The following is a 105,185-nucleotide window of genomic DNA, read 5'->3' on the forward strand; positions in this document are numbered from 1 at the left end:
TTATGCGTCAATCAGAATTTGGTTCGGTCTTAAGTCCAAGGTTTACGTCCCGTCGCCACGCACTCGGCGCTTTTTTTAGTGGGTGGGTTTAGGTTATATTGTTCTTTGAGAGGCTGGCGTTTCTGTCGATCATGACATGCTCCTTGATTTCCCCACCCCCCGCAGTCATATGATATGTTATTTTGCTCAGGGAACGAAGGGGTTTGTGTGTTGGGGGGGGGGGACGTACCGTATTTCAACCAATAACGTAGCCGCGTATTCGACGCCCAAGTATCTCAGCCAATCAAAAAAGTTTTAAGAGCCTGCACAGAATTGAAGGCGGGACCAACTGGAACGTACATAATCAGCTTTGCCAGGTGCCCCAGATGATTATCTTGACCACCAATGAACTGTTTACGAAGCGTGAAAGACGGCGGGAAAGACCAATGATTAAAGAGAGGGCGTTTACATCTCCACCACCCTCCCCTCCCGTTAGTTTAAGTCAGGGCGGAAGATGGCGGCGGCGGCGGCGGCTGGGACAGGTCCAGGGGTTCCAGATGGAGAACCGGAGGGGTCAAACCGCGATCGCAGTGCTTTCGAATGCAACATCTGCCTGGAGCCTGCCAGAGAAGCTGTCATCGGCCTATGCGGCCACCTGTACTGGTGAGCGAGGGAAACGGTACAGAGAGGTGTGCCACAGGCAAGGGAAGAACCAAGAGGCTGATTTAAAAATAGATAAACAAGTAAATAAAAAGCTGCAACAATTGGAAGAAAGCCGAAGTCGGACAGGGGAAGCTGCGCTTCTTCTTTTGCTTTATTTCCATTCTCTCGAAAGAAGCTCCGCCAGCTGCCTCTGGGTTGCTTGGCCACGTTTGGGGTGTAAACAAAGAGGGGGCAGGTCTAGTAGAAGACGGGCAGTGTGGCTTAGTGGTTAGAGAGCAGGGTTTTTTGGGAGGGGGGGGGCTAACCGCATTATCTCCAGCCAACAGTGCCCTTTGGTTGTCCCATCTGTCTGGAAGTCTACAGCAGCGGTCACCAACTGGTAGCCTGCAAGGAAAATTTGGGCTGTCCGCAGAAACATTATTTGCATTTTTTAATACTGCACTAAATACTATCGATTTTTTTTTTAAAATCATATTAGTGGTCCGTGGGATTTAAAATTATGAATTTAGTGGTCCTTGAATTCCAAAAGGTTGCTGATCAGGTAGAAGAATAGAATAAAAGTGAATAGAATAGAATAGAACAGAATAGCATTTAGACTTAGATACCGCTTCACAGTGCTTTACAGCCCTCTCTAAACCAGCGTTTCCCAACCTTGGCAACTTGAAGATATTTGGACTTCAACTCCCAGAATTCTGGGAGTTGAAGTCCAGATATCTTCAAGTTGCCAAGGTTGGGAAACACTGCTCTAAACAGTTTACAGAGAGTAAGCATATTGCCCCCAACAATCATTTTACCCACCTCAGAAGGTTGGAAGGCTGAGTCAACCTTGAGCCTACTGAGATTTGATCTGCCAAAACTGCTGGCAGCCGGTGATCAGCAGAAGTAGTTTGCAGTACTGCACTCTAACCACTGCACCACCGAGGCTCATCACGAATAGAAAATAGAATAGAATAGAGACTAGAATTGGCCAAGTGTGATTGGACACATAAGGAATTTGTCTTTGGTGCATACGCTCTCAGTGTATATAAAAGAAAAGATACATTTGTCAAGAATCACGAGGTACAACACTTAATGAGGGTGGTCAAGGGGAGGACCCCAAGGTCATCACCAACTCCCAATATTGCCAAGCTGGCTTCATGCAAGATATTACACTGAGCTAATTTGTGTAGTTTGTGGCCTTACAAGTGGGGTAAACCTCCCCCACTACCACCCTCAATTGCCCCAGCCTATATTTAGATTTATATGCCGGTGTAATTGGAGAAACCCAGCAACTGTGTTTCGTTCACTTAGATTTATGATGGATTTTACAGATAGTCCTTGACTTACAATCATTTGTTTAGTGACTGTTTGAAGTTACAACTGCACTGGGAAAAAAATCATTTTTCACACGTCCTTTGCTGATCCCCACGGTCGAGGGCCTCAAAATTCAAACACTTGGCAACTGGTTCATATTTATGATGGTTACAGTATTCTGGGATCCCCTTTTGCGACCTTCTGACAAGCAGTGGGGAAGCCATGTTCACTTAACAATCAAGTTGCTAATTTGACAACTGCAGTGATTCGCTTAACGGCAGCAAAACAGGATGGAAACCCCATTAACAACTGTTTCACCTAGCAACAAAAATGTTAGCCTCAGTTGTGATTATAAGTTTGGACTATCTGTATTTGCATCATTTATTGATTCTTACATTTGTATAGCCACCTATCTACCAAGTGTCACTTGTGGATTTTTTTTGTGTGCCTATCAAAATTCTGATTACGTATTTAATTTCTCTGCATGTCAGCTTTTTCCAGATTTCTTTTTAATGCTCTTGTACCTTTTCTTCTCTTTTTTCCAGCTGGCCTTGTCTTCACCAGGTGAGTCGCTCTGTTTATTTGGACACTGGCTGTAAGATTGGCTGGAGTTGAAATGCTTAATTAACTTTCCCTGTTGCATCTCTTCCAGATATACTAACATCTACAGTTTTCCAGAATTCTTAGGCAGCATAGCTACTAGTTGGGGACAGAGTAGTCACTAGCTGGGGATTATGGGTGATACAGTGATTTTGAGGACACCAGGTCAGCCAAGGCTGGCCTAATGTTGGAAAAAATCTAGGTATTTCTAGGCTAAAAGTAATATCCAAAGAGAATACAGATGGTGGTCAACAGTGGAAGTGATGTGCCGGTGCCTGGAGGCTGTTGGGGTCTGGATGGGTGTCAACAGGCTCAAACTCAACCCTGATAAGATGGAGTGGCTGTGGGTTTCGCCTCCCAAGGACAATTCCATCGGTCCATCCATTACCCGGGGGGGGATTATTGACCCCCTCGGAGAGGGTCCGCAACTTGGGCGTCCTCCTCGATCCACAGATAAAGAATCCCAGCGGCCAATCAGGTCCCACAGAGTTGGCCTTCTCTGGGTCCCATCGACTAAACAATGTCATTTGGCAGGACCCAGGAGAAGAGCCTTCTCTGTGGTGGCCCCGGCCCTCTGGAATCAACTCCCCCCGGAGATTCAAATTGCCCCTACCCTTCCCGCCTTCCCCAAGATGTTGCTGCTCATAGTCGCTCATGCCCTCATCGCCTCGAGGTTCGATTACTGCAATGCTCTCTATGTGGGGCTACCTTTGAAAAGTGTTCGGAAACTTCAAATCGTGCAGAATGCGGCTGCGAGAGCTATCGTGGGGCTTCCCAGATTCGCCCACGTTTCTACAACACTCCGTGGCCTGCACTGGCTGCCGATCAGTTTCCGGTCACAATTCAAAGTGCTGGTAATGACCTTTAAATGGCATTGGACCAGAATACCTCTGGAACCGCCTTCTACCGCACAATGTCGTTTGGTGGGCCCCAGGGGAAGAGCCTTCTCTGTGGCGGCCCCGGCCCTCTGGAATCAACTCCCCTGAGAGATTCAAATTGCCCCCACCCTCCTTGTCTTTCGCAAATTACTCAAGACCCACCTATATCGCCAGGCATGGGGGAACTGAGACACTTCCCCCAGGCTTTTACATTTTATGTTTGGTATATATGTGTTGTATGGTTTTAATTGCTGGGGATTTATATATCTTTTTCTTTTAATATTAGATTTGTTCACTGTTATATTGTCTTTTATTATTGTTGTGAGCCGCCCCGAGTCTTCGGAGAGGGGTGGCATACAAATCTAATACATTATTATTATTATTATTATTATTATTATTATTATTATTATTAACTGCAGTGGTGTAGAGTTTCCGACCTAAGCAGGGGGTTGGACTCTATTATTGTTGTTGCTGCTGCTGCTGTTACTATTATTGATTCATTTAACAACTGTGACAAGAAATGGGACAAAACTCAATTAACAAATGTCTCACTTAACAGAAATGTTGGGTTCAATTATGGTCATAAGTCAAGGACTACCTGTATTTATGACCCAATTTTGAAGTATCAACAGCTGTCCCTCATCTCCTTCGATGGCCCCATGATTGCATTTTGCATAATACAATTCTTGCATAAGCATTTGACTGATTGCTGTGGACCTTTGGACTCTCTTAGTAAAGCATTTTTAATCAGAGCTGTCCTTGAAGTGAATCTCTCATGGCCTTAAGTATGAATGGGCCGAATTTCTTAAATATTTATTTATTTATTTATTAGATTTGTATGCTGCCCCTCTCCGCAGACTCGGAAATTATATTCAGCTGAGGGTAACAAGCCATTCAAATAGAGCTGTGGTAGCGCTGCAGTTAGAATGTAGTGCAGGTTAATTTTGCCAGCAGTTTGATTCTGACTGGCTCAAAATTGACTGAGACTTCCATTCTTCCCATGGAAGATGCCCATGTTGCACCAACACTCCGCAGTCTGCATTGGTTGCCGATCAGTTTCCGGTCACAATTCCAAGTGTTGGTTATGACCTATAAAGCCCTTAATGGCACCGGACCAGACCGCCTTCTGCTGCATGAATCCCAGCGACCGGATAGGTCCCACAGAGTGGGTCTTCTCCGGGTCCCGTCAACTAAATAATGCCGCCTGGTGGGACCCAGGGGAAGAGCCTTCTCTGTGGCGGCCCCGGCCCTCTGGAAACAACTCCCCCCCGAGATTAGAATTGCTCCCACCCTCCTTGCCTTTCGTAAGCTTCTTAAAACCCACCTCTGCCGCCAGACATGGGGAAATTGAGATACTCTTTCCCCCTAGGCCTTTACAATTTTATGCATGGTATGTCTGTATGTATGTTTGGTTTTACAATAGGGGTTTTTAACTGTTTATATTGGATTGTCGTATGCTGTTTACTACTGTTGTTAGCCGCCCCGAGTCTACGGAAAGGGGCGGCATACAAATCCAATCCAATCCAATCTTCCAAGGTCGGAAAAATGAGAACTCAGATTGTTGGGGAACAATATGTTGACTCTATAAACTGCCTAGATTGAGCTGTAAAACACTGAAGCGGTATATAAATCTAAGTCCATGATGGTGAACTGACAGCACGCGTGCCACCTGTGGCAAGCGGAGCCATATTTGAGGGCACATGACACATTGATTGCCCTATGTCAGCTCCAGTGCGCATAAGTGTGTTGGCCAGCTAATTTTCGGCCTTGGGGAAAGCCGTTTTCATCCTCCCCAGGCTTCAGGAGGCTTCCCTTAAGCTTCCAAAGTGTTTTCTGGACTTTGTGATTTTTTTGGGGTGGCGGGGAATGAAACTTTAATTTTGGGTTTTGTTGTACATACTCTTGATCATTTGGAGGATGATGAAGATATTGAGGACTCAGATTCAGATAGTGTTTATGAAGTAGTGGGGGCCCCAGGGTTACAGGTAGTAGAACAGGTGGGAGGCCAGCCACAGGATGGGGCTATGAGTTCAGGATCTAGTGAGGGAGAATCAGACGCTCGCTGGGTTAATCCTAAATTCAGAAGAATTCAGAGACGTAGAGAGCAAAGGTCTGGAAGAAGATATTAAGGAGAGGAATGGATTAAATATTGAGTGAGGTAGAAGGGTGGAGTTTCAACTTTGCCGAACAGAAATATGGAGGGGTTTTCCTCCACAGTAAGCTGAAGTATTTTGTATTGTATTTAGTCAGAGTGGCTGTTTTTTATAGCTATGTATTTAGGAAATAAATCTTGTCTAAGTTAAGCAGAAAAAAGAATGTGAGGAATGCAGCTAGAAGAGAGATAACGGACCGATTGATGTCGGAAATGTGCTGAAGTACAAGAGAGCAGAGAAATAAATGGAATTGCTTTATTCATGAAATGATGCATTTAATGAGAGTTATCTGTAATTACTAAACTTCTACCAGAAACCAGAACAGGTTTTGCCAATTAGATAGATCTGGTGTTATAGAAGTGGCTGATTTATACTATTATGGAAAAGTAAAAAGCTGAGGTTTGATGTCAGTGCCCCTTATTCTAGTGCACCGGTCAGAAATTAATGCCTCCCCCCCTTTTTTCTTTCCCCTTTCCTTCCCCTTCCCCATATTTTTATTCCGTAAGCCGCCCTGAGTTCACGGGTGGCCTAGAAATCCAAATCAATCAATCAGTCAATCAACCAATCAATATTCCCTAGTACAGTGTTGGTGAACCTTTTTTGGTTCGTGTGCCAAAAGTGTGGGTATGCATGCGCTAGAATGCACACAAGTGCCCACACCCATTCTCCCCCACCTCCCACGCACGCGCACACCCCTGGGCTGCCCCTGCTCATGTGCACAACCCCCCCTGCCCCCCCACGTATGCGCACAGGCCTCACTGAAGCCTGGGACGGTGAAAAAACGGGCAAACTAGAAGTTCGGAAAAATGGACTTTGGGCTGTTTTTCACACTCCGGAGGCTTCGAGAAAGCTTCCCTGAAGCCTCCAGAGGGCAAAACGGCCTTCCCCAAGGTTGAAAATCAGTTGGCTAGTGTGTGCATGCGTCCTGGAGCTGACATAGAAACATAGAAGACTGACAGCAGAAAAAGACCTCATGGTCCATCTAGTCTGCCCTTATACTATGTCCTGTATTTTATCTTAGGATGGATCTATGTTTATCCCAGGCATGTTTAAATTCAGTTACTGTGGATTTCCACGTCTGGTGGAAGTTTGTTCCAAGGATCTACTACTCTTTCAGTAAAATAATATTTTCTCATGTTGCTTTTGATCTTTCCCCCAACTAACCTAAGATTGTGTTCCCTTGTTCTTGGGTTCGCTTTCCTATTAAAAACACTTCCCTCCTGAACCTTATTTAACCCTTTGACATATTTAAATGTTTCGATCATGTCCCTCCTTTTCCTTCTATCCTCCAGACTATAGAGATTGAGTTCATTAAGTCTTTCCTGATACGTTTTATGCTTAAGACCTTCCACCATTTTTGTAGCCCGTCTTTGGACCAGTTCAATTTTGTCAATATCTTTTTGTAGGAGAGGTCTCCAGAACTGAACACAGTATTCCAAATGTGGTCTCACCAGCGCTCTATATAGTGGGATCACAATCTCCCTCTTCCTGCTTGTTATACCTCTAGCTATGCAGCCAAGCATCCTACTTGCTTTCCCTACCGCCCGACCACTCTGCTCACCCATTTTGAGACTGTCAGAAATCACTACCCCTAAATCCTTCTCTTCTGAAGTTTTTGCTAACACAGAACTGCCAATACAATGAAACATAGGGCAACGTGCCCTCCAATATGACTCCACTTGCCACCTGTGGCACACCTGTGGCACACGCCATCACTGCCCAAGGATATATTCTTGTATTTTCTTTGTATGCAACATTATAACCTAATAAAAAAAAATTTTTTTGAAAAAAGTTGCTGCAAATAGATACAAAGCTCCAACCTGTGGCTTTAGATCTCAGCTTGGCAGCTCCTTATTCCATCGGCAGCCATTTTTAAAATGAAAAGCCATTTGTCACAGGAAACATGGTGTCAGGCCAGTGCAGATGTTGATGACAAATCAACGGTTTGCCACACTATCTGTAGAAGGCCTGATGTTTATGGGAACTTGGGTGGGGTGATTTCACGAGGGAGCAGATGCAGCCACAAAACATTCTTTTGAGAAGTTCAAGGCCATCCTATGTACACCACCTGGGTGGAAGCGGGAAGAGCAGTTGCCACCCTGGCACAACCTAAGTAGGCAATGTGACAAGTTTGGGGGGACGGGGCAAGGCATGTGAACTTTTAATTGGGTAGGAAACTCAGATTCAGGTTCCCAGTGTGAATGCCAGGATGGCTCCAGAAATACATTGGAACTTTGAGGAATACAGTGGTACCTCTACTTAGGAACGCCTCTACTTAAGAACTTTTCTAGATAAGAACCGGGTGCTCAAGATATTTTTGCCTCATCTCAAGAACCATTTTGTACTTAAGAACCGGAGCCCGGAAAAATTTCCTAGCAAATTTGAGAGCGGCACGAAGGCCTGGCCAGTTTCCTGCCACTCCCCCTTTAATCCCGGCCATCTCAGGCTTTTCTGGGGCTGCCAGAGGAGCATTTCAGTGGCGTTTGAGGAGGATTTGACAGTCTAGAGCGAATGGAGCGTTTTCCTTTCTCTGGGCGCTTGGAGAGGGAATAAACCACTTCGCTGTGGTGACTCCCTCACGCTTCCTCCCATACACCCAGCGCGAGGTTGCCTCCCGTAGCATTTGGGTGTGGAAAGGCAAAAGGGGGCGCTTCGCCTTTGCCAGATCAATTTGGCTTCAGCCAAACCGAGGAGTCACCACACTGAAGGAAAGGCGCCGGCTACAAACAGAGCGAGCGAGAGGAGAGGGTAGCCCTTCAGCATGGGAAGGAAGAGGAAGCAGGCAGCAGCAGCAGAGCAGCCACCTTTCGGTCAAAGGAGCGGGAGGTTCCCCCCTCTCGCCCGCCTAGGTTTTTTCCTCTGGCACAGTGCATGGGAGGCAGCCTTGCGCCGGGTGTATGGGGAGGCGCGCATGCCTGCCACTCACATCGATGGAGCTGTGCACACATGTGTGTACCTGCCATTCATAAACTCCACCCCGCAAAAACCAGGCCATGCCACCAAGGAGGAAATGTTAGCAATAGCAATAGCATTTAGACTTATATACCGCTTCACAATGCTTTTACAGCCCTCTCTAAGTGGTTTACAGAATCAACCACTCTCCTATGCCCTGGTCAGACCACAACTGGAGTATTGTGTTCAGTTCTGTTCACTACACTTCAAAAGAGACATTGAAACTCTGGAGAAGCTGTAGAAAAGAGCAACCAAAATGATCAGGGGTCTAGAAACCAAGACTTACGAAGAGAGACTGCGGGAACTGGGCATGGATAGCCTAGAGAAAAGGGGAGCCAGAGCGGACATGATAGCAGTCTACAGGTATACGAGGGGTTGCCACAGAGAGGAGGGGGTCACTTTATTCTCCGGGGCACCAGAGGGCCGGACGAGGAACAACGGCTGGAAGCTGACCAAGGAGAGATTCTGGAAATAAAGAAGAACTTCCTGACCTACCAGCGGACGTTGTGAACTCCAATGCTCTGGACATTTTTAAGAGGAAATTGGACTGCCATTTGGCTGGGGTGCTATAGGGTTCCTGCTCAGGCAGGGGGTTGGACTTGATGACCCGCATGGTCCTTTCCAACTCTAATAATAAATAAATAAATAAACCTATTGCCCCCAACAATCCAGGTCCTCATTTTAACCACCTCGGAAGGATGGAAGGCTGAGTCAACCTTCCGCCAGTGGTGAGATTAGAACTGCTGAACTACAGGTAGCAGTTAGCTGAAGTATCCTGCAGTGCTGCACTCAAGCTCTACGATTCTGTGTTCTGCGTAACTTACAAGTCTTCTTCCTTTCAGTGGTTAGAGACCCGGCCGGAGCGTCAGGAATGTCCGGTGTGCAAGGCCGGCATCAGCCGGGACAAAGTCATTCCTCTCTATGGACGTGGAAGCTCGGCTCAGCAGGATCCCAGGTAAAGGATTCCCTACTTTATCGGCATTTCAATAGGTAAAGATAAAAGAGTCCGTGCGGATTTTACTCCGCTAGCTGATAAAGTGTCCAAATTATGATATTGTGGCCATAGAGATGCTGCAATGATCTTAAATACATGAAACAGGACCATTTTTCAGCGATAGTGTAAATTTTAAACAGTCGTTAAACGAATGGTTTTAAGTCGTTGGCTACCTGTAATTGTTTTAATTCATTGTGTGGATTTTAGAAACATAGAAGACTGATGGCAGAAAAAGACCTCATGGTCCATCTAGTCTGCCCTTATACTATTTCCTGTATTTTTATCTTAGGATGGATATATGTTTATCCCAGGCATGTTTAAATTCAGTTACTGTGGATTTACCAACCACGTCTGCTGGAAGTTTGTTCCAAGCATCTACTTCTCTTTCAGTAAAATAATATTTTCTCACGTTACTTCTAATCTTTCCCCCAACTAACTTCAGATTGTGTCTCCTTGTTCTTGGGTTCACTTTCCTATTAAAAACGCTTCCCTCCTGAACCTTATTTAACCCTTTAACATATTTAAATGTTTCGATCATGTCCCCCCTTTCCCTTCTGTCCTCCAGACTATACAGATTGAGTTCATTAAGTCTTTCCTGATACGTTTTATGCTTCCAGATGTGGTCTCACCAGCGCTCTATACAGTGGGATCACAATCTCCCTCTTCCTGCTTGTTATACCTCTAGCTATGCAGCCAAGCCTTCTACTCGCATTCCTTACCACCTGACCGCACTGTTCACCCATTTTGAGACTGTCAGAAATCACTACCCCTAAATCCTTCTCTTCTGAAGTTTTTGCTAACACAGAACTGCCAATACAATACTCAGATTGAGGATTCCTTTTCCCCAAGTGCATTATTTTACATTTGGAAACATTAAACTGCAGTTTCCATTGCTTTGAACATTTATCTAGTAAAGCTAAATCATTTACCATATTACAGACGCCTCCAGGAATCAGAAATCACTACCCCTAAATCCTTCTCTTTTGTAATCCATCTGGGTGGGTAACCTGATTAAATCAAATAAATTCAATTAAAATTATGTCACCAAAGAAGAAACGATCATTGTTGTCCCAAAGGTGCTCTTTCGAGAGGCAGCTGGACTTTCTGGTTTTTCTCTGAAGAAGTTTCGCTTCTCATCCAAGACGTTTCTTCAGCTCAGACTGGATAGTGGGGAATGGAAGGATTTATACCCCTTGCAGGCAGCTGGTCTTTTGCATCCTTTTAGAGCAGTGGTTCTCAACCTGAGTGTCGGGACCCGTTTGGGGGCCAAATAACCGTTTCACAGGGGTCACCTAAGACCCCAAGAAAAGACAAATTTCCCATGGTGTTAGGAACTAAAGCTTCTATTCTGGCACCTTGGAACATATTTTTACAATCCGACTAATCAGGCGTTTACAGTGGGGGTGCCCCTCTGACCTGCCTGCCAATCAACTTAAAGCTCTGTTGGGAGAATTGGCACTAGACTTATGTTTGGGAGTCACCACAACATCATGAACTGTATTAAGGGGTGTCGGCATTAGAAAGCCGGGGTGGCGCAGCAGGTAGGGTGCTCTACTGCAGGCCACCGAAGCTGACTGTAGATCTGAAGGTCAGAGGTTCAAATCTCATCACCGGCTCAAGGTTGACTCAGCCTTCCATCCTTCCGAGGTGGGTAAAATGAGGACCCGAATTGTGGGGGCAATAGCCTGGCTCTGTTAAAAAGTGCTATTGCTAACATGTTGTAAGCCGCCCTGAGTCTAAGGAGAAGGGCGGCATAAAAATTGAAGGAAGGAAGGAAGGAAGAACAGAAGGAAGGAAGGAAGAAAGAACGAAAGGAAGGGAGGAAGGAAGAAAGGAAGAACGGTTGAGACCCACTGTTTTAGAGAGTCCTTGAGACTACCTGGACGACACAGATAAACCTCCAGATTGCAGTGTTCTGGAGTTATGTGATCAGGTGTGGGCACTAACTTACCTCGCTACTGGGTGGGTGGAGCCTCATGCTGCCACCGCTACCAACAGCTGCCACTACCAGAGCACCTGAACTGGTAGCATTTTACCTCTGCTTTCCTGAATATGATGTACAGTGTTCCCTCGATTTTCGCGTTCCGAGACCGCCCACAAAAGTCGAATTTCCGCGAAGTAGAGATGCGGAAGTAAATACACTATTTATAGCTATGAACAGTATCCCAAGCCTTCCCTTAACACTAAACCCCTAAATTACAATTTCCCATTCCCTTAGCAACCATTTAGATTATTACTCACCATGTTTATTTATTAAAGTTTATTTAAAAAAATGTTTTTTAAAGGCAGATGAAAGTTTAGCAATGACATATGACATCATCGGGTGGGAAAAACTCTGGTATAGGGGAAAAAACCGCGAAGTATTTTTTAATTAATATTTTTGAAAAACCGTGGTATAGACGTTCCGCGAAGTTCGAACCCGCAAAAATCGAGGGAACACTGTATTTGGCACTGCAAAGACTGGAGGGTGCGAAAAGCAACAGGACTGAGGTCGCGGGTATAATCCTGTTTTTTCTCTATCACACAGATTGAAAACTCCCCCACGACCCCGAGGGCAACGCCCGGAGCCTGAATCGCGAGGGGTGAGTGCAGCCCACTTCTAACTTCCCTTCCGAAATCCAGCCCGGATTACAACGCGCTCTTCTACAACTCACCTGTTACCCTACCCTACTCCTCCTTATTTTTTTTCTTCTCCTCCCCATCTCAGCAGGGCATTGGCACCTTCCCTGAAGCCGCCACAGGCTTCCACATGGCATTCGGCATTGGCGCATTCCCTTTCGGCTTTTTCGCTACGGGCTACAGTGCTCCGGGAGAAAGAGCAGGTAAGGGGCTGCCGTAAAGAGGGGGCAGGGTCAGTGCTTACAGAACTTACATAGAAACATAGAAGACTGATGGCAGAAAAAGACCCCATGGTCCATCTAGTCTGCCCTTATACTATTTCCTGTATTATATCTTACGATGGATATATGTTTATCCCAGGCATGTTTAAATTCAGTTACTGTGGATTTACCAACCACGTCTGCTGGAAGTTTGTTCCAAGCATCTACTACTCTTTCAGTGAAATAATATTTCCTCACATTGCTTTTGACCTTTCCCCCAACTAACTTCAGATTGTGTCCCCTTGTTCTTGTGTTCACTTTCCTATTAAAAACACTTCCCTCCTGAACCTTATTTAACCCTTTTAACATATTTAAATGTTTCGATCATGTCCCCCCTTTTCCTTCTGTCCTCCAGACTATACAGATTGAGTTCATTAAGTCTTTCCTGATACGTTTTATGCTTAAGACCTTCCACCATTCTTGTAGCCCGTCTTTGGACCCGTTCAATTTTGTCAATATCTTTTTGTAGGTGAGGTCTCCAGAACTGAACACAGTATTCCAAATGTGGTCTCACCAGCGCTCCATATAAGGGGATCACAATCTCCCTCTTCCTGCTTGTTATACCTCTAGCTATGCAGCCAAGCATCAACATACACCAACTCTCCGCAGTCTGCATTGGTTGCTGATCAGTTTCCGTTCACAATTCAAAGTGTTGGTTATGACCTATAAAGCCCTTCATGGCATCGGGCTAGAATACCTCCGGGACTGCCTTCTGCCGCACGAATCCCAGCGACCAGTTAGGTCCCACAGAGTTGGCCTTCTCCGGGTCCCGTCGACTAAACAATGCCATTTGGCGGGACCCAGGGGAAGAGCCTTCTCTGTGGCGGCCCCGACCCTCTGGAACCAGCTCCCCTCGGAGATTAGAATTGCCCCCACCCTCCTCGCCTTTCGTAAACTCCTTAAAACCCACCTCTGCCATCAGGCATGGGGGAATTGAAACATCTCCCCCGGGCCTATACAGTTTATGTATGGTATGCTTGTGTGTATGTTTGCTTTTAATAGTGGGGCTTTTAAAGTGTTTCTTTTAAATTATTAGATTTGTCGTATATTGTTTATTATTGCTGTGAGCCGCCCCGAGTCTACGGAGAGGGGCGGCATACAAATCTAGTAAGTAAGTAAGTAAGTAAGTAAGTAAGTAAGTAAGTAAGTAAGTAAGTAAGTAAGTAAGTAAACGAACAAACAAACAAACAAACTGGGGTTTGTTAGAATATTCATGACAGGGAGGTCCAATGGTGATGTCATTCAAAGAGACAGGAGGCAAGAATGCATGTTGTTGGGGGAAGGCACATATTGTCCAGCACAAAACCTTGCACCCTTTTTTATTGTCCTCCATTAGCCATCAAGTTACATTTCATTGGATATTACACATTTGGAATACTGTGTTCAGTTCTGGAGACCTCGCCTACAAAAAGATATTGACAAAATTGAACGGGTCCAAAGACAGGCTACAAGAATGGTAGAAGGTCTTAAGTATAAAACGTATCAGGAAAGACTTAATGAACTCAATCTGTATAGTCTGGAGGACAGAAGGAAAAGGGGGGACATGATCGAAACATTTAAATATGTTAAAGGGTTAAATGAGGTTCAGGAGGGAAGTGTTTTTAATAGGAAAGTGAACACAAGAACAAGGGGACACAATCTGAAGTTAGTTGGGGGAATGATCAAAGGCAACATGAGAAAATATTATTTTACTGAAAGAATAGTAGATGCTCGGAACAAACTTCCAGCAGACATGGTTGGTAAATGCACAGTAACTGAATTTAAACATGCCTGGGATAAACATATATCCATTGTAAGATAAAATACAGGAAATAGTATAAGGGCAGACTAGATGGACAATGAGGTCTTTTTCTGCTGTCAGTCTTCTATGTTTCTATGTTTCTATTCTGAACTAGAAACTGCTCGGGTTTTGCTTGTAATTGTTACTATGTTGAAGAATAACTCTGCTACTGGTATTGTAAATATATATATACTAGCTGTACCCGGCTACACGTTGCTGTGGCTCAGCCTGGTTTGCTGACTATAGAACATGCAACATACAATTGTGCGTGTGAAAAGCAATCCGTATGTAGATCTAAACCGTACAATTCTGAAGATTGGCCTTGAGCTTTGTTGATGGTGATTGTAAACGCCAATCGAATTGGGAATTGCAATCTCTGAAATTGAAATGGCATATCGGTTGGAATCATGGGAATGCGAGGAATGAGGACATCTTCACCTTTGAAAGGTCATGACCTTTGCACGTTGAATGGCAATTTCAAAGCAGAATGAGCACATATGGAAATGAGAGAATTTGCCATACAGCTTCACCGAGTCTTCGGAGAGGGGCAGCATACAAATCTAATAAATTCAAATTCAATTCAATTCATTGCTGCTGTTTTTACTTGTCACAGGTGTGACATCAATATAATATAAAAACACATGCATATTCAAATGCAACGTTGTGTCAAAATTTAAAGCCATTGGTGAAGAAGGTCCTGTTTTATGCACCTGCATGTTTTACCTGGTGCGACTGGCACTATTAACCATAAAACAAGATTAGTTGTTCAGGGATTTTAACAGCCCAGGGCACCTATTCTGGAGGGAGGCAAGTTCCCTAAGGATGGGCTCCAACACATGCCCGAAAGCTTGGAAGAATAAAGGTTTGTTGTCAGTAACCGTCTCAAAAGGGTTCCTGCAACGTTATATTAGACAGGTAAATTGGTTTTCATTTGTGAATATCTGCCTCCTGTTGCCATGTGGCTCAATTCCCATGATGTTGGTTAGATCAGGATTACCATATCTCTGAGCAGGCAAAGGAGGACACACAACTGGAATAGAAGAGACACCACCCCACTTAGCATCCATAACAAAAATTATTATTATTATTATTATTATTATTATTATTATTATTATTATTAATTAGATTTGTATGCCGCCCCTCTCCGTAGACTCGGGGCGGCTCACAACAGTGATAAAAACAATACATAATGACAAATCTAATAATTAGAATCTAAAATAGCAATTATACATATAAAAAAATCTAAAAGGGAAACCCCAGTAAATAAAAGCATACATACAGTCATATTGTGCACAGAAACTACATAGGCAGGGGGAAAGTGTCTCAGTTCCCCCAAGCTTGACGACAGAGGTGGGTTTTGAGGAGTTTACGAAAGGCAAGGAGGGTGGGGGCGGTCCTAATCTCCGGGGGGGAAGCTGATTCCAGAGGGTCGGGGCCGCCACAGAGAAGGCTCTTCCCTTGGGTCCTGCCAGACGGCATTGTTTAGTCGACGGGATCTGGAGAAGGCCAACTCTGTGGGACCTAACTGGTCGCTGGGATTCGTGCGGCAGAAGGCGGTCTCACAGATATTCTGGTCCGGTGCCATGAAGGGCTTTATAGGTCATAACCAACACTTTGAATTGTGACCCGAAACTGATTGGCAACCAATGCAGACTGCGGAGTGTTGGTGTGACATGGGCATATTTTGGAAAGCCCATGATTGCTCTCGCGGCTGCATTATGGTTCTTGAGAAGAGGCAAGTAAATCTTGAACACCTGGTTCTTATCTAGAAAAGTTCGTAAGTAGAGGTGTTTTTTTTTTTTTATAATAAACTTTATTAATTTTCAGTAAAAAACACATACAAACTTACAAACATTTAAACACATATTAGGGGTTACAATTACCCCTCTTTTCTTCAAGTCAATTTTTAATACAGAAAAAAGGATAAAATCTTAAATCTTTAAATCAAACTAATATTCTAATTGAAAAGAAGAACTTTGTTTACATATTCTAATAAACATAAAATTAAATTGATAAAAAAAAAGAAGCCAACAACACTAACAACAAAAAATATCAATAACATTTACTTGTATTCATACCGTTTTCGTTACCTTATTTTCAACTTTATTCTTATCTATCCATGTATAAACCTTATCCCAAATAATATAAAAATCAGATTCTTCTTGATCATTCAGCCTTCTCGTCATCATATCCATCTCTGCACAATCCAGAATTGTTTTTAACTACATCCTCTTTTTTGGGGATATCTTCCCCTTTCCAATTTTGTGCATAAACTATCCTAGCGGCTGTTAAAATATGTACAACCAGAAAAGAAATATCTTTTTTATATTTCTGTTTAGCTATGCCTAGGAGATAAAATTCAGGGGATGTTCTTAGGTAGAATTACCACTGTATTATATTACATTTTATGTTATATATTATGTATTATATTGCGGCCAACTTGCTTTTAGATTTCCCCTTGGCTAACTCTTTCTCTCTCTCTCTCTCCCTTTTTTCCCCAGATACAGATGTGGCCAGACCATCCAGCTGGCAGGATTCGTTATTTCTTTTCATTGCCATCTTCTTTTTCTTCTGGTTACTCAGTGTATAACTGGCTGGACCTCGCTGAGCTTAACCTGTACTAAAAAAAACCCAACAATCTAAAGAACAGAAGGAAAGGACTTTGGTATTGGGGGGAGGTATTGATGGTGAGTGGGAGATAGAGAGGTTTTGGGTGGGTGGTTTTGCTTGCTGAACGCATAGGGGAGATGGAAAGAGGTTAATGCTATATAGTGAAGTAAAATTCTCTCTTTTTCATTCCCCCCCTCCCATCCTGAGAATTAAAACTATAATAGGGCTACTTGCTTCTTCAAGGGGTTTGCAAATGGTTGTCTACATACAACCACAACCTAATTACAGATTGAATGGGGAGTAGCTGTGCTAGAACGATCCCTTTCTATTCTTCAAAGAGGGAAAACTTGAATTACGGCGAAGGTTGGAGAGAACCTAAACAAGACCCACGCCGGATTACTGATTCTTTGCATCGACCATCAATTTGTCTTATTGGGCCAAAGCGGCTAGGCCTGCCCCTTTGCGTAAAAAGTGCATGAATTGGGGATTTTGGAGGGCAAGGAAAGGTGGGGTTGGAACAGATTCTGTCTCGGATAGAAATGTGATGGTGGGGAAATCTCCCCTGTTCAGCCCTCTGCCACGAAATGTGATTGTGGCAAGCGAAGATATTTGGAAGTGAGAGGCAGGGAAGAAGAAGTCCTGTCCTTTCAGAATCCCACAGGAAGTGGCTGCATAATTATTTTAATTTAAGGTCAGGAGATTTCCCCCGAAGAGCTTCTCTTGGGTACTTTTTGTATAGGGCAAATTGCCCGAGTTTTGATGGTGGGTATTTTTGATGCTACGGTGGGTATTTTTTCTCTTCCCTCTCTCCCCTCCTCTCTCTTTTTGAAGGAAGGTTATGTAATCTGTTGGGGTAGCCCAATCCTTTGAGATGGGGGATGCTTGCCCGTCGGTTGTTAATGCTTCATCCATCTCCACCTCTTGCAGCAACATCGGGGAAACACGTTGAGGGTTAGTGAGGGGGCGGTAGATCATCGGACATTGTAGTCTTGACTAACAGTATTTTGTGGTCCAAAGGTTCCTTGGATAATGATTTCATTCGGGGTGAGAGAGAAAGGGATACGATGTCGATTAACCAATGCTTTAATTAAATTCACTCATGATTCCTATCCAGTTGAAGGGACAGTTATTGAGAGGAAAAATTCGCCCGTTTAGAAAGAAAAAGCCCAGAACGCTGCAAACATACAACTAGCCCTCTGCTTATAGTGACCATTCTAAACCAGTGTTTCCCAACCTTGACAATTTGAAGATATTTGGACTTCAACTCCCAGAATCCCCCAGCCAGCATTCGCTGGCTGGGGAATTCTGGGAGTTGAAGTCCAGATATCTTCAAGATGCCAAGGTTGGGGAACACTGTTCTAAACTATGAAAAAAGGGACCTGGGATCCAGATTTGAAATTCTGAAGATTGGTTCTCCTCAGGAGAAACCTGGTTGAATGTTGACCACTTGGTAACACAGCTGCATTTATGTCCTTTGGCAACGTACGATGGTTTCGTCTGAAACTGCACTTTGGGGTATTTTTGGCAAAACCACACTCAGAGGAATCCATTTGTTCTGCTTAACAACCTTGTTGTTCACTTAACGACCCTGGGTTCACTTAAGGACCACAGTGGTTTGCTTAAACACCGCTGGAAAAAGTTTATAAAATCAGGCTGGTTGTTTGGTTGATCTGTTTTATGACCACCGATGGTGGGTATCTACGGGTGCAGTCCAGAGTGCACCAGTATGAACCCACTGATGATGCAATTTTCGGCGATTCCCACCCACCCCTGTCTCCTGAGAAGGAGCTTCTCAGCTGTACTTCAAATGAAGAATAAAGGTATTGCATTGGCAGTTCTGTGTTAGCAAAAACCTCAGAAGAGAAGGATTTAGGGGTAGTGATTTCTGACAGTCTCAAAATGGGAGAGCAGTGTGGTCGGGCGGTAGGAAAAGCAAGTAGGATGCTTGGCTGCATAGCTAGAGGTATAACAAGCAGGAAGAGGGAGATTGTGATCCCCTTATATAGAGCGATAGTGAGACCACATTTGGAATACTGTGTTCAGTTCTGGAGACCTCACCTACAAAAAGATATTGACAAAATTGAACGGGTCCAAAGACGGGCTACAAGAATGGTGGAAGGTCTTAAGCATAAAACGTATCAGGAAAGACTTAATGAACTCAATCTGTATAGTCTGGAGGACAGAAGGAAAAGGGGGGACATGATCGAAACATTTAAATATGTTAAAGGGTTAAATAAGGTTCAGGAGGGAAGTGTTTTTAATAGAAAAGTGAACACAAGAACAAGGGGACACAATCTGAAGTTAGTTGGGGGAAAGATCAAAAGCAACATGAGAAAATATTATTTCACTGAAAGAGTAGTAGATCCTTGGAACAAACTTCCAGCAGACGTGGTTGGTAAATCCACAGTAACTGAATTTAAACATGCCTGGGATAAACATATATCCATTGTAAGATAAAAGACAGGAAATAGTATAAGGGCAGACTAGATGGACCATGAGGTCTTTTTCTGCCGTCAGTCTTCTATGTTTCTATGTTTCTAAAGGTCAACATTATGATGAGGGTGGGAAGGAGGGCTTCTTCTGGCACAGAGATGCCAGGAAAAAAAAATTCGCCGAAAATTGCATCATCAGTGGGTTCATTACATCATCAGTGGTGCTCTGGACCGCACAGGTAGGAACCCACCACTGATGACCACTGCAACGCATAACTAATAGGCAGGCTCCATTGCAGTTATAAGTTGAGGACAACCTATAGCAGTGATGGCGAACTTATGGTACACGGATCCATATCTGCTGGCACACGAGCCGTTGCCCTAGCTCAGCTCCAATGTGCATGTGTGTGCCGGCCAGCTGATTTTTGGCTCACACAGAGGCTCCGGAAGGGTGTTTTTGGCTTCCAGAAAGCCTCTGGAGGAGTGGGGGAGGACGTTTTTACCCTCCCCGGACTCTAGGGAAGCCTTTAGAGCCTGGAGAGGATGAAACACAAGCCTACTGGGTCCATCAGAAGTTGGGAAACAGGCCATTTCCGGCCTCCAGAGGGGCTCTGGGGGGTTGGGGGAAGTTGTTTTCGCCCCCTCCAGGCATTGAATTATGGGGGTGGGCACTCGATAGTCCATGCCCTCGCTCTTTCGGCACCTGAGGGAAAAAAGGTTTGCCATCACTGACCTATAGGATCAAAACTTATGCTGGCACGCCTGAAAAGAGTGTCACGTTATGAGGAGCACATTACACCTAACAAGATTTTTTTCCAGCGGCAGAAAGTGTTGGTTTCATTGTCTAGGACAGGGGTAGGCAAACTTGGCTCTTCTATGACTTGTGGACTTCAACTCCCAGAATTCCTGAACTAACACAATTGGCTCAGGAATTCTGGGAGTTGAAGTCCACAAGTCATAGAAGAGCCAATTTGCCTACTCCTGGTCTAGGATCATAGGTGGCTTGCTGAGCCTTATTTATTTATTTATTTATTTATTTATTTATTTATTTATTTATTTATTAGATTTGTATGCCGCCCCTCTCTGTAGACTCGGGGCGGCTCACAACACAATAAAACAGTTCATGACAAATCTAATAATTATAATTTAAAATATTTTTTAAAAACCCAGAGCTTACGAAAGGCAAGGAGAGTAGGGGCAGTTCTAATCTCTGGGGGGAGCTGGTTCCAGAGAGTCGGGGCTGCCACAGAGAAGGCTCTTCCCCTGGGGCCTGCCAACTGACATTGTTTAGTTGACGGGACCCGGAGAAGGCCCACTCTGTGGGACATAATCGGTCGCTGGGATTCGTGCGGCAGAAGGCGGTCTCGGAGATATTCTGGTCCGATGCCATGAAGGGCTTTAAAGGTCATAACCAACACTTTGAATTGTGACCAGAAATTGATCGGCAACCAATGCAGACTGCGGAGTGTTGGTGTAACATGGGCATACCTAGGGAAGCCCATGATTGCTCTCGTAGCTGCATTCTGCACGATCTGAAGTTTCTGAACACTTTTCAAAGGTAGCCCCATGTAGAGAGCATTACAGTAGTCGAGCCTCGAGGTGATGAGGGCATGAGTGACTGTGAGCAGTGAGTCCTGGTCCAGATAGGGCCGCAACTGGTGCACCAGGCGAACCTGGGCAAACTCCCCCCTCGCCACAGCTGAAAGATGTTTTTCTAATGTGAACTGTGGATCGAGGAGGACGCCCAAGTTGCGGACCCTCTCCGAGGGGGTCAATAATTCCCCCCCCCCCCCCAGGGTGATGGACGGACAGATGGAATTGTCCTTGAGAGGCAAAACCCACAGCCACTCCGTCTTATCAGGGTTGAGTTTGAGTCTGTTGACACCCATCCAGGCCCCAACAGCCTCCAGGCACTGGCACATCACTTCCATATCTGATGACACGTGAGGCATTGCCCTATGTCAGCTCCATCACGTAGGTGCGCGCTGGCCAGCTGATTTTCGGCCTTCTTTTCAGCCATTTTCATTCTCCCCACAGAGAAAATGGCCCAATGGCCTAACCGGAAGTTCACTTGTGTGTGCTCCCCCTCAGCTTCCTTTTTGCTGTCAGAGGTCTTCAGGAACTTCTTTGGCTTATGATAGTTGCAGCCAGGCCTCTCAACATCTCGGCCTGTTTCTTCCGGAGCTCTGTTATCGGATGCAGAGGCCTTAAGGAAAGCCTTCCTGGCTGCAGAAGAAATAGGCCGAGGTGTGTGAGGCCTGGTTGCAATTATCTGAGGGTAAGTGGTAGGTCAGCTCCACTTCCGTTTCCTTTCTGAATCATTGGACCCTTTTTTGCCATCCCCAGGCTTCTAGAAGCATCAGTGAGGGAGGCAGCGGGGGGGGGGGGGGCTTTTGCGCACGCACAGTGCATTGCATTATGGGTGTGGCTATTCACACACTATCGCGTGTGCACTCACCCCTTTTGGCACCCGACCTGAAAAAAGTTTGGCATCGCTGATCCAGGATATTTGCGCTTGCACCCCAAATTCCAACATCCTAAGAACTGGTACTTCAGCCCCAAATAAATAACTCACTTGGACTAGACTAGGCCAGGTCCACAGCTGTAATAAAATGGAATTAAAATTGAACTCAACCTCAAGATAAAATCTGATGGCACCTTTTCTGAGTGAGAAATTTTATTAAAAGGCAGAATCTTTCACCAGCTGCAGCTCCTGAAAATTGTGTCCTTTTATTAAAACTACAACTTGTGAATGTTTCTGCATTTTAGCAAAAATTGGTTGTTGGGGAAAAGGCACTACTAATTGTTTGTTTGTTTATTGATTTTGTCCAATACACAATGAGGGTTTTAGTGGGTATACACATAGTAAAATATATCTAAAAGAATAGAAGAGAAGATATAGGAATAAAACATATCAATGAAAGAATAGAAGAAGAGATATAGGAATAGAAGAAAGGTATAGGAGATATAGGAGAGCAATAGGACAGGGGACGGAACGCACTCTAGTGCACTTATGCACGTCCCTTACTATAATAATAATAATAATAATAATAATAATAATAATAATAATAATAATAATAATAATATTTGTATGCCGCCCCTCTCCGAAGATTCAGGGCAGCTCACAACAATAATAAAACAATGTTACAGTGGAACAAATCTAATATTAAAAGAGAAAAAGACATATAAAACCCTATCATTTAAAACCAAACAACACATACATACCAAACATAAAGTATAAAAGCCTGGGGAAGGTGTCTCAGTTCCCCCATGCCTAGTGGTATAGGTGGGTCTTGAGTAGCTTACAAAAGATGAGGGGGGGCAGTTCTAATCTCCGGGGGGAGTTGATTCAACAGGGCCGGGGCTGCAACAGAGAAGGCTCTTCCCCTGGGGCCTGCCAAACGGCATTGTTTAGTCGACGGGACTAAAGGCCAACTCTGTGGGACCTTATCGATCGCTGGGATTCATGCAGTAGCAGGCGCTTCCGGAGGTACTCTGATCCAGTGCCATGTACGGCTTTAAAGGTCATAACCAACACTTTGAATTGTGACCGGAAACTGTTGGCAACCAGTGCAGGTCAGTGATGGCGAACCTTTTTCCCCTCGGGTGTGTAGATGTGTATGTCGCCCCTCTCCGAAGACTCCCTCGGCTTTCCAATATTCCTTGTGTATCCAATCACACTTAGGAATCTGGATAGGTCAACCGTGGATAATCTGGTGGCACACACAGCCATATCTGCTGGCACGCGAGCCGTTGCCCTAGCTCAGCTCCAACATGCATGTGTGTGCCAGGCAGCTAATTTTTGGCTCTCACAGAGGCTCTGGAAGGACGTTTTTGGCTTCCAGAAAACCTCCAGAGTGATGGGAAAAGGTGTTTTTAAACTCCCCCGGCTAAAGGGAAGCCTTTGGAGCTCGGGGAGGGTGAAACATGAGCCTACTAGGCCTACCAGAAGTTGGGAAACGGACCGTTTCCAGCCTCCAGAGGGCCTCTGGGACGTGGGGGAAGCTGTTTTCATCCTCCCCAGGCATTGAATTATGGCTGTGGCCACTCGCACATGTGCGATAATACGTGCACACGCTTGGCACCCAAGGGAAAAAAAACGTTAGCCATCACTGACCTAGAGCAATGATGGCAAACCTATGGCATGCGTGCCACAGGTGGCACTCGGAGCCATATCTGCCAGCAAGTGAGCCATTGCCCTAGTTTAGCTCCAGCGTGCATGTGTGTGCCAGCACATTTCAGCCCACGTGGAGGCTGTGGGGACATTTTTGGCCTCTAGAGGGCCTCAGAGGGAGGGGAGAGAAGCCTATGGAGCCTGGGGAGAAAGAAAAATGGGCCTACGAGGCCCACCGGAAGTCAGGAAATGGACTGTTTCCGGCCTTCAGAGGGCCTCTGCAGGGGCAGGGGAAGCCATTTTTGCCCTTCCTGGGCCTTAAATTATGGTTATGGGCATTCACATGTGCACTTTCGGCACCCAAGGGAAAAAAGGTTCGCCATCACTGACCTAGAGAATGACCTGATATTTGCCAGCCTGGCTTTGTGGCAGTTAATTTACCAAGGAAGCCCTTTGCAGAGACGTTTTTCCCCAGGCCACTTATTCACTCCTGTCTTGTCATATCAAACTTTAAATTATTATTTTTTTAAAAAAAATGTTATCTTGTGCACAAGTTGCTCAGTACCCTGAGGAAATGCAAAACAAGAAATGAATGCAAAACCAAGAAATGAAATTAGGAGCGCTGCTCAGCTGTCTCTTTAATAATATGATGATGAGAGAGGGAGATTATATTCCACCCCTAAATACCTGCCCAGAGACGGTTGAGAAGGGTGGCAGAGAAATTTAAATAAATAAATAAATAAATAAATACATTCTGTGTGAATTGACTCTTTCAACTTGGCAGAGAAAACACGTTCCCCCTGTTTTAATGTTTTCAGGCAGGTGAAATAACCTGGGTTTTTTTTTTTCTCCTGCAAAAGTCTATTTTTATTTTTTAAAAATTGTATTGGAGGAAACAACAAGAGTTCCCCCTCCATCCTCTTACTGGAATGTCTCACCCCTAGCTGTGACACCTATTTCTTAGAGCAGAGGTCATCAAACTACAACCCATGGGCCAGATACAGCCCATTGAAGCCATTAATCTGGCCCGTGTGGGACCATGAGATTAGATTAGATTAGACTAGATTTATTGGATTTATATGCTGCCCCTCTGCAGACTTGGGGCGGCTCACAACAATGGCAAAAACAGTACATAGTGACAAATCCAATACCCACCAATCCAATTACAATTTTAGGTTAAGAAATTCATAAAAACAACCCCAATATATATAAAAAACAAGCACACAATCAATCAAACATCAAAACAACATGGGCAAGGGGAGATATTTCAATTCCCCCATGCCTGGCGGCAGAGGTGGGTTTTAAGGAGTTTACGAAAAGCAAGGAGGGTGGGGGCAATCCTAATCTCAGGGGGGAGCTGGTTCCAGAGGGTCGGAGCCCCCACAGAGAAGGCTCTTCCCCTGGGTCCCGCCAGACGACATTGTTTAGTCGACGGGACCCGAAGAAGGCCAACTCTGTGGGACCTAACCGGTCGCTGGGATTTGTGCGGCAGAAGGCGGTCCCGAAGATATTCTGGTCTGGTGCCATGAAGGGCTTTATAGGTCAAAACCAACACTTTGAATTGTGACCAGAAACTGATCGGCAACCAATGCAGACTGCGGAGTGTTGGAGTAACATGGGCATACTTAGAGAAGCCCATAATTGCTCTCGCAGCTGCATTCTGCACGATCTGAAGTTTCCGAACGCTTTTCAAAGGTAGCCCCATGTAGAGAGCGTTACAGTAGTCGAGCCTCAAGGTGATGAGGGCATGAGTGACTGTGAGCAATGACTCCCGGTCCAAATAGGGCCACAACTGGCGCACCAGGCGAACCTGGGCAAATGCCCCCCTCGCCACAGCTGAAAGATGTTTCTGTAATGTGAGCTGTGGATCGAGGAGGACGCCCAAGTTGCGGACCCTCTCTGAGGGGGTCAATAATTCCCCCCCAGGGTAATGGACGGACAGATGGAATGAGGCTGCCCTGCCCACAATAAGCTGTCACCTGCCTTCTGTAGGCCAAAAACGGGCCCGTTTTTGGCCTCGCCTGCCTCCAGAGGGCGGGGGAGAGATTGCACCGCCAACAGAACTGGCTCAGGGGCGTGACAGGCTTAGATCGCTGCCAGTTTCAGCAATCCAGATCGCCAAGTTAGTAACGGTTCTATAGAATCGGTCCGAACCAGTAGGAACCCACATCTGTCCTGGATGCACATCTTAAAAACATGTTCTGTAATCCATGAATAGCTTTGCTCCTTAATTGAGGGACCAGAGGCCTACAGCAAAATCCTTAAAGTGCCCTTGCCTAATGGTGTTGATCATTAAATACAGGAGGTTCTCACCTTATGACTATTCATTTAGTGACTTTTCAAGCCAGTAGTGAAAATGGTTACCTACAACTGTTCTACCGTTCTACCTGTCAATGACTACTTCAGCTTCAATCACAACAACACAACGCAACAGATTCAAACTTAATATTAACCTCTCCAAACTTGACTGTAAAAAATATGACTTCAGCAACCGAGTTGTCGAAGCGTGGAACTCATTACCTGACTCAGTAGTGTCAACCCCTAGCCCCCAACATTTTTCCCTTAGACTATCCATGATTGACCTCTCCAGGATCCTTAGAGGCCAGTAAGGGGCGTGCATAAGTGCACCAGCGTGCCTTCCGTCTTCTGTCCAATTGTCTCTCCTTATCTCATTTATCTTTTCTTACTTTCAAATATGTTCACCTATACTTTTATATCTTTTCTTCTATTCTTTTCTTTATTTATATTATTACATATCCTCTTTAATGGGTATTATGTATTGGACAAAATAAATAAATAAAATAAAAATAAACAACTGGTCTTCATGATTGTATAACCATTGCAGCCTCTCCACAGAGATGCGATCAAGATCTGGCTACTAGCACAGAATTACAGAGAGTTGCAGCCACTCCAGAATCACGTAGTCATCTTCAATGACCTTCCCAAGTAGCTCCGACAAAGTCAAGGAAGGAGTAGAGGAAGCCAGATTTGCTTTGGCTGACAAACACCCCAAGTTGAAGAACCTTCTTGTATGAGAAGTGAAATGTCTTTTGAGGGGAGATTACAGTTGCCTTTTGAATAAGCATCTCTGGGACAGCTGTGTGTAAAATTGCAGATTTGCTAAATTAACCACCACGGAGAAGGTAAACTCAAGATAGCAATTTGATGCATACTAATGTTTTCTGAATTAAAAGGCAAAATAGAGAGGGCACAGTGTTGTTGTTGTTTTAAAAACTTTTTTTTAGAAAAACTGGGCATTGCCCCATCTTTAAAAAAACAAACACGAACTTGGACATCTTCGTAACAGGCCTGTGCATTTAATTTAGCCTAAAATGAGCCTAACTCCTCATATCATCCATTGAACCATTTGAAGCCCTGTGTGGAAACAGGCTTCCTCTTCCCTTGTTGTGTGGCAGCAAATCAGCTTTGATCCTGGGATTAGATATTGTTGTGGTTGGCTCTGGCCCAGCTCCTGCCCCAAGGAATGTTTTGCTCCCGATAGAATCTGCCGACGAAGTCTCCTCTGATGGAGGAAGCGTGAGTGAAAGGGAAGAGGGGAGTTTGGCAGACAGCCCAGGAGGGGATCAATCATCCTTATCATCCCTGGATTCTGAACAAGAACTTATGACAGACCCACGCATGCATAGAGTGATAGATAGGAGAGAACAACTGAAGGATTATTACAGCAGATAAGTGAGGCCACCTGTGGTTGGGTGGGGCTGCTGTAATTAGTGCTACAGATAAAAAGAGTAGCGTGCTGGTTTAGCCTCGTGGAAGTTTATCTGATTCATAGTTTCGTCAAGATCGTGGTTTGCTGTTTCCCTGTTCAAGACTGTGTGTGGAATTTCTGGACTTTGGAATTGGACTCAATTTCCCAGTTACTGGGTGAGAAATTGGATTGCATTTAACCTGGGCCTTGTGTGTACCAGAAAATCCCTTTGACATTTAAAAAGGGAGCTGTTTCTGCTTTTCTGTTGATAAAGACATTTTGTTTTCCTTCTATTGTGTAGTGTGTGTCTGTTTGGACCAATTACCCTGTAATTACGGGCGGTTGGGACAAGCTGGCAGAACAGTATTATTTATTTAATTTATTTATTGGATTTATATGCCATCCCTCTCCAAGGCCTTAAAATCTCCGAGGACTCAAAATTACCATCACTCAAAATCTGAACCACCAATAAGCTATTCAATATAAAAGCAGGTCTGAAAAAAATATACCCTTAGCTAATGTACCATCCCCTGCCCTTCCCAATGTAGAAAACAATATGGATGTCATTAGGTCACAAAGAGAAGCCATTTACGGGGCGGATAAGGAACTATGACTTGTGGACTTCAACTCCCAGAATTCCTAAGCCAGCCATGCTGAACCAGCCAAACTGAGCCAAGCAGACTCAGGAATTCTGGGAGTTGATGTCTACAAGTCAGAAAAGGCCCGTGGTTTCCCTACCCATTTAGGGGAATTGTGTCCAAAGGAAACTGTTGACACCAACCAAGTTTTTTCAACACATCAAATATTTGCCCTTGAGTTGGCACGAAGACAGTGGAAATTTCGGAATTTCACAGTTGTGTCACAGATAACTGGTAAATAGTCTCTCTTACCTGGATTCATTCATTTCCTGTCCCACTACTATTAATGGGCTATTTTACATCCCAAATCACACAATTTGCACTTTGTGTAGGCCAGTGTTTCTCAACCCAGGCAACTTTTAAGATGTGTTGACTTCGACTCCCAAAATTACCTGGCATTCTACTTTAATCCTTGTTGAAACCACAATTCCCACAATCCTTTGCCTCTGCTCCCACTGGTGAGGAAGATCTGTGGGAAATAAAATCCAGAATTCCTGCCAGGCAACCTTAGAATCTTCAGTACAGGTAATCCTCAACTTAATAACCATTTGTTTAGTGAGCACCCATAGTTATGACACTGGGGGAAATGATTTATGATCCCTTTTCACACTTAACAACCATTGCAGCATCCCCATTCTTCATGTGATCAAAATTTGGATGTTTATCAACTAGCATTTATTTATTTATTGGATTTGTATGCTGCCCCTGAGGATTTATGACAGTTGTACTGTCCAGTCATGTGACCACTATTTGTTACCTTCCCAACTAGCTTCTGACATGCCAAGTCAATAGGCGAAGCCAGATTCACTTACCAACTGCTCAATTCACTTAACAACTGCAGTGATTCACTTAACCCTGCTGTTCTGTTCGGGTCGTATGTGACCCGAAACCAAGTTTGAGTCCCTGTAAAACATTTTCCCTGCATATCTGAAACTTGAAATTTCATGACTTTTCATCATTTCAGGGGTTCTCTCTATGAGAATTTTTTTTGGGGGGGGGGGTGGGGGGCTTAGTTTTTGCTGGGCAAAAAAACTTCCTAATGTTATGTTCGGGTCACATACGACCCGGACCGAAAACTCTTCATTTGAAGTGCTTATGTTTGGTCAATTTGAAAACTTTTTTCACTTGGAAAGTAGTCTGAACATTTCTGCACACAATGATATGAAAATTGAAATGAAAAAAGTAAATCTTATTGGTTTATTTCGCGGATATAATGCACACCCCCCCATTTTTGTGATTTTTTTTCAATTTTTCCAGTTCAATTTTTTCAATTTTTCCAGTTCAATTTTCATATCATTATGTTCAGAAATGTTCAAGCTACCAATCCCACACCAACTTTCGTAAAATAGAATGGATTTTGCAAGCAAAACTATCCATAAATTGAAAAAATTCACAAAAACGGGGGGGGGGCATGCAATATATCCGCAAAATAAACCAATAAGATTTACTTTTTTCATTTCAATTTTCATATCATTGTGTGCAGAAATGTTCAGACTACTTTCCAAGTGAAAAAAGTTTTCAAATTGACCAAACATAAGCACTTCAAATGAAGAGTTTTTGGTCCGGGTCGTATGTGACCCGAACATAACATTAGGAAGTTTTTTCGAACAGAACAGCAGGGTTAACAACAGTGGCAAAATGTTCTTAAAATAAGGCATAATTCACCTAACTGCCTTGCAATGGAAATCCTGGGTTCAATAGTGGTTGTAACTTAGGACTACCTGAATGCAGGTATTCCACAACAGTTCATTCAGTGACTGTTCAAAGTTACGATGATGAAAAAAGTGACTCATGACTGTAAGACAGGTACAGAATCCCCGCGACCACATATCATATTTTTTGGACTATAAGACACATCTTCCTCCCCGTGCTCCCAAGAGGGTGAAAACTTGGATCCGTCTTATACACTGAATATGGCCTCACCCAGTCACTCCCACGGTTTGGTCTCTGCCTCGCAGCAATTTATTTCCTTGCAGCAAACAGCTTATTAACCTACCAACTGTTGTGGTTCAGCCTGAGGCTGCTCAGGGACCGGCTGTGTCTCTGCTGGCTCTATGCTCGGAGGAGGATGACAGCGAAGAGGAGGGGGCTGAACAGTCGGACGGGGGAGAGGAAAATCAAGAATGGGATGAAGGAGAACAGCATGAGAGCCCTGAGGGGGGGAGGGGGCTCTCCCCAGCCAGTAGTTTGGAGTCATTAGGTGATGAAGCTCAAGCTGTCATTGACATGCGACAGAGACGGTCAGGTCAAAGAAAGGAGCAATTAAAGAAGTATTATCAGCACTGAATTAGGAACAGCTGGGTTTGGGTGTGGTCCTCCTTAGCAGGGTTTAAAAGGCAGGCAAGCCCTTGAAGCCATGTGGAGTGTTATCAGTTTGGAGTTGCGTTATCCTGTCTTGTTTCTCGGCGTCTCTGTTCCTGGCTTGTGGCCCAGCAGCTTTGGAAGACCCGTGGGAGGTGTAGGTCTGCTATCTACAGCCTCGTATTGGCAGCAAGAATTCTGTATTGCTGCATGGACTTTTGCCTTCGTGGATATATCTGAAGATACAGCGTTTTCCTGTTTGTAAGGACATTTTCTGTTACCCGTGTTTTTCTTGAATTTTATAAAACTGCCTTTGCCTTTTACCAATGTGTCTGGCTTCTCTTTTTGGGTTGGTATTGGCTTCTGGAGTGACCCAGACAGAACACCAACACACAGCTGATTCAGCACAGGCAGGCTCCTCTAGAACAGTGTTTCCCAACCTTGGCAACTTGAAGATACCTGGACTTCAACTCCCAGAATTCCCCAGCCAGGTATCTTCAAGTTGTCAAGGTTGGGAAACAGTGCTCTAGAACTGAAAGAGAAACTAGCTGCAAGGAGGCAAATTGCTGGGAGAGAGACAAGGCAATATTGGACTATTGAAGCTGCAAGGAGGTAAGTCAATAATTAAAATATCTATAGAATGTTCAAATTTTTAGACTTATTTTTTAATGACTGCTTTATTATCGTTCTAGACAAAATGAAGCTTTTTAAAATGAATGCTTGATCTGAAGAAGCCTAGTGCTATAGGATCTTTTTTTAAACAGCAGAGAATACTTCCAGAAAGCAACATCAATTTTAAAGATCTGTCAAAAAGTATAATCTGAAATGTTAACAGTGTCCTGTTTTAGTATTAAGATAAGGCAGCTGGGTTAAACCCTGACTTAGTCATGTTTGGAGTAGATCTATTTAAATAATTGAGAGGAGCTAGTGTGACTATGTTTACGAAAACTTGCTGGCATTAATATACTGCCATACTTATGCATTTCTCCAATTCTTTGCTGTTTCTGTAGGTCAGACACACATGTACAGAAATACACAGCAACTCAATCTGAGTATTGCATTGGCAGTTCCGTGTTAGCAAAAACTTCAGAAGAGAAGGATTTAGGGGTAGTGATTTCTGACAGTCTCAAAATGGGTGAGCAGTGTGGTCGGGCAGTAGGAAAAGCAAGTAGGATGCTTGGCTGCATAGCTAGAGGTATAACAAGCAGGAAGAGGGAGATTGTGATCCCCTTATATAGAGTGCTGGTGAGACCACATTTGGAATACTGTGTTCAGTTCTGGAGACCTCACCTACAAAAAGATATTGACAAAATTGAACGGGTCCAAAGACGGGCTACAAGAATGGTGGAAGGTCTTAAGCATAAAACGTATCAGGAAAGACTTCATGGACTCAATCTCTATAGTCTGGAGGACAGAAGGAAAAGGGGGGACATGATCGAAACATTTAAATATGTTAAAAGGGTTAAATAAGGTTCAGGAGGGAAGTGTTTTTAATAGGAAAGTGAACACAAGAACAAGGGGACACAATCTGAAGTTAGTTGGGGGAAAGATCAAAAGCAACGTGAGAAAATATTATTTCACTGAAAAAGTAGTAGATCCTTGGAACAAACTTCCAGCAGACGTGGTTGGTAAATCCACAGTAACTGAATTTAAACATGCCTGGCATAAACATATATCCATCCTAAGATAAAATACAGGAAATAGTATAAGGGCAGACTAGATGGACCAGGAGGTCTTTTTCTGCCGTCAGTCTTCTATGTTTCTATATAATCTGTACGGTTTCCTCTTTGCTGAGGGCAAATTGCTGGAAGAGGCAGAGGCCTTTTCTCCTTTTTCCCTCCCCCAAAACTAAGGTGCGTCTTATTTATTTTTTATTTTATTTATTAGATTTGTATGCCGCCCCTCTCCGTAGACTTATGCTCCGAAAATTCATAAAATGGGAGAAAAAACCTCAATGTCTTGCTTAGCCTGATATGTTGGGCTCAATTATGGTCAAGTTAAGGAGCACGTGTACAAAGAGCAATGCCAGAGATTAATCGTCCCCCATCCCACCCGGCCGGTCTCCCCCCTACCCCTCTCCAAATGAATCCCAGCACAAAACGTGTCTTCAAGTTTATAGAAGAAAAATAATAATGATCATAAAAGCAAAGGAAATCTAGAGCAAAACTCAGAACAAAGTCACATGGCCAGTCGGGTAATGAGTCCCCCCCACCCCCACGCGGTCAAGGGGAAACAGGTCAGATGGGGGGGAGACGTCTCCCAGCAGCCCCCCCCCCAGGGTACACAGAGGTAGCAGGTTCAGAAGTTCTCTGTCCCAAGTCTCTATTGGTTTCTCTTGCCATGAGGTAATAAAAGCTATTGGACTGACTAGCGTGGAACTCGGCCCCCTCCCCAGCCTGAGAAAAGGTGGGGAGGGGACAGGTTGGATGTCTCTGTGGATCGGAGGTGTCCCTTAGTTGTGTGGGTCGTCCTTGTAAACACTCGCAATCACCCTTCCTCGGTGTCCCTTTGGTGTTGGCACCGTTCAGGGGCGGATCTTTCTTCCAAGTGGGCCGTGCCTTTCTTTTGCAATCGACTGCCAATCTTCTTGTGTCTTGCTTTGGCGCCTTCTCCTACTCAACAGGATATTCCGATGGGTTATGAAAAGCTGCCACAGTATTTTTTCACTCCTCCCTGCCCATCATATACTTTTCATATACTCTCTAACCCAGGGGTCTCCAACCTTGGCCACTTTTAAGATTTGTGGACTACAACTCCCAGAATTCGCATTCGCAGGCTAGGGAATTCTGGGAATTGAAGTCCACAAGACATAAAATGGCTAAGGTTGAAGACCCCTGCTCTAAACCAACATTTCTCAACCTTAGCTTAAGAGATGCGGACTTCAACTCCCAGAATTCCCTAGCCAGCGAATGGGGAATTCTGAGAGTTGACATCTACAACTCTTAAAGGAACTATGGGTGAGAAACATTCTCTAAACATATTTTGACTTATCGGATTACTTGTTTCTCCCTTTCAAAGATAACATGTCAAACTTGTCAAATCTGAATCTTCCTGCCCTCAGTTTTTAATTCTTTTCCTTTCTGAGATTTTCAAAGGTCTACTTCCTTCCTTTTCCACTATGTTAATATAGTGTTATGCTATCTTAACATCTAACTTCCTACAAGTCTTCCATTGTACCCCTCTCCCACACCTGCCCTTGTGCTTTCACTTTGCACAACAAACTATTTACACAATCACACTCCCTCCCAATCCGGTAAAGAAAATACCTCTCCGAACTAAGCATTGTGCCGAGATGGAAATATATTTTAATATTTTCCAACTTAAATAGGAAGGACTACAGCTCCCATTGCTCACTTTCAGGAGGAGCCGTAGGGCGTGATGGGAGCTGTAGGCCAATATATTGGGAAGCAACAGACTTCTATGTTTCTTTGGAAGATTTTACATGCTGCCTTTGTGATGACACTCATGAAAAGGGAAGGAGACAAGAAAAAAAGGTCTGAAGGTGGAATGCAGGGCAGTCCCCGACTTACAACCATTTTGTTGTGACCGAAGTTACAACAGCACTGGGGAAAAAAGTGACTTACGGCCTATTTTTCACCCTAACAATTGTTGCAGCATCCCCTTGGTCACATGATCAAAATATGGGCGTTTTGCAAGTGGCATATATTTATCACTACCGCCGGAAGTCATTAGATTATTGTTTGTAACTTTTCCAGTCGGTTTCCGATAATGGGGGAAGCCAGACTGCAGCAATTTGCTTAACAACTGGGGTGGGTGGGGTCGTAAATCAAGGATGAACTGTACTTCTGGTTTGTTCAAATATTTTTACCCCCTCTAAAATGCACCTTAGTAGGCCAAGAGCAAACAGAATTGGGGGTGCCCAACCTTGGCAACTTTAAGACTTGTGGACTTCAACTCCCAGAATTCCTCAGCCATCGTGCTACCCTGTTTCCCCGATAGTAAGACACCCCCAATTGTAAGACGTATCGGGGGTTTCAGGGGGGTCTGCTACTATAAGCCGTACCCCGAAAGTAAGACATATGTCTTACTTTCGGGGAAACACGGGGGTATTGCCGCCTCCCTCTCATCTAGCTGGACCTGGAGAGCGAGAAGGTGGCGAGGGCGAGGAAGGCGCTTGGGAGCGGCGCGGCGGGGAAAGCAGCGGGGGCGGGGGCCACCTCCCTCCCTCCTTCCCAGCTGGCAGCGCACTCTGGGCCTCGCCGGCCGGCCGGCTCCCTCCCCGTCTGTCTATGTCTTTTTCTGACTCCAGTGCGCACCGTTTTTTCCAATATAAGACATACCCCGAAAGTAAGACATAGTGGGGCTTTTGGGGATAAAAAGTAAGACACTGTCTTACTTTCGGGGAAACACGGTAGCAGAGGAATTCTGGGAATTGAAGTCTGCAAGTCTTAAAGTGGCCAAGATTGGAGACCCCTGCTTTAAAGGGGGGACATCTCCTCTTAGCCAATACAATCCTGCTTGGTGACCCCTTCCACTGTTTTTATTCCAATATTGTTGGGAAAATAATATTGCAAAAAATCTTGGCACATCCACTATTATCAATGGAGGGTCTTGAGAATGCATTATTCAAATAAGTAGCAATGGACATAACTGTGCACAGTCATCGGCTGCACCATTTTGTATGTTCTCATGTTGGTCTTCATCTTTTTTTTTTGGAAAAATAAATGTAAAAAGTCCTTGTAGCTAGCTGGCACCAGTTATGATCTGCACAATCACCAGAGTGAAAATGTGTGCAGTTCAGGTATCTAGCTGATTGGGTTTTGTTTGGTCAAAAAGAAAAACTCTTCTTGGTAATGGAACAGAACCAAAATTGAGACGTCAGAAAATAGTAAAAATGGAAAACCAAAATAAATTGCAAAAAGAATATGGGTATGTAAGAACCAATGGGACATAGGATTAGCAGAAAAGTAGCAAAGCAAAGCTAATGAAAAGGAGGACCAGGAGTGACATGATAGCAGTGTTCTAATATCTCAGGGGTTGCCACAAAGAAGAGGGAGTCAGGCTATTTTCCAAAGCATCTGAGGGTAGGACAAGAAGCAATGGGTGGAAACTAAAGAAAGAAAGAAAGCAACCTAGAACTAAGGAGAAATTTCCTGACAGTGAAAAAAATTAACCAATAGAACAGCTTATCTCCAAAAGTTGTGGGTGCTACAACACTGAGGGTTTTTAAGAAGAGATTGGACAGCCGTTTGTCTGAAATGTTCTAGAGCTGTGATGGCACATGTGCCACAGATGGCACATGGAGGCATATCTGAGGGCATGTGAGGCATTGCCCTATGTCAGCTCTAGCGCTGGACATCTGATTTTCGGCCTTCCGGAGGGTGGAGGGGAGGCCGTTTTCGCCCACCTCAGGCTTCAAGAAAGCCTATGGATGACAAAAAATGGGCCTAACGGGCCTATTGGAAGTTCATTTCCAAACTTCCGGTAGGCCCGTTGGGCCTGTTTTTCACCCTCACCAAGCTCCGGAGGCTTTCCTGAAGCTTGATGAAGGTGAAAAATGGCCCAACGGGCCTACCGGAAATCTGGAGGCTTCAGTGAGGCCTGCACACATGCGCAAAGGGGGCAGCATGGGAGGAGGGGGTGCGTGAATGTGTGAGGGGGAGGGCATTGCATTATGGGTGTAGGCACCCAAACCAAAAACCAAAAAAAGGTCACCCAAACCAAAAAAAGTCCGCCATCACTGGTCTAGAGTCTCCTGTCTGAGCATGGGGTTGGACTAGAGCAGTGTTTCCCAACCTTGGCAACTTGAAGATATTTGGACTTCAACTCCCAGAATTCCCCAGCCAGCATACGCTGGCTGGGGAATTCTGGGAGTTGAAGTCCAAATATCTTCAAGTTGCCAAGGTTGGGAAACACTGCATTGAAGACCTCCAAGGTCCCTTCCAACTCTGTTATTCTGTAAGAGCAGAAAACAAAAGGTTTACAAAATTCAGCACTTCATTAAATCCGAGGCCAAAAAAGGACACGTTAGGCCTCCCATTTTAAAGAATCATGTCTTTCTATAGGGATGTCTCTCAAAGGTGCTTTTTTCCTGGGTTTTTTTCCCCCTGTCCTTTTTTTTTCTGTCCAGTTGCCTTTTGGGGAAAAAAAAGCACCACTGAGAGAAATTATGACCTGGATGACCGAAGATCTCCACAGATAGTCAAATCCCAAGAAAACACAAGCCTTGAGTTAAAGCTGCTCCGACAGGGTGTGACAAAGTGCTTCAGAGCGGGTGTGGGTTTGCGGTTGTCTCCTTAATTTAAAAATATCTTTCTCCTGTGGCATGGAGCTAATGTGATTCCGGGAAAAGACACAGCTTCTTGAAGAGGGTGCCAACATGTGTCACATATGTGCCTGTATGGACACATGTGCACATATTCTACTCCCAAGTCCTGTATACAGTGATACCTCATCTTACAAACGCCTCGTCATACAAACTTTTCGAGATACAAACCAGGGTTTAAGATTTTTTTGCCTCTTCTTACAAACTATTTTCACCTTACAAACCCACCGCCGCAGCTGGGATGCCCTGCCTCTGGACTTCCGTTGCCAGCAAAGCACCCGTTTTTGCGCTGCTGGGATTCCCGAGGCTCCCTTCCATGGGAAACCCCACTTCCGTGTTTTTGTGATGCTGCAGGGGAATCCCAGCAGCGCAAAAACGGGTGATTCGCTGGCAATGTAAGTCCGGAGGTGGGGTTTCCCAGCGAGGGGAGCCTCAGTGAAATCGCAGCATCGCAAAAACACAGAGGTCCGGAGGTGGGGTTTTGAGGACTTCGGTGTTTTTGCGATGCTGTGATTTCACTGATGCTCCCTTCTCTGTGAAACCCCACCTCCGGACTTCCGTTGACAGCAAAGCACTCATTTTTGCGATGCTGGGATTCCCCTGCAGCATCGCAAAAACACAGAAGTCCAGAGGTGGGGTTTCCCATGGAGGGGAGCCTCAGGAGAATCCCAGCAGCGCAAAAACGGGCGCTTCGGCTGGCAAAAGGGGTGAATTTTGGGCTTGCACGCATTAATCGCTTTTCCATTGATTCCTATGGGAAACATTGTTTCGTCTTACAAACATTTCACCTTAAGAACCTCGTCCCAGAACCAATTAAGTTTGTAAGACAAGGTATCACTGTACCTCTCTGGAATTTAATTTTCCACTACTAGCACGGTGCAGCATTTATAGTAAGCTGAGACTCCAACCCGATTTCCCCTAATTATTCCAGGGCAGACTTTCCCAAAGATATTTTCATGGTGAGCTAAAAAATCCCTGACCAAGTCAGCTCCAGGGACAGCAAATTGTAACATTGAATGAATAGAAGTGTTTCAATATCTGAAGGATGGTCAAGCTATTCTCCAAAGCATTGAAGGCAAGACAAGTAAGCAATAGTTGGAAATTAATCCAGGAGAGAACCAACCTAAAACTAAGGAGAAATTTCCTGACCGAACAATTAATCAGTGGAACAGTTTGCTTTCAGAAGTTGTTGGGTTCTCCATTAAGAAGAGATTGGACAATCGTTTGTTTGAAATAGATTAGGCCAAGAGTAGGCAAAGTTGGCCCTTCTATGACATGTGGACTTCAACTCCCAGAATTCCTGAGCTAGCATGATTGGCTCAGGAATTCTGGGAGTTGTAGTCCACAAGTCATAGAAGAGCCAACCTTGCCTACCCCTAGGACCCTAGGCAGTAACGGCGAACCTTTTTTTTACTTGGGCGCTGAAAACACAGCACGTGCTATCGCATGTGTGTGGCCACACCCATAATTGACTGTTCCCCCTGGCGTTCCACCTCATGCAAGCACACATGACCACTCCTCCAACTCCCCCATTTCCCAACTTCTGATGGGCCCGGTAGGCCCGTCTTTCACCCTCCCCAGGCTCCAGGGAAGCGAAACACCCTCCGAGCCTCCGTGTGAGCCAAAAATCAGCTGGGCGTCACACACACGCATGCTGGAGCTGAGCAAGGGCAATGGCTCATGTGTGCCAGCAGATGGCTCCACATGCCACGCATTCCATAGATTCACCATCATGGGTCTAGGAATTTCTGCTTGAGCAGGGGATTGGACTAGAAGACCTGCAAGTTCCCTTCCAATTCTGTCATTCTTTTATTTTTATCCCACTTTATGGAACCCCGTCAGTCTTGTGGCATCTTAGGATTCCACTCAACCTAGTTTGAAAAATCCTGTTCTGGAACCCCAGTCCTCCCTAACGTTGTGCTTAATACTAGTTCTCCTTCCTAAAGACCTTTTAATTGCTCTAATGCAGGGGACCCCATCCCGCTGGTTGTAGCCTACTACCAGGCCGCAGCCTGTTTGGAATCAGGCCACATGAGCGGCTGGCTGGAACTTGCTCGACTTGCACAAACAATGGGATGGTTCCCCTCTCTCCTGCCCATCCCGCCCCCCAGAGCAAGTTGGGGACCCCTTGCTCTAATGGAATCCTACCACTACCTTTGGATAAAGGTACGTCCTGTTTCTAACCAGCTTTCCAACATTACTCATCAACAGCTTAGCTTCCTGCAAACTTTCTCTAAGGAGATCTGCCTGGGAAACGCCTGCTTTCCGATACGCCAACATTAGGTCTTCAGATGCAGGAAAACCACTGATATGGAAAGGCATGTTGGGTGGTCCGGTCCAGCTTCGCGACTCCACACAATCCCCGCTTGCAAGACAGGAGCGAAAGAGCACTTCTTGTTTTCGGAAACATCCCATAGGAGAACGCGGTTATCCTTGGTTACGACATACGAAGGAAGTGCCATCTTGGGTCTAGGGAGACGGCATCGCCCATGGTTTCATCTGGTTAAAACTGGACAGGGGAAGACGCCGGTCTTATCCCTTTGGAATCATCCCATCATGGAGAGATGCCAACATGAGCCCCCACCAGGCAAGTTTTCTTTGCTCCGTCTCTTCTTATGAGAGATCAGTCCAGATCTTTCGGGGGGAGGCGGGTATAACCGCAGGAAACCGATCCATCCAGACGACACTATTGGTTGCAGGTACTGCAGTAGCTTATCCCTTGACCCCTGCAAATCGGTAAGTCTTTCGGGACACCGCCTCCCACCCGTTCCCACCCACCTCCCAATAATGCTGGGTCCCCCTCCAGGATGCTTTTTTGAAGAGTCGGGGCCTTGGTTAATCAAACTCAGGACCACAGGAGGACGACCGTCTCTTCTACCCAATGGGTGCGTCTCAAAACGATCTGCCCCGAGGATCGTCGGGGTCATCGGATCCCCTCCCCACCCTTCCCCGGCACGGTGATGCGGTGACCCCTAAGGCAATGAAAAGAGTCACGTCTCTTGCCTAGCCCATTCACAACTGGCGTTTTTTTCCTCTCTTCCAGGATGAACGTGAAAAGGGGTGGGGGGACGGCCAGCACAGTACGATCAGTTGGAGGTGTCAGAGTGGACGCTGCCGGGACCTTCTGTTGGGGAGGTGACAGAAGATGGGGTGGCTGCTTCCTGCCAGCCCCCGTTGGCCTGGTGAAAGGAAAAAATAAAAAATAAAAAGTCAACAATGGTAAATTTCCCTTCTCAAAAGTGTGTGCAAGAAAAACGAAATGCACAGATACAGCATAGGTTGTACATTGCTCAACTGCGAGAGGGGTCTTGGAGTCCTAGTGGACAACCAGTTGTGGCCCTATTTGGACAGGGAGTCATTGCTCACAGTCGCTCATGCCCTTATCACCTCGAGGTTCTACTACTGCAATGCTCTCTACATGAGGCTACCTTTGAAAAGTGTTCGGAAACTTCAGATCGTGCAGAATGCAGCCGCGAGAGCTATCGTGGGGCTTCCTAGATTCGCCCACGTTTCTACAACACTCCATGGCTGCACTGGTTGCCAATCGGTTTCCGGTCACAATTCAAAGTGTTGGTAATGACCTTTAAAGCCCTACATGGCATTGGACCAGAATACCTTCGGAACCGCCTTCTACCGCACGAATCCCAGCGGCCGATAAGGTCCCACAGAATTGGCCTTCTTCGGGTCCCGTCGACCACACAATGTCATTTGGCGGGCCCCAGGGGAAGAGCCTTCTCTGTGGCGGCCCCAGCCCTCTGGAATCAACTCCACACGGAGATTAGAACGGCCCCCAGCCTCCTTGTCTTTCGCAAGTTACTCAAGACCCACCTATATCGCCAGGCATGGGGGAATTAAGACATCTCCCCCAGGCTTTCTTATATTTTATGTTTGGTATGTATGTGCTCTATGATTTTTTTAAATTGTTGGGAGTTTTATATAATTTTATTATTAGATTTGTTCCATTGTTATATTGTTTTTATTGTTGTTGTGAGCCGCCCTGAGTCTTTGGAGAGGGGCGGCATACAAATCTAATAAATTGAATTGAATTGAATTGAATTTAAATATGAGCCAGCAGTGTGCAGCAGCTGCCAAAAAAAGCCAACACAGTTCTAGGCTGCATCAACAGAGGGATAGAATCAAGATGACGCAAAGTGTTAATACCACTGTATCAGGCCTTGGTAAGGCCACACTTAGAATACTGCATTCAGTTTTGGTCGTCACGATGCAAAAAGAATATTGAGACTTTAGAAAGAGTGCAGAGAAGAGCAACAAGGGTGATTAGGGGACTGGAGGCTAAAACACATGAAGAACGGTTACAGGAATTGGGTGTGTCTCGTTTAATGAAAAGAAGGACCAGGAGAGACATGATAACAGTCTTCCGGTATCTCAGGGGTTGCCACAAAGGAGAGGGAGTCAACCTATTCTCCAAAGCACTTGACAATAGTACAAGAAGCAATGGGTGGAAACAAAACAAGAAAAGAAGTAACTTAGAACTAAGGAGAAATTTCCATATAGTCAAAAGGGTTCATCAGTGGAACAGCTTGCCTCCAGAAGTTGTGAATGCCCCAACATTGGAAGTTTTTAAGCAGGTGTTGGATAACCATCTGTCTGAAGTAGCTTAGGCTTTCCTGCCTAAGCAGGGGGTTGGACTAGAAGACCTCCAAGGTCCCTTCCATCTCTGCTGTTGTTGTTGTTGTTATTATTACTATTAGTATTGCAACTACTACTACAGTGTTCCCTCGATTTCCGCAGGTTCGAACTTCGCGAAAAGTCTATACCACGGTTTTTCAAAAATATTAATTAAAAAAGACTTCGCGGTTTCCCCCAATACCACAGTTTTTCCCGCCCGATGACATCATATGTCATCACCAAACTTTTGTCTGCTTTTAATAAATATATTTTTAATAAACTTTAATAAATAAACATGGTGAGTAATAATCTAAATGGTTGTTAAGGGAATGGGAAATTATAATTTAGGGGGTTAAGTGTTAAGGGATGGCTTGTGATACTGTTCATAGTCAAAAACAGTGTATTTACTTCCGCATCTCTACTTCGCGGAAATTCGATTTTTGCGGGTGGTCTCAGAACGCATCCCCGCGAAAATTGAGGGAACACTGTACTACTACTATTATTACTATTACTATTATTACTATTATTATTAACAACAATAATAATAATTATTATTATTACTATTATTATTATTACTACTACATGTATATCCTCATTTTTTGTTTTGTGACCTAGGTTACAACAGCAGTAGGAAAAAAACCTACTTATGACCGTTGTAGCCTCTCCACAGTTCTGTGATCAAAATTCAGAAAGTTGGCAAGTGGCTCATATTTACGACGGTTGCAGGCCATGTGTAGCCACGCCTGCAAAATAAGCCACGCCCACAGCCCACTATCAGGCTATGACCAATTCACAAGTGGGCCATGTGAGGGCGCACGGACACAGCCTGACTTGTGCGAGTGCAACAGGCACTCTGGGCCTCACAGGTGCTCTCAGCCCCACTCATTTGAGTGTTGCGGCCTAACTTGCATGAGCACCACAGCCACTCCTGTCCCCATTCGCATGAGCATCGCAGATCCTCTCAGCTCCACATCCACGCACCTACCCCTCCCTCAAAGCCATCCCCCCTTTCCCTCATCCGCACCCTCCGGGCCACCAACCCGGAAAGGTTGAGGAAGTAGTCTGAAATGGTGCTGCCTGAGGCCAGGTAAACCAGAAGCCATCCACCTCTTGACCTAAACTCACCCTCATTTCTCGTGGGCTGTACATCTGGTTGGCAGCCATGCTGTCGCCATAGCCACCAGGCCCCATGGAGTGACGCATCGACTCCATCTAGGAGTTTGAAAACAAAAACAAAAACAGAAAAAAGGTAGAAAGAATACAAGCTTGGGAAAGTGAAGGGAGAGACTGAGAAATATCCATTATTTATTTATTATTTATTAATTTGATATAATAATAATAATAATAATAATAATAATAATAATAATAATTTTGTATGCCGCCCCTCTCCGAAGACTCGGGGCGGCTCACAGCAACAATAAAACAATGTTACAATGAAAAACAAATCTAATATTAAAAAACAGTTAAAAACCCATCATTTAAAACACCATGCAACACACGCATACCATACATAAAATCCATACATAAAATGTAAAAGCCTGGGGGAGATGTCTCAGTTCCCCCATGCCTGGCGATACAGGTGGGTCTTAAGTAATTTGTGAAAGACAAGGAGGGTGGGGGCAGTTCTAGTCTCTGGGGGGTGTTGATTCCAGAGGGCCGGGGCCGCCACAGAGAAGGCTCTTCGCCTGGGGCCCGCCAAACGGCATTGTTTAGTCGACGGGACCTGGAGAAGGCCCACTCTGTGGGACCTTATCGGCCGCTGGGATTCGTGCGGTAGAAGGTGGTTCCGGAGGTATTCTGGTCCGATGCCATGTAGGCCTTTAAAGGTCATTACCAACACTTTGAATTGAGACCGGAAACTGATTGGCAGAAACACAGAGGGTGGGAAATCGGGGACACACTCTTAGCAACTGAGGAGTCCTCTCTGAGGACTCGGGGCAGCATAGAAATTGTCAATTCTGGGCACCACATATATTTTGCCGTAGATTTACCCTGTTTTTTAACTGCAACATATATTTTCAGAAAGAAAAAAGGGTGAGGGAAAAAGGCCATTTAAACTTCCTCCCTAGTTCCCACAGCCAAGACAATTAACATTTGACTCTCTTTTATCTTTTCAAAGCTGTAAAAACTTGGCTTTTTTCCCATACGCTCGTGAGTTCGTTCTCTTGGGAAGATACGTCCTTTTTATTCTTAATCTTGGCTAGAGGCATTGTTACATTGTTTTATTTTTATATTGCCTTTGAACTGTGGCTACTTTTGGCTCAGTTGCTGTTTGTTTATGTAATATATTCATTTACTATCATATTTATATCCTCTGGAATGCGAGTCCCCCGAGATCCAGATGCCTCCCCCTTTGCTGTTGTACAAAAATTTCACTAGGCTTTTGACAAGGGACAATAGGGCCCCTGGCTACATTCAGTCCAGTCTGTTCTACTTGCCAACTGTTTTATCAATTTTAATTCCTTTGTTTCGTTGTTAACTGCCAAGAGTGTTTCGGAATCAGAAAGCCTACAAGTTTATTAAATTGTTATGATTATGCAAGATCCAATCTGGTTCATTTAAGATTATGTAGATCCAAACTGAGTTGGTTAGGATAATTATGAATAGCTGTGATATAAAAACCTCAGTGACTCCCAAGAACAAAGAAAAAAAATTAAAATAACACAGAATTAAAAAAAAGTGTACTATAAATACTTCAAAAACCCACAACCTGTGAGTGGGATAGTCTTTATGCTTGTTTGTTTCATGTAACTTAAAAAGACAAGACATGTGAACATGTGTTAAATTAACCCGGAAAAGGACTTTTGCTAAACAGGATTGATTGGTGAAGAAACTAACATTTTTTAACAGTTAATTTTTTAAAAGATTGCCGCAGTTAATTACACAGGTTTGCTGTGGGATAAGGACACTGCATGGTGTGAAATTTTCATTAGCAATCAGTCACTTAGAGCACTTTTTTCTCAACCTTAACATTAAGATGTAAGGATTTCTGGGAGCTGAAATTCACACATCTTACAGTTGCTGAAATTTACAAAAAAATAAATAAAAAATTAACACCACCCCTCCACTAACCTAAAGGATAGAAAACAATCGGAAAGGCCTTATGTTCTCAAATGAGTTTGAGTCCCCTTACACTGAATCAATAAAGCTACTTGCTCTGATAATGGGGAACAAAAGAATTTGAGCCCAACCTTTCTGAACAGCCGTAATTAAATAAACAAATACAGTGGTACCTCTACTTACGAACTTAATTTGTTCCATGACCAGGTTCTTAAGTAGAAAAGTTCGTAAGAAGAAGCGATTTTTCCCATAGGAATCAATGTAAAAGCAAATAATGTGTGCGATTGGGGAAACCACAGGGAGGGTGGAGGCCTCGTTTCCTCCCAGGAGATTCCTAGATAGGCCCCACAGAGGCTTCTCCCCGCCTTTTCCAGCTCTGTTTCCTCCCAGGAGATTCCTAGATAGGCCCCACAGAGGCTTCTCCCCGCCTTTTCCGGCCCTGTTTCCTGCCACGAGATTCTTAGAGAGGCCTCACGGAGGTTTCTCTCTGCCTTTTCTGGTTACAGTTTCGGAGACTCGGGTTTGTAAGTGGAATATTGGTTCTTGAGAAACAGCAAAAAAATCTTGAACACCCGGTTCTTATCTAGAAAAGTTCGTAAGTAGAGGCACCACTGTATAAAGAAGGCTATTATTTTATTTATTTCTATTTTCCAATTTCTTAATCGTCCATCTCCCTCAGGTATTATTATTGCCTCTCAGTGAGGGGGGAAAGGCCACATTTGGTACCTTTGGTGCTGTCTGAGCTTGCTCATTTTCTTGTAAACATCTCCTTACCCTAACTAGATATCATCACCAGTGCTAGTAAGGAGTGTTGTTTGCTTTCAGTTTATATTCTAGTGACTTGCCTGTTTGTGTAGATGGGTCAGATATTCTTTGGTTGGGCTGTTTACTGATGGCTCTTTGGCAGTTTCGTGATTGGTATATTATTTACTTGACTGCTGATCTGAAATTAAACTTGGAGTTGATTCTATGCTGAACTGAGTTCTGATGAAGAGTTGCTTGGGTCATTTTGTTCTTCTTGGGGGGCAGTTGATTGCCTCTTTTGCATAATCTATAGAATTAATGTCTATGTGTCTACTGATGGCTGATTTGTCAGGCTTCTAGAAATTATCTGTCCAGGTTCGCGTGGTGCACCAGTTGCGGCCCTATTTGGACAGGGAGTCATTGTTCACAGTCGTTCATGCCCTCATCACCCCGAGGTTCGATTACTGCAACGCTCTCTACATGGGCTACCTTTGAAAAGTGTTCGGAAACTTCAGATCATGCAGAACGCGGCCGCTAGAGCCATTGTGGGGCTTCCCAGATTCGCCCACGTTTCTACAACACTCCGTGGCCTGCATTGGCTGCCGATCAGTTTCCGGTCACAATTCAAAGTGTTGGTTATGACATTTAAAGCCCTGCCTGGCATTGGACCAGAGTACCTCTGGAACCGCCTGCTACCGCACGAATCCCAGCGACCAATAAGGTCCCACAGAGTTGGCCTTCTCCAGGTCCCGTCGACTAAACAATGTTGTTTGGCAGGCCCCAGGGGAAGAGCCTTCTCTGTGGCGGCCCCGGCCCTCTGGAACCAATTCCCCCACGGAGATTAGAACTGCCCTCACCCTCCTTGTCTTTCATAAACTACTCAAGACCAACCTATATCGCCAGGTATGGGGGAGTTGAGACACCTTCCCCCAGGCTTTTTTTTTCATATTTTATGTTTGGTATGTATGTGTTGTTTGGTTTTAAATATGATAGGGTTTTATATGCTTCTTTTTAATATTAGGTTTGTTTCGCTGTAATATTGTCTTTATTATTGTTGTGAGCCGCCTCGAGTCTTCGGAGAGAGGCGGCATACAAATCTAATAAATTATTATTATTATTATTATTATTATTATTATTATTATTATTATTATTATTATTATTATTAGACTTGGCCTGATCTAAGATTTGGTACCTTCTCTTTCATCCCTACAATCACATCCAGATTCTTAGAAAGAGGTTATTTAAAAAAAAACAACCCAGAAAGGTAACAGAGCCTGTAAATCAAGCTCTTGGAAACCTCGTGGACATAGGTCTGTTTATTTAAGTGATCAGCAACCACTGATTCTGAACAAGAACTTATGACGGACCCACGCATGAGTAGAGTGATGCATAGGAAAGAACAACTGAAGGATTATTACAGGAGATAAGTGAGGTCACCTGTGGTTGGGCGGGGCTGCTGTAATTAGTGCTACAGATAAAAAGAGCCTCGTGGAGGTTTATCTGATTCATAGTTCGTCAAGATCATGGTTTGTTGTTTCCCTCTTCAAGACTGTGTGTGGAATTTCTGGACTTTTGGAATTGGACTCAATTTTCCAGTTACTGGGTGAGAAATTAGATTGCATTTACCCTGTGCCTTGTGTGTACCAGAAAATCCCTTTGACATTTAAATAGGGAGTATTTTCTGCTTTTCTGTTGATAAAGACTTTTGATTTTCCTTCTATCATGTGGTGTGTGTCTTTTTGGACCAATTACCCTGTAATTACGGGCAGTTGGGACACGCCGGCAGAACAGATGCTCTTTGTGGATGCGGCAAATCCCAAGTGGGGTGGGTGGAGTGGGAGCGGGATAGGAACTAACCTGCGATGTAGAATAGGAGTCTCCATTCAGCCCTTGAAGGCCCATGAACATATCCCCCGAACTGGAGAGATTGAAGGAGCCCCCGGAGCCTGCGAGAAAAATTTGGGGGGAAAAAGATGGGAGAGAGGAAGAAAAAAAAGAGCAACAGAGTGAACGGGTGGAAAACGCAGCACTTTCGAAGGAAAGAAAAGATTAAAGGCTGCCGAGAAGTTATGTAACTGGAGGTGTTCATGCCAAAGAGCCCCGAGCGCACCCACGGAGTACTAACTCTATCTTTCGTGTAAGGGTCACAGGAACAGAACCCCTGTTTCTATAACAGGATCCCAAACTTACATTGTGGTAAGACGGGCGGCCAGTAAAATTTTAAAATAAGCAAGGAAGGGAATAAATCTTGCAAATCTGAAGGTACATCTCTTCCCCCTTCCCCTGTTTACCACCCAAGAAACCAGGAAGAGACCCTTCTGAGATGGTTCCCTCCACGCCCACCTTCCTGCGGTGGACTCAGCTGCCTCTTATCTGACTGGGGTCTAGTCTGCGGCTCTTCCTCCCATCTCCCGCAGACCGTTACATTGGCCTGGGGGCTGGGGAGGAGGAAGAAAGGAAGGACGGAAGGAAGGAAAGAATAAAGAAAAAAAAGAAGCCAGCATCTAGGTTTGCCCCTCAGTTAAGGATGACCGCTTCGTCTGGAAAGGGACGGAAGAGCTGGGAATGGAGATTCTCCGCAGGAGCTCCACCGTTTGTTGGAGGGCGGGGCAGTTCCATGCTTCTCCAATCCCAGCAAGGACTCCTGCACCAACATGGGGTGTAGCGGAGTTTTGGGGAGGAGGGGAGTTACCCGCGGAGGAGGGGGTGTTGGGAGAGTCGCCCCCGCTCTGTGCGGCGCTGACCGCCGTTTTCACGGCGTAAATATTGGCTTCCTCTTGGAACTTGCCGATGTTCTTCTTATAACGGATACGCTTGTTCCCGAACCAGTTTGAGACCTGGAAGGAGGGAGGGGAGGGTGGGGGAGGGCAGAGGTCAACACGGAGGGGCGGGAAGTGGGAGGGGGAACAAGGTGGGGGAGGGAAAGAGGGGAGAGGAAGGAAGGGAATTATGGATCGGTAGGTCAGCCAAACCTGGACCCTTTCCCCCGGCTGACCTTCTTTCCCGAAGTGACCCTACCGTCTCTTGCAGACAGCCTCGCAGCCTGCTTGGATCAGCTTCAGACCTGCCCCCCGCATAGGTCCTGGTACCTGCGAGACGGTGATGCTGCACTTCTTGGCAAGCTCCTCCTTGGCCTCCTCGCTGGGGTACGGGTTGCTCAGGTGCGAGTAGAAATATTCATTCAGGACCTCCGTGGCTTGCTTGCTGAAATTGCGTCGCTTCCGCCTGTCCGTTGCGTGGGACAAAGGGGGGTGGGGAGGGGGAGAGAACAAAATGATTGCCGTTTAGGTATCGATATTCACCGGAGAGGAAAACCCGTACGGGGTCGAGAAGGGGGAATTAAAAAAAAAAAAAATCAAGGAGAAGGAAGTACAGGGATTTACAGTAGAATCTCTGGTCACGGCCATAATTTGTTTCAGAACTTTGGGCGCAAACCAATTTGGTTGCAATCTGAACCTAATTTTGGAAATTTGGCACTTACAAAAAAAATGGCGTGCAAGAATAATAATAATTAATAATAATTTATTAGATTTGTATGCTGCCCCTCTCCAAAGACTCAGGGCGGCTAAGAAGAAATCGGACATTAAAAAAAAAATGTGATTTTTTTTGTTTAGAAGCCAATTTGATCATGGTACGAAGCATTTGTGACCAGAGGTTGTACTGTATAGGTAAGTAATACCTCGTCTTACAAACTTAATTGGTTCCCGGAGGAGGTTCGTACGGTGAAAAGATCGTAAGACGAAACATTGTTTCCCATAGGAAACAATGTAAAATGAATTAATGCGTGCAAGAAAAAAAACCGCAAAAAAACACCGCCACCTGGCTGTCACCTTTTGAAACAGCCGGGCGCTTCTCAGCATTCTCCCAATGCCGAACCCGGATGTTTGGCAAAAGTTCGGGTTCGGGTGGCGGCCAAGAAGCCCCGCCGCCCGGCTATCGCTTTTTGAAACAGCCGGGGGGTTTCTCGGCGTCCTCCCAAACCCGAATGCCAAACCCGAACTTTTGCCGAACTTCCTGGTTCGGCTTCCGGAGACCACCGAGAAGCCCCACCGCCCGGCTGTCGCCTTTTGAAACAGCCGGGGGACTTCTCGGTGTTCTCCCGAACGCCGAACCCGGAAGTTCGGCAAAAGTTCGGGGTCGGCGTTCAGGTTCAGGAGGACGCTGAGAAGCCCCGCTGCCCGGCTATTAGCTTTTCAAAAGAGCTGCGGAGCTGTCGGGTGGCTGGAAAGGAGGTGGGGAATCCCAGTATCGAATTCTATGGGCGGAGCTTTGACGTCACAAAGACGTCCTTCCTGGCCAGCCAGAAGTGGGGTTTCGAGGACTTCCGTGTTTTTGCAATGCTGTGATTTCGCTGAGGCTTCCCTCGCTGGGAAACCCCACTTCCGGACTTCTGTTGCCAGCGAAGTGCCCGTTTTTGCGATCCTGGGATTCCCCTACAGCATTGCAAAAATGCGGAAGTCCGGAGGTGGGGTTTTCCATGGAGGGGAGCCTCAGGGGAATCCCAGCAGTGCAAAAACAGGTGCTTCAGCTTGAAAAAGGGGTGAGTTTTGGGCTTGCACGCATTAATAACTTTTCCATTGATTCCTATGGGAAACATTGTTTCATCCTACGGACTTTTCACCTTACGAACCTCCTCCCGGAACCAATTAAGTTCGTAAGACAAGGTATCACTGTATTTGATTATGATGGCAATTGGGAACAGAATTGCCATCGCTAAGTAACCCAGTTGTAAAGTGCAATGTCATGTGACTGCATTGCTAGGCAACGGCATTCTTGCAGCCCCAGTTACCATCGTTAAGCAAGGACTGTGCAGCCCATTAAAGGAGAACCTTCTATGATTACGATTTCCTGCTGGCTTTCCCATTGACTTTGCTTCTGGGAATGTCAGCGGGGAATGTCAGGTGTACTGTAAGGTGGAGAAAATATTTATTTATTTTCTTCTTTTGATGTTTAATACTTAATAATGTTAGATAAGGTTATTGACCTATTTGAACGATTTTTACTAAAAGAGTGATTGTAATTTATTTTTCGTTCAAGATAGAGCCAAGGATCAATAGATAGACAAATAACTTAAAAGTCTTTGAATCCTTCTATAGGGGTGGTGGGGGTGACGGGGTGAGTGTGTTGTTTGGTGATGGGCACATGCACTGTGCACTGTTATATGTTTGTTTTTTGTAAACCTATAAAATCAATAAAATTTATTTTAAAAAAAATAAATAAGGTTATTGACCTTTAAATGAAGGAAGAGATGTGAGCTTCCTTTGAATGTTTAGTATTTTAAAAAGAATAATTTCTATATATGTTTTACGATAAGCATTGTTGCAGTGTTTGTATTTATGCATTGTTTTATTTCATGGTGGAGAAAAATAAATATTTATACCCTCCCTTCCCCCCCCCCCCCCCAAAAAAAAACAGAAAGAAAGTTGTGCTCTGGTTCTGGTGACTGACCCAGATGACTGGATCTTGCAATATTATCCTGTAACATGTATATTCACCTTCATTTGCCATACAAAATTACTTAAAGAAACCAGAACTTTATAAAAACAATTGGACTTGACATATAAATTTCACAGGAGTGCTAAAATATCTGGAGATGCTCTTGAGAACTGCAGTTTTAAGTATTTCTTTCAAGGTAGATTCTAGTGATTTTCTTGAAAACAATTTCAGGTCGTGCATATCGGGCCCCCAAATGAGATTTCCAACAACATATCGCCGCTATCTTCAGATCCATCCTCTCTCCTCGGAGTAAAGCCCAAAATACATTATGCAAAAATAAAAGTACAGGCAGTCCTCATTTAGCAACTGCCTTGTGCAACAACCGCCTGCAGTTATGACGGAAGTGATGAAAAACTTTGCAACCAATCCTTGCATTTATGACCCTCGAGGGTCTGTTAAACAAAGGAAAGGTAAAGATCATGAACAACAGTTGTGGTTTCATCCAGTGACCCATTTGTTTCACAACCAAGTTGCTGGTCCCAATCATAGGTGCTAAGTGAGGAGTACAGTAGTCCCTCGCTATATCGCGCTTCACCTGCCGCGGCTTCACTTCATCGCGGGTTTTGAAGTCAGCTTCATTTGAATTATTTTACCACACAAACAAGCGCTAGAATCCCCCAGCGGGACTCCCAAATGATGAGCGGGGTGGGGACTGAGCTCCGGCGGAGGCCCGTCCCCTTGTTCAATCCCCCTCGCCAGTGCCGAAAGGAAAAAAAAGAAAGGAACGCGGCGGGGATTTCCAGACTGGGCTCGAGGGCGGAAGAGGAAGTGTTCGAGGGCGGAAGAGAGAGAGAGAAAAAAAGAAACAGCCGGGGCAGCTCACCAGGGACTTTACAGCAGGGGCAAGGCAAAAAACACAACATTTGGCTGAACTGCTGCAAAGAACAGAGTAAGTAGTAGTGGGGGGGAAAGGTTAGCCGGCCGTTGCTCGCCTCCAGGCATCCGGAGCTGGTGGGAAGGAGGATAAATTCCCCATCGCGGATTTCACCTATCGCGGCAAGGTCTGGAACGTAACTCCCGCGATAGGTGAGGGATTACTGTACTGCAAAATAAAACATTCAAATGTTTGCTAGGTTTACATAAAACAAACAACTCTGCGGCTTTCAATTGTTCTTGATGCAGTCTTAAATAGCAGGAAGTATGCACAGTTCTACAGGAAGCCATGATATATTTGTATTTCCCACAGTCAGGGAATGTAAATCTCTCTCTCTATATATATATATTTACTTACTAATTTACTTGCCAACATTTATAAGTTGCCAACACTTCCAAAGTTAGGTATTTCATATCATATGGAAGGTTGCCCAGATACAACAATCAGTAGAATTGGCTCTTTTTTGACTTGTGGACTTCAACTCCCAAAATTCCTGAGCTCAGGAATTCTGGGAGTTCAAGTGCAAAAGTAATAAGGCTCAGGAATTCTGGGAGTTGAAGTCCACAAGCCATAAGAGGGCCCTAGCAGTTAAAGTCTACAAGTCATAAGGCTCAGGAATTCTGGGAGTTGAAGTCCAAAAGTAATAAGGCTCAGGAATTCTGGGAGTTGAAGTCCACGAGTCATAAAAGGGCCCTACCAGTTAAAGTCTACAAGTCATAAGGCTCAGGAATTCTGGGAGTTGAAGTCCAAAAGTAATAAGGCTCAGGAATTCTGGGAGTTGAAGTCCACGAGTCATAAAAGGGCCCTACCAGTTAAAGTCTACAAGTCATAAGGCTCAGGAATTCTGGGAATTGAAGTCCACAAGTCATAAAAGGACCCTAGCAGTTAATGTCTATAAGTCATAAGGCTCAGGAATTCTTGGGAGTTGAAGTCCACAAGTCATAAAAGGACCCTAGCAGTTAATGTCTACAAGTCATAAGGCTCAGGAATTCTGGGAGTTGAAGTCCACAAGTCATAAAAGGGCTATAGGAGTTAATGTCTACAAGTCATAAGGCTCAGGAATTCTGGGAGTTGAAGTCCACAAGTCATAAAAGGACCCTAGCAGTTAATGTCTACAAGTTATAAGGCTCAGGAATTCTGGGAGTTGAAGTCCACAAGTCATAAAAGGACCTTAGCAGTTAAAGTCTACAAGTCATAAGGCTCAGGAATTCTGGGAGTTGAAGTCCACAAGTCATAAAAGGACATTAGCAGTTAAAGTCTACAAGTCATAAGGCTCAGGAATTCTGGGAGTTGAAGTCCACAAGTCATAAAAGGGCCCTAGCAGTTAATGTCTACAAGTTATAAGGCTCAGGAATTCTGGGAGTTGAAGTCCACAAGTCATAAAGGGGCCATAGGAGTTGAAGTCCAAAAGTAATAAGGCTGAGGAATTCTGGGAGTTGAAGTCCACAAGTCATAAAGGGGCCATGTTTCACCTCTGAAATAAAATACCCACCTGGCATCCAGGAAGCGTGAACGCAGGATCATGACCGCTTCACACGTGCTCTGCTTCAGCTGCATCTGGATGGAGCTGAACTTCCGATGGATGATGCTGACCATGCGCTCAATCTCCTTAGGCGACACCGGGCGTGTGCGGCTTTGCTCCCGAAGCAAATTCATCACGTGGGTTGTGAACTCATTGCAAGCCTTTGTGGGTTTGAGGAGTGGAAAGGAAGAAGGAAGAGGCAGAGCAGGTGAATTAAAAGTTACGATGGCAAGAAATTGACACTTTCCCCATCCACTGCAATCTGCCCTCCATCCCAGAGATTCACCATCTTTGGCCACTGAGTCTTAACTTGAATCTCCAACTAATCAATTTTGTACAGGTAGTCCTTGACATATAGCCATTCGTTTAGTGACCATTCCAAGTTATAACGGCAGGACCCAGGGGAAGAGCCTTCTCTGTGGCGGCCCCGGCCCTCTGGAACCAACCCCCCCCCCCGAAGATTAGAATTGCCCCCACCCTCCTTGCCTTTTGTAAGCTACTTAACACCCACCTCTGCCGTCCGGCATGGGGGAAATGAGATCCTCTTTACCCCTTGGCCTTTACAATTCTATGCATGGTATGTATGTATGTATGGTTTTTTTTTATATATTAATGGGTTTTTTAATCATCTCTAGTATCAGATTACTATTGTACACTGTTTTATTGTTGCTGTTAGCCGCCCCGAGTCTCCGGAGAGGGGCGGCATACAAATCCAATCAATCAATCAATAAATAAATAACGGCACTAAAAAAAGTGGCTTACAAAACCATTATTCACTCTTAAAAAATAAAAATAAAACATTATACTTTGCAGTATAATCGTATGATCAAAATTCTGACAACCTTTTGACAGGCAAACTCAATGGGGAAGCCAGATTCTCTCAACAACCGTGTTAACAATTGTTAACTCTCAACAACTTAACAACTGCAGTGATTCACTTAACAACGGTGGCATGAAAGGTTATAAAATGGGGCAAAACTCACTTCATAACCATCTCAATTAGCAACATAAATTTGGGACTAAATAAATTTGTGGCCGTAACTCAAGAAGTACCTATTAACTTTTTTTCCCTAGAAAAGGTCAATTTTTCTACCCATTCACCCTGTTGCTCACTGTAAACAGAGGCCTGGGTATTTCCCATTGTGAAATGGGAAGTACAGTATTTGCAAATTTAGAAGAAGGCCCCAAACAAAATAAACCAATAAAACACATTTTAAAGTAAAAACCTTAAAAAGACACATGTAAAAGCAATCCCCCAGACGCAATCCAGACCCAGATAAGAGATAAGGTAATCTTTATTGTCCTTTTTTACTGTGAGCACACTGGCCCACATTGAAAATGAAACTGTTTCCTGCTCTAAAAAGAAAGATAAGTTGATAGATAAATTAGTGAAGATTGGACTTAATCCCTGGATAGTTCAGTGGATTTGCAGCTGGCTGAAGCATAGATATCAGAGGGTTGTTGTTAATGGCGAGTATTCTGAGCAGAGCCTGGTTACAAGCGATGTGCCATAAGGGTCTGTTCTGGGTCCTATTCTTTTTAATATGTTTGTGAGTGACATGGTAGGGAAGGTTTGGTAGGGAAGGTTTGCCTATTTGCTGATGACTCTAAAGTGTGCAATAGAGTTGATATTCCTGGAGGTGTCTATAATATGGCAAAAGATTTAGCTTTACTAGATAAGTGGTCAAAGCAGTGGAAACTGCAGTTTAATGTTTCCAAATGTAAAATAATCCTCAATCTGAGTATTGCATTGGCAGTTCTGTGTTAGCAAAGATTTCAGAAGAGAAGGATTTAGGGGTAAGTGATTTCTGACAGTCTCAAAATGGGTGAACAGTGCGGTCAGGTGGTAGGGAAAGCAGGTAGGATGCTTGTTTGCATAGCTAGAGGTATAACAAACAGGAAGAGGGAGATTGTGATCCTGCTGTATAGAGCGCTGGTGAGACCCCATTTGGAATACTGTGTTCAGTTCTGGAGACCTCACCTACAAAAGGATATTGAGAAAATTGAACGGGTCCAAAGACGGGCTACAAAAATGGTGGAAGGTCTCAAGCATAAAACGTATCAGGAAAGACTTAATGAACTCCATCTGTATAGGCTGGAGGACAGAAGGGAAAGGGGGGACATGATTGAAACATCCTTCCTTCCTTCTTATTATTATTTATTAGATTTGTATGCCGCCCCTTTCCGTAGACTCGGGGCGGCTTCCTTCCTTCCTTCCTTCCTTCCTTCCTTCCTTCCTTCCTTCCTTCCTTCCTTCCTTCCCCCTTCTATCTTTTGCAGCATTATAGACCTGCTCCAGTTATCCCCAAAATGTCATCATATTGTATATGTCTATTTCCATGTAATTTAAAAAGAAATAGGGGCCTACTTTCATATATGGTGGACCTGCCCATACATTAAGAAATTTTGGAACAAAATACAAAATTGGTTAAAGGAACTTTAAATTAGAAACATAGAAACATAGAAGTCTGACGGCAGAAAAAGACCTCATGGTCCATCTAGTCTGCCCTTATACTATTTTCTGTATTTTATCTTACAATGGATATATGTTTATCCCAGGCATGTTTAAATTCAGTTACTGTGGATTTATCTACCACATCTGCTGGAAGTTTGTTCCAAGGATCTACTACTCTTTCAGTAAAATAATATTTTCTCATGTTGCTTTTGATCTTTCCCCCAACTAACTTCAGATTGTGTCCCCTTGTTCTTGTGTTCACTTTCCTATTAAAAACACTTCCCTCCTGGACCTTATTTAACCCTTTAATATATTTAAATGTTTCGATCATGTCCCCCCTTTTCCTTCCGTCCTCCAGACTTTACAGATTGAGTTCATTAACTCTTTCCTGATATGTTTTATGCTTAAGACCTTCCACCATTCTTGTAGCCCGTCTTTGGACCCGTTCAATTTTGTCAATATCTTTTTGTAGGTGAGGTCTCCAGAACTGAACACAGTATTCCAAATGTGGTCTCACCAGCATTCTATATAGCGGGATCATAATCTCCCTCTTCCTGCTTGTTATACCTCTAGCTATGCAGCCAAGCATCCTACTTGCTTTCCCTACCGCCTGACTGCACTGTTCACCCATTAGGAAAAAACCAGAAGCATTCCTGTTAGGCATAATCAATCAAAAGATGGGGAAAAACAGTACTATATAACATTGCATATATTAACAGCAGCCAGAATTACAATAGCACAATATTGGAAACAAAGAGAATTACCCCATAATTATACACTAATAAAGCAAATTGTGGATTGTGCAGAAGCAGATACGTTGACATTTAAAATAAACAATAAAGGAGTATTATAAAACTTGGAATACATTTTATGAATGGTTAGAAACAAGAAAAGAACAAAACTAATATATAGTTATGAATTAAATATAAAATAAAAAGAATAAAGTTACTTAACTAATAACATTTTAAAGATAAATTATGAACTATTTGATTTGTACTAACTGAGATATTACAATATTGATTGATTAAAGGCAGTTGAAGGCAAAACAAACATGTACATAAATCAAATAACCAGAATTATTTTTTTTCCAATATCACCAGCCGTAAAAATGACTAAGAAGATGTTGTGTTTAATGGATGTGAATAACTTAATTGAATATTCTTCTTTTGTGTGTGTTCTATGTGTGTATGTATAATTGTTTATCTTAAGCGTTTATATGTTCTGTTTTAAAGTATATATTTCAATAAAAATTATTTTTTAAAAAAAAGAAATATGGGTAAAATGCAGGATCAAAATGGTTTACTGCCCTAAATGTGTGCAAACCAAAGAACAAGCCAAAATCAAGAACAAAGCCCTTTTAAATATATGGGGAAATTAACACACACCCCAATTGTCAAGATTGGTGTATGGTTTGATTGGATTGTGTGATTATTTTCTTATAAGGGTTTTCAATTGTATTTTTAAAAAATTGAATTTGTACACTGTTTATGTTGTTGTGAGCCGCACCGAGTCCTCGGAGAAGGGCGGCATACAAATCTAATACATTATTATTATTATTATTATTATTATTATTATTATTATATTTATTTATTTATTAGATTTGTATGCTGCCCCTCTCCGTAGACTCGGGGCGGCTAACAACAGTAAAAAACAATATAAACAAATGTAATATTAAAAGTAGTTTAAAAACCCCAATTTAAGAAACCAATCATACATACAAACATACCATGCATAAATTTTGTAAGCCTAGGGGGAAGGGAATATCTCAATTCCCCCATGCCTGACGACAGAGGTGGGTTTTAAGGAACTTACGAAAGGCAAGGAGGGTGGGGGCAACTCTGATATCTGGGGGGAGTTGGTTCCAGAGGGTTGGGGCTGCCACAGAGAAGGCTCTTCCCCTGGGTCCCGCCAGACAACATTGTTTAGTCGACGGGACCCGGAAAAGGCCAACTCTGTGGGACCTAACCGGTCGCTGGCAGAAGACGGTCCCGGAGATATTCTGGCCGGATGCCAGAATAATATTATTATTATTATTATTATTATTATTATTATTATTATTATTATTATATATGCACACATATACAAATACACACACACAAGGTGCTTGCTCTCAGTTCTTCTTACCTGCTCGTACTTCTCCAGCTCCGAGTGGTAGATCTGGCGGATTTGCGAAAGCTTGTTGCGGTAATCCGAGTGTTCGATGGAGTTGTCGGGGGACACCCCTCCTGCTGCCGCCGCTGCTGCCGCCGCCGCCGCAGAACCACCCCCTTTTTCGGGTCCGGCCACCCCTTCGGCCAAGAGCATGTTATCCAGGCGCATCAGCTGTGGGTCTACCGGCTCTTCCTCTTGTGAACTCCGGATGCTCAACCCTGCAAGCAACGGGAGAGGAAGGGTTAAACGCTCCGGCAAACCTAGGCTCCTGTACACCAACTCCCCCCCCATGCACACACTATTTTTCCGCCGGGCTCCCCCCCTCTCCCTTCCGGGTGCCTCTCTGTCGTTTGGCAAGAGGTTGGGCTGCAGGGAGGTCGTTGCTATGGTAGCAGCAGGCCCGGAAAAGGGGTAGCAGTTTTTGGCAGGAGTCATCCTGCAGAGGGGTGTTGTGTGTGTGTGTCTCAGAATGAGAGCAGGACAGAGGATGGGGAAGGAGAAGGGCACTAGAAAAGACCCCACAGAAGCAAGAATCAGGATCGGCCACTTTGGCAGTTCTAACCTTCATCAACTCACCCCTCCCACCCCCAAAAAAGGGTAGAGGGGGGAATTTTATTTATATTATTATTATTATTATTATTATTATTATTATTATTATTATTATTATTATTATTTAGATTTCTTTGCCACCCCTCTCCGAAGACTCAGGGCGGCTCACAACAACAATAGGTACAATAAACAATGATAGAAACCCAATTAATAAAAGTAGAATTAAACCCTCTTAATATTAAAAACAATCAATACTACACAGTCATACCGTTCTCAAGTGCTATAGTCAGAAGAGAGAGGGGAGTTAATCCCTCCATGCCTGGCGACATAGGTGAGTCTTTAACATCTTGTGGAAGACAGGGAGGATGGGGGTAATTCAAATCTCCAAGGGAAATTGATTCCAGAGGGCTGGGGCCACCACAGAGAAGGCTCTTCCTCTAAGTCCCGCCAGATGACATTGTTTAGTCGATCGGACCCGTCGACTAACTTACTTACTTAATTACCTACTTACCTACCTACTTACTTACTTATTTTTTTTATTTATTCGACTTCTATGCTGCCCAATCCCGAAGGACTCGGGGCGGCTCACAACAACAATAAGTACAATAAACAATGATACAAATCCAATTAATAAAGGTAGAATTAAAACCCCTTAATATTAAAAACAACCAATACTACACAAGTCATACCGTTCTCAAGTGCTATAGTCAGAAGAGAGGAGGGAGTTAATCCCCCCATGCCTGGCAACATGGTGAGTCTTTAACATCTTGTGGAAGACAGGGAGGATGGGGGTAATTCAAATCTCCAAGGGAAATTGATTCCAGAGGGCTGGAGCCACCACAGAGAAGGCTCTTCCTCTAAGTCCCGCCAGATGACATTGTTTAGTCGATCGGACCCGTTGACTAACTTACTTACTTACCTACATTTACTTATTTACGTATTTACTTACTTACTTACTTACTTACTTACTTACTTACTTACTTACTTACTTACTTACTTATTTATTCGACTTCTATGCTGCCCAATCCCGAAGGACTCAGGGCGGCTTACAACAATATAAAATACAAGACAATAACATGAAGTCAAACCTAAAACTAAGTTATAAAACCATTAATTAAAAAAACCTCCTAGTAGACATAATAACTAACCCAGAGGTAGGCAAAGTTGGCTCTTCTATGACTTATGGACTTCAACTCCCAGAATTCCTGAGCCAGTCATGCTAGCTCAGGAATTCTGGGAGTTGAAGTCCACTTGTCATAGAAGAGCCAACTTTGCCTACCCCTGCATACTAAACATTCATACAACTTGGCCATTGTTGTTTGTTGGTTTGTGGGGCCCCCCCAGGCCTGTTTTGCCCTCCCCCCCCATTTTTCTAATCCAGGATGGGTCTTTTGCTTTTTATAGCAGCCCAGGGGCCTCTCTGCACCCCACTCCAAGGAGGGTGGGGGAGAAACCTCACCCCAAAGTTGGCACACAGCCAGAAGAGAAGAAATAACTCACAAACCTGCCCCGCTTCATTCGTTTTAACAAGCTGTCTACCTCCCCCCCCTCTGCAAAAACAGCCCCCACGCTTCTCCCCCTACATAAGGAATCATCTGGCAAGAAGCCATTGGTGCAACTTGATCTACTGCTCATGCCTCCCATTAGCAAATGTGCTGGGTGCTGTGGAAGGCACCCCACAACTGGCAGGGAAACTTGTCTGGAAGTGAAAACTTTGTGTGTGTGTGTGTGTGTGTGTGTGCGTGCGCGCATACACACACAGGGGGTGAGGTGTAGAATAGAGAAGTGAGATAAATGTATTAGCCCTTCATGGCACCGGACCAGACTATCTCCAGGACTGCCTTCTTGTGTGAACACAAGAACAAGGGGACACAATCTGAAGTTAGTTGGGGGAAAGATCAAAGGCAACATGAGAAAATATTATTTTACTGAAAGAGTAGTAGATCCTTGGAACAAACGTCCAGCAGACGTGGTTGGTAAATCCACAGTAACTGAATTTAAACATGCCTGGGATAAACATATATCCATCCTAAGATAAAATACAGGAAATAGTATAAGGGCAGACTAGATGGACCATGAGGTCTTTTTCTGCCGTCAGTCTTCTATGTTTCTATGTTTCTGCCACACGAATCCCAGCGACCAGTTAGGTCCCACAGAGTTGGCCTTCTCCGGGTCCCGTCAACTAAACAATGTCGTTTGGCGGGACCCAGGGGAAGAGCCTTCTCTGTGGCGGCCCCGACCCTTTGGAACCAATTCCCCCCAGATATCAGAGTTGCCCCCACCCCTCTTGCCTTTCATAAGCTCCTTAAAACCCACCTCTGTCGTCAGGAATGGGGGAATTGAGACTTTCCCTTCCCCCTAGGCTTATAAAATTTTTGCATGGTATGTTAGTATGTATGATTGGTTTCTAAATTGGTGTTTTAAATTAACTTAAATATTAGATTTGTTTACATTGTACTATTATTGCTGTGAGCCGCCCCGAGTCTGCGGAGAGGGGCGGCATACAAATCTGATTCATAAATAAATAAATAAATTAGATTGGTAGCCAAGCAAGTTTGCACCAGTGTGGAACAGTCAGCCGTGGGGAGGAATCTGTGCAACTTGCTTTTCTGGTTCTAGAAAAAGGCTGCCTTACTGGTGTAAATGCAAAGAGGTTGTTGGGAGGCCCAAACAATGGTGGAGTTTCCTCCACTTTTGCTCATGTTGTGGGAGGAGAAAGGCAAAACGATTTTTTAAAAAAATATCAGGAGCCTGGGAGCATCTTTTCTGATAAACGCAACTCCCAAAAGCTAACTGCCTTTGAATAAAATTAAAAGCTCCCAGGCTCTTAAATTCCTAGCTCTGCCCTTGCAACGGACCAGAAGCTGTGGAGGAAAAGTCCTTTCCCATTAAGGCAATAGATATGCTGGTGCTTCAAGCCAGAAATTCAACCAGGGCACATTTTCTTGGTCGTCAGGATTCCCCTAAGTCCTCAGTACTGACTCCCAAGAGAAAATGTTAACGATTTATATTAATTGATTAATTAATTATTAATAAATAATTTTTTTCTTAGTGCGATTTGATAACTTATTAGTAACCGGAGAAGGGCGGCATACAAGTCTAATTATTATTATTATTATTATTATTATTATTATTATTATTATTATTAAAAATATTATTATCAACAACAACAACAACAATAATAATAATCTAAAAATCGAGCTGCAATGACTCTGGCATAAGCCAGTGAAAGTGGTCCCAGTGGTCCTTGGCACGCTGGGTGCAGTGCCAAAGGATCTCAGCGGACATTTGAAAACCATCGGAATTGACAAAATCTCCACCTGTCAATTGCAAAAGGCCGCTTTACTGGGATCGGCAAACATAATTTGCTGTTACATCACGCAGTCCTAGGTGCTTGGGAAGCGCCCGACTGGTGATGAAATATGAAATCCAGCATAGTGATCTCGTTTGCTGTGTTGTATTGACATAATAATAATAATAGCAACAACAACAACAATAACAACAACAACAACAACAATAATAATAATAATAAACTTGACTAAACACTAAGTGCTATATCTTTTTATTCTTCATGAATGCATTTTATTCTCCTTATGTACACTGAGAGCATATATACCAAAGACAATCACACTTGGCCAATAAAGAATTCCTATCCAGTCTTTCTATTCTATTCTGTTCTGTTCTAAATTTATTTACTGCTCACCTTGCAACTTTTATTTATTTCATTTATATCCCGCCTTTATTGTTCTATAAATAACTCAAGGCAGCGAACATACTGGATTATTTATTTATTTATTTACTTACTTACTTACTTACTTACTTACTTACTTACTTACTTATTAGATTTGTATGCCGCCCCTCTCCGTAGACTCGGGACGGCTCACAGCAATGATCCTTCATCCTTCATAGCTGCCCAGAGTCCCTTAGGAGTGGGGCAGCATATAAATCCAAATAAATAAATAAATCTTGATCCCCTCTCCCCCCACTCCCCAATGCTCCAAAGTCAACCATCTGGTTTTCTTGCCTAAGGTAGGACTAGAATTTACAGTCTTTAGGCCAGAAGCTTCTCTGAAGCCCCAGAGTGCAAACCCCCCCACCCCCGACTTCTACTTTTACTGTTGTTTACTGACCCTTTAGGAATCGGGAATGGTCAACAGCGGGGAGTCTAAGGGAAAGGTTTTGGGGGGTTAGGTGATGATACTACAGAGTCAGGTAGTGAGTTCCAGGCATTAACAACTTTGTTACTAAGGTTGCATTTTCTACAGTCGAGTTTAGAGTGGTTTACTTTGAGTTTATGTCTGTTGTGTGCTCATGTGTTGCTGTGGTTGAGGCTGAAGGGGTCATTGACAGGAAGGACATTGTAGCAGATGATTTTATGGGCTATGCTTAGGTCGTGTTTAAGGTTTAATGGAGTTAATCGTGTTTAAGTTGGCTAGCATAATTTTAATTTAATTTTTTTTTAAAAATGATTTATTTTGTCAAACAATTATAGAGTGACAATTTGTACAAATTAAAAATTAGATAAGTAATGATAAAAAGTAACAAAAGAAGACAATAGGACAGGGACGGTAGGCACAATGGTGCTTCTTTTCACACTCGAGGGTTGCAGGAAGCTTCCTTAAAAGCTCCGGAGTTTGAAAAACAGCCCAATGGGCAAATCAGAAGTCTATTTTTCTGAACTTCCGGTTTGCCCGTTTTTTCACCATCCCAGGCTTCAGTGAGGCCTGTGTGAATGTGGTGGGATAGGGAGGATGCGCAGGGGCAGCGTGATGGGGTGCCCATGCTTGGGGGAGGGAATGGTTGTGGGCACATGCTAGAACACCCCCCCCCCCTTTGACACATGAACCAAAAAAGGTCCACCATCAGTGGTTTAGACCAGTGTTTCCCAACCTTGGCAACTTGGAGATATTTGGACTTCAACTCCCAGAATCCCCCAGCCAGCGAATGCTGGCTGGGGAATTCTGGGAGTTGAAGTCCAAATATCTTCAAGTTGCCAAGGTTGGGAAATACTGGTATAGACACTTCTTAAAAACCTCCAGTGACGAAATAGCCACAACTTCTGAAGGCAAAGCTGTTCCCTTTGGTTAATTGTCCTCACTCTTAGGAAGTTTCTCCTTAATTCCAAGTTGCTTCTCTCTTTGATCAGTTTCCATCTATTGTTTCTTGCCCTGCCCTCCGCTGCTTTGGAAAATACTAATTTGGAGAAAATATAGCTGGCTAGAATTTAAAACTCCCCCTGTCTAATCTGAAATCGTAATCTTGAATACAATCCACCGGCAATAAATCCCAGCCAGAAGGAAAATGAGAGATTCCTCAAGGTGTGATAAATAAAAATTATACTTTGACCTCTTTATCGCTTATTGCACTTTCCTCAAATAATCTTGGAGGAAACAGGATGAGATATTAGAACGCCTTGCATGACAGATAGATAAATAGTGTATGTATTGTTGGGCGGGCCAAATTAATAAAAAGACAAAGACTGTGAACATGTCATTTACAGGTAATCCTCGACATACGACCATAATGGGAACCAGAATTTCTGTTGCTAAGGTGGTTGTTAAGTGAATTGTACCCAATTTTACAATAGTTTTGGCTACTATTGTTAGGCAAATCAGTACAGTGTTCCCTCGATTTTCGCGGGTTCGAACTTCGCGAAAAGTCTATACCACAGTTTTTCAAAAATATTAATTAAAAAATACTTTGTAGGTTTTTTCCCTATACCACGGTTTTTCCCGCCCGATGACGTCATATGTCATCGCCAAACTTTCGTCTGCCTTTAATAAATATTTTTTAAAATATTTTTTAATAAATAAACACAGTGAGTAATAATCTAAATTGTTGCTAAGGGAATGGGAAATTGTAATTTAGGGGTTTAAAGTGTTAAGGGAAGGCTTGTGATACTGTTCATAGCCAAAAATAGTGTACAGTATTTACTTCCGCATCTCTACTTCGCGGAAATTCGACTTTCGCGGGTGGTCTCGGAACGCATCCCCCGCGGAAATTGAGGGAACACTGTATAGCGAATCTTGCAGTAATCAAATTCAATTGCCAAAGAATTCCACTGTAATCTATTTTTGGGTGAGGAGGTACAGAGAAAAAGCAGCAAACACAATAGGCATTCAATGTTATTTTATCAAATAAGGTTTTGCAGGATGTATATTTTTTCAAGGTGGGGGTGGGGTAGCCTGAAAACCAGGAGCAAGACTATTTCTGGTTTTTCTGCTTTGGGATTAACTCCTAATTAATGTTTCAATTACGGTAAACTCTCTAGAAATAACAAGCGCAACATTGAGAAAACGATAGCAATTTCTTTAGGTTCTTCTTCCTGGAGAATTTCTTGTTTTATAATTTAGCGTGTCTATAGGTTTGAGCAAGTAGATAGAATAAAACCAGTGGATGGTTTGGTGTGCATCTGGAACTTCTCAAAGCAACTACTACAGTGATAACTCATCTTACAAACGCCTCATCATACAAACTTTTCGAGATACAAACCCGAGGTTTAAGATTTTTTTGCCTCTTCTTACAAACTATTTTCACCTTACAAACCCACCACCGCCGCTGGGATTCCCCACCTCCAGACTTCCGTTGCCAGTGAAGCACCCATTTTTGCGCTGCTGGGATTACCCTGTGGCTCCCCTCCATGGGAAACCCCACCTCCGGACTTCCGTGTTTTTGCAATGCTGCAGGGGAATCCCAGCAGGGAAATCCCAGTAGTGCAAAAACAGGCGCTTCGCTGGCAACGGAAGTCCGGAGGTGGGGTTTCCCAGCGAGAGAAGCCTCAGTGAAATTGCAGCATCGCAAAAACACAGAAGTCCGGAGGTGGGATTTCCCATGGAGGGGAGCCTCAGGGGAATCCCAGCAGTGCAAAAACGGGTGCTTCGGCTGGCAAAAGGGGTGAATTTTGGGCTTGCACGCATTAATCGCTTTTCCATTGATTCCTATGGGAAGCATTGTTTCGTCTTACAAACTTTTCACCTTAAGAACCTCGTCCCGGAACCAATTCAGTTTGTAAGACAAGGTATCACTGTATTTTCATTGTTCAAAATGACTATTGGAAATGAATTATAATATTTCGCATTTATGAATTAAGACATTTTACGTTTTTTTATCTTATGCATTGCAATAAAGGTATTGCTGCTAACTCAGTTATTAAAAGCCTATTTTTCAGCTGCTGTTGCAGGTGCAAAATACAAATTTAAATTAGTTTCAGTCGTGCTTTCACTGCAATGGGTTTTATTAGAAGTCAAGGAAACCTGTAGCTCTCAGAATTAAATCTACTTTTGGGAGAAGAGAATCCAAACCAGCACCATACAAAGCAGAATCTCCCTAACATTTTTTCGAATGGAAAGGGATTGTTTGCTTTGGGTGCATTACTTGGAACCCTAGGATTACCCTATTTTTCAGAATAGAAGATGCACCTTTTTCCTCTCTAAAAGAGACTGAAAATGTAGGTTTGTCTTATACTCTGAATGTAGCTTTTCTGAAGTTTTCCCCCCAGCTCTAATTAGATGTTAATGAACTTCCCAGGTTCCTACTTACTCCCTCCAAAGTAGGTTTTTTCCAGCCCTAAGTCTGCAGGCTTTCCCAACCTTGGTAACTTGAAGATATCTGGACTTCAACTCCCAGAATTCCCCAGCCAGGGGTTGGGAAACACTGGTCTAGAATCTCCCCGGAATGGGCAGCATGCAAATTTCTTTCTTTCTTTCTTTCTTTCTTTCTTTCTTTCTTTCTTTCTTTCTTTCTTTCTTTCTTTATTTGATTTGTATGCTGCCCCTCTCCGCAGACAACAGTGGTAAAACAACATGAACAATCCAATTAATAAAAACAACTAAAAACCCCTTATTATAAAAAACCAAACATACACACAAACATACCATGCATAACTTGTAATAGCCTAGGGGGAAAGGATAACTTAACTCTCCCATGCCTGGCGACAAAGGTGGGTCTTAAGTAATTTGCGAAAGACAAGGAGGGTGGGGGCCGTTCTAATCTCTGGGGGGAGTTGGTTCCAGAGGGCCGGGGCCGCCACAGAGAAGGCTCTTCCCCTGGGGCCCGCCAAACGACATTGTTTGGTCGACGGGACCCGGAGAAGGCCAACTCTGTGGGCACATGCTAGCACACACACACACACACACACACCCTTTTGACACATGAACCAAAAAAGGTCCACCATCAGTCTAATTAATTGATTTGACTGATTAATGTGGCTCTCAATGAAACCAAGTCTGACACCCCTATAATAGAGCAACGACACATTTGTACCATTCTTTTTTACATGCACAAACACACCCACTCACACAAACACGGGTTTCTACCTAAAGGGGCAAAGAATCTCTTTTTTTTTTTCAGATTTAAGCTCCACAGATGTTTCCACTTAAGACCCGTGCAAGCCAAATGCAATTCATTGCAGGGTACTTTGACTTTGTCAAGTTCAATCCATCTAGTATTTCTGATTTTCATTGCATGGCACACCTGGGGTTTGTTAAAAACCCAGTCGCACTAAATGCCTCTTGTGTCCTTTGATAAAAGCTTACTCAACTGAACGTCAAACTACAAGAATTAACTCCCCGCAGGTCCCTTTAGAAATTTTCAAAATTAAAGCATAGACGTTGTCGTGCCGCTGTATATACAGGAAAGGCACTCAGCACAGAACACTGGGAATTGCTTCAAGTACTTAAAGTCATTTAGGGAGACTGCAGATTTGCAAACTGCCAGTAAACATGGCTAAATCCCAATAAATTTAAGAGGCTGACTCCACTGCTTTCTCATGAACTGTGCTTTTTAGTTGTTTAATCAAATGTCATCCAAACTTGGGTCCCAAAGAAGCGAGAGGGGAAGAAATGTTTACAGTAACATTCTTCTACAAACAGCTGGACAAAAAGCTAGTGGAAAACATTATTCCTGGGTTATTTTTGCAGGAACGCTAAACCAGAATTCCTTGATAGGTGGCTTATTGTTCGGAAGCAACTATACTGGTTCACAATGCCAGGTCAATTTGTTTGTTTAATTTATATGCTGCTCCTCTCTTGAGGACTCAGGGTAGCTTACAACATATAAAAGAAACAATATACCATATTTTTAATTGTATAAGACATACAGTAGTACCTTGTGATACGAACCCCTTGCCATACGAACAATCCGAGATATGAACCCGGGGTTTGGAAATTTTTTGCCTTTTCTTACGAACTTTTTCCGCCTTACGAACCTGCCGCCCGAACGCCGAACCCAGAGGTTGGGCAAAAGTTCGGGTTCGGGGGCTGCCAAGAAGCCCCGCTGCTGCCTTTTGAAACAGCCCAGGGGCTTCTTGGCGTCGTCCCAAACCCGAACTTTTGCCGAACTTCTGGGTTCGGCATTCGGGAGAACGCTGAGAGGCACCCGTGACAGCTGGGTGGCGGCGTTTTGCGGGGTTTTTTTCCTTGCACGGATTAATTGATTTTACATTGTTTCCTATGGGAAACATTGTTTTGTCTTACAAACTTTTCGCCTTATGAACCTCCTCCGGGAACCAATTAAGTTCGTAAGACAAGGTATTACTGTACCTCTTTCCTCCCTAAAATAGGCTGATAATTAGCATCTTGTACTCTGAAAGTAGCTTTTTTCCCAGCCCTAACTAGCTACTAACAATTCTCCCAGCTCTTACCTTGCAGGCTCTTTCATTGTTTCTCTCTGTGAAGAATGCAGTGTTTACTCTAACTTGCTCTGAGCAAGTTCCTTTCTAGCCCTAACCAAGTGCTAACAATGTTCCCAGCTCTTATCCGCTCGCTTGCAAGCTCTTTCACTGTTACTCTCTGCAAAGAATAATATTTTTCCAAACCCTAAGTCTTCGCAGGGTTTTTTCTATTGCTCTACGTGCTCAGATTGTTTCTTTCCAGATGCTAATGATGTTCCCAGCTTTTAATGACTTGCAAGCTCTTTCATTATTACTCTCTCAGAATAAAATAATAATAATTAAGCCCTTAACCAGGGAATAAAATAATATGCTGAAACTGACCAGACTAAGGACGCTAGCCAGGTAAATACCCGGTAAGCAGATTCTTTTCCCTATTTTCCTCCCCAAAACTAAGGTGCATACAGACATACATTACTTTATTTATTTATTTGTTTGTTTGTTTATTTATTTATTTGATTTGTATGCCGCCCCCCTCCGTAGACTCGGTTTGTCCTTTACGTATGTCCTTCTAAGCATAATTACTCTCCTTCTAAGCATAAGCGTAGGCCCAACAACCTTGATTCTGAAATAATTACAGGTCATCCTCAACTTAAGACTAGTGCCCACTGCAAGTTACGAAGACCCTGCAAAAAATGGCTTCCAAGTATCCCGTGTCACAACATCGCAATTGTAACCTGATCAAAATCTGAGCATTTAGCAAACCAGCGTGAATTTACGATGGTTTGCAGAGTCACATGAACACCATACACAACTTCTTCCGGCAAGCCAAGTCAGTGACGGAAGCCGGATTCACTTAACAAGTGACTGGTTCACTTAGCCACCGCAGCAATTCGCTTAACAACTGGGTCAAAAAGACCCTAAAATTGGGTGTGACTCACTTAACGACATTGCTTAACGATAGAAATTCCGGTTCCAATTGTTGCTCGTTGTAAGGGCTGGTGGGAAGGAATTTTTCCACCTTGGGAAATGTCTGCTTAGTTAATCTTATCCTATTTCCAACTATACATAAGGCCTTGTGAAAAAAGAGGAGCATGCCACATCATTCCCACTTGCAGATCTTCTGCAAGAGATGTTGTAAATCGCTTTATGCAAATGAAAGCACACCTTTGCACCACAATCCTTATTTGGGGCCAAGAACGCCGAGTACAAAAAAATAATAATAGATAATTCTCATCACAGGATGTCACATTTCTTACTTGGAGCTGTTTTAAAATTATGCTTATTATTTAGCCTTTAGAAATCATTTTGCAAAAAAACATCTAGTCTACCAACAGAAGGGGCATTTGAAACAAGATGTGAAGGGTTGAGCAGGCAAATGAATTTTGATTCCAGACTGCAAAACGGTTACTACTGGCCTGTTTCACAACTTAAAATGATGGACGCAGTATTCCTGCCAGGGAATTGAGTGATTTAAGAACGTTATTATAATAGATATGCATTACACAGGCATGCCATGACTTTTCAGTTTCCATCTCCAATTCAAAGGATCAGATAATAAACGATAATGATAAATTTCTCCCCGTGTGCCTGCATTCTGGTCTAGATCAAAGTGGATATTCTTGAGGGGGAGGCGGTTCCCAATTTTATGCAGTGTTTTAGGTGCTTTGTTCAAGAAAGAAAATAGAGAGGGGAGAAAGAAAGAAAGAAAGGAAGGAAGGAAGGAAGAGGAGGAGGAGGAGAAGGAAGGAGAGGAAGGAAAGACAGAAAGAAAGGAAGGAAGGAAGAAGGAAGGAAGGAGAGGAAGGAAGGGAGGAAGAGGAGGAAGGAAGGAAGGAAGGAATGAAGGAAGGAAAGACAGACAGAAAGAAAGAAAGAAAAACAGAAAGAAAGAAAGAAAAATGATCGAAACATTTAAATATGTTAAAGGGTTAAATAAGGTTCAGGAGGGGTGTTTTTAATAGGAAAGTGAACACAAAACAAGGGGGCACAATGTGAGGTTAGCTGGGGGAAAGATCAGAAGCAACGTGAGAAAATATTATTTTACTGAAAGAGTAGTAGATGCTTGGAACAAACTTCCAGCAGACGTGGTTGGTAAATCCACAGTAACTGAATTTAAACATGCCTGGGATAAACATAGATCCATCCTAAGATAAAATACAGGAAATAGTATAAGGGCAGACTAGATGGACCATGAGGTCTTTTTCTGCCATCAATCTTCTATGTTTCTATGTTGAAAGAAAGAAAGGAAGAAAGAAAGAAAAAAGGAAAGAAGAAAGAAAGAAAGAAAGAAAGAAAGAAAGAAAGAAAGAAGAAAGAGGTAGGTAGGGAGGGAGAGGTATTTAAATTATTGAAGAAATTGAGTATTTGAATTAATAAAACAAATGTTGTACACCATGTGAAGTGGCCAGATAGGTCCTTCCATAAAGGTCTTAAAGACTGCAACAATGGTGCTTTTCAAAAGGAAAAAATTGTGCAATTTAAAAGGCTACTGTCAAAATAGCACCAGAGTTCACCTTCACCTAAAATTTATCCATGCATTTTAAAATACATGGCATATTCCATTGTTTTCCATTTGTCATCATTTTTAGAATTCTAGCCTTCGTATGATCAGGAGTTTAGGGGATATTTATTAGGGGTTGGTATCAAAATCTAGCAGCAAAGTGTACCCTGAGCTTCCCTGCCAATGAGAATAGGGTTGGGTGTTAAGAGAAATTTTAATAACAATTGAAAAATCTTGGCCGGCATTTAGAAAATCTGACAAAATATCCATCTGTCCATTGAAAAGACATCAGTGCTTGGATCCACACATACATTACACCAGTTGGGAAGAACTCGATGTGTATGAAAACCAGCACTAGCTAAAAAACTGGCAGCTGTGACTCCATATTGCTGTGTAGGAAGTTAGCACCTCCCTCCTTCCTAGAGGAATAAAATATTTTAGGATTTTTATTTTTTTTAAAGGCAGAATATTATATAGAATATCCCTAGAGAAATGGAGAAACATGCTTTTAAGCAGGAAACAGACTCCCTCCGAATAGCTCCCTCCTTTGTTAATAGTCTGGACCAGGCTATTCTATATAACAAAGATCTATTTCCAGTTATGGGCTCCTACGGGAACAGTCTGGTAGCAAAATTTGGACCCCAATCCCAGAGCACCCAATTTGCACTGAAAGATGTTGAAACAAAATGCATAAGCCACGCCTACAGCGTGGTAGTACAGTAATACCTCGTCTTACGAACTTAATTGGTTCCGGGAGGAGGTTCGTAAGGCGAAAGGTTCATAAGACGAAACAATGTTTCCCATAGGAAACAATGTAAAAGCGATTAATGCGTGCAAGGGGGGGGGGAATCGCAAAATGGCGCTCCGCTGGGCACCGCCGCCCGGCTGTCACCTTTTGAAACAGCCGAGGGGCTTCTCGGTGTTCTCCTGAACCCGAACTTTTGCCAAACTTTTCAGGTTCGGGTTCGGGAGGCCGCCGAGAAGCCCCGCCGCCCGGCTGTCACCTTTTGAAACAGCTGGGGGCTTCTTGGCGTTCTCCTGAACGCCGAACCCGGAAGTTTGGAAAAAGTTTGGGTTTGGGTTCGGGTTCCGGAGACTGCCGAGAAGCACCCAGCTGTTCAGAAGATTACAGCCAGGTGCTGGCGCCGGGCAGAGCGCCGTTTTTGCAATCAGCGGCGGCGTTTTCGCCCGATCTGGAGGCTCAAACAGAGGTGGGGAATCCCAATAGGGAATTCCATGGGCAGAGCTTTGACGTCACGAAGACGTCCTTCCTGGTCGGCTGAAACGTGGCCTCCAGGAAGGACGTCTTTGTGATGTCAAAGCTCCGCCCATGGAATTCCCTATTGGGATTCCCCACCTCCGTTTGAGCCTCCAGATCGGCCGAAAACGCTGCCGCCGGTCACAAAAACAGCGCTTCGCCCAGCTGTAACCTTCTGAAACAGCCAGGCGCTTCTTGGCGGCCTCTGGAATCCGAACCCAAACTTTTGCCGAACTTCCGGGTTTGGCGTTCGGGAGAACGCCCAGAAGCGCCCGGCTGTTTCAGAAGGTGACAGACGGGCGGCGGCGCTTCTCCCGAACGCTGAACCCAGAAGTTCGGCAAAAGTTTGAGTTCGGGTTCGGGTTCTGGAGGCCGCCGAGAAGTGCCCGGCTGTTTCAGAAGGTTACAGCCGGGCAGTGCCACCCAGCGGAGCGCCGTTTTTACGATCGGCGGCTGGTTTGTAAGTCGAAAAAAGTTCGTAAAAGAAGAGGCAAAAAATTTCCGAACCCTGGGTTCGTATCTCGAAAAGTTCATATCACGAGGGGTTCATATCATGAAGTACCACTGTATTATAAATTTTGGTAGCCCATCACTGTCTATCCCTTTTAGCTCCAGGGTGATGGGATTAAGACATTAATCGTTAGGACATGATAGGATTAGCCCACTACCCGCCTCAGCAATGGTACCTGGAAAGATTACATCGGCTAAGCCTGGGACTCAGGACAGCCTACAGAGTTGCTCCTGCACGTCCCCTGGGAATCTGACAGCCAATGAGACACATTTCTGTTCAGGAACAGGAAACTCTTAAGGTGGCACCCAAAAGAGGATATAAAACAGGCACTTTCAGCATCTCAAGGTCCTTTTCTCTTCACCCAACATCTCAAAGCGTGTGATCCACCTTTTCTGTTCAGGAGCTCATGCCGTGTGCCCCAACAAATTTTCTTTCCAAGCAAACTTCCATGAATCCAGTATCTTTTCCCCCACTTGGAACTGAATCCAGAAGAATATTACTTCCAACAGTTGTGAATAATAATAACAACAAGAGAGTTGGAAGGGACCTTGGAGGTCTTCCAGTCCAACCCCCTGCTTAGGCAGGAGACTCTACACTATTTCAGACAAAACTTCCAGTGTTGGGGCATTCATAATTTCTGGAGGCAAGCCGTTCTAACTGTCAGGAAATTTCTCCTTAGTTCTAAGTTGTTTCTCTCCTTGATTAGTTTTCACCCATTGCTTCTTGTCCTACCCTCAGGTGTTTTGGAGAATTGGTTGACTCCCTCTTCTTTGTGGCAACCCTTGAGATATTGGAACACTGGATACATGGCACTGGACCAGAGTACCTCCGGAACTGCCTGCTACCACACGAATCCCAGTGACCGATAAGGTCCCACAGGGTTGGCCTTCTCCGGGTCCCGTCGACTAAACAATGTCGTTTGGTGGGCCCCAGGGGAAGAGCCTTCTCTGTGGCGGCCCCGGCCCTCTGGAATCAACTCCCCCCGGAGATTAGAACTGCCCCCACCCTCCTTGTCTTTCATAAGCTACTCAAGACCCACCTATACCGCCAGGCATGGGGGAACTGAGACACCTTCCCCAGGCTTTTATACTTTATGTTTGGTATGTATCTGAGTCTTCGGAGAGGGGCGGCATACAAATCTAATAAATTGAAAAATTGAATTGAATGTATGTGTTGTTTGGTTTTAAATGATAGGGTTTTATATGTCTTTTTCTCTTTTAATATTAGATTTGTTCCACTGTAACATTGTTTTATTATTGTTGTGAGCCGCCCCGAGTCTTCGGAGAGGGGCGGCATACAAATCTAATAAATTATTATTATTATTAACACTGCTATCATGTCTCCCCTGGTCCTTCTTTTCATTAAACTAGCCGTGCCCAGTTCCTGCAACCATTCTTCATGTTTCAGCCTCCAGTCCCCTAATCATCTTTGTTGCTCTTCTCTGCACTCTTTCTAGAGTCTCAACATTCTTTTTACATCGTAGTAACCAAAACTGAATGCAGTATTACAAGTGTGGCCTTGCCAAGGCTTTACATAGTGGTATTAACACTTCACATGAATTTGACTGAATAGATAACAACATGTGATCTTGACTGAATAGATAACAATAACGTATCTAGACAAATGCACAGATACTACAGTGATACCTTGTCTTACAAACTTAATTGGTTCCAGGACGAGGTTCTTAAGGTGAAAGGTTTGTAAGACGAAACAATGTTTCCATAGGAATCAATGGAAAAGCAATTAATGCGTGCAAGCCCAAAATTCACCCCTTTTGCCAGCCGAAGCGCCCGTTTTTGCGCTGCTGGGGTTCCCCTGAGGCTCCCCTCCATGGGAAACCCCACCTCCGGACTTCCTGGAATCCCAGCATCGCAAAAACGAGCGCTTCGCTGGCAACGGAAGTCTGGAGGCGGGGCATCCCAGTGGCGACGGTGGGTTTGTAAGGTGAAAATAGTTTGTAAGAAGAGGCAAAAAAATCTTAAACCCCGGGTTTGTATCTCGAAAAGTTTGTATGGCGAGGCGTTTGTAAGACGAGGTATCACTGTATTTGTTTGATTTTGGATCTGTGTGCTGCCTGGTTTATGACTTATGGCTGTAGCGAATACCTTGAATAAAGCCAACTCTGGCTGATTCAACAACCGGTTCATTAAAAGCAAAAAAAACCCCAACAGTTTTTGTTTAACAGGCTTAGTTGGTTGAGTCACTCAGCCACTTGGGCTGAAATTCTAAAGACAGATTAATTATGAAGTTAAGTCAGAAGCAGCTTGAGCAACAACAATCCCCTTACTCCACCCTCTTGCTGAAGTTGTTTTTCAACTTTTTGCAAAGCACCAGTTGCTTGTCTCAAGTTGTACTGTTTTAAGCAAGGGTTTAAGGGAGGGAACGTTCGAGCCTGCAAACAGAAATGCAAGCCATCTACCTTGGGCACAGAGAAAGGTGGAAAAACGGATGACCCAGGACTGAAACACAATGCTTCAACTCCAGAGAAGAACATCTATCAAGTCCAGTGCCAAATTGGAAGGAAGCCAAGCACATGCCCAGAGGAGAAATGGGGTGGGGTGGGGGACAAACACACCACAGGAGTAAATTATATTTGCAATGCTGCTATTATTAAATACAAGACAACTCGTGACCTGTGGGGTCATTATTTGAGAGATATTTCCTTACCAGATCTCTCAATATACCGCCCCGAGTTCTCAGAGAGGGGCGGCATACAAATCTAATTAATAATAATAATAATAATAATAATAATAATAATAACAACAACAACAACAACAATAACAATAATAATAACAACAAAAATAACAACAACAATAGGAGGGAAGTGTTTTTAATAGGAAAGTGAACACAAGAATAAGGGGACACAATCTGAAGTTAGTTGGGGGAAAGATCAAAAGCAACATGAGAAAATATTATTTTACTGAAAGAGTAGTAGATCCTTGGAACAAACTTCCAGCAGACATGGTAGATAAATCCACAGTAACTGAATTTAAACATGCCTGGGATAAACATACTGTATATCCATCCTAAGATAAAATACAGGAAATAGTATAAGGGCAGACTAGATGGACCATGAGGTCTTTTTCTGCCGTCAGACTTCTATGTTTCTATGTTTCAATAATAATTATTATTAATATTAATATTAATATTGGCCTTTAACATTGGCAGATTTTGTAATGTATGCTTGAAAACATTTTCAAAATCCAGGAAGACATTCACAAATGCGTCCATAATAAACTGTAAAGTGCAGGATCTGTTTTCCTTCCACCTCTATACAATTTATGAATGGTATGTGTGTATGTATGTGTGTTTAGAAAATGGGTTTTTTAAAATGTTTTTAGTAGTAATTTAGATTTGTTGTAAATTGTTTTCACTTTGTTGTGAGCCACCCCGAGTCTGCGGAGAGGGGCGGCATACAAATCTAAATAAATGAATGAAATGAAATACTAGACTGTTGTGGTTAGCTCTGGCCCAGCTCCTGCCCCAAGGAATGTGGAAGTGGATGTGGGGGAAACATCTACATGCCGCAGGCCTGTTCTGCTCCCGATGGAATCTGCCGACGAAGCCTCCTCTGACCAAGGAAGCGTGAGTGACAGGGAAGAGGGGAGTTTGGCAGACAGCCCAGGAGGAGATCAATCATCATCCTTGGATTCTGAACAAGAATCAATGACACATCCACGTATGCGTAGAGTGATGCATAGGAGACAACAACTGAAGGATTATTACAAGAGAAAATGAGGCCACCTGTGGTTGGGTGGGGCTGCTGTAATTAGTGCTACAGATAAAAGTGCAACCTGGTGTTTTAGCCTCATGGCAGTTTATCTGATTCATTGTTTCATCAAGATCGTGGTTTTTGTGCTGTTCAAGATTGTGTGTGGACTCTCTGGACTTTAGAATTGCACTCAATTTCCCAGTTATTGGGTGAGCAATTGGATTGAATTTCACCTGTGCCTTGTGTGTACCAGAAAATCCCTTTGACATTTAAAAAGGGAGCTGTTTCTGTTTTTTCTGTTTATAAAAACTTTTGGGTTTTCCTTTTATCGTGTGATGTGTGTCTTCCTGGACTAATTACCCTGTAATTATGGGTGGTTGAAACACGCTGGCAGAACACTAGACAAGACAAGTTACCAACAGTAGAGACCTTCACATTTCTAGATTCTATCACATCTCAAGACCTAAAATGGTCACCTAGCGTCACAAATGTCATTAAAAAAGCACAACAAAGAATATTCTTCCTGCACCAACTCAGGAAGCTCAAACTGCCCAAGGAGCTGCTGATACAGTTCTACGGAGGAATCATCTGCACCTCTATAACTGTCTGGTTTGGTGCTGCAACCCAACAGGACCGACACAGACTTCAGAGGATAATCAGAACTGCAGAAAAAACAAGTACAGTGGTACCTCTACTTAAGAACCCCTCTACTTAAGAACTTTTCTAGATAAGAACCGGGTGTTCAAGATTTTTTTGCCTCTTCTTAAGAACCATTTTCTACTTAAGAAGCCGAGCCCAGAAAAACTTCCCAGGAAATTTGAGAGCGGCATGAAGGCCCGGCCAGTTTCCTGCTATTCCCCCTTTAATTCCAGCCATCTCAAGCTTTTCTGTGCTGTCAGTGCATAAGGAGGCGTCGGCAGCCCAGAGCAAACGGAGGGAGGCACATGTTCTGTAGTGTACTGTACTGTTTTTTATTATTGTTGTGAGCCGCCCCGAGTTTGCGGAGAGGGGCGGCATATAAATCCAATAAACCTAAACCTAAACCTAAACCTAAACCTCCTCACCGACTCAAAGTCCCTCTTTTTGCGCTGCTGGGATTCCCCTGCAGCATTGCAAAAACACGGAAGTCTGGAGGTGGGGTTTCCCATGGAGGGGAGCCTCAGGGGAATCCCAACAGCGCAAAAAAAGGCGCTTCGCTGGCAACAGAAGTCCAGAGGCGGGGCATCCCAGTGGCAGCGGCTTGGGTTTGTAAGGTGAAAATAGTTTGGAAAAAGAGGCAAAAAAATCTTAAACCCCGGGTTTGTATCTCAAAAAGTTTGTATGACAAGGGGTTTGTAAGACGAGGTATCACTGTACCTTTAAGATTCTGGAAACTCCTGCCTGCTATTCAAATGTCCACAATCAAATTAATGTGGGACTTTTTGACACAATACTTGACTTACACAACTGTTCATTTAGCGAGCACTCAAAGTGACGACACCAAAAAACCCGACCTATAACTGTTTTTACCACTTGTTGCGCATCCCCACAGTCACATAATCAAAATTCAGATGCTTAGCAACCGATTCTTATTGATAGCATTTAGACTTATAGCAATGACACTTATATACCGCTTCATAGTGCTTTTACAGCCCTCCCTAAGTGATTTACAGAATCAGTCTATTGCCCCCAGCCATCTGGGTCCTCATTTTATCCACCTCAGAAGGATGGAAGGCTGAGTCAACCTTGAGCCGGTGGTGAGATTTGAACTGCTGAACTACAGCTACCGTGTTTCCCCGAAAGTAAGACAGTGTCTTACTTTCTTTTTATCCCCAAAAGCCCCACTATGTCTTACTTTCGGGGTATGTCTTATATTGTTAAAGGGGCACTGACAGCTAAAAAAACTGTGTAAAATGTGTTTTTTTAGTGTATATGCATTTTACCTTCTGTGACGGGCGGGGGGGGGGGGAGGTTTCTTTGGAGTAGGGACGTGCCCGAGTAAATTTGCAGAGGCGGCAGTGACAAGTGCAGGGGATGGCGCGGCGACGTGTGGAGAGGGGGACGGTGCAGACGTGGGCAGGAGGCGGCGCGCAGCTAGATGAGAGGGAGGCGGCAATACCCCCCGTGTTTTCCTGAAAGTAAGACATATGTCTTACTTTCGGGGTATGGCTTATATTAGCCGACCCCCCTGAAACCCCCGATACGTCTTACAATCGGGGGTGTCTTACTATCGGGGAAACAGGGTATCAATTAGCTGAAGTAGCCTGCAGTGCTGCACTCTAACTACTGCGCCACCCCGGCTCAGCGATGGTTGCAGTGTCATGGGATCTCCACTGGCAACCTTCTGACAAGCAAAAAGCCAGTGTGGAAGTCAGATTCACTCCACAACTTACAAACTTAACCACCTGCAGTGATTCAGTTAAGAGCCGGGGTGGCGCAGCAGGTAGAGTGCTGTACTGCAGGCCACTAAAGCTGACTGCTAGATCTGCAGGTCAGTGGTTCAAATCTCATCACCGGCTCAAGGTTGACTCAGCCTTCCCTCCTTCCGAGGTGGGTAAAATGAGGACCTGGATTGTGGGGGCAATATGCTGGCTCTGTTAAAAAGTGCTATTGCTAACATGTTGTAAGCCGCCCTGAGTCTAAGGAGAAGGGCGGCATAAAAATCGAATAAATAAAATAAAAATAAAATAAACTGTGACAAAAATGGTTGTAAAATGGGGCAAAACTCATGTAACAACTATCTCGCTTAGCAATGAACCTTTTGGCTGTAAGTCCAATGCTCCCTGTAATTGTTAGAATATTCATGACTGGGAGAGCCTGTGGTAATAAGGTTAGCCAATCAGCAGGCATAGCAACTGAAGTCAACCAATGTAAGTTAATCTGAATCTGTGCAGAGAATCGAAACTAACACTTAATGCTGGGCATGGCTGACTCTCCACTCTGCACTCTCTGTACTCTACTGTTCTGCTGAAATGAAGCAAACTCCTGCTTGTGTTTAGTTGAAAAAAATAATCTGCTAATCGTATTGTAAATTCATCGGTTATTATGGTTATTGAATCCAGCTGAATCAGCCCTCTGTGTGTAGAAACATAGAAACATAGAAGACTGACGGCAGAAAAAGACCTCATGGTCCATCTAGTCTGCCCTTATACTATTTTCTGTATTTTATCTTAGGATGGAGAGAAGGAAAAGGGGGGACATGATCGAAACATTTAAATATGTTAAAGGGTTAAATAAGGTTCAGGAGGGAAGTGTTTTTAATAGGAAAGTGAACACAAGAACAAGGGGACACAATCTGAAGTTAGTTGGGGGAAAGATCAAAAGCAACATGAGAAAATATTATTTTACTGAAAGAGTAGTAGATCCTTGGAACAAACTTCCTGCAGACGTGGTAGATAAATCTACAGTAACTGAATTTAAACATGCCTGGGATAAACATATATCCATCCTAAGATAAAATACAGAAAATAGTATAAGGGCAGACTACATGGATCATGAAGTCTTTTTCTGCCGTCAGTCTTCTATGTTTCTACGTTTCTAATATTCTAGAGCTGTGTTTTTCAATCTTGGCCACTTGAAAATGTTGGACTTCAACTCCCAGAATTCCTCAGCCCACGGAGAGGGGCGGCATATAAGTCCAATAAATAAATACGATAAAGTCCACCCATTTTCAAGTTGCCATGGTTGAGAACTACTGTTCTAGAGGACATTAAGGTACATTCTCACTTTTTGATGGCAGCCATTTGATGAAGGACAAAAGTCGCTGTCTTTTTAGAACATCCCCCTCACATTGTCCAAATTTAACACGTACACACACTCGCACACACACACACGAGGTTCCTCAAGACTGGTTACTCCTTAATCAAAAGTAATTTTACAGCAACAATTCAATTACCTCCCCAATCAAAGGTCTTCCTCTTGGGAATCTCTATGTTTGGAAACAAACCCTTTCCAGAACTCTTAGTCACTTAGAGCAGGGTTTTCCAACCTTGGCAACTTTAAGACTTGTGGACTTCAACTCCCAGAATGCCCCAGCCAGCTTTGCAAAGCTGGCTGAGGAATGCTGGGAGTTGAAGTCCACAAGTCTTAAAGTTGCCAAGGTTGGAGAACCTGGCCTTAGACAGAGTATTCCTAATACGATGGGTTACTACTAGTAGTCCTCAACCTGCAACCATAATTCAGCCTGCAAATTATCATCATAAGTCACAATGTTTGTAAAGCAACCCTTCACATGGCCAACCCAATATATGACCTATTTTTGTGGTGGCTGTTAAACCAATGCTGCGGTCATTGTACTATTGCTTGCTATGAGCCAGTTTTTACTGTTAACCAGAAATAAATGCTGGTTTCCCACAAAAATGTCATAAACCACAATCATGTGCCTCCAGGAGAGGAGAAACCACTGCGAATGTGGGCTGGTTTCCAAACACCCAAAATGTAATCTGTTTGCTTAGTTTTAACTGTGGGTTTTTAGAATATTGTTTTATGTAGATTTCTAATAGGGTCATTCTTTGTCAAGTGGACCAGGTGAAATTGAAGCCTTATTGGAAAAGAAACCATCACAAAAACAACATAAATGATAGAAAAAAACATGCTCTTTCTTATGAAATAAAAATGAAGATGATTGAAGGTGAGAAAACAGAGCGTTTGAAAAAAAATGTGCTCTTTCTAATGAAGATGATTGAAGGTGATGAAACAGAAACATCACCTTCAATCATCTTCATCTTTTTTCATTAGAAAGAGCACTTTTTTTCTATCCTATATGGGTTTTTTTGTGATGGTTTCTTTTCAAATAAGGCTGCAAAAATCAACCGAGTGGACACTTGGTCCACTTGACAAAGAATGACCCAATACAGCGTTCCCTTGATTTTCGTGGGGGATGCATTCCAAGACCATCCGCAAAAGTCAAATTTCCGCGAAGTAGAGATGCGGAAGTAATTACACTATTTTGGGCTATGAACAGTATCGCAGGACATCCCCTAACACTTTAAACCCCTAAATTACAATTTCCCATTCCCTTAACAACCTTTAGATTATTATTTCGCTGTAATATTGTTTTTATTATTGTTGTGAGCCGCCCCGAGTCTTCGGAGAGGGGCGGTGTACAAATCTAATAAATAATAATAATAATAATTATTATTATTATTATTATTACTCCCCATTATTACTGGCACTCACCACTGAAGAAGATATTTAATGATCCTGATAATTATTAACATAATTATTAACAATAATTATGACGTCACGGGCGGGAAAAACCGTGGTGTAGGAAAAAACCCCGCAAAGTATTTTTTAATTAATATTTTTTTAAAAACTGTGGTATAGATTTTTCGCAAATGTCGGACCCATGAAAGTCAAGGGAACACTGTATGCTGTAAGCCGCTCTGAGACTCAGGAGAAGGGCGTCATAGAAATTAAATTAATGAATAATAAATAAATAAATCACATGTTTTTTGGTGATATTAAGGGATGGTGTTGGCCATTGTAAGTTTGAAACTGGGGCCTAGATAGCTTTTGGGAGGCCCACTATGATTTTGAACTGTTTCTAAGCGACTGGTCACAAGTCAAGGATTTATCTGTATCTTCTCTTGGTAATATCCCTTTTTTTCCTCTGCTGAAAACGGAACAAAGACATACTCCCTTCTCTTGCAATATCAGATTGCCTATGGTTACCAGGCTACTGCTTCAACACAAGACTACGCAGAAAATGCAGAGTAATAGAAACATAGAAACATAAAAGACTGACGGCAGAAAAAGACCTCATGGTCCATCTAGTCTGCCCTTATACTCTTTCCTGTATTTTATCTTAGGATGGATATATGTTCATCCCAGGCATGTTTAAATTCAGTTACTGTGGATTTATCTACCACGTCTGCTGGAAGTTTGTTCCAAGCATCTACTACTCTTTCAGTAAAATAATTTTTAAAATAATTTTCTCATGCTGCTTTTGATCTTTCCCCCAACTAACTTCAGATTGTGTCCCCTTGTTGTTGTGTTCACTTTCCTATTAAAAACACTTCCCTCCTGAACCTTATTTAACCCTTTAACATATTTAAATGTTTCGATCATGTGCCCCCTTTTCTTTCTGTCCTCCAGACCAGTGATTTTCAACCTTTTTTGAGCCGCGGCACATTTTTTACATTTACGAAACCCTGGGAAACATTGAGGAGGGGGGGTGGGGGCTAAAAAAGTTTGGACAAAAAAATTCTCTCTCTCTCTTCCTCCCCTTCGCTCTATTTCTTTCTCCCTCCATCTTTTTCTCCCTTTCTTCCTCTTTCTTTCTCTCTCTCCATCTCTCTTTCTTCTCTTCCTTCCTTCCTCTCTTTTTGGCTCTCTTTCTCTCTCCCTCCCTCCCTCTATGTCTTTCTCTCTCCTTCCATCCCACTCTTTCTCTCTCTCTCTCTTGCTTTCTTTCTCTCTCTTGCTCTCTCTCTTTCTTTCTCTTGTTCTCTTTCTCTCTCTCTTGCTTTCTTTCTCTCTTGTTCTCTTTCTCTTTTGTTTTCTTTCTCTCTCTCTTTCTCTCTCTCTCTCTTGCTTTCTCTCTCTCTTGCTTTCTTTCTCTCTGAGGTTCACGGCACACCTGACCATGTCTCGCCGGCACACTAGTGTGTCGTGGCACACTGGTTGAAAAACACTGCTCCAGACTATACAGATTGAGTTCATTAAGTCTTTCCTGATACGTTTTATGCTTAAGAACTTCCACCCTTTTTGTAGCCCGTCTTTGGACCGGTTCAATTTTGTCAATATCTTTTTGTAGGTGAGGTTCTCCAGAACTGAACACAGTATTCCAAATGTGGTCTCACCAGCACTCTATATAGTGGGATCACAATCTCCCTCTTCCTGCTTGTTATACCTCTAGCTATGCAGCCAAGCATACTACTTGCTTTCCCTACCGCCTAATAACCTAAAAAATGTTGTTTTACCACTGTTGTTAGCCGCCCCAAGTCTGCGGAGAGGGGCGGCATACAAATCCAATAAATAATAATAATAATAATAATAATAATAATAATAATAATAAAATACACAAAAGCGGAGAAGAGGTTTCCTGTGTTGCCTTGAGGAATCAAACCCAGTGTAGTTATGCAAAGTTACAAGCATTTTTCCCTACTTCTTTCCAGGGAGTCTTCGTGCAGAGTACACCCCGTCCCCTGGATTTGGCAAGGGTGGGGCCAGGCTCTAGACTGCCCAGAGGGCACCCCAAAAGGGCAGGGCGGAAGATTCAAACCAATAAATAAAAGTATGTGCAATTAACGTCATAAAGCAAGAGGGGAGGAAATAATATACATCCTGACTTGGCACCAACAAGCCCAGATATATTATAGCTGATTTGTACACTTGATAATATGGTTTTCATTTGCATGCCACTACCTGACTTTGGGGTAGCCTGCAGCAAAATAAGTAATAGGCCCACATCTGCAGAGACTGCAGAGATCATAAAAAGGTATAAAAAGAGAAGCAACAGAAGAGGACAACGCAATAAAAAAAAAGCAGCAACCCCCAGAGCAAAAAAAGACACAATTTAAGGATGACTTTTTAACTGCCTTTCCAGAGGCGAAAGGGAACATGACACCATTTCTGAAGAACAACATCAAGTCTACTGCAGCCCAAGTAGATCTGTATCAGGGTTTTAACAGAGAATCAGGGAGATTTTAAACCCTGTGTGCTTTTGCCCAAACTTGGCAACTTTTAAGCCTGGTGGACTTCAACTCCCAGAAATCCCTGGTTGAAGTCCACAAGCTGAGTTGAAGTCCACAAGTCTTAATGTTGCCTGGTCTAGAATTTCTTTCCTCTCCCCTTGGAAGAAAAAAATGCTCTTCTATATCAGGATCCCCACAAATGCTTGGCTGCATAGCTAGAGGTATAACAAGAGGAAGAGGGAGATTGTGATCCCGCTGTATAGAGCGCTGCTGAGACCACATTTGTGTTCAGTTCTGGAGACCTCACCTACAAAAAGATATTGACAAAATTGAACAGGTCCAAAGTCGGGCTACAAAAATGGTGGAAGGTCTTTAGCATAAAACTTATCAGGAAAGACTTAATGAACTCAATCTGTATAGTCTGGAGGACAGAAGGGAAAGGGGGGGCATGATCGAAACATTTAAATATGTTAAAGGGTTAAATAAGGTCCAGGAGGGAAGTGTTTTTAATAGGAAAGTGAACACAAGAACAAGGGGGCACAATCTGAGGTTAGTTGGGGGAAAGATCAGAAGCAACATGAGAAAATATTATTTTACTGAAAGAACAAATTTCCAGCAGATGTGGTTGGTAAATCCACAGTAACTTAATTTAAACATGCCTATAAGCATATTTTTATTTTATTTATTTGTTTTGTCCAATACACAATAATACACAATGAGGGTTATAGAGGATATAATCAGGTAGAATGTATTAAAGGGGGAATAGAAGAGAAAATAAAGGAGTGAAATATAGCTATGAGAGAATAGTAGAAAAAGATATAGGTATAGAAGAGAAGATATAGGAGATATGGGAGAGACAATAGGACAGGGGACGGTAGGCACTCTGGTGCACTTATGTACGCCCCTTACTGACCTCTTAGGAACTTGGTGAGATCAACCGTGGATAGTCTAAGGGTAAAGTGTTGGGGGTTAGGGGATGATACTACAGAGTCCGGTAGTGAATTCCACACTTCGACAACTCGATTACTAAAGTCGTATTTTTTACAGTGAAGTTTGGAGCGGTTAATATTAAGCTTGTATCTGTTGTGGGCTCTTGTGTTGTTGTGGTTGAAGCTAAAGTAGTCTTTGACAGGCAGGACGTTGCAGCATATGATCTTGTGGGCAATACTTAGATAATATATCCATCTTAAGATAAAATACAGGAAATAGTATAAGGGCAGACTAGATGGACCATGAAATCTTTTTCTGCCATCAAACTTCTATGTTTCTAAGCAATCTGGTTGAGGTCCATGGACTTGATTCAGAACCACCAGAAATCATATTATTCCCCATTTTGAGGCTCCAACACAGATTTGGAGGCAGAAGTGAAGAAGCAGGCCTACTGCTCATATTTACAATCCCTCAAAGGAGTTGTGAATGGATACCTGATATTTAAATTAATCAATTCCATTCCATTTATTACAGGCATAGACCAGAACAAAATAAAAACATTCAGTAAATATACAATTAAAAACTCCAGAATAAAACAATAAATAACAGATAAAATCTATGATAAAATCCAGTCTGTCGATTACTATACAAAAAAGTACAATTCGTAAAACTATGAGGCTGCAGTCAGTTTAATACTAAAAAGAATAAGCAATGCAAATGGTTTGCCACACTTGTTGTATGAAAGAAACAGCTATGGGAGACTAGACACATGTTTCCGACAAATCCCCAGTGATGCTGCACAATTCGTCTTTTAAAAGTAAAAGATGAACAAAGGGTCTAGGTGAAGAATCCCCAGGTAATAAAACCATCATAATATTTACAGGTGAGATTAGTGGTCCTTGATGCTCTTTGAACTTCCTTGTTTTGTTACATAGGTTTCATTACCCAAACTAGGGAACATCCAGCTAGTCTGTTAACTAGTTTGGATAATGAAATGTCCACAAGAAAACAAGCAAGTTTAGAGAGCACCAAGGACCCCTTCGTGTTAACCCAGAGCTGCAAATATTCTATTTATTAGAGCAGGCGAGATTCTCAATTGCTTTCACTACTTAAATTTCAAGACAGAACATTCCTACGTGAGCCCTCAAATGTCCCACCATCTCAATACACCACCAGTCTGTCAAATATAAGATGAATTAGAATTAGGATCACTCAGAGAAAGGTTAAGAGGGAGAAAGAGGAAGTAGAAAGGGTAGGAAGAAGAGAAAAGGAGTAGAGGGATATAGGAAGGAGGAGAGAAGGAGTAGGAAGTGTGAAGAAAAGAAGAAAGATTGCTAAATAACAACATGGAAAGAATAACACAGAATAACTCATGAAAGATATCAAAGATGTCAAAGTTACTTAATTCTGCACATAACAACTGCGGCGAGATTAATTTTTGCACAATGGAAAAGTGAAAACATACCAACTGTTTTGTCGAGCTCTCTGGTAGAATCCTCCCAAAAATGCACAGATACAATTTCAGACACACACATGTTTGAAAATTCAAAACAATGTTATTATACCGAAAATTCAAATAAAGGAGCACTCTTTTTGTATAGCAAAGAGCACTAGTCTCCAAACAAACTGGTAATTTGTACAAGTCCCTTATCAGTTCTGAGATACTTAGCTTGCAGCTGTGAGGCAATTCACAGTCCTTCTTCTTTCACAAAGTGAAACACACTTTGCTCTGGTTTAGTTTCAAAGCGGGGAAAAATCAGCACACAAAAGGTCCAAGTCAGTAAAGCAGTCAGGAAACACAAGGATCAGATAATCCTCCACAATGGCCAAACCCATAGGCTGCTATTTATAGCAGCCTCACTAATCACCACAGCCCCAGCCAACCACAGGTGGCCTCATTTTCTTTGATAATAATCTCTCAGTTGTTGTTGCCTATGCATCGCTCTCCGCATGCGTGGCTGTATCATTAACTCTTGTTCCGAATCCAAGGAGGAGCTAGATAATTGATCTCCTTCTGAGCTGTCTGCCCCACTCTCCTCCTCCCTGTCACTCATGTCTTCTTGGTCAGAGGAGCCTTCATCAGCAGATTCCACCGGGGGTAAAACAGGCCTGCAGCATGTGGATGTCTCCCCCACATCCACAGTCCTTGGGGCAGGAGCTGGGCCAGAGCTAACCACAACACTACGTGAGCCCTCAAATGTACCACCATCTCAATACACCACCAGTCTGTCAAATATAAGATGAATTAGAATTAGGATCATTCAGAGGACGGTTAAGAGGGAGAAAGAGGAAGTAGAAAGGGTAGGGAGCAGAGAAAAGGAGTAGAGGGATATATAGGAAGGGGACAGAAGGAGTAGGAAGGTAGAGGGAGCAGATGAAGACAGAGGGAGGGAAGTGTGAAGAAAAGAAGAAACAGTTTGCTAAATAACAACATGGAAAGAATAACACAGAATAACCCATGAAAGATATGAAAGATGTCAATGTTACTTAATTCTGCATATAACAACTGCGGCGAGATTAATTTTTGCACAACAATGGAAAAGTGAAAACATACCAACTGAAGAGGAATTATTAGAAAAAATATATAATTTGTGCAGAAATGGATAAATTAACCATGGAAATGAAAGATAAAGATGGGTCAGAATACTACTAAAGCTAGAATAAATTTTACTGTTAGAAACATAGAAACATAGAAGTCTGACGGCAGAAAAAGACCTCATGGTCCATCTAGTCTGCCCTTTTACTATTTCCTGTATTTTATCTTAGGATGGATATATGTTTATCCCAGGCATGTTTAAATTCAGTTACTGTGGATTTCCCAACCACGTCTGCTGGAAGTTTGTTCCAAGGATCTACTACTCTTTCAGTAAAATAATATTTTCTCAAGTTGCCTTTGATCTTTCCCCCAACTAACTTCAGATTGTGTCCCCTTGTTCTTGTGTTCACTTTCCTGTTAAAAACACTTCCCTCCTGAACCCTATTTAACCCTTTAACATATTTAAATGTTTCGATCGTGTCCCCCCTTTCCCTCCTGTCCTCCAGACTATACAGATTGAATTAATTAAGTCTTTCCTGTTAAGTTCTATGCTTAAGACCTTCCACCATTTTTGTAGCCCGTCTTTGGACCCGTTCAATTTTGTCAATATCTTTTTGTAGGTGAGGTCTCCAGAACTGAACACAGTATTCCAAATGTGGTCTCACCAGCGCTCTATATAAGGGGATCACAATCTCCCTCTTCCTGCTTGTTATACCTCTAGCTATGCAGCCAAGGATCCTACTTGCCTTTCCTACCGCCCGACCACACTGCTCACTCATTTTGAGACTGTCAGAAATCACTACCCCTAAATCCTTCTCTTCTGAAGTTTTTGCTAACACAGAACTGCCAACTGTTGATTAGAAAAAACAAAAAACAAAATAAAGGCAACCAATTAAATAGTTAACTAATTTAAGCACTTAACAATTTAATTATTTACTTAACAACTGCCATGCTTCACTTAACAACTGTGGCAAGAACAGTCATAAAACAGGCCCCAATTCACTTTACTAGTGTCTCTCTTAGTAACATAAATTTTGGGTTCAACTACAGTCATAAGTCGAGGACTACCTATTGTGGAACTCTTAAAAATACAGTGATACCTCGTCTTATGAACCCCTAGTCATACGAATTTTTCGAGATACAAACCCGGGGTTTAAGATTTTTTTGCCTCTTCTTTCGAACTATTTTCACCTTACGAACCTGCCGCCGCCACTGGGATGCCCCGCCTCCGGACTTCCATTGCCAGCGAAGCGCCCGTTTTTGCGATGCTGGGATTCCCCTTCTGGGATTCCCCTGCAGCATCGCAAAAATGCAGAAGTCCGGAGGTGGGGTTTCCCATGGAGGGGAGTCTCAGGGGAATCACACCAGTGCGAAAACGGGCGCTTCGGCTGGCAAAAGGGGTGAATTTTGGGCTTGCGGGCATTAATCGCTTTTCCATTGATTCCTATGGGAAACACTGTTTTGTCTTACGAACTTTTCACCTTACAAACATCGTCCTAGAACCAATTAAGTTCGTAAGACAAGGTATCACTGTATATGCACGTACTACCATGTGAACCAGCAAAGGTTCACCATCACTGAACTATGACATCTTTCAAAAGTGAGGAAAATGCTTGCTAATTGAGTTTTTATTGTGGTTTGATTTTTGCCAGACAGAACACATCCAGTGGTAGGATTCAGCTGCTTCGGGCTGGTTTGAGTGAACCGGTAGTTGAGACCTGCGGCCCCGCCTGGGCGCAATCCCATCCTATATTGCTGTGTTTTTGACTCCCCAACGCTTGTGTGGATGGCACATGCGAGCAAATTGTTGTGTTGTTTGATGGCACGCACATGTGTGGATGGCTCACACAAGCAAAATTGCCATAGAAACATAGAAGACTGACGACAGAAAAAGACCTCATGGTCCATCTAGTCTGCCCTTATACTATTTCCTGTATTTTATCTTACACTGGATATACCAACCACGTCTGCTGGAAGTTTGTTCCAAGGATCTACTGCTCTTTCAGTAAAATAATATTTTCTCATGTTGCTTTTGATCTTTCCCCCAACTAACTTCAGATTGTGTCCCCTTGTTCTTGTGTTCACTTTCCTATTAAAAACACTTCCCTCCTGAACCTTATTTAACCCTTTAACATATTTAAATGTTTCGATCATGTCCCCCCCTTTTCCTTCTATCCTCCAGACTATACAGATTGAGTTCATTAAGTCTTTCCTGATACGTTTTATGCTTAAGACCTCCCACCATTCTTGTAGCCCTTCTTTGGACCCGTTCAATTTTGTCAATATCTTTTTGTAGGTGAGGTCTCCAGAACTGAACACAGTATTCCAAATGTGGTCTCACCAGCGCTCTATATAAGGGGATCACAATCTCCCTCTTCCTGCTTGTTATATCTCTAGCTATGCAGCCAAGCATCCTACTTGCTTTTCCTACCGCCCGACCACACTGCTCACCCACTGCAGTCCATGTTTTGTGAGGTGCACACACTCACATTTCCAGTATTGGGCGAACTAGTTGTTACAGTATGTGAAAGCCCACGTCTGAACACATCTACCTGTAGAACACTCCTCCAGAAGTCTTCAAGATCATTTAGGGGAAAAACCTGACAAGCATTAATATAATCTTCTCAGTGACCATGGCCTTCCCTTGAACTACAGTCTCATTCCTAACATTTTCATTCAGGATTTTTTTTTTTAAATGACAAAGTTGTGACTTATTTGAAAAAACAGAAACTAGCAGATCTCTAGATGTTGTTCTGGGTTTCTGCACGGTAGTACAGTGATCCCTCGATTTTCGCGGGTTAGAACTTCGCGAAAAGTCTCTACCACGGTTTTTCAAAAATATTAATTAAAAAATACTTCGCGGGTTGTTTCCCTATACCACGGTTTTTCCCACCCGATGTCGTCATATGTCATCGCCAAACTTTCGTCTGCTTTTAATAAATATTTTTTTAATAAACTAAATGGTTGCTAAGGGAATGGAAAATTGCAATTTAGGGGTTTAAAGTGTTAAGGGGAGGTTTGTGATATTGTTCATAGCCAAAAATAGTGTATTTACTTCCGCATCTCTACTTCGCGGAAATTAGACTTTCGCGGGCAGTCTTGGAACGCATCCCCCGCGAAAAGCGAGGGAACACTGTACATTGTGCTTGTAGAGTGATTTTTAATAAGTCACACAATTGGTCTTAGTTATCCTGTTAAAATGAATCGGCTGAATTGGTGACAAGGTAATGACTTTTTCCCACTGGAACAATGCACCTAGGAAGATTTGCTTCGTGAAATTCATTGTATTCATTGAAATACAATTCAATGCTATTGGTTCAGGCTGTCTTTTTATATTGGAGCTTATTTTTGCAAAAGTTCAGAAAAATCCAAGAGACAAATACGTGTTCCCCAAAATGTTATAAACCTTAGCTCTTTTCCTTCTTGCAAATTTTGATCCAAACTAAACAACTTAAAACCAGAGAGCTTATGTGGGTTTTCGAAAGTCCTGATTACAGTGTCAAATTTCAATGTGTAATAAAGCCCAAAGTGAAAGCAATAAAATATACGAAGAGTGATTACATCAAATTGCGCACATCCACATAACCACACAGAGTTCGGCTTGAGAAATACACAGCTTTTAAAATTATGTATGACTTAAAGTACCATTCACTTACATTTTTTAAAATTCCACCACTTTTAGAGGGAATGCATACTGAAACAAACTACAGTACCTGCCTGAATGCACCCTTGTTCTAAATGTTATAGTTTAGTAGTCGTCTCTAACTTAGCACTGTCTGGGATGAGTATTTCTCAAACTCTGTAACTTTAAGATGTGCTGGCTGGGGAATTCTGGGAGTTGAAGTCCATCGATCTTAAAGTTTTCGAATCTGAGAGTCTTGGCTGAGAGTAGAACAACTTGCCTCCAGAACTTATGAATGCTCCAACACTGGAAGTTTTTAAGAAGATGTTGGATAACCATTCCTCTGAAGTGGTATAGGGTTTCCTACCTAAGCAGGGGGTTGGACTAGAAGACCTCCAAGGTCCCTTCCAACTCTTGTTATTCTATCCCCAGAATGCTTAAGCAGACTTTTGCGGATGTGGGATTTTTTGAGAGGAGTGAGGAGTGCCTTTAAATCAATCATAACTCCAAGTGCCTCTACGTTTTCTTGGCAACATTTTCAAAAATGATATTTCTTTGTGTTTTTCTTTGTAAGGCTGAGAAAGAGAGAGAGTGAGAGCGAGAGAGCGAGCAAGAGAGCGAGAGCAAGAAAGAGAGAGAGAGATTGGCCCAAAGTCACCCAGCTGGTTTTGTATCTAAGGCAAGAGTGGAATATAAGAGTCATCCCAGCTTCTACTTCACTGGCTTTAACCCCTAAGTCAAACTGGCTTCTCGTCTAGAGGGTGGCATGTTTTTAAGTGGTATGAGCTGTACTAGCAATTCAAGGTCACCTCGGTATTTTTATGCTGGATAAAAATACAACCGAAATACCACATGTACAATTGGGACGTATAAGCAGCTACGGACACAGACAGAATGATATACAGGCATAAATGTAAATTATAATGTAAAAACAGTTTAGGCGGCGTAGTCCTTTTTAATCCTAATCGCAACTTTAGTTAATCTTCCATATTCCTGCCTTTGTTATTTTTACAAATAAATAAAGGCAGCAAGCCTACAAAATTAAAACACCAGTGCAATGCCCTATGTGTGTTTACTGGACAGAAAGTAAGCCCCCTTCTATTCAATAGCACCTTTGAGTTAATTGATCGATTATTGCAGTGTAACTTTTATCAGTAACTTTATTGCATGCATAAGACAAGGCATTCTAAGTAAATAGACCTCTAGAAACATGTTAACAAGAAAAATTAGAAAGACAATAAAATTGTGCAGTATAAACTGAAAAATCAATAAAAGAACATCGGCGAGGAAATCAGATTTCAGTAGAAATATTGATAATACTTTGATAGAAATATTGGTAAAACCATCATGATATTTATTTATAAAATTTATAGGCCGCTCATCTTACTTTAAGGTAACTCTGCCCTGCTTACAATTATTAATAATAATAGATTCCCTCCCCCAATCCCCATTGGCTTCATATTTGGGCTGCTATAATCTGGATGAGTTCCCATTTTCATCGGTCTACCATCCAGGGATAAACTGGAATTCTATAGTCCAGATCCAGTGCCCCTTTCTCTTTCTAACCTGGTTTAATTTGCAAGAAACTAGCAACCTCCAGAGAGGGAATGATCACTTACACAGAGCAATAACCCTAAAATTCTTTCTTCAAACATTCTGACCCAGATCCTAGTTAAAGTCAAGCTGAAGACTCACTGTGACTTCTCTCTCTGTCTCTTCTTCCCCCACCTCCACTTACAAAACAACTTCCAAAAATAGCAATGCCCCCCCCTCCAAAAAAAAAAAAAGTCAGAACACACAGCAAGGAAGCCCTGGTGATATGAGTCTACTAAGAATGAGGTGAGAGCTGCTTACAAGATCCTGGATCCACCCTCTGAAATAAAATCATGTAGCACAGACCTGGGCAAAGGGCGGCCCACGGGCCGGATTCGGCCCGCCCGCTGTCTATGACCGGCCCGCAGAGGTTGGACGGAAGGAAGGAGAAAGGGAGGGAGGGAGGCAGGGAGGAAGGAGGGAGGGAAGGAAGGAAGGAGAAATGGAGGGAACAAGGAAGGAAGGGGTGGGCAACTAAGTTATAATCATATTACCTCAGGGACCGCCTTCTGCTGCACGAATCCCAGTGACCAGTTAGGTCCCAGAGTGGGTCTTCTCCGGGTCCCGTCAACCAAACAATGTCGCTTGGCGGGACCCAGGGGAAGAGCCTTCTCTGTGGTGGCCCCGGCCCTCTGAAACCAAGTCCCCCCAGAGATTAGAGTTGCCCCCACCCTCCTTGCCTTTCGTAAGCTGCTTAAAACCCACCTCTGCCGCCAGGCATTATTATTATTATTATTATTTATTAGATTTGTATGCCGCCCCTTTCCGTAGACTCGGCATGGGGGAATTGAGATACACTTTCCCCCTAGGCCTTTACAATTTTATGCATGGTATGTCTGTACGTATGATTGGTTTTTATATAATGGGTTTTTAACTGTTTTTAGTATTGGATTATTGTCATATACAGTTTTATTACTGTTGTTAGCTGCCCAGAGTCTGCGGAGAGGGGCGGCATACAAATCCAATAAATAATATAATATAATATAATATAAAATAGTTTAGTATAGTATAGTATAATATAAAATTATAATTCATAATTATAATATAATTAACTCAGTTCTACCCAATAATATACAGTATTGGGTAGAACTGAGTTAATTATATCAATGGGGCCCTCTAAAACCATCCCAATTTCTCCTGCGGCCCCATGGCAAAATTAATTGCCCACCCCTGATGTAGCAGCCCATATGTAAATAATACCATTCTCAGACTATACAGGACACATCTCAGAGACTTATTTTCCTATTTTGGCTGCCCGAGAGGCCCAGATCTCAGTGGCTTAGATGAACCTCTCCTGACAACTTGGAAAGTCGATCCCTTCCCTTAATCCCTTTTCCTAATCCCCCCCCCCCTTTCGCTTTTTAATCTCGGGAAAGTGCAAATTCCAAACAGTTGGAGAAGCACCCTTTATCTTCTTCTCTCGCTTGCACAATCCCTTGCATCACACCGCCCTGACCGGGTATCTTTAAGCCACTCACACCCGACATCCAGTCGTGCAAACGTTCCCCCAAATCAGAGGTCAATGTTGGTATAATCGAAGATTTCCAACCCACCGAGGGGAGAAGGAGCTTGGCGGTTCTTGCAGACAAAAGATCCAGGTGTTTTCAAAGGCCTCTTGATGCCGGGTTTTTTTTTTCCCCAAGCAAGATTGACAGCCACAAAAAAGAGAAAGAGGCACCCCTTCCCCTCCAGAATGCAGCCCCCTCCTCCCAACGGGGTTTAAGGAAGAAAGCAGAGGAGGGAGAGGCGAGGGGGAGAAAGAAATGAGAAAGAAAACCAGGCAGACAGCAAAGAAATTCCAGACACGGCAACCGTCAAGATGGCGTAGAAACAGCAGGCCTCCGAGGAGAAAAATGCCCACCCTCCTCTCTCTCTTGCGTACCCTATTCTCCGAACCCCAAATAGTCGAATTCCCGAAGGGAAAAAAGAAAGAAGCAGCATTTTCCTGATAGGTGGAAATAATGCTCTGAGAAATTCAGCAATCACCCCTCCACTCCCCGACGGAGACCCCAGACTCAAACAATACCTGTTTTCTCTTTGATTTCACAAAGGACGGTGAAGAGGGCCGGTTTCATGCGGTGGCAATTCAGCGTGTGTTTCCTGCAGTTGAAACAGTGGAAGAAAGAGAGCAGATAAAGCCATTTGGTTCCTTTTCTGGCGTTTCAAAAAAAAAAGGGAGGGGGTGGGTGGGGTAGAATCTTTATGCCCACCATCGCTCATAAGCCTCGCTCGGCTGAAATAAATCCAGTTTCCACGTCTAGCAGAGTTTCTGCCCAACCTCCACGCCAGCAATTCCCAATGTAATTCCAACATCCGGATTTCCCCAGCAATGAAAAAAATAAATACAACCCATGCATTTCCTTCCATTATGGAAAGATTTGTCCAAAGAATGGGATACATTCCACGGGCAGGGAAATGGGAAAACTTTTTTCTTTCCAGAACTTTTCCCTAATTACCACAAAATAATAAACTCTATATTCATCGCCTGCCAGGTAATATACAGAGAAGCGGCGAAATCTGAAGTTTGTGTGTTGTTGCAGCTTTGATGTTTTCATCCATTTTTCTGCTTGATTTAATTCAGTGTTTTATAAATACATACATATTGCAAATACTCTACTTCCTAATTCAAAAGGGCTCTCCGTGAAATAAGATTCTCCATTTTGCATACACAAATCTAAAGAATAACCTAATACAAAAAGTATTGTAATTTGAGGGGTTCTAGGAAGAGAACAAAGATCTGAATCTTAGATAACATTGATGCATACAAATACATCTTTAAGAAAAACTACAAACGGCTAATCTCTTATCATCCCCCAAATGGAGTGTAACCACACTCGAAATTATGAACCTTCCACACAATAAAACACAACTTTTGCAATACAAACTAAAATCTTAAAACCGAAAGCCTCTTTTTCTCTTCGGAGCCTTACAAGCTTCAGCGCCCAGCAATTCAACACAAAAATTCCTTGTGCAGAGCCTGCTATTCATAGGACCCATATTAGATTTAATAGACACAAAGCCACAAGTTTTAGTAAAATACACCCTTGAGGAACCATCCAAATATGTACCATATTCCTCCTTTTTGGATGGCACCTCACAAGGGTTTGGTAGCATAGCCTTACAGTAGCATAGTTAAGTACTCTCGACTCACAGCAGCAATCCTAATTGAAAAACAAATAGTACTGTACCTTCCAGGAACTGAAATTCATCTTCTGAAGCAAACTAATGTACTACAAAGCTCTTCACACACTACACAGCGTCAAAACACATCTCAGTATCCATGCCTGGCAAAAAACCTGCATCGTGGCAAAACAATGGTTCTTTAAAAGACTGCCAGGAAATAAACTAGTTTGAAAGAAAACCGCAACCTGAATCCACCCAAAGTTAAAAATTCGGAAGTTGCAACCTTAATACCTGGCCAGGGTTGCACTCTCGATCAGAAGGTACAAATGCAGACTGTAACCGTCAATACTAAAACATAAGGGGCAGAGTACAAGTGCACTAGAGTGCCTTCCGTCCCTTGTCCTATTGCTCTTCTATATCTCTTATACCTTTCTTCTATTCCTATATCTCTTCTTCTATTCTTTCATTGATATGTTCTATTACTATATCTTCTTTTCTATTCTTTCTTAGATATATTTTACTATGAGTATCTCCTCTATAACCTTCATCATGTATTTTACTATGTGTATATAGATATATATCCACTAAAACCCTCACTGTGTATCGGACAAAATAAATAAATAAATAAAATAAATAAACAAGAGCTCTAATTCTCCATCAGAAGAGAACAGGAGAGATGTTTAGAAAGAAAATTGGGTGGAAAGTCAAGAAGCAAAAAGAGGATGAATGGTTAATTTGGAGAGAGAATCCCATATATTTTTTTTCTATTTAATTATATTTGTATGTATTTAATTATATTTCTCTGCCGCCCAATTCCCTAGGGGTTCAGGGTGGCTCACAACAAAAAAAACTAATCAGATTTTTGTTTTCTAATCAGCGCTTAGATTTTAAGTGCCAAGGGTTTAATCCCTATTTACTTCTCTCACTGTTTCAGACAGATCCACTGAGTTTTTATATTTGCATCTAAAAGCGATCTTACAATTTCCGCAAGCCAACAGCTGTTTTTAATTACTGCAAATATTTTTCTACTGCAAATCACTTTGCCCAGTAGATTGAAGGTAAAGCCATCCCCAGAACATCCAAAATGCCAGATCCAGAAGGCCCAATAACCCTGCTTGCTTGCTTGTTAATTCAAGTTCTTTTTATGCCTCCAGGCCCACCAACCCCTCTCCTCTCCTCAACAATGAATAAAAATAAAAACTGGCTCTGTATTTCCAAGCCTCTTCCCCTCAAGTTCCCCAAAAGTGACCCCCTTCTTTGCAAAGCCCACCCGACCTTTTAAAAAAGAATACCCCCTTCTCCAGAACTTTGAGTTCTACTTTCTGTATGGAATTTGGGTTTCTAGGAGCCAATCAAGGTCAGGTTGTTCGGAGCATCCCTTAAAAGTGGGGGGTCCCCCGTCCCACGCCTGGATTTCCAAAGTCTCCATCCAGCGCTCCTCTCCAACCAGCCACTCAAGTAAAAAAAACAACACCAAAACCCTCGCGGGGAAGGCGAGCCGGCAAACCCACCGCAGGGCCTTCCCAGATCCCCAAGCGAGGCTTTGCCAAGAGTTTGCAGCCCTCGCCCGCACGACACACAAAGGGAGCCCCTCCCGCCCCAACTTTCCAGGGCCGCCCCCCCCCCGCTCCCTTTCGCGCCGGCCGTCCAAAGACTCGAGAAGGAGAACCAACTTTGCTTGCGCTTCGTCCAAGCTTTGATCGGTGATGGTCATGATCTGCTGGAGGATGTCGCCGATGTCTTGCTTCCTGGGCTCGCCGTTATCCGAAGGGGGCTCGTGGAGACCGTGGGGGGTCATGGCCTGGACCCCCTGGACCGAGGGGTGCCCCGCGATCCCCACCGTCCCCCGCGCTTGGATCAGCCTGCCCGGATCATCCATGCTGGGCGAAGGGATTCCCCACCACCACCACCACTCCGCGCGTCCACGGCGAGCCGGGAGCGATCGAGGAAGCGACGTGGGGCTGGTGGGCGAAGGAGCGAGCCTCGGCGGCGGGAGGACGGGCCGCTCGAGACGGGAAGAGCGACGGGTGGGAGCAAAGAAAGGCTGGCGCGCTAGTCCATCTTGGCGGTGCGCTCCCACGGCCCCTTCCTTGGAGACTTTGGGACTGGAAAATGGAGTCCCGCACAAGGGCTGGAGGAGGAGGAGGAGGGAGGAGGAGGAGCTGAGAAGGGGGAGGGAAAAGAAGAGAAGGAAAAAGGAGAGGAGCTCAGCTTCCCCCTTCCTTTCCCCCCCCCCTTTTCTCCTCCTCCTCCTCCTTCGGCGTCTCCTCCCCTGTTCTTGGTGTGCGCCCAGGCGGAGAGGCGCAAACTGTGCCTTTCTCTATTTGCTGCCCTCCGCTGGCTTGGGAGAAGCAAAACGCCGGGAGGCGCCGAGCAGCCCCGCTCCTCCAGAGCCGGGGCTTCTTCCAGAGCCAAGCGGCTCTCTCCCGGAGGCTGAGAGAAACTGCCCAAACGAAAGGAAAAGGGAAGTAGAGGAGCCGTGGGGGGACCCTTTGCGCCCTTCGTGGCGCACGGGGCTGAAGCGCTTTAATTAACGAGAAAGCTTTTCCCCCCGGGAAGACTGCGATCTATAGAAGTGAATCTTTCGGGATCCGCCGGGCTAGCCTTTCCGCCTTCCCGCTGAAGATCCCCCGAGACACACACGTACACAAGCACATACACCAGGCCCCGCCGCCACCCCAAATGGAGATCTGCTGTTTGCGGGAAAGTGGCGCTGGGTTTGGTTTGGAGGGGGGACAGTTTTTCTTCACCTCCCCAACCGGGGATTCGGTCCGCTTGTCGCGCTGGACACTACGGCTTCTTTATTTTGCGTTTTCGAAGTCAAAGCCACACTTGGCGGTGTGTCTGTGAAATGGGAACCTGCCCGATGCTTGTACCGTACCCGTTGTTTAGAAGGGATGCTCTTCTGCCGCCGTTTCACATTTGTTTATTTGTTTGGGTTTTTTTGTTTATTATCTATCTATCTATCTATCTATCTATCTATCTATCTATCTATCTATCCATCCATCCATCCATCCATCCATCCATCCATCCATCCACCCACCCACCCACCCACACACCCATCTATTTTACCTCACTATTAAAAAAAAGATGCAGAGACTCTAGAAAGAGCACAGGGAAGAACAACAAAGATTATTGTTCCGTTCCATTCCATTCCTTCCATCCATCCATCCATCCATCCATTTATTTATTTATTTATTTATTTATTTATGTATGTATGTATGTATGTATGTATGTAGTAAGTTAGTTGGTTAGTTAGTTAGTCAAGTAGGTATTGGTGGCTTACGGAGATATAATAATATTTATATACATGATACTAGTGAAAGAGAAACATTAGGACAGGGCCGTGTTTCCCAACCTTGGCAACTTGAAGTCCAGATATCTTCAAGTTGCCAAGGTTGGGAAACACTGTATTAGGGGACTGGAGTCTATGAAGAACGGTTGCAGGAACTGGGCATGGCTAGTCTAGTGAAGAGAAGGACCAGGGGAGACATGATGGCAGTGTTCCAACATTTGAGGGTCTGCCACAGAGAGGAGGAACGGAACGAATTAAGTTCTTAAGTAGTGGTACCACTGTACTTAGCCTTTGCCCTAAATCTGGTTTGCAATAGTACAACAGCTATAAATATAAATGTTTGCCAAAGCAATTTAAAAAAAACTGCATAAATGAAGTCCACTAGTTTAAAACACGCTATCTCAATCCCATACAAGTATAAAAGAACCACAATGTTAAATACTGGAAATTTTAACAATCTTCTGTATGATGGCTTTCATCATCATAAAAAAAAGATATCGGGTTTCAAATCTTCATGTTTTTACAAGCAGATGTTAGATCCAAAGGGATAAACGCCAGCCTTCTGGAGGCTGAAAAACAAAATTAGTTGATGAATCTAGGATAATTTTTGTATCAATGTATGCAAATCAGACGGGGGGGGGGTTTCCCCTCAGCACATGTAGCATTTGTACGATTCAAAAAAATCTTGTCAGGACAAAGGATTTGGAATGTTAGGATTTGAAGATTCCTGGCAGCTTATCACAGGCAAAAGCATACAAAATAATTGTCAGACGCATGAAAATAGAACAATCTGAGAGATTTGATCGGAGCAGTAATTTATATGTTTGTTTGTTTGTTTGTTTGTTTGTCTAAGTGGGAAAGGACCATGTAGGTCATCTAGTCCAGTGATTTTCAACCTTTTTTGAGCCGCGGCACATTTTTTACATTTACAAAACCATGGGGCACATTGAGTGGGGGGGGGGGGGAGTTTGGGCAAAAAGATTTTCTTTCTTCCTCCCTTTCGCTCTATTTCTCTCTACCTCCCTCTTTCTCTCCCTTTTTTCTCTCTCCATCCCTTTCTTTCTCTCTTCCTTCCTTTCCCTTTTTTGCTCTTTCTCTCTCCCTCCCTCTGTCTTTCTCTCTCCCATCTTCCCTCCCTCCCTCTCTTTCTCTCTCTCTCTTTCTCTCTCTCTCTCTTGCTCTCTCTCTCATTCTCTTCTTTCTTTCTTTCTTTCTCTCTTGCTTTCTTTCTATCTCTCTCGCTTTCTTTCTCTCTCTCTCTTGCTTTCTTTCTCTCTCTTGCTTTCTCTCTCTCTTGCTTTCTCTTTCTTGCTTTCTTTCTCTCTTTCTTTCTTTCTCTCTCTCTTTCTTTCTTTCTTTCTCTCTCTCTCTTTTTCTTTCTCTCTCTCTCTTTCTTTTCTCTCTCTCTTTCTTTCTCTCTCTCTTTCTTTCTCTCTCTCTTGTTTTCTTTCTCTCTCTGAGCTTTGCGGCACACCTGACCTTGTCTCACGGCAACCCCCCACTTAAGCAGGAGTCCTGACACCATTTCGGACAAATGGCAGTCCAGTCTCCCTTTGAAAGTCTCGTGTCAGAGCACTCACAACCTCCGCAGGCAAGCTGTTTATTGCTACTTGCCTGTTTACAAGAATCTTGCTGAACTAACTCTACCCACTACACAACAAGTAGATCAGGGGTCTCCAATCTTGGCCACTTTAAGATTTGTGGACTTCAACTCCCAGAATTGGGAGTAGAAGTCCACAAGTCTTAAAGTTGCTAAGGTTGGAGACCCCTGAACTAGACAAGGACCTCCAAGGGGTGTTTTTTCGGGTGTTGTGCGTGCCTCTTTTATGTCATTTCCTCCCTTTCAGCAATTCCAGGCTAGCCAGTCTCTTAAGTCTTAAGTCTCCACTTCAGCGGAAGATCGCATCACATCATAAAAAAATGCAACTCTACCCAAGTAACTTAGTACAACTAAATAGTTAAATGTGTGAGTTTGGACAATGTCTGAAGGAGAGTAGCTGTGACGACTTCACAGCTACTTGTTAATTGCTTTGAGGGGTTTTTTTGTTTTGTTATTTCACTGCATTCAAGTCTGGTTGCTTTGAAAGTGAGCCCTTTGACTACAAAAAGGGGGTTTTGCTTCTATTTTTGTGTGACTTTTCACGTGTGTTTGTCTGTTTTGGCTACCTTTGCATTTAATTAGAGGCTCGTGCAGAGAGCCGGCAGAACAAATAATAATAATAATAATAATAATAATAATAATAATAATAATAATAATAATTTATTAGATTTGTATGCCGCCCCTCTCCGAGGACTCGGGGCGGCTCACAACAACGACAATACAAATCTAATGTTAAGAAAAAAATAAGTTAAAAAACCCACTATCATTAAAAACAATCAAGCTACAGAATCACACCACACTCAAGTCCTACTAGTCAGAAGGGGGAAGAGCAACAGTGATGGTGAATCTTTTTTTCCTCGGGTGACAAAAGAGCATGGGCATGCACTATTGCGCATACGCAAGTACCCACATTCATAGTTCAATGCCTGGGGAGGACGAAAACAGCTTCCCCTACCACCGGAGGCTGGAAATGGCCTATTTCCCAACTTCTGGTTGGTCCAGTAGGCTCATGTTTCGTCCTCCCCAGGCGCCAAAGGCTGCCCTGGAGCCAGGGGAGGGTAAATGCCCTCCCCAACCCCCCTGGAGGCTCTCTAGAAGCCAAAAATGCCCTCCCAGAGCCTCTGTGCATGCCAAAAACCAGCTGACCGGCACAAACATGTACTTGGAGCTGAGTTCGGGCAATGGCTCGTGTGCCAGCAGATATGGCTCCGCATGCAACCTGTGGAACCTATGCCATAGATTCGCCATCACTGGCCTAGAATCTCCCAGGGTATATCATAGAAACATAGAAACATAGAAGGCAGAAAAAGACCTCATGGTCCATCTAGTCTGCCCTTATACTATTTTCTATTTTATCTTAGGAGGGATCGATGTTTATCCCAGGCATGTTTAAATTCAGTTACTGTGGATTTATCTACCACATCTGCTGGAAGTTTGTTCCAAGGATCTACTACTCTTTCAGTAAAATAATATTTTCTCATGTTGCTTTTGATCTTTCCCCCAACTAACTTCAGATTGTGTCCCCTTGTTCTTGTTTTCACTTTCCTATTAAAAACACTTCCCTCCTGGACCTTATTTAACCCTTTAACATATTTAAATGTTTCGATCATGTCCCCCCTTTTCCTTCTGTCCTCCAGACCAGCGTTTCCCAACCGGTGTGCCGCGGCACAGTAGTGTGCCGCGAGACACTGCCAGGTGTGCCGCAGAGCTACGGAAGCTCCAGCTGGGCGGGGCGCTGCCGGTGCCGACCTGGAGCGCCCGCTCGCAGCTGTCCCCCGGCTCCTGCCCGATGCCGCGGTTTCCGGCGCTCTTCTGCTGAGCCCCAAAGAAGGAAGGCAGGAAGAAGAAGGAGAGCTTCGTTCTTCGCGCCTTTTTCCCGCCTTCCTTCTTTGGGGCCCAGCAGGAGAGCGCCGGAAACCACGACATCGGGCAGGAGAGGACAGGAGAGAGCGCGGGCCGGGCGGGGGCGCAGAGGCGGGCCGGGGCTGGGGAGCGCGCGGGGGTTGCCCTTTTGGTTTGCGGCTGCAAGCGCGGCTCCCCGAGGCAGGCGGGCAGGCAGCTTCCCTCCCTGCGCCTTTCCCAGCTGCAGCCGCACCCCCCCCGGTCCCCCCGCCAGTGCCCTCCCGCCGGGCCCTGGCGTCGGCGGCAAGTGTCCTTTGGGGCCCGGCGGGAGGGCACTGGTGGGGGGAGCGGGGGGGGGCTGCAGCGGCCGCAGGCAGTCGCGGGGAGATGGCGGCGGCGAGAGGGAGCTCCAGGCGGCGGGAGCTCTCTCTCTCTCTCTCTCTCTCAGCTGACTGCAAGTGGGAGCCCTGACGGTGGCGATTGGACGTGCTGCTGGACGCCGTACTGCTGGCGCTGCGGGCTTGGCATATACGGCGTCCAACAGCACGTCCAGCTGCCATCAGGGCTCCCGCTTGCAGTCAGCTGAGAAAGAGAGAGAGAAAGAAAGAGACATATAAGAGAGGCAGAGAGAGAGACAGCAAGAGAGGCAGAGAAAGAGACAGAGAGAGAAAGAGAGGCAGCAAGAGAGGCAGAGAAAGAGAGACATAGCAAGAGAGGCAGAGAGAGAGAGAAAGAAAGAGAGACATAGCAAGAGAGGCAGAGAGAGAGAGAGAAAGAAAGAAAGAGACATAGCAAGAGAGAAAGAGAGACATAGCAAGAGAGAGAGACATAGCAAGAGAGGCAGAGAGAGAAAGAGAAAGAAAGAGACATAGCAAGAGAGGCAGAGAGAGAAAGAGAAAGAAAGAGAGACATAGCAAGAGAGAAAGAGAGACATAGCAAGAGAGGCAGAGAGAGAGAAAGAAAGAAAGAAAGAGAGACATAGCAAGAGAGACAGAGAGATAGCAAGAGAGGCAAAGAAAGAGACATATAGCAAGAGACAGTGAAAGAGAGAGAGAGAGCAAGAAAGAGAGAAAAAAGCAAGAAAGAGATAGCAAGAGAGAGAGAAAGACAGAGGAAGGGAAGGAGGGAGAGAGAAAGAGCAAAAAAGAGAGGAAGAAAGAAAGAGGGATGGAGAGAGAGAAAGAAGGGAAGGAAGGAAAAGAGAGAAAGAGGGAGAAATAGAGCAAAAGGGAGGAAGAGAGAGGGTTTTTTTGTCCAAACTTTTCTTTAGCCCACCCCCCACCCACCCTTTCAATGTTCCCCAGGATTTTGAAAATATGAATAATGTGCCGCGGCTCAAAAAAGGTTGGGAAACACTGCTCCAGACTATACAGATTGAGTTCATTAAGTCTTTCCTGATACGTTTTATGCTTAAGACCTTCCACCATTCTTGTAGCCCATATCTCTTATGTTAGAAGGTTATAGCTTTAGTTTGGCCAGATTCTGTCTGTCAGTCATAAGCAAATAAAGAAGTGGACTTGAATGGGCCTCACTGTGTCATAGAAACAGAAGATTGACGGCAGAAAAAAGACCTCATGATCCATCTAGTCTGCCCTTATACTATTTTTTGTATTTTATCTTAGGATAGATCTATGTTTATCCCAGGCATGTTTAAATTTAGTTCCTGTGGATTTACCAACCACGTCTGCTGGAAGTTTGTTCCAAGGATCTACTACTCTTTCAGTAAAATAATATTTTCTCACGTTGCTTTTGATCTTTCCCCCAACTAACTTCATCTGTGGGCTTAGGCCTGAAGTAGCCATTTTAATTTTCCTCAAAAGCCTATTGGCAGCCAATTAAACGCCTGCACCACGGGCACCCTGCAGCTCCTGAGTGATCTTCAAAGGCCGCCCCATGCAGATTACATCGCAGGAATTCTAACCAAGCAGCAAAAAGGGCACAAATATTTTGTAGCCAGGTCCTCCTGCTTTAAGAAGGATCATTCGGCGCCTAGCTTCTGCCACCTGAGAATCCAAGAGAACCCCCAATTCACAGACTTGCTACTTTATGTTGTGGTTAGCTCTGGCCCTGCTCCTGCCCCAAGGACTGTGGATGTGGGGGAGACATCCACATGCTGCAGGCCTGTTTTGCCCCTGGTGGAATCTGCTGATGAAGGCTCCTCTGACCAAGAAGACATGAGTGACAGGGAGGAGGAGAGTGTGGCAGACAGCTCAGAAGGAGATCAATTATCTAGCTCCTCCTTGGATTCAGAACAAGAGTTTATGATACAGCCACGCATGCGGAGAGCGATGCATAGGCAACAACAACTGAGAGATTATTATCAAAGAAAAGGAGGCCACCTGTGGTTGGGTGGGGCTGTGGCTGCTATAAATAGCAGCCTTTGGGTTTGTTTGTTTGTTTGTTTATTTGTTTATTCATTCATTCATTCATTCATTCATTCATTTATTTATTTATTGGATGTGTATGCCGCCCCTTTCCAGAGACTCGGGGCGGCTAACAGCGACAATAAAACAGTGTACAATAGTAATTTGGTATTGATGATTAAAAATCAATTAATATAAAAACCATACATACATACATACATACATATCATGCATAGAATTGTAAAGGCCTAGGGGGAAAGAGGATCTCAATTCCCCCATGCCTGGCGGCAGAGGTGGGTTTTAAGTTGTTTATGAAATGCAAGGAGGGTGGGGGCAGTTCTAATCTCTGGGGGGAGTTGGTTCCAGAGGGCTGGGGCCGCCACAGAGAAGGCTCTTCCCCTGGGTCCCGCCAGGCGACATTGCTTAGTTGACGGGACCCGGAGAAGATCCACTCTGTGGGACCTAACTGGTCGCTGGGATTCGTGTGGGTTTGGCCATTGTGGAGGATTATCTGATCATTGTGTTTCGTGAGTGCTTTACTGACTTTGACTTTTTGTGTGCTGATTTTTCCCTGCTTTGAAACTAAACCAGAGCAAAGTGTGTTTCACTTTCTGAAAGAAGAAGGACTGTGAATTGCCTCACAGCTGCAAGCTAAGTATCACAGAACTGATAAGGGACTTGTACCAATTACCAGTTTGTTTGGAGACAAGTGCTCTTTGCTGTACCAACAGAGGGCTTGGTTTAAGTGAATTTTCATTATAAAGAACATTGTTTTGAATTTTCAAACGTGTGTGTGTCTGAAATTTGTACCTGTGAATTTTGGGGAGGATTCTACCAGAGAGCCCGACAGAACACTTTATGGGAAGTGCATGGTGTTTGGGAGGTGGCGCTGGAACCAGCAGAGGACAGCAAAGCACAAAGAGCTTTTAGCATCTTTCAATCCCATCCAGACCTCCACATCTGTTGAGCAAGAATTTGGTGACCTCTGCAGCTGGTACTCGGAAGGCGATATAATGATGCACTTCTAAGTATTGGATGGCCTTTCCTGGAAGCTTCATATCAAACAGGAAGAGCAAACCCTCCAGTACCCCTACAACAAGAGCATCCACAAACTGGAACGATCTACTGAAGTAGGCAATATCTCTGATTCCCCCCAACTCTTAAAAGCCACTCTGAAGACAATTGTGATGTTGTGAAAGCCAAAATCAACAAGAGTTGTCATAGCGGGGTGTCCTATCCCACCCAGATCCCAAAACTCTAAAGGTCACCTAGTAGGCAGCATTTCTGAATCTTAGCAACTCTAAGATGTGTGGACTTCAACAGCCAGAATTCT

The 105,185-nt window shown here is 43.7% G+C and overlaps 2 protein-coding genes and 1 long non-coding RNA gene across 5 annotated transcripts; 1 reads left to right on the forward strand and 2 right to left on the reverse strand.

Annotated features, from left to right (window-relative positions):
* The first annotated feature begins 378 nt into the window (after positions 1 to 378).
* On the forward strand, positions 379 to 17,890 carry RNF5 (ring finger protein 5). Of its 2 annotated transcripts, none has more exons than XM_070744122.1 (6): positions 379 to 642; positions 2,481 to 2,499; positions 9,361 to 9,473; positions 12,040 to 12,094; positions 12,223 to 12,334; positions 16,673 to 17,890. In XM_070744122.1, the coding sequence occupies exons 1-6, from the start codon at positions 494 to 496 to the stop codon at positions 16,759 to 16,761; spliced, it is 537 nt and encodes a 178-aa protein (XP_070600223.1). In that variant the 5' UTR covers positions 379 to 493; the 3' UTR covers positions 16,762 to 17,890. The 2 variants fall into 2 exon arrangements, with proteins under 2 accessions (XP_070600223.1, XP_070600222.1); XM_070744121.1 differs by having other exon boundaries at positions 381 to 642; positions 12,220 to 12,334.
* A 14,182-nt stretch (positions 17,891 to 32,072) lies between these two features.
* LOC139163159 (uncharacterized) lies at positions 32,073 to 36,856 on the reverse strand. The gene is made up of 2 exons (XR_011558431.1): positions 35,884 to 36,856; positions 32,073 to 35,732 (listed from the first exon to the last, which is right to left on the reverse strand). It is a non-coding gene; the product is annotated as an uncharacterized lncRNA (long non-coding RNA).
* Positions 36,857 to 36,952: 96 nt separating this feature from the next.
* PBX2 (PBX homeobox 2) lies at positions 36,953 to 96,880 on the reverse strand. 2 transcript variants are annotated; one of them, XM_070744091.1, is made up of 9 exons: positions 96,426 to 96,880; positions 93,656 to 93,729; positions 57,166 to 57,410; positions 52,557 to 52,747; positions 47,784 to 47,919; positions 47,387 to 47,531; positions 46,552 to 46,640; positions 42,016 to 42,102; positions 36,953 to 39,440 (listed from the first exon to the last, which is right to left on the reverse strand). In XM_070744091.1, the coding sequence occupies exons 1-9, from the start codon at positions 96,629 to 96,631 to the stop codon at positions 39,348 to 39,350; spliced, it is 1,266 nt and encodes a 421-aa protein (XP_070600192.1). In that variant the 5' UTR covers positions 96,632 to 96,880; the 3' UTR covers positions 36,953 to 39,347. The 2 variants fall into 2 exon arrangements, with proteins under 2 accessions (XP_070600192.1, XP_070600191.1); XM_070744090.1 differs by having other exon boundaries at positions 93,656 to 93,741.
* Between the last annotated feature and the right edge of the window lie 8,305 nt (positions 96,881 to 105,185).

The sequence above is a fragment of the Erythrolamprus reginae genome, chromosome 2 (assembly GCF_031021105.1).
Source record: "Erythrolamprus reginae isolate rEryReg1 chromosome 2, rEryReg1.hap1, whole genome shotgun sequence".
NCBI lineage: Eukaryota > Metazoa > Chordata > Lepidosauria > Squamata > Dipsadidae > Erythrolamprus > Erythrolamprus reginae.

Excerpts from the sequence above, each read along its gene's own strand:
- PBX2 (XM_070744090.1), bottom strand. The coding sequence starts at position 96,631 with ATGGATGATCCGGGCAGGCTGATCCAAGCGCGGGGGACGGTGGGGATC. Across the intron at positions 47,532-47,783 it reads GCAGCATCACCGTCTCGCAG|GTCTCAAACTGGTTCGGGAA; the intron begins GTACCAGGACCT and ends CCCTCCTTCCAG. Across the intron at positions 42,103-46,551 it reads ACTCCTATTCTACATCGCAG|ATGGAGTCGATGCGTCACTC; the intron begins GTTAGTTCCTAT and ends TCAAACTCCTAG.
- RNF5 (XM_070744121.1), top strand. The coding sequence starts at position 494 with ATGGCGGCGGCGGCGGCGGCTGGGACAGGTCCAGGGGTTCCAGATGGA. Across the intron at positions 9,474-12,039 it reads TCGGCTCAGCAGGATCCCAG|ATTGAAAACTCCCCCACGAC; the intron begins GTAAAGGATTCC and ends TCTATCACACAG. Across the intron at positions 12,335-16,672 it reads TGCTCCGGGAGAAAGAGCAG|ATACAGATGTGGCCAGACCA; the intron begins GTAAGGGGCTGC and ends TTTTTTCCCCAG.